Source organism: Platalea leucorodia, assembly GCF_965183815.1.
Source record: "Platalea leucorodia genome assembly, chromosome: 4".
NCBI classification, from domain to species: Eukaryota; Metazoa; Chordata; class Aves; order Pelecaniformes; family Threskiornithidae; genus Platalea; species Platalea leucorodia.
The window spans coordinates 49,924,726-50,068,904 of record NC_138826.1 but is presented as its reverse complement, the minus strand read 5'-3'; the positions used below and the strand labels follow the sequence as shown (position 1 = coordinate 50,068,904).

General features: G+C 41.7%; 2 protein-coding genes across 9 annotated transcripts; one reads left to right on the top strand and one right to left on the bottom strand.

The window, feature by feature from the left end:
* Nucleotides 1-35,657: 35,657 nt before the first annotated feature.
* Nucleotides 35,658-55,605, top strand: NUP50 (nucleoporin 50). 6 transcript variants are annotated; one of them, XR_014227897.1, is made up of 9 exons: nt 35,658-35,976; nt 39,079-39,157; nt 40,284-40,367; nt 42,600-42,795; nt 44,096-44,758; nt 45,790-45,868; nt 46,951-47,069; nt 49,296-51,343; nt 53,470-55,600. XR_014227897.1 is itself a non-coding variant. In XM_082309414.1 (9 exons), the coding sequence occupies exons 2-8, from the start codon at nt 39,089-39,091 to the stop codon at nt 49,496-49,498; spliced, it is 1,413 nt and encodes a 470-aa protein (XP_082165540.1). In that variant the 5' UTR covers nt 35,658-35,976; nt 39,079-39,088; the 3' UTR covers nt 49,499-49,508; nt 50,773-55,604. The 6 variants fall into 6 exon arrangements, 5 of the variants coding, with proteins under 5 accessions (XP_082165540.1, XP_082165539.1, XP_082165536.1 ...); XM_082309414.1 differs by having other exon boundaries at nt 49,296-49,508; nt 50,773-55,604; XM_082309413.1 differs by having other exon boundaries at nt 49,296-49,508; nt 50,718-55,604.
* Nucleotides 55,606-58,871: 3,266 nt separating this feature from the next.
* Nucleotides 58,872-139,624, bottom strand: KIAA0930. 3 transcript variants are annotated; one of them, XM_082309165.1, is made up of 10 exons: nt 139,192-139,624; nt 101,435-101,583; nt 79,528-79,632; nt 78,140-78,217; nt 75,281-75,382; nt 74,699-74,839; nt 72,598-72,792; nt 70,017-70,179; nt 67,012-67,167; nt 58,872-63,839 (listed from the first exon to the last, which is right to left on the bottom strand). In XM_082309165.1, exons 1-10 carry the CDS (start codon nt 139,334-139,336, stop codon nt 63,799-63,801), a joined length of 1,275 nt encoding a protein of 424 aa, XP_082165291.1. In that variant the 5' UTR covers nt 139,337-139,624; the 3' UTR covers nt 58,872-63,798. The 3 variants fall into 3 exon arrangements, 2 of the variants coding, with proteins under 2 accessions (XP_082165291.1, XP_082165290.1); XM_082309164.1 differs by having other exon boundaries at nt 79,528-79,635; nt 139,192-139,623; XR_014227885.1 differs by lacking the exon at nt 58,872-63,839 and having other exon boundaries at nt 67,081-67,167; nt 69,930-70,179; nt 79,528-79,635.
* Nucleotides 139,625-144,179: the final 4,555 nt, after the last annotated feature.

The following is a 144,179-nucleotide window of genomic DNA, read 5'->3' as shown; positions in this document are numbered from 1 at the left end:
ATATTCAGAGATGCAGAAAGTGCAGAGCAGAAAGATATATTGGGGGGGGGGGGGCAGGAATAAATTCACAAAACCCACAAAAATTGGGGTTGTGAGGAGAGTTTCAGCTCTGTTGTTGCAGCTAGAAAGGGCAACAGACAAAGGAGAGTCATGCCCCACGATACGGCCAAACCTCGGTTAACATAAATCAGAATTCAGATTAATATGTTTCAGACTAATTCAGGCTAATATATTTCATATATGGACTTATATCTGATTGTCTAGATTTAAAATATTACATGAAATGGGGAAAACGTGGGTCATAAAGATTAAGCAGGATTTTCCCATTCTTCCACACTGTTTTTTGTTTACAATACACCTGCCATCGCTCTAGATTAATTTACTTTTGGGTTACTATTTGCATCCTTAGCTTTTTGGAGAGTAAATTACAGATTCAACATGATGTTTAGGCACAAATAGGGCTTTAAAAAAAGTCTTCTCTAGGGTGTCTGCATGTTTGCATCCTGAGCTGCACAAGTAAAGCCAGTAAAGAAGTCAGCAGGAGTTTTTCCAATAACATTAGCTACATTACTCCCTCCAGCCAAACCTCCAAACCAAAACACCCAGGACACTGCAGCTTGGTCTCCCCACTTCCCCATCTCTTTTGGGATTCATGGGATTTTTACCTCTGTCCTTCCAGGTCCACCACAGACAGGCTGGAAAGCTTTGAGGAAGCCACCTCACTGGGGAATGCTTCCATTTCCCAATTTATAAAATGCAAATAATGATATTGCCTTCATGTGCCACAGACCAATAAGGAAAGGCACATTAAAAAAAAAAAACACAACAAGTTGTTATAATTAGGAGAAATTTCCCATGCACAGCTGTTGGCTAAAAGAAATGACAGAAATCTTACCTGCTGCATCTCACTGGTCCCAGTTAAAACCATCTAATATTCATGCCTTTAGAGCTGAGTTGGTTCCAGAAAAATCCATCAAGGCAGTAGCCTTGGGCTTCTACCCCAAGATCAAAAACACCACCGCCACATAACTCAAAATGATGACCTAGTATAAGTTCACTTTCCCAATTTAAATATGTTCAGAGAGAACTGACAAGAGAGCGTAGTCCCAGCAGCTTTTTACACTCGAGCCGGTACTCTCTGTCCTCCTACAGCTGGTGGAAAACTGGAATCAGGAGCTCCAACTAATCTGGGGAAAACAAAGTCAGGTGCCCACACCTGCTCTGGATCACAGTGGTGCTGCAGGTGATAAAGTTGGGCACAGTATTAATTGCCATAGCACTATGGCCAAATACCCTCCATGGCATCATCTGTGCAAGGCTACACCTGGTTTTCTATCTACCACGTAACAGGGGCCAGTGTTAAGGTCTGCTGCACACAACACTCAGGATATTCCTTCAATATGCTGGTGGGGACGTACAATTTGAGCGTGGCCATGGTGTGCAAAGTAGTGCTGAATGAAACCAGGATCAAACGGATCATCTTGTTTGATTTGCTGCAGGTTCCTCCAAGGCAGTAATTCCCTCCAGCCCCCACTGGACAGGAGTTTTAGGCTTGGGGCACTCAGCTGCATCGGGTAGTCAGAGACTGAAGCAGAAAAGAAAAGAAAAAATTACCACATAAGTTTCCCGCAGATGTTAAGGGCTGCCTGCTTCTGCTCCCTGCAAAACTGCTTTCCCTGTAGCCATCTAGTGGAAGGCAACCGAAATGTTCCCAATTCGGAAAAAAATAGAGAGGGTTATTTCAGGCATTCAAAAGACCTCGTATAAATACCTGATAAATCAAAAGGAACAGCCACCTCGCTGAAAGTCTTCCTAAAGCATAATTTTCAGTTACACAGGAGCAGTTTTATTAGGCAACCTCCCGTCTTTAAGAAAACATAATAGAGGATCCTCAAATGTAATGGGTTGATCTCTCCTGTCAGGTTGGTTCTACTTTGATATAACTGTTCTGTATTAGACGAGTTTGTTTCTGATTACATGAAGGTAAATGAGAATTGGGCCTATTAAGTGTATATATAGCTGCTTCCCTAAGCAGTCTATTTTTTCAAAACCAGGGCTTGCTTATTTGAGAGAGGTTTAAACAACTAACAGAAAAACTAACTCACTGCCTGAAGAGACCCGGTTTTGCTCTCACCATCAGCACCGCCACAGGTGACCCCAAAGGACCAACATTTCACTGCAGCTGTGAGCAGATGTGTACTGCTCCATTTGGTAAAATATCTTGGGGGGGAAAATTCCAACACACTTTATAAGTTGGAATGCAGGACGCACTACGCCAACTTAATAAGGAAACCATGAGGGACAAATAAGACGTTTCTTCAGCTACTGTAGCAACTGAGGAGGCAAAACAGAGTCAGGCTGCACTCTATACCAGACAAATCTCTCTGGTTTTCCATGTATTAATAAAAAGAGAATGCAGAACCGTACTACCTGTCCTTTCTCCCCGGTTCCTTCTTCACTCCAATACTTTCATTTTAACTGCCAGCTGGGTTCACAAGAAACAAGTTACTCTGAAAGACTGAGGGATGCTTTAGTGAAGGGCAGCAGTGGTAACTGAATTTTAATTCTGCTCCTGACTTCCACTCGCTTTCCAGACTACAGCAATTTAGACCCATATTCCTCCCTCAGTTTCTCCACCTATAAAACAAGAGAAATGGCAGGGTGAAAAAACACTAGAAGTTGGGATTCTTTTACTGCAAGGTTGGTCTCATCATGTAAGTTTTGATATTAACAACGGTGTCCAGCTGAAATACTTCCTCTGTAAGATAAATGCTCATGAGTAATCATCTCTTCCTGGGTTTACCTGATTTACAAGTGCTGTGAACTCTAATGGTTTCACACCTAGCTCTGGGTTATGCCGATGCATTGATTAAATGACAAGAAAATCTGGTTTAACATTCGCAAAGCATTTTAAGGGTAAAAGACACCAATAAGCTGCAAACTGAGTAGCATTGGATCTATGCAGAGCTGAACTGGAAAGGTGAAATTACCAGCATTGCCAGTATTTTCAAATCGTAATGTTGGAAAAAACACACACCTGATTCCTCATGTTGAAAAGTCTCTTTCCGACTGATGTCAACAGAGCAAGAGGGTAAGAAATGTGTATGAAGGGCTCAGACTGGGGAGCGGGAGGATCGCCCTGAGCTAGGCTGCTGTATTCTGAGTTCCCTCTTACTCCATGGAAAGCTGAGATAACTGGACAGACTTCGGTTGTCTGAAGGGCAAGCTACTGTCTAGGCTAAGTTGGGGCTGTAGAATTTGTCCTTGTGTGGCTGGCTTTTATTTATGATTTGAGCTCTTTTTCGCCTTCACAATAGTCCCATAATAGAAACAAACAATTACAGACTCTGAATTATTCTAGGCTTTTGGTCACATTTTTCCTAGAAACACAAAGGTCTCATTTTTTATTTTTCTGAATTCCCAGGGTTTACTTGCACAACTCCCATTAATATTGATGGGAGTTAGATATCTTAAAAATCCCAATGCACACAAAAAAGAATAGACTCCTAAGTGAATGTCTATTATAAAATGACAAAGAGCTGTAGTCTTTGCAAAAGCCAGCAAAGAGTATTCTTCTGTTTAATGCTCTAATAAGTGTCCTATTATCCATTTAGTTCAATTACACTGAATGAGTCTGGTTTTTCCAAAGCCTTTCACTTTGTCACAGTGAGTACTGGGAGGCTGACAAGAAAGATGAGGCACTGCTGGCTCTTGGGTAGCTACGCTGATCTCTCACTATACCTCAATGAGAACCAGGATCCACTCGTTAGCAGAAAGGAAACAGGCACGACAATGGCCCCCAGTAGAGCCCTCGAGGTACAAATCTGACAATGATCCCATTGTAAACCTCTTATCATCAAAGTGTTTTTATTCTCATCCATTACCCAATCTTTAGGGGCTCAGACTTAGAAAACAAGGAGGAAATGGCTCCCTTCTGAACTGCTCAGAAGAATATAAGACTGTGCTGAACAATTTAAGCCGAGAGCTACACGGGTTTTGATATGCTGCTTAATTCTCAGAAATTGGTTTTGTTGTTCTTCCACATCAGTGACTTTTTCTTTGAAGAGACACCCATTTTCTTTTTAGGAGAAGCCCTCCATGGCACCACAGAATGGGACACAAATACACAGTGCTTTCACGTGGAGAAAGTATACAGAGATATCTCAACTGCCAGCAACACTATCACGAGTTAGTTAATCTCATCCTATCAAAAGGGTCAGTATTTGAAAATAATAGATGCAAAATAATGACTTCAAAGAAATTTCATAGCATTTTAGCATATACTATATACTTAAAGGTGGAGTTTATACGTAGACTTCTGTTTTATCCCACCTTGTCTTTTACATTTCATCGTTTCAGCAATTCATCCAACATGCAGAAAGACTGATAGCAGAAATCTTTTTTATATATATATATATGTATATGTATATATTCCATTCAGTAAATAATCCAGTTTCTTAAGTTACTGAAACACATATGTATGCAATGGAGTGTCATTGCTCCACAGAAGCCCCATAATATATTGGGTAATAACACATTTTAAAAATTGGCTACGTTTTTTTTTTTATGAGGTACACCGTAACAGTAACTTGCGAGGCGTTACAGCATGTCTGGTAAACCATAAGCAATTGAAAAATTATATTGGTAAACACACACATAAAGATATATGCATACATATATGTGTGTGTGTATATATATATAACCTAATACAGTCATTTGAATCTATTGCAGGGATTGGATTAAAGGGTCAGACAGATTCCTTTTCTTTCCACCATTCTGGATTGGGGTCCTGTCAAATCATTGCTCATTTCCATCTACCGAAACCTTGTAAGAGGAATGGCAGTTGGCATCTTGATCCCTTCTGTCTCTGTCTTAGTTCTGAGTTCTTCTTCCTAGACGGGCGATGCTAGTCAGGTGAAAAAAAGCTCTGTCAGCCCCACGTGGAAACACTTTTCTCTCTGTCGGGCACACCTGACCCCTAGCACCCTGTCCCTCAACCGCTGCCGTTGCCTGTGTGCCACAGCTGCTGGGGGCTGTAACAACCATTGCGGCCTGAGGAGCAGTGAGAGTGAAGCTTTGCCCCTGGCTTTCCCTTATCCAGCTGATTAAAAAGAACGAACTAAGTTATACCAACACATGCCAACTTTATACTGGCTTAAATATTTCAATCAGAATAGTGCTTCCACTGTGCTATTGTCCCTACTACAGACACAGTTACACTGACACCATCATGTCTTCTACCAGTTTCTACTGTCATACCCCAAGGAATAAGCCTTGTTTGAGGAGCTAAAAACTATTTTAGTATAAATAAATCTTAAATAAATCAATAAATCAAAACCAAAACAACTTCTGTGTGGAGATGCTCCATGCACACAGGTTTCTTTTGCTCGTTAGAAGAAGTTCAGGTTGTCCATGTGCTTTCACGTCTCCTTGCTTCCGGCACACACCCCGGCCCGCAGCATGCACACGTGGTCCTTCTTGATTTCCCCCGTGAGAAGTGCTCAATGTTCTCATCTACCCTATGGCACCAGCATGTGAAGAAGAGAAACAGACTGGCCTTCAGCTTTTTTTTTCCAAAGATAGCAAGGCCTTTTCTATCCTGATCCAATTCAGCATGAACCGGTGGAGCTGTAGGTGCAATGTCTTCCACGTGGCTCATTCCTCTCCCTGCTTGGGCTTTGCAGAGAAAGTTGAAGGACCAAAAAATGACAGAATCCTGACTTCTATTCTCACAAAATTACAAGTTAAGTATCTTTGCCCACAGCCGGCCAGGATATTTGACTACACTAGCAGAAGCAGTTAAAACAGAGATACGTCTAAATCCACTTCTCATAGGTTTTGGTCCAGTACTACAGAATGACCAAACTGATGGATACGTGGGTCATTTTTGGTGCACTGAGGGAGAACACACAAGGGTGTTGACTGGAGCTGTGGAGGGTCAGGACTGAAGGTTTTCTCCTTTAAATTTTATTAAACAACAGCCCAAGATTTCTAACAAGGTGCTCAAAAGACATTATCCTAGTAGCAGAAAATTGTTGGTTTAAAGAGGTGACTTTGTCAGATTGTAATACATATTTCAAACATTTTACAAAGTATGCAATGGCAGTCAACATTTGACACTCCACTTGAACATCAGGAAGAACTTTCTAGAAAAATGGTTTTTTTTCTATTGATGTCAATTTTCATTTCCATTCAGTACAGAACTTGTTAATGAAAGAGTGAACGTGACCAAACCATTCTCTCTCTCTGTGATTACACAAAACATGTCCCTTTTCAGTAAACTCAAGATGTAATTATGTATGGTCTCACTGATCTCAGCTCTTTATTGCCTTTAAATCCTTTTTCAGTATATCTTCAGTGATTCAGACCAACTCTTGCCTTTATGCATACGACAATAATCTAAAAGCTAGAGACTCAAAAAAAAGTTAAAACTTTTTTGAAGTAAACAAGTTTATCAATGAGGGCTAAAATAACACACAGAAGTATGTCAAGATTGAAACAAAAACAAAAAAGCAAAACCCCCAAAACCATCAGCAGAATTTTAAATAGTTTGGATAGCTATAAAGACGTGTCAGGAGGACACTTTCGTGAGTTAAAAAAGTGTTTCTCAGAAGACTCAACTCACTGAATATTGAAATCAATGCAAAGACTACCACTGTCGTTGCTGGGTGTTGTATTGATCTGAAAATGAATTGCTGTCTCACTGCTGTGTATTTAAAAGTTCATCTTTCCCAATGTGTATTGGCCATGTCAAAATCCTGATTTTCAGAATAAATATATTTGTCCAGCTTCATATTCCTTTTACTTTTTTTCCAGTACCTAGTAAGAGTAGGTAACGATACCTTGTTATAATATATTCTTCATAATACTTTTAGCTGATTAAAAGAAAGAAATAGGCCTTAAATACAGTGTATCAATAAAATCAAAAGACCAAAGGCCCACTGGTCTTATCAGCCTGGACAAGGATTATCAAGCAATAACTGACATTGGTTAGAATTGAAATTATACTTACATATGTTTGGATTAAAACTTTGAATTTCCTTTTCTTTCTTTCGTCTTCCAGGAGTGATTGTACTAGTGGTATTTATTACCAGCAAGTTGTGAAAAATATCAGAGGTATTTTAGGAACATGTGCTGAAATTAGGATTCATTTTGTTTCCTTGAAATCTCATTTTCTTCCACTTTTCCATAAAGGTCTCAATAGTCCACTAAGAGAGCAAAAATAATGCAACACTGACCTGGACTTCTTAATATATATCATACAAGGCAATCAAGGATGCCACTGAAACAAGCAACTTTCAAGTGACCCTTGATTTGTCATGAATTTGAAAAAACGAGTCAAACAATTTTGGTTAACAAACAAGCAAAACCACCACAACATATTTTTGAACAATATTCTGACAGACTAAAGGTAAATGACCTGCCAGAAGTGTTTTTCAAAGCTCTTGTTAACATGGAGTTAGATGCAGGCAAAATTGCTTTGGTAAAACTGCAACTTGTTTCCCAGCATAACTTCAGTACCATTATTTGCTGAAAGAAATAGAGATCCAGAAATTAAATTCTGGATCTCAATTTGGACTAAAATTAAAAACAAACAAACAAGAATTGGGGAAAGTTTATAGAAATAGATGTAATGTGTTTAGAAATAGATTTAATGATTTAACACCCCTGATACTCCATGCCAATTTTTCAGGAGGCTTTAGAGGACAGATAGGAATAAAGGCTTACTCATACATAGTCTTTGAACAAATGCAACGCCAGACCCAATTTGCTGTTCCCTAAAAGACGTTTTAAATAACTGCAAAAGCCAAATTTAACTACGGTTACACCAGGGATGAACTCAGCCCATTGTTTTCTTTCCCGGAGGCTGTAACATTGAGTAATTATTAGAACGTTCCTTATTGTCGACATTTGAAGGGAATAAATGATTAGGTACAAGTGTTTAGCTGAGCACCATTTATTGATCAGTTGGCTTCCAAATCATCTTTGGCAGAAGACTATTTCCAGTTTTTCAGTATGCAGCTGAACACTAGTTCTACACCTTTGGAGCCTGCAGGTCTCACAGCATCACAAATATATTTTGAATAGGCTTTGCAAGCTTGTACTTGGTACGGTCAGAATTGTATCTAAGATTTCATATAATTTAGAGCTTTAACATTCCAACGAACAGTGGCTATTAGCCACATAATGCCCACAGTTCCAGTCTCATGAAAATGTGATGTGCCATCAGTGCACAGCCTCGGCGACTGTATAAACTTTATGCGCCACATGAGAATTTCTGGCTGAATGGAAGAACTTGGACAGCCTCTGAAAGGTGCCTCACCGCTGGGGATTCAGGCTGTCCAACAGACTCCAGCAAACAACTGTCTCTTGGTGGTTCCTCTTATTCTAGAACAGTGAATGCTAAAAGAAATGAGGCAATTTAAATGCTTTTTCACCTTTAGGGTACTAATAACATGTCTGCCCCCTCTCTCTTTCTCCCTCGGTGCCCTCTCCTTAATTTTATCATGAAACAAATTAATGACATTTTAAATATTGTGGGCAGGAGCTCCCCTCGGTAACACCTGCTGCATTTAGGACATCGCAGCCCACCTGCCTGCACTAGGATCTGGTGAAGCTCTTGCTGCCATTTGCACTTACTTCCAATTTTCAGTTTGCACGTGGATGGTTCACCCTAAATCCAGAAACACCTAACTGCATGCGTTGTTGCTGTATTCCTGGAAATTTTACCATCTGTCCTCTTGTTATGTAATCCCTTTGACATTCCCTTTAAAAATGCAGTAAAATAGGGCTAGCATAAAAGATGCAGCTGTAACATGGGGAAAGACACTATCTCACTCCATGTCCATCTTCCCTGTGGAGGAAAAACGAGGGTCAAATTCTACTGCTACTCTTGTAGCACACTCATGTACGCCTGAAGATTGTCACCTGGTCCTCTGGCAGGGAGAGAAGTAAAAATTATCATATATAATTTTTGCCTCCTAGAAAGGAAAAGTTTGGAAGAAGTCTCTCCAGTGTGAAAGGTTGATATGCCATAGCCACGGATATGCCACCACATGCAAGCAACCCTGATGATCTGCCCTAAAAAAACCCCACATAGCACCCACTTTGCTGTGTTACGGGGGCCTTCAGCAAGTAAAGTATCTGCCGGGAGCCAGAAAAACCTTGATGTCTGGGACAGCACAGTACAATTATAACTTCATCCTGAGCTTATAACGTTCCTTTCCACCATCCCACTGCAAGGATGAAAAGGGTCTCCTTCATGCATTGCTGTGTGGCTTCTTGAAAGAAGCGTTTTGTATTTTAGAGATTAGCCCACACTTGATGCTACGGTACAGGAGTTGCCATGGGAGGTACTTGTTATAGCAAATCCTTCCACCCAAGTGCTAACAGCACAAAATTGATTTGCTCTAAATATCTTACCAACTCTCCGAAAGAAGTTGAAGCTCTCTTTAATGAAGTAACATGATTATCAGTACACAGTATTACAGAAAAATGGTAAGTAATAGAAAAAATCGAATTATAGTAATGGGATACTTAAATCATTCTTTACATCTGTTCCCAGAGCAGTTGTGGGAAAAGCTGCAGAAAATGGCTGCTCTTCTTCGGCCAGTGGATTTGCTTTTGTTTGGTTAATTAATTATGTTAAAAGTTTACTTGGGAAATTCCTGTCGTGTTTGAGGGAAGAACCTATTTCATAAGGGCAGTTACAGCATGGTTATACTGAAGATATGAAGTGAGAGACTCTGGGCTTTCTAAAATAAACGTGCTTCTTTTTCAGACAGGGGAAAATAACTTTCCTCTGTTAAGAGACAACATAATGTAACCCATAAATCTATACACTTTACTATACAGGCAAAGGACTCAGCTGTGAGCCAGGCTGCAGATACTTTCTATCAAAGGAGTACTCAGAAAATTGGCAATCGTGCACAGAAAATCTTGTCTTTAAACCTTCTAGGACAGGACAAATAGAAAGAAAACAGCATTTAATAAATTTCATGTCATCATTATATTATTGCTTAATCTTTGTATAGGTACATAGATGGCCATCTGGTTACATATTTCCAGGTAGAAAAATGACCACCACAATTTCAGATGATAAAATGGCCAGGATCCCATATAATACCTTGTGTATTGGCAACATGCTCCCCGAGCTAGCCAAAAGCTAGCAGGAATAGCCACAGCATAGTTAGCATCTGATGAAGACACAAGCCCTAGCCTGTTCACTTACAGTTTTGGCCTCTAAGATGATGACTGAAAAGTTGTGATCACGTTGTTTGTTCTCAACTTCAGATCCAAGGCCTGGGTCCACTTTCCTTAATATGCTAGATCTGTTACTCCACAAGAAAAAAAAAACAAAAAAACAACTTTTTTTTTTTCTTCCGGTCATGCAGCTCCGTGGTGGTACAGTACAACACATAAAAAACTAGCAACTATGGAAATTTTTCTTGCGTTTGGACTAGTGAAATTTGCATTGGTAGGAAACATATTCCCTACACAAAACTCCCTGTGGCTTTCAAACCTGCTTGTGGACTGATGAGGCACACTGCCAATGACTTTGAAAATTTCACATTTGCTGCAAAAATATAACATTTTTCAGCAGTTTATTATGGGATATTTCCTTAAGGGAAAAAATGTCATAAATAGCATTCTGGAAGAAACACCTTGCCTTGAGACAGGGTGTTTATCAAAACATAATGGAACCTCTGAGTAGTCCTTTCTCACTGGCACTCAGCTACACCTACCAGAGTAAGAACCAGATTAGTCAATAACCTTGAAGTTTGCATAGGCTGCAAAGGACATAAAGTCAATTTTTAAATATCAGTTATTGTGATACTGTATTATATAAGGTAATCAGAATGTTTAAGACATTTGTATGCTCATTTAATTAATGACAGACTGGCTAGAAAGCTGACTTAAACTATTCATTGGTTTCAACTAAGCAGCCTCCTGCTAAACAGAGTGGAGGATCACTGAAAGATCTTTGCGCTTACCTTAGAAGATGCTGCTTTTAAGACGTGACTAAATACATTTCTTTTCTGGAAATGGCAGATCTGATGACTAAGGAATTAGTATTCACTCCTGTTCTACCTCCTGTTTATTCCTCTCAACATTGCTTCATCAGTTTTAGAGGTTATTGTCACTTCAGTAGTTTTGAGGCTGCTCTCTAGGCCAGGTCTGGAGAAAGATCTACCTGAAAATAATTCCTAGGGAGAAAATCGTAACTACTGAAATAAGATCAAGCCCTGACAGTGGAGTAATATACGTAATAATCTCCAGCCTGTGACAGACTATGAGCAATGTTAACACAGCTGGTTTTGCCAATCTGGGAGCAGAGTGATCCAAAAGAACGGCAACAGTTAAAAAATGAAGACAGACTAAAATAATCTCCCTAAAGAAATGCCACAGCGAATAAAGTGCATTGATTCCACTGTAAGATCTGAAGAAGCAAAACTGTGACTCGGTACCACAGGGCAAAGGCCTTAGGGTAAGAAAGACAGGCATGTAGCTCTTTTATTGCATAAAAATGCCTTTCTCTTGTGTTCTGTTCTCTTCCGGCTATAAAGATTAAATATGTTCATTTAAAGAAGCTGTTGGGCACTTGAGCACAAACTCTGGAGGTTTTCTGATCTGCGGGATGCTGAACTCAGAGAGGGAGAGAATCAGCGGGCTCCATGCTTTAACACCCGAAGTCCTGGCCTCCTCATTATAGAGATGTGTGGAGACAGCAACGTTAAACAAAATGAAAGGTTTTGCCTTCAAAATATTCAGTATGTATTTCAGCTATGGTTCAATACAGACAGCCCCCCTAGCATTAATGATCCCTTTCGTTGGTATTAAAATCTCCTTTAATCTTCACAAATACACAGAAAATTGAAACCATTTGCAATCCCAAGTGCACTGTGCGCCATATTTTTAGCAAGCTTATTAAAGTCGCCATGCACTTCACACAGGGATGAGTGACCAAACTCAGGTGACCACTGTCGGAGACGTCTTCCTTCTTGGCTCACAAAAAGCAGCTGGCCGTAGAAAACACAGCTTTCTGTGGACAGGCAAAACTGGTGGGTCAGTCAGCCATATGCAGCAGCTACTAACGTACAGATTACCCCTCTCTCTTGAGGAAAAAGCAGCATCAAGAGTCCTTTAGAAATAAGTATATTTCAGGACTGATGTAGAAATGTTAATAATGGACAATACAGCTAAGAAGAGGCTTTTTATTAAAGCCTATTATTTGGTTTAGTGAAAAGAATAGCTTAACTGCTGTTCAGTCTGTTTCCCCCCTGAAGAGCATATTATTTCAAGTATTTCTAGGTGTGAAATGAGGGCTTTATTATCTAGGATTTTGAAAAATAAAAGATGAGAACAAATCATAATGTTTCCTGACATTTTTTCTATACTTGAATCACAAGGACTTAAAAAATATCTTGTACAATAGCTCTGAGTACCATTTTCTTAGAATATTTGATTCTGATAAAAGCAAATTGCAGTTTCAAGTAATTCAGACATTAAATGTAGCCCCCTTAAATGTTGATCCTCTTAAGAGTCCTCGTTTTAACATTTATTTCAAAGTTATTTTCCAAAAACGCTTTTTTTCCCCCCAAAGAACTCTGAAGTTTATCGTTTGTCTTATTGGTGACACTCATTAATTATACACACTGTAATGAATCTTAAACTAGCTCAGCTACCAAAAAAGCATCTCTCCTCTCTTGGGGAGAGGCAATGGAATCACATCATATCTACTGTACAGGAAAAGTGGTCTCATTGCTATGGATGACAGATGGAGAAAAAGGTGACAGATTTTGCAGCCAACCTTATCTTAATTATCTTTAATTCAGATGAAGTCTATTCATAGTGTAGCTCACATTTATTAAGATAAGAACACAAATGTAATGGCTGCAAACCAAGCAAAGCAAAGCCATAGTATCAGGCTTTCTTCCTGGCTGGTGTTAAATGAGCTCACTGCAGTGGAAAGCTCCAGTTAGTCAATAATGTTTTTCAGAAAGATGATAGAGCACATTTTATGAGAGTACATGATATAAGCTCCCTCATATTTTGCATCTGGTTTAAACATCTCTGATGGTAAGAAAAAGGTTACTCTTAGGAGTACAGTAATTGCCAGTAACAAGGTGCGCGTTGGTATTCTTTTACATAATGACAGCACGTCAGACTTTCTGTCATCTCTTCTCAATAATGGAAATTTGCAATGATATCTCCTTGCCAAGAGAGACAAACAAGCAGAGAAGTTAGGAAAGTAGTACTTGAATGACTTTTACTTGCGAAGATAACAATCAAAACACATATCATTCATACCAAATTTAGCATCAATGTTTTCCCATCCCATAAATACTTTAGAGATGTCAAATCTCTCCCCATTCTTTGGGAGGGCAAATCGGAGGACTTCTGAATAAGAGAAAGAGCCACAAACTGACTTTTAAAGTCAGCATAATGAAACGACAACAAAAAAACCAACCCCCAAAAGAGATATAAAATGTGCACCTCGGCCATCACCCAGCCATGCTAGTAGAAAACACACTGACCACAGTGATGTGTCTGACAAGCCAATAAATCAAATTATTAACTTTTTCATCACTGTTTGTTGGCTCCTTGGGCTATCATGTAATATGCAAAATTAAGAAACTACTTTATGTTAATGAATTTAGAAAAAAAGCACTGCTCAGTAAAGGGGAAAAAAGGCCCACAGTGCCAAGAAGTTGTACACAACAAACACAGAGCACAGCGGTGATGATGTGTGTGGTGGGTTGGCCCTGGCTGGATGCCAGGTGCCCACCAAAGCCACTCTATCACTCCCCTCCTCAGCTGGACAGGGGAGAGAAAATAGAATGAAAAGCTCATGGGTCGAGATAAGGGCAGGGAGAGATCATTCACCAATTACCGTCACAGGCAAAACAGACTCGACTTGGGGAAAAACTTGAAACACTGCAACGGGTTGCCCAGAGAGGTGGTAGATGCCCCATCCTTGGAAACATTCAAGGCCAGGCTGGATGGGGCTCTGAGCAACCTGATCCAGTTGTAGATGTCCCTGCCAATTGCAGGGGGATGGACTAGATGACCTTTAAAGGTCCCTTCCATCCCAAAGCATTCTGTGATTCATTCTATGAAATTAATTTAATTTATGGCAAATCAAATGAGAGCAGGGTAATGAGAAATAAAACACAAACCTTAAAACACCTTCCCTCCACCCCTCTCTTCTTCCTGAGCTCAATTTCACTCCCGATTTCTCTACCTTCTCATGTTGAGTGGCACAGGGGGACGGGGAATGGGGGTTGCGGTCAGTTCATCACACACACACGCGTTGTCTCTGCCGCTCCTTCCTCCCCAGGGGGAGGACTCCTCACACTCTTCCCCTGCTCCAGCCTGGGGTCCCTCCCACGGGAGACAGTCCTCCATGAACTTCTCCAGTGTGAGTCCTTCCCATGGGCTGCAGTTCTTCATGAACTGCTCCAGCGTGGGTCCCTTCCACGGGGTGCAGTCCTTCAGGAACAGACTGCTCCAGCTGGGTCCCCCGCGGGGTCACAAGCCCTGCTGGCAAACCTGCTCCAGCCTGGGCTCCTCCCTCCATGGGGCCACAGGTCCTGCCAGGAGCCTGCTCCAGTGCGGGCTTCCCACAGGGTCACAGCCTCCTTCGGGCATCCCCCTGCTCCGGCGTGAGGTCCTCCATGGGCTGCAGGTGGAGATCTGCTCCACCACTAACCTCCATGGGCTGCAGGGGGACAGCCTGCCTCACCATGGTCTTCCTCACGGGCTGCAGGGGAATCTCTGCTCCAGTGCCTGGAGCACCTCCTCCTCTTCCTTCTTCACTGACCTGGGTGTCTGCAGGGCTGTTCCTCTCACATATTCTCATTCCTCTCCTCTGGTTGCTGTTGCACAGCAGGTTTTTTCCCCTTCTTAAATATATCCCAGAGGCACTACCACTGTCGCTGATGGGCTCAGCCTTGGCCAGTGGCAGGTCCTTTTGGAGGCCGGCTCTATCGGACACAGGGGAAGCTTCTAGCAGCTTCTCACAGAAGCCACCCCTGTAGCCCCCCCACTACCAAAACCTTGCCACGCAAACACAATACAACATGAGAGGCACCAGGGATCCTTCTAGGCAGATGCCTTCCGGGTAAATGCCTGCTTAGAGCAGCTGTGACGTGCTGCCTGTGTGGAAAGCATGAGCTCACCGAAGAAGAGCAGGGGACAGGAAGGGGAGGACAGTCTGCCTTCAGCTGCTCCTCCCGTTTCTGGCACAGGAGAGGGAGGCAGGAGATGCCATATGTGCTAATTCATCTTCGTCCTCCCTCCCCAGTCTTCAACCAGATTAGGGCTTTCAGCACAAGTGAGATGGAAGTGGGGGCAGACAGAGCAGAACCAAATGTCTGTGCACATTCAGATCCTACATTAGGATGTGAAGAGATAACAAGGTCTCTGAATCACGGAGATAGTTAAGGGGAATGGACTGGGAGAGAAGATCCTGTATCTGCAACTTGCTTTGCAGAGTATGGCCATCTACAATCAAAGGTCATGGACCAATGAAGTATAATGACGGCCACCATGAAGTCCCTCTATAAGCAGGTTGCAGCCCTCAAAATATAGTGGAAGAAAGAAACCTCTCTTTCTACAGACTTTCACAGCCCTACTAGGATCACTTTTCCCACCCTCTCTTCTCCACAGCCCAAGCAACCTACTTCAGGCCTCCCCATTACTTCCACCAAGCCATGACCACAGAAATGACCTTTGCTGCTGCCAGCAATGGGATCTCACAAGCTACTTTGCCCCTTACCCTGAGGGTGGTAGAACTTCATTTTACCTATACTGCTCAGAAACACTGAACTTGTTGCTTACTTGTGTAGCAAAGTTTTTCCTCAAATGCTTGTCATTGAGAAGAAAGACATTTCAAATAGGCACTGTAAGAGAGACAGCCATGAAGAACACTGTTTTCAATGATGTGGTGGTCAGTTTAAAAAAACAGTGGTCACTGTTTACATATAGACTAGGAAAGGTAACGCTGAAAATCAAAACCAGCCAGCAGTTTGGTATACACAATAACCAGCAAATTATTATTTGAATAAAACAGGAGATTTCTCAGAACCGAGAGAAGACCCACAAATCATACCCACACAACCAATACATCTGTACTCAATAGGATGCCTCCCATAAGGAGGAACTACTCGCCCGAGTAGGGTATGCAAGATCACTGTTCACCTACCAAATCAATAAACATGTAGCTTACTGCAGAAAATACCATCAGCTACTAACAGTAAGGAAAAATGGGGCAGTGGAAGGTTGTGTTGCTTCAGGACTATACTGTTGGCAACAAAAAAAGGCATTATATAGGGCTGTTACAGCTACATCCAGTATATGAAAAAGGTAAATGCTCAGATGCATTTAAAACTAAAATACATTCAGAACTCCACCAGGGCTGAGTATTGTTATCATTCATGTTTTCTACTTACAATACAATGTATGCATATTTCTTGTAGACAAGGCCTGGGGGAAGAGAGAATTCAAATGAGATATGCCATAGTTTGGCTGTCTGAGTCAGCCTGATTAGACTTTCATATATTCAGGAAGATTTACAAATGGATTGTGTGCCTTTATTTTGAAAACATCCTTGTCTACATGACAATCAGCAAATCCAAAACTGCTGCCCTTTCAAGGACACTTGTCCTGAGCACAGGAAGGTGCAAAAAATATTGATAATGGAGTTCAAAATCTTTCTAGTTTCCCTAAAGGAGGAAACGAAAGACAGTCTGGAGGCTTTGAAGAACCACAGCTAAATATTAAACATCTATTCTGTTGGCTCTGAAAATGGATTCAGTTATAAATACATAACCACAACCAAACATTCACCTTTGCAATTTTTTCTCTATCATCTCCCTTGCAACATTATCTGTATTCTCCTTATAATATAATTCAATGTCTTTCTGTAGCCTTCACATTTCGCGTAACTTTACATCCCCCTCACATCAGCAGCCACTGACAAGCTCTAGGATCTTTAGGTCCGTCCTCAAGAGCAACAGTGGGGCTGGTGTGGATCATGGTGCAAGGCAGGCAGGAAAGACCCTCGACAAACCATGTTCACTGCCACCCTGGGTGCCTGGCACCAGCGTGTGCCGTAAGCCTGTGAGCTGCTGCCTAGTTTTCTTTTCCTCTCTAGGCAATAGTTCCAGCTCTGTCCTCTTACTGATAGCTGAGCTGCAGCCACGAAGGTTTGCTCTGTGTTCCTCCTTCTCACTGAACCATTTATTCTTTGCCCCATTATAATCTGTCTAAATCCTGCCAGAAAATGTGTTGCCTCACTCTCACCTCTCTTAATAACTTCACTTTTATTTGCCCCTTCTTCTTAACTCGGTCACCTGTCTCAGCACTTGAGATGTGTGCTTCACACTCGGCACCTGGGCCCCGAAAGGTGCCAAGTGGCAGGGCACCGTGCCGGCCGGTGGCTCCCTGGGGGCTGGGGGCAGCGGGGGCTCCCCATGGGGGAGCAGGGCAGGCTGGTGGGGGAGCCAGGGACAGCCCCAGCCCCGGACATGGGGGGGACATGGACATGGGGACAGGACAGGAGGCTGGCAGAGCCGCAGGCCAGCACCGCTGCAGGGTCGCTGGGCGAGGGACCGACAGCCCCGGGCTGGGCTGAAATGGGGCCTGGGGCCGCAGGCAGGGGTGGGAGGGGGTCCCAGGTGGGGCTGGGCAGGGACAGTAAGGTCTATCAGTGCCACCAGGGCCCCGACATTGCCCCTCAGGCAGTTCATTTGTACTGTCCAAGTCACTGGGACACAGAAAATCCCATACTGTGTTGGGATGGGCTAAGACTGGCTAATATTTCAGCTGCTTTTACATGCTAATATGCCTCACATCCTTGCTCTTAAGTAAGATACATCCATAGAATCCTGCATACTTCAGTAACATCCTCAATAGATATTTCTTTCAAAATTCTCATGTTATAGTATACATGCTTCATAGAAAAACTTTAAGGAGAAAAAAAACTTTTAAAAAAGAAGCTAATTGATGAGAAAACTGCTGCCCCACTGGTTACGAAGCTATTATTTTATCTCTCCTGGTTTGACCATTATCTATGTGATCTGAGATAGTTCTCATAAATGTCTTCAAGAATTTGTTCTACTGCTACCTTAGTGAAGATTTCAGTTATGTCCAGCTTATGTTCTAGCTAATATGGGACTTAGTGCAAGAAGCAAGATTCATATCAAGGTTGTGCTCCATTTGTTTTACCTTCATTAGTCTGGACTACTGTGACTCTGGAAAAATCCTAAGTGCAATTGACTTGTGTCCTATGTTGCTCCTTTGCTTATTTTCTGGAGTTGAGAGAAAAGTTCTGTAGGCCAAAAATTATAATAAACGAAGTAGCATAAGCTAAGTCTGCTTGCAGTCATGTCATGCTGAAATCTATGAAATCTCCTGACTTTTTGTAGCCTCTTCCATAAAAGTAATTTTTGTATACTGTGTGGATTATTCTAAGTGATGCGCTAGTCTAGTTTATTCCTCCTGTAATACAAGTAAAACTGGAATAAAAGTATTTCAGTCAGGCTGAGGGAATTCTAGAATTCTCCATGTTGGGTTTTTCCTCACTTTATTGCTCTCCGCAAATTCAGAAGAAAAAAAAAAATCTCCTGAAATAATGCACACAAACGTTGCATGTATTGTGGATAAGTTTCCAGCTTCCTAATTAATCTTCCCCCAGTTTTACTCTCCATGTCTGATGTACATGCCACTCTATGCTGCGGATCACCTCAGTTTATCCTGTAGGGTCGTGAGAGCCCTAAGCCTGCGGTCCTCGGCAGATTCACGGGCAGCAGTACGCAACACGGCTGTGCAATCACTGCCAAGGGGCAGCGAGGCGGCAGCGGCGGTTGCGGTCCTCGCTCTCGAGTGTGATGATGTGGTCGCTGAGGACAGCGACAGAGGCAGACGGGTTCATGCTGGAGAAGCCTGTATGGATGATGCACAGGCATCTCTGAGATGCCTTCGGTGCTGCAGAGCACTGGGATCAGTGCGCAGAACAGGCATGACCTATCCAATCCAACCCGTGCTGCTCGCCCCAAGAGCCACGTGATGATTTTCACCGCACCTACCAAAGCAATTTACGCACAGCCTCTGTTACTCGTCCAGATGTAATTTTTGGATTCATGAAGTCTATAGCAACTAATGCAGGGTTGCCACTAAACAAAAATAGCTTCGATTTAGAGCTTTATTCCGGTCTTTGTGCTGCTATTCCCTTGAGCTGGCAGAATTGTTTCTGTAGCCAGGTGGTGAACCTGATCAGGAAACTCATCTAAGTGGAAACCATCCTGGTAAAGAAATGTTAACAGTTAGTACTAATCCAAACCAGTTCTCTAACCTCAGTTGCAGAAAACATCTGCCAACACAGAGGAAAACCAGCTTGGACTGGGAATGGGTAGAAGGACTACTTTTTCTGGCAGCGGTACCAGCTTAAGTGTTTGTAAAACCATAGCCTACCTTATTCAACAAGACTTGTAAAGTTAGCTCCACACAGACAAGTTGTTAAATGTCTTCATGCAATAAGCTCCCAGAAGAGAATTACATCAGAGAAAGATCAGGATGAGTGATCTTTCCTCATTATTTTATGGTCAACATTTTGTACTTTGTTGTGGTTTTTTTTTTTTTAATAGAAGGACATTTCAGTCTGCTGCCTAATGATCTAAATGAAGCACCACTGGGCTAGATCATTACTTGGTTGAAGGGAAAACTGGAGTTACAGAGAGTAACACCGATAATAGGTAACCTCTGCCTCAGCTACGAACTTCCCTTCTGAAGTCCTGTTTTCACCTCCTTGCCTCCTCAGCACGGACAGAAAATTACCATAGTTGTTGGGAAGAGAGAGGACAGTGCTTTTGCAAACTACGAAACCCCACCATTGAGTCATTAACCGATTAGCACAAAGAAATACTAAAACCTTTTTTTTCTTTCCCATCAATTTAGAAACACCTTGTTAATGCTCCTTTCAACTTTCCCCCCACCCCACCTCAGCTAAATCTCCTTAAAAATCTCACCTGTCAGCTGTAGTTGAAGACAACACATAACACTTAAACAAAACTATTAAGGATTTTTTTTTCAGACAATCAAAGACCCAGTTCAACTCACAATGATATCAAGAAGATTCTTTTCGCCATCTTTTCATCAGTGACTTCATTTAAAGGAGTATTGTGCGCTACTGGCAAGATCCTCAAGTGTAAATGAGGCGCATTTAAAACAATGAATACCGGATGGATGTGGGAACATAGTCTCTCATCAGTTTAAGATAAGATTTGTCCCTAAATGTGTGTAAAGTTGCTCTCTGTTAAGTGCAACAATTTAAAGACAAAATTATTTCTTTATGTTATGATTAAAAAGACAGATTTTCCCTTGTTCTCTTACCAAAAAATACCCGCAGGATTTTTCAAAAAACTGGACTTCCAGTCCCACAGGTGATAGTTTTTCCATTATTTAACATGTAAGGAAACTATTACAGAGATCATGTGGGTATCCCAAGCACACACAGAGATTTAACAAAAACCCCAATATGTAATATGGTAAATCCAAAAATGGTTTGGTTAGTTTTCTAAAATATTGCTGAGATAGGTAACATTAGGGATAGGTAGAGAACTTAAAATGCATTTGAACTGGAAATTTATTAAGTCCTACTGTGAAGTCGCGCTGGATGTTCAGGATTAGATCGATATCTACCATATTCATAAAAGTCACCACATTAATGTATCTTATTTTAGGTTACATCATGGGATTGCTATCTTTGCTGACCTGAGTCATCAAAATAAGCCAATTTCTCTTCTTCAAGGGAAAAAAAAAAGAAAAAATCAGAGGCCTCATAAAACACCCTCTTTGTTTATAGAAATTGTTTTTAATATTGTTTTAATATTCAGTCTTAAGAAGAGCTAAACATTCTATCTGGTTTTATTACCCACGGGATTGGACAGATTAAAATCTTTTGCTAAGCATTTTATTAAAATACAGTTTTTGTTAAATCTTGTTTACTTTAAAATTTGTTTACTTTAAAAAAAAAAAAAAAAGGACCTATCAAGATCTGATAAAAGAAATTTTATTTCTGAGAGACTTGCTAAAAAAGGACAAAGCCAAAAAGGCATTATGCATTAAAAACAAATTCAGGGAGCTTATATATAGTGTGATGCATTTACATTTGCTGAAATTTCTGCATTTATGCAGGCATATCACAAACCAAGTTAATAGCACAAATGTACATTTTTCAAATACATGGAGAGCTTTGCAGTCAGGTGAAATGCAGATAAAAAAACTATACTGAAGTGCAAAGCACTGGTCCAGATCCCTCCCCTTATATCTGTGTGAACAACAGAGTTATCTATCACCTCATTTAGAAAAGCCAAGTACTTAAAAGCAAGAAAATGAGTATTTAAGGACCCTATAAATCTTAGGCTGCCTACATCATAGATGCACTATTATTTCTAGGTATAAAAAAATGTCTATTTCATCATAACAAAACAGCCCTAGCTACAGAATTCAGAATAAACATTATTCTCTATGTAAACACAGCATAAAATGCCCTGCAAAAAAGAAGCATGAAAGCATACAATATGAAACATTGTTTGGCCTCAAAAATAAGATGAATGTAAATAATTTTACTGTAAAACAGAATTGAAGACTGTTCCTCTTGGACGGCAGGTACGGTATTATTGTCAAGAAACAGCACACATAAATATTTTATTACATATTTCTTGACAGTTAGAGTGTTTTTTATCAGCTGAAAGGACATGTCCATACTAGTCTGTCTACGTGGTGTACTGCATATCTATAAAACAGCAGATACTATCCACAAAAGCATGTGCCTCCCAGTGTCCTCCATACCACCTTCAAGTTCACTGCCTCGCAGAAAACAGCTGTCATGCATCATAGGATAGTTACTGTGTACTATGGATACCCTACGTTTCTGTTAAGCAACATTTTGTAGTTTCCCTTACATATGACAGCACTTTTAGATTGATTTACAACAGGAACCCACTTCATTCAGCACAGAAGGTGGATGATAACACTTTGCTTTTTCCTCATTCAATGAGAGACTCAAGCCTTTCTTACTGCATGCTCTTCAAATCCTGCTCTAAAAATTAAAATAATTAATTTTCTCCTTGCCTTTATTTATTTTTTTTTTACCCCCTTAAGATTTCTTAGCAAAAGTGTGCCTGGTTGTCTCTTGAGTAGCGAGTTTACTCTTACAAGTACCTAGAAGGTACAAAGAGTGTTGCTGGTGGCAGCTGAAGACCTGCCATCAGAAGGATGCACCAATTTTAAATGCTAAGGTGAGGCATTGCTTCCAAAAGAGAGGACACCACCAGCACAGAGTACCACCTGTGGCATGTGTTTCCTACTGGCTGGTGTTCAACTGGGCAGCCTGCCTTCTGCATCTTTCTACTAGTTTTGGATTTTTAGGGACCAGTTGCAGTTTCTGTCAATCTGAAGTCTCACTAAAATACTTATCAGTGAATTTTAGGTATGAAGAATGCTGTGGCTTTAAATCCATTTGAAAATTGGAAAATCTTACTCAAAGTACAGATTTTTAACAAGTGACCACTAATAGTGTGTTTCTCATTTTTGCATCTCCAGATCATGAATCACGATTCGCGGGTGTCTCAAGCACTCATGGCTGTAAATTAAATCAATTGTTGCTGTGCCTAAGTATATGAAGTACTGAAAAATACTAAATGCTGGAAAAAAACAAACACCACCACCCAACCCCCCCCATATTAAGAGATGTCTCTCTTAGCAAACCACTTCTCTTTCTCTCCCTTCCAGCTCCATGTTTCTCATCAGCAAAACTGGTCGTTAGACAGCACACCCTTGCACAGGGTAGAGCGAAACACAGATGACATGACACCGATGCACACTAGGTGATAGGTACAGATAGTGCAATGAAAATATGAAAATATATTGCTTTCAGATGCAACGTGCCTCATAAGCATGAGTGTTGCACGTCTGCAGCACAAATTATCCAGAAACGTGGATAATCCACCCATGGACAAATCAAGAGCAGACTGCACACCAATGCAAAGACCACATATGATACCCATGGTTAGTTCAGGTACTACAGAAGAAACATTATCTCTAGCCTCCTCAATCTCCCAAATCTTTCACTGATTCTTTCAGTGACTTTTTTCCCCTATTTTTTTCCCTATTTTTACTTATAAGCCCTGTAATAAGTGAGTCTTAAGAGTATTTGATTTGATTCTGGCTCTGGGGGCTGACGCTATTGATAGGATAAGCAGATTCCTGTGGGGAAAATGTGTTCTTGGACAACAGACAAAATATTGACTATCATGAAGAATTTTAGAATTAAGGCACAGAGATATCAATAAACACCGTACTAAATATATATCACTGCTTCTGCAGAGCAAAGTTAAATTAGGACAAAAAAAAAAATTGTAAAAAGCTTAATAGCTTAATTTTTTAAAGCTTGTTAACTTCTTTTAAGCTATTTATTCTTGCTGTCTCAGCTTTGGAAGAGGTTTTCCTTAATAGTGACTGAAAATCCCAAATTCATTTCTTAGATACACCTTAAGCTCAGTAATTCACTTTCTCTCTCTATTACTTTGTTCAACAGCTCCTTTTATAATCTATTAAAAGTAAAAATACATTTCCTTAGGGAAAAATACCATTATGTCTACACTTGATTTCTGCGAAAAAAAGAAAAAAAAATAAAAATCAAAGTTAAGAGATACATCAGAAACAATTAATTATTTATATAACTGACTTGGTGTTTCAACTTGCCTTACTCTTGTCTTTACTCAGGTCCCCTGGACTAAATGGTATTTTGAATTACTACAATGATAAGATAAAATAACCTTTAAGTTTTATTATATTTTGAAAGCTGCACGGCTTTTTGCAATTGTGGTCAATACCACACTAACACTCTGAAGTTGAAGGCAGACTGTAACCAGTTTGTCAGAAGTCCCCACAGGCAGGCAAGGCTACAAATTTTCTAGAAGACCCAAAACATGTAACTACCACTGCAGATGGTAGGTACCACTTTCTGGCTTTTATTTCCCCTTACTGTGGACTGTTCCATTACCTTGGGAGAGAGAGATCCAAGTCAAGCAAGACAGAACCCAAAAATTTGTGGATGCTGAAAGTGTTTGCAGGCGTGGTCTCTCAAGGCAGAGATTCTATACCAAGCAGCAGAAGGACCATTAATTGCTTTCTGCTAACATTAGGTGAAGAATGATGGTTTCCATTGTGTCAAATGCCAGAATCTTGAAACCTGTTATGAAAGGCTGCAACAGAGAGCCTAGAGGCGCTGCTCAGTTTTGAGATGAAGACACATAAATCTAGGTGTCTGCGTGCAGGGGATTATACATGCATCTTGTCTATAAGGTTGCATTACAATCGAATGGAGATACAGTCAATATTACCTAGTGGTATCCAGAAAGCTATCGAGCTGACTAGTCATAAGCTGTCTACTTTAAAGTAATCAATCAAAGTCAGTCTCTGGCCTCCACTGACTAACTTATACGGTCAATGAGAACTTAGAGTTGACAAGAGCTTATGCACCTAGAGCACAGGGAGAAGCCCAGACCGTTAGTTCTTGAAAGCACTAATCATATTTACAGCAATAAAAGAGAAATTCTAACCACAAGGAAAACGGTTTCCTCTGGCTCAGGCGACCTCAGTGAGCGGCACCAGTCATTTCCACAGATCTGTTCATCACTACATGAATTAGGTTTATAACCAAGTGGAACCCCTACGGCGTGGGATGGAGGAAAATGACCCTCATCTTGCTGAGCAAAGCAGGAGACAGAATACCTTTGTACTACCAGAGGGGCCTCCATTCATCCTCTGTAGACTAGGCATGAAGAACAGGGACATGTAACGTATTATGCCTGGACCTCTCTGATCGGTCAATATTCGTATATGCCCCACAGTCTGAACTGCTTCTGAGGAAGCCTACTGGGGTGAAATATGCTTGTTGAGGAAGTTCAAGATCATACATCTTCCTCCGACCTTTCATTAACACCAGCCTATGCAGGGAACACAGAAGTAATATAGCTGGCCCTCTGTGAGCTTGGATTTACCAGGAATCTTGCTAGGGAAAGAAGAGTCAGTAGCAAGGAACAATGGTGCAGAAGATGAAAGAGTGGAAGAAGAAAAGAGGCTGTCAGACTGTTTGATGACTATGTTAAAGGTTTAGAGTTCTGGGAAATACAGGAGGAGGGTACAAGCTCTGCCAAATGTGCTTACTAGGGTTGTGAGACTGATAACTGAGTCCCTTCAGGTGCCCAAGTGCTAAAATATCCCTAAGCCCTCCACAAAGGGCCTCAATGATTTAGAATACCTAAAATACAAATACACAATTTAACAGTGGTATCATTAAGCAGTTGAAGATCAGGAAGATTTATAAAATGTATGGAATGCTCAAGAAGCCATGGACCAGCAACAGTTTTGACATAGAGTTTCAGGAGGTCAGCCTTACAGACTGTTGTAGCCAAATGAAGTTAGGAAAGGAATGGTTGAGGAAAAGCAGGGCTAGGAACAGGACTAACTATGTTACATAAAATAAAAATGTCATCGTGAAGATATTCACGGGGAAATGGACTGAGAAAAGGCATCATTGCCATTCTCCCTCCCCAGAGTGTTGTGAGTCTACCCAAATAAGCACCCAGCATCCTGGAAGCAAGGCAATATTTAATGAAAAATACCAACCATTCAACAACTTCTACTGAACTAATTGCAAAGTATTTGAGGCTTCTGGAAGTTTGGCCCATGACAGCTAAGATATTTATATATATTGAGAAGCCTACTCTTGATTTAGCATGTCTTTACCTAAATGAATATACGAAGTCTGTTTAACGGTAAGCTTGCTGTCGCTTTACAAAAACCTTTAGAAGTGTTGTGGTTAGGAACTAGGACACAACAAAAATCATACAAACAGGTGAAGATTCATAATAAAATGTGCATCTGCCTTGTTGCCCACCAAGTAAAATCACCAGCTATCCAGAGTTCTTCATGCATAGTGGCTTGAGTTTTTTGGCTCAGAACTCCAACAAATGCTGCCTAGCAAACGGGGTTTTCTGTTGATTTTCCCCCAGCTTCCATCAGTCAATAGCAGATGGAATTTCATTTTTCTAACAATGACTATAGGCTTAGAATAACAACTCTTACATTTCCAACAGAGATGATGGAAAGCAACAACAACAATAAAAAAATCCCACACAAACATTCTGGCCATCTGGACACTGAAATACAGAACTAATGCTTCTCTACAGCTAGGCTCTTATAACATGCCCACAGTCTCACCGTGGGTAGAATTAGGCACTGTATTTCTACAAACTATCATATGTAGATAAGAACGTAACTTGATATTCATAAATAAATAGTTTTCTATAAATATAGAAAATGTTAATAAACCTGATGGTTTCCTAAAAGTTTACGGAAATGCAGCCAAAACTATGACATCTGTTTGTAAAATGAGAAAAAGCTTACATGTGAAAAATAGCTCAAGTAATTAGTATTTTTTAAATTAAGACAGTTACTGCTCCAAAGATCTGCAAACTTGGTACAAACTAATCTTTTGTTTGAAGTCTGGTAGAGCAGAATTTACATTACAGCCAGAGAATGACAAAAATCGACAGTCTTGACCTATTTTGCAGCTAGGACTGAGCAGAAGAGTGCTGTAAGCACTTTTGGATTGCTGAGATATGTTGGTATGACAAAATATTCCACTCTTTCAGAACATGATTCACCTTAAAACCAGTGTGTTTGTAAACATTAATTAGGGCTAATGACCCCACTTTGAAGTAAGTAATTACTATTACAATGATGATAAGGTAGAGTTCTAATAACGTACAGAAGAATCTTGAAAATGGCATCAAAGAAGTCTCTTTTCACAGACATTTTTCTAACCGAGGTAGCAGAAACCAAACTGAACAGATAGATACACCCCTGACTTTGAATTTTGACTTTGAACTGGTTAACTACATCTTCTTTGGACAAATCCATGACATCATAGAATTAAGTGATTTTATATTAGTTAAGGAATATTTTATTGAAATTTGCCCCCCTCCCTGCCATATAGGGAAGAGTACAGAGAAATCCTACCTTTTCCTTTCCTTTCCTTTTCCCAGTTTTTAAGAAGAATTATTAAAGCACTCAAAAAAAACAAATGGAAATATTTAATTTCGTTTTGGACAAAGCATGTCAACTGGTCCTCAATTCTTTGCATTTTTTGCCTTTTTTGCCAAAAAAAAAAAACCCAAACAATAAAAATGTTTCCAGTTAATATGAAATTTTAATTTTTAGAATATTTTAGGGAAGGAACTATTAATAATTCACATAGCTCCTCTACTGTAGTGACCCTCTTTAAGATGTTGTAGAGCTCTACCTCCTTGGGGAAATGGGTGTTATGTCTTCCAGAGCTCTTTGATGCACAGTGATGAACATGCCTTATGCATCATCCCTTAGAAACCTATATAAATGTGCTAACTAGCCCAGACAGCCATCTTTGGTACTTGGTAGCACTGGATGAGCACAACACATAAGGAATAGTTTATAGCAGGGACAATCCTATTAGGAGACTGCAGGAATGACCGTTGTGCTCATTCCCTCCAAGAGCCTTATAAAAAAGCTGAGTTCTCATACATTCTCAAGCATCTTCCTCACTGGGGAGTAAGGCCACGTTTAAGACACCTTGGTTTTAGCATAACTGTGAAAAAAATTAATTTGAAAACACAGGAAAGAGGTTTCAGGCCTAAATTTACATAGATTAATAGGGAATCAAGATTAAAAACTGGAGTCAACACATCTTACAGACCACTAGAAGAAATGTTCCCATTTCTTAGCCATATTAATGGAAAAGGTTTGGATATTCTTGTGTAAGTACAGTTTATTTTTAAATGTAAACATTAATCCTTTTCTAAGAATTATATTTAATTCTCATTCTTTTAATCAACTTTCAAATTTCTAAGTCAGTCAATATTTTGAAATACAGCTTTTGTAAAAGATCTCTCACGTATCTCCTGACCTTGCAATTGTGATTTTTGTTATTTAGGAGTAGTATAAACTCCATTTCATTTCCACTCATATTCTTTCTCACCGAGGACCAAGAGACAACATGGTATTCTGAGGGGCTAATTAAGAGATTGGTGGTGACATTTTAGCAAATCCAACTCCCTGCTGGGAGATATTCCTTTAATTCCCTCTTTCATAATTTTTGGACTAGAAAGAAACAGCCATGAAAACAAAGCCTTTTTATAGATAGTTATTTTGAGGAACTCAGTTTTTTAACAGTTGATCAGATAAACACTGCAAAACAGAGACAATGACAAGAAGAAAACCTGTAACAATGCTCTGACCCTGGATCAACACTGAGTTTGTTACCTGCCAACAGAAATGCAGGTGCTAATGCCTGTATTATCACACAGTGCTAAATATTTTCTAATCATCAAGTCTTTTGCATGGTGTAGATCAGGAGTTCTTATACAAAATAACAGACACATTTCCAATTAAAATACTTGCTAGGAATTCCTCAGAAACCTTCCAGGCAACAATGTCCAACCATACAAGCATAAAAAACAGAATGAGGAAATGCCTAGAATCCAACTAAGTGACCCCAGAACACTCCTTATTGAAAGAACATTTTATAAATGGACCTTTTGTTAAGCACTATGAGTGCTTTAGTTACAATGAATAAGAGTTGACAGGTAAAGCAACTTAAAAAGCTATGCTTCTGGAATAATAAAATGTGTAAACGGTGGAGAAAATGTTTATCTACTTTAATAAAAATATATTGAAAAAAAAAGATATTTTTTCTTCTCCCATTTATTACATTTCAGCAAGATATCTGTATTAAACTTCTTGGCTCTTTTTCAGCAAACTACACCTGAAATGCCTCACCCTTGGTAAAAACAGACGACCTGTCAAAGCCTCATACCTTCAATGACCTGGAATGGCGGGTGATGCAATCATGTGGGCAGTGACCTTTTCAACTTAAATCGAACGCGTCTCGCGAGGGCAACGCTGGATTCAGCTTCCAGTTCCTCTCTACGTGGTCTCTGCCCCCTACTGAGACAACATTACAATCTTCATTTTCAGCATTCAGGCTGGAGACAGAGTTGGACGCAAACCCCTGTCTCCGGGTGACTTTCTTCTTGTCTCATACAGTTATTTCTGATGATTATTATTTTTGCTGCTGGAACAAGACACTATTTAGCATTTTCTAGAACGGGACTTGAATCACAAACCTTTCTACTGAAACCTGGCTCACACTTTCATACAGCTCTAGAGTAACTGCAAACCAGAGGCTTGGTTTAACCTGGCTGAACAAAGAGCTCAACTGTGAGCCTTGGAGTGAATCCCTATTTCTCTAGCGCATGTTTGGAGTTGGTGATTTAACTGGAGCCAGTCTGAATGTTTCCCAAACAAACTCTCCGGGGAAGTTTTCCTGCATCACTAAGGCTGCATCTGCCTACTCATGCTTTTTGATTACTTAGTTCAAACACTTCATGGGCCAGAATTTCTCCTGTGCCAAAATCTGCTAAGGGCAGGTTATGGTTCCCCGAACCTGCGGTGCACATGCAAGTCATGAGGTTGCTCTCGCTTGTGCCAGCTGGCAGCAGGACCCGGTGGGCCAGCTGGCAGCCAAGGCTGGCTGGCGTGCAGGCACCCCCCAACGCCCCTTCTCTCGCTTTCTGCTCACCAGGAGGCTGCTGCCAGCTCCGACCTGCCAGAGAGCGATCAGATGCAATCTCTATCTGGCAGTGCTGCGTTGCCCCAGAGGGGCTATGCTGGAGGTAGAGTCTGATCTTAGACTGCTGCAATAACGAAAGGGAAGGATTCTGTAGCTGTTCTAATGGGATATTCTGATTACAAGAGAACTGCATGGACTGACGGATTGCAGACATCGGTGTTGCTGGATGCTGATGTGAAAATTCAGCTCCGTCGGCCAGCAGAATGTATTTTCGTGTACTGTACTTTCGTTTCTCACGCTGGAGAATAATCAGTCATTACAAAAGCACAGGAGTCATTTCTGGCTTACATCCAACCAGGATGATACTGATATCTTTCACCGTACCGGGGGAGTCTTGGGCCAGTTTTACGAACTGATACACAGGTCTGCTTTCCCATGAAAATCAAGTGGCTTAATCTGCTACATAAAGGATTGCAAGGTCTCTGACACGCTTATCTCTTTTCTCAAAAGTATATTATTTCTTGAATCCGGTCTACTTATACTAAGTTTTAACAATGTTATAGTAGAGAGTTGTAAGACTAAACAAGCTGTGATCAAACCCAATAAGCTTATTTAGTTTTATTCTTTACCTCCCAGAAGCAGCATATAAAAAATGTGGTGCTGGGGCCTAAAATCATACTGCCAGTATCTGTGGTTTAAAAAAAAAAAAAAAAAAGAAGAAAAAAAAGAGGATTAAGTACTTAAGCTTTTCATTTTTACTTTTACTTAAAAGCTTAAGTAAACTCTGTACACATGTATAGATAGTTTACAGTGAGCTCTGGCTACAGCAATAATTTTAGCAGACACTCATCTGGGCATAGTGGACTATGCGTATTACAAATACAGTGCTTGCTGCAGTTCAGGGTCTCTCAAAGCAAGACCACGCCTTTGAACAGGCCTACTGGGTTTAAGACTGCTCACACATGTTAGCACTGCAGATTCAACACCTAAATTTATTGCTATTGCATCCTATGAAAAATGCATTACACATCAGGTGGTAATACTTCAAGACTTGGTACAAGAAAGCACTCTGGGAAGAAAATGGTATATAACTTTCATGAACTGTAACAACAGTGAAGTTACATAAAGCAGAGATGACTCAATTTACACTAAAAGTTATGTAGAAATAGATAGCTTTGTATTTTTATGTAATTGCCTACCATACTGTACGACACGGTGAGTATATAAACCAGGCAAAATGTATTCATAAACAAATGTTTAAAAGCTGACTAGAGACATCAAGTGTCTTGTTTTGGGCGAGGCCACTACCTCTGCCAGTTGTTAAGTGCACAGGGTATCAGACTTTGGGACCCAGCAAGAGACTTGCACAAAACCATTCCTGAAAATGTAGTGAAAATGACTGATTTACAGGAACAGAAAAACACGTATTTAAACAACTCTGCCAAAATATCAGCTCTTCTTTTCCCAGTTTACTTCAGCTCCAATTTATGCTCTACTCTTTAAAGCACACAAGTTCAGTAAGGCTAACTTCAACCTGAAGCGTAACTCGTTATAAGAAAACAGCATCCTATATAGCGCTGTATTAACTGTGTTAAAAAGCGACCCTAAAGAATATGCATGGCGGACAATATCCCGCTTGTGAATACTCTTATGTGTACTTATTATGCAGACACGAATACTTCCTCTCTCTGGATTCCAATGTGCTGGGTGCTGTACAAAGCTAAGAAAAATAGTGTCTATCCTAAAAACTTTATAATCTAAACCGATAATTTATATATCTATTTAAGAAGCAGCGTGAACATCACCGTGAAACTGCTCATGTAAATAAGCTGTACAGGTCCCTGACTCAGAGAACAGAGAGTACAGTATTTTGACAGTGTGTTGGAAGAAAATTAACAGAAAACCAGAAGTAAATAGGAAGACAATACAGCAATAAAGCTATTGTTTGCATAAATCACATGGGGGTTGTCCTTCGAAAGTTGTTATTTTGTATGAAAATGCTGTATGTTCCCATCCATTTCTTCACCCGTATGTCCTTTCCAAAACAGAAGTTGATACATTTTGGTGTAAGTTTGTTCATTTTAAGATTTGCACAGGCATTTTGCTTTTGACAGTTATGTTGTCACACCCATTATTTTGCTTTGCAACCAGACTGGCCTGGAGGCGTACCTGTGTATCCTCACAGTACCTTCAAATTGCTCAAAGTACACTTTAACTAAATACAATCGAAGGATAATATGGACAAGACCTCCAGAAATTATACAAAATGTAACTGAAAGATATTTGTCCTTAACCTGTAATTAAAAGTTCCAATGATGAATATCTAGCGATTTTTCCTTGGTAGCCTGTAACAACACTTAATTGTTCTTACAGAACTTCTTATGTCAACTTCTACTTTCCCTGGCTATAAATAAAGTCTATTACTACTTATGTATCCCTTCAATTGACATAAAGGAGGTTTTGTTATTTTTTTTAACAACCTGCTACATATTGGAGGACAAATTGTCCTTTACTCCCCAAATCTTCAGTTTTCTTCATCAAACAGACAATTATTTTGACTTTGCTTCATCGGTCATCTGTTCTTCACTGTTGTAATCTTTTATGATCGCATGTGGATATTTTGCACCCATCTGAAAGCTTAGTGCCCAAATGTGGACAAAATATTTCACCTGAGGGCTTGTAATTATTTGACTCTACTCATTAGTAAACTTCCAAGCCTTAATTCCTCTTAGATCATTGTAAAACAGTGCTTTTGGTCTGCTATAAACCCCCAGGCCTCCCCAGCCTGCTTCTGTTGTACCAGTTATTCCACACTTTGCATTTGTGGAGGGTCTGTTCCTTTTATTTCTGAGGTGATACACTTTTCATTTTCTTTCTGGAATTTATGAAGTTATGTGCTCATTCTCACAACTTTTTTCAGTTGCATCAGCTAAGTCACTGCCGCCCACCAAGAGGGATTTCCACTGGCCAACTGCACTTCATCTGAACAACTTATTTCTAAGTTTTCAACACTGACTGTAGTATTTCACGAAGTTGAATCTCCATTTTTATATTATAGAATGACATAAAAGTAAGATCATCCTATTCTACCGTGACCATCATAAAGACCTCAAGAAAGTGACTTCTAAAACTTTCTTTTTAACTAAATCCCTTTAAACTGTGTTTTGCAGCATTCTCTTTTTAGTGACTTTTATGTTTGTCTTTGAAACCCAACCAAGAATGGGGCTCCTCTGTGTGGCAGGCACTGCTCAAACACAGAATACTAACCCTACAGAGTTTTGCAAGCAGTGTGCTTCGTGCTTCCGTGCTTCCGAAGAGCACAGGCTAGAGTTACGGGGTATAAAACAAAGGAACAGCGAAAAAGCATAATGGTTGTATGTGCAGGGAGAGAATGAGACAATCAGGAAAAAAAAAGTCAATAGTGACTATACGGGGGGGCATGGCACAGGTAAAGGGAAACTGAGCTGAAGACAATACGAAAGAAGAAATGGGGGAAAAAACGTGACCTGGCAAAGACAGGCCAGATGAAGTCCAGTTAAAACTGCAGAATCCTCTGAATGCCTGAGGCTCTTTGCTTTCGTATTTCTGCAGCCATGCCTGCCTGCTGGAGTCTGCAGACATACAACTTTGCTTCACTGACCACTTTATCGCCTCTTTCTCCGCGGTTTCATTCTCATCTCAGCATTTTTGAGCATAGATAACCCAAAATATCTGGTAAATAGTACAGACCTCACCCACAGACACCCTTGTTTTGTATTAACGCTGAGCCTCGACACAGCTACTAGAAAGGACAATTAAAAAGTGTATATTGTTTGGGAGGGACGAGAATTGGCCATCTGAGCCAGAACTCATCGGGAGAACATCGATGTTTCTGCATTTTTAAGCAAACCCTGCTTGATTATGGTTATCTACTCATTGTTGTACTGCTATCTGCCTGGCCTTACAGAACTAACTTCTATGCAGAGGGAAAGGATCCTGGGAGGGGTACAAACAGAGCAGCCATTAACAGCTCCCTGCAACCGCAGAGGTCAGAGAATAGCCGAATACAACAATACTTACAGCCAGAATGGAAAGAGTTCTCACCACATTTCAAAGGGACCGAGTGGAAAGCAAGTGGGAAATACTAGCACCAAGGCAATCTTTAAAACTTGCAGAGGAAAAGCAACTCACTAAATAGGAACTCAAGAGAGCTTACCTGCAGAAGGAAGCAACTGTGACATTTTGGGGCTAAACATGCCAAACAACGCGAAATGCAGGGAGAAACCTCCATGGCTTAGAGAGGAAAGTCCAGGAACACGGATCTGAAACTATGAATCTTCTGGTGCGATTGGACAATAGGGTCATGAATTTTGTTAGTAACAGAGCCTTGCACATTGTTTGTGCTAACAGAAGCAAAGAGCAATTATTTTAGAAATTGAAGACTGCGTCTCTGTTACTGTAACTATGAAGGGGCAAACTGAAATGCACCCAAACTCTGGGAAAGGATAACCTTAAACTATTAGGAGCCTGCAGGAGAGCAAGTACAGGTGGAATATTTAGCACAGGTAATAGGGATAGTTCAGGGATTTTATTTTTTTAAGCAAGAGTAGAACTTTTCAAAAGGGCTACCAGATAGACAATGCAACAAAAGGCTAAAAGAGAATCTTTTTTGCATTCCTAAATTAAAGGGAATATTAAAACCACATGGAGTCACTGATGGGATCTAAACATCAATGGGATCTGAACCAGCTGAGTGCCAGTTAAATATTTAACGGCAGTCTTATTTTTGACAGTGATACTTAGGAAACATTTAATTTTGAATTCAAGACATTAACACTGGTTTATGCCATCATTATGCAGTGAGACGTTTTAAAATAGTGTATCTGAAATCCTAGGAGGGCAGGTAAAATGAGTTTTCCAAATTATTACGTGAAAACCGTTCAAAATATTTGTACATTTGATAAGGAAGAAAAACGTGGTAAAATTACATTGTTTGAAGGTTAAAACTAGGTAACACAACTGGGGAGCAGGTCTATGCCTCAGAAGTCTTAGGGTGCCAGAGAAGATAAATAATAGTGCCTCTTATCTACTGCCGAAGGGTTTTGTGTGTTTTTCCCTGCCATTTAATGAACTTCTGTGCTTTAGAAGACCAAGTTATCTATAAAGAGTTTTGTTTTTTTTTTTAATTTAGGTCAAGGTGTTTGAGCCTGCAAGCGTAGCACCCTGTCTTAGCTGTAAGCTAGCACCTAAAGACAGGGCACGAGAACTGCAGCTTTTAGGTTTACTCTGATTGCCTTTTTACTGTTACTAAGATAGTACAGGATTGCTGTACACGATGCAAAAACGCTTGGCAGTCAGTTTCCAACCTGAAACTACAGCAGAGGACGTTACCTTCTCTCCAGTCCCTTCACACTAGCAGTAATCCCACGTACTATTACACTGCGGGGAGAAAAGGCCAGGAGCGAGGCAGCAAGCGAGCTGAGGTTTTATAGGTCAGTCAGGCACAGAGCCTGGCAAACAACCGCTTCTCCCGCCTTCAGCCAGGCCGGAGCCGGCCCTGCCCCGTGAGTCAGCGGCAGCTGCGGCCGGCCGGCCGAGCGAGCGAAGGCGGCGGGTACGGCTAGCGCAGGATGCGGCCTGCCACCCAGCCGCGCCCGGCTTGGACACCCCTCCACCACAGTACGCGGCCTAATTTTGGGCCACCAAGCACCGCGGCCGCCCCCACGGTACCGGCCGCCCCCGCCGGCCGCCGGGAAAGGGGGGTGGGGGGTAGGGGGAAGGAGGCGCCGGCCACGTGACGAAAATTCGAACGGCCGGCGCGAGACCCATCCCTTCCGCAGGGAGCATGCGCCGCCCCGCCGGCCGTTGGCCAGACGAGCCCGCCCATTGGGCTGCGGCAGCCACGTGACCAGCGGCCGGCTGCCGGGCCGCCGGCTCCGCCCCTCCCTTCGCCCCCCCCCCCCCCCCCCGCAGCGCCGGCCGCGGGCGGAGGGGGCGCATGCGCGGTGGCGCCGGCCGGGGGACGGCGGCGGCCGGTTCCTCTCGCTTTTTTAAAACAATTTCTTCCCCGTCTTTCAGGAGGGACAAAATGGCGGCGGCCTGACCGGCGGGTGAAGCGACGCCGGTTGGCCGCGGAGGCAAAGGGCCCGGCCGGGGGATGGTGAGCGGGCTGCGGGCCCGGGCAGCCTGGGACCAGACTCCGCCTCCTGCCCGCCGCAGCCGCAGCCTCGGCCCCGCAGCCCGGCAGCACTGCGGGGGAGAGCCGCCCGCCCGCCCGGCCCCGCCGCCCCGCGCCCGCGAGGGGACGCCCCGTGGGGGTAAGTGCCCGCTCTCTCCTCCCGTCTTTGGTTCCCCCCGCCGCCGTCCCCGCGATCGCTCGCCCTGGTGCCTTTTCCGTGCGCGGGGGGGACGGAACACGCCGCGGGGGAGGGCCGAGGCCGGCAGTCGGCCCGGGTGGGGTGCTTAGGGCGGGCGGGCGGGCGGGCGGAGGTGCCGGCGTCCCCGGAGGGAGATCGTCCCCGTTCCCGGCGAGTCGGTGCCTGCTCCGGGCCGTGGGTGTGTGCGTCCCACCGCGGGCGGGTGGCTCCCCGCGGGGCTCCCCGCCCAGGCGCGGGCCGGCCGCTGGCATCGCCTTCCCTCAGGAAAAGCGCGTGGAGACCAAACGGGAGCGAGGAGCAGGGGTGGTCTGGCGGGAAACGGCACCCGCGGGCCTCAGGCGGGAGGGCTGCAGGCCAGAGGGATGCCGAGTAGGGAGGGAGCTCACCCTTGGAGCTGCCGGCTCCGCAGGGCCTGGTCCGCGGTGCTGGGGGGCGATGGCGTTTTGGCGAGCGGCGCCGGGGCGGGGGGCAGAAACACTGGTTTTAAAAGCGCGGCGGTGCCCTGTAGCGTGTGGGGTGGGAGGGAGGGAGGAAGTTCAGCTGTTAGAGGGGGCTGCGGCGAGGCCTTCGGAAAGGAAGCGAGCGGGACTTTGTGTCTTAAACCGAAAGAGCCTGCGCCGAAACCGAAGATCTTCGCAGAAAAGGAGAAAGGCGGGTGAGCTGCCGGGCGGCAGCCTGGCTTGCGCCGCCTCTGCGCACCCCGGAACACCGCCGGCGCTCTCGGGCTCCGTCAGGCGGCTCGGGACTGGACGGGGTCCGCCGCCCCGCCGCGCGGCTGAAGGCTTGCACGTACCATCAGAGACCCGCGACTTCTTTGGCCGCCAGGTTTTGGGCTGGGCGCTCCAGTAGCGCAAGTTTTGTAGCCTTGCGGTAGGTAGGTGATATTGTGGAGTGCGAATGTTAAAAGTCAGTCTTGTTCTCAAAATGCTGCGTTAAATAGGGCAGCTGTAGTTACTAGGTGGATTTTAGTAGTTCTAGTTCAACAAAACATCTGCATTGTGTTTTTTTTAAATAAAAAGTTTCTGAAAATACTCCCATCTCAACCTGCTCAGACCATTTGCTACAAAAACTTCTTGAAGGTTGTGAATATCAGATAGAGGTGGTTTTGTGTTTCTTCTTATTTCACAGGTTAGAAAACGTGTCTAGAATTCCCTTGCACATGTCTTCATGTATCTTAGGTTCTGTTGTCTGTTCCTGTTTGCAGTGTCGTAGAGAAATCGTGTAAACTCAGGCAGGTACAAAGAACCTGAAGACAAGGCCACCAGGTTGACCCCTCTTCTGTTAGTGGACAGCAGGCTTTCTAGTTAACGTCGTGCTTGTCATGCTTCAGTGGTTGGGTTAAGAGTGGTAATTTGATCTTCTGTGGAATCCGATGGTGTAATTCTAGGTCTTACTAGCCTTTGAGTTCTGGCTGCTGCCAAACAGATGCAATCTTGTCTTCCTTTGATTGCCAGCGTTTGCATACCCTTGTGGTGGGAAACTGGATTGGGGAGCCCATATGACTTTATAAAAAGTAATTTTTTTTTTTTTTTTCCAAGGGGTTAGATTTAAATAGTTCCCCAGTCTGCAGAGAATCGAGCAGGGCATGGTAGGACCTCTACTTTCAGGATGGTGTGGATTAGGGAGTTTTAAAGTGTTTACACAAAACGATCTTTTGTCACTGTACTGCCAAAAGATCCTAGTAACTTGACCTTATTTGTGAAGTGTGTCAGACCAAAATTCATGGCCTTGACGTGTGATCTCTGTAAGACTGCTGTGCAGCTGGATTTACTGTTCTGTTTAAAAATATTTCATCGGCTAAACAAGATGTTCTGTAACCATGTATTGTTATCATTTTCAGCTCTGAAATTCAACTATTTGTGGAAATTTTTTTTTTTTTAATCTGGCTAGGTCTTAATTACAAACCTAAGAGGGTTTTTTGATGAGTTTTAATTTTTGTGTTCGCTTGAGACTTAAATTGCTACAAAACTACATCTTTTCTTTGAAACGTTTTCATATTTAGTGTCATATGATATAGTTAGTAAAAAACCTTTTTTTCATATAAAATTTGAGTAATGTGACTTGCCAAGTCTTTCAGATACAAAATAACATAGCTGGATTCATTCTTTGTTTTTGTACACAGCTGATAAGTTGTACTTCAGTAAAATGGAAATCAGAAGTTAGAACTATTACAGACATTACTTCTCCAAAGTTGATTTTCCTTTACATTGCAGAGATAACTAGCAAAATGATGAGTGGCTACTTACAGTAATTGCTCTAAAATCCATGATACGCTTTATGTTTCCTTTGGAGGAAAAACAATCTGATTTACTGGTAATAGAATTTTTCAGATTTCTAATTAGTAATATTCTACCTTTCCTGTTTTTTGTAGGAGAGCATTGTCTTCATTCTTACCCAAGCTTTCTGTCCAGTTGCTTCAGTGGGTCCTCCTTGGTATTTATTTTAGATGCTGTAAAGCAACTTACTTTTCTCTTGCTGCTTACATGGGTATCCTGAGGCAAGATGGAGTGGAATATGGAATGTTTTAAACAGATCTTTTTTTCCATATTTTTGGGGGTTTTTTTTGCAGCCCTTCAGAATAAGTTTTAAACAGATCTTTTTTTCCATATTTTTGGGGTTCTTTTTGCAGCCCTTCAGAATAAGTTTTAAACAGATCTTTTTCTCCATGTTTTTGGTTTTTTGCAGCCCTTCAGAGTAAGTGGTAACCAGGTATACGGGTCATGGGACTGAAAGGAATTTCTGTAGCCAGCATTGCTGCTAAAGAAAACTTATCCCATAATTGAACTGCATGTTTCTATTGTTGCTTAAATTTAAGATCAAATATGGCTTATCACCACAACTTTAATCTCAAGTGCTGTTGATTGTTGTTGCCACAACAGTTGTTAGAAACACTTGGTTTTCAACTGTCGTTCCAATTTTGACCTACTTCTATATGAACTCTAATTCCCATTATTTGTTCTAAATAATACAAACGGAAGATCACTGTTGCTTAGAATTTAATTTCTGTGCAATTGATTCCATGCCTTTTTTTTTCCTGCACAGGTGTGGAAAAATGGCGAAGAGAATTGCAGAGAAGGAACTGACTGACAGAAACTGGGATCAGGAGGATGAAGCTGAGGAGGTAAGATACACATTAGATCCTCCACCCCTGCAGGTAGTAGGGTAGTTATTTACATGTGCTATCTTCTGGGCGAAATCTACAGTAAAATTGGTTAAAAGTGTAGCAATTAAAGATAATTTTATATAAGTGATTTTTTAATTTTTTTGTTTTTTAATAAAGCTTCCAATATATGCAGACCATATGGCAAAGCAGCTTTTAATAGTTAAAATGACATCAGCAGCTCAGGGGAAAAGAACTTTACATTTCTAAAGGGAACCCCAGACTTGTTAAAATGCATAATGCTTTTGAACTCTTCAAATGTGTGATGGGTATTTATTGAGGTCACAAGAAATGTGGTTTTGATTTCTTGAGATAAATTTTCTTCATGTCTCATGTCTTTTTTTTTTTTTTTTTTTTAAAGGTCAGTAATAGTTTCAGAGATATGTTAATTTGGAGTGCTTAGTTGAATGTCCCCCCACATCCAGAAGAATTAAGCAGTCAAATGATGTTTCATCTTATTGTAAAAAGATTTTCATGTTTAGTGCCTCATACTTACTTACAGCTCATGTATTACCTCTAAACAAACTGTGCTAGCTTCCGTGCTACTAAAAGTATTAAGTGTTTAGGCCTATAAGATGTTAGAAAGAAAACTGAAAGTACTCTTCCAGAAATTTGAATATAAGAAAACTTAATTTCCTCATTTATTACAGAGTAGTCATTAGCTGCCTTTGCTAATACTTGAACTATAGCAGACTGCAGGAGATTGACTTACAGCATACATCTCAATATACCTTCTCCAAACTGAAGATTGTTTGTAACAGTGCAATATAAAACAAATTAATTATTTGTCATAACAAAATTGAGATTGCATGAAGGGAAATATAATGCAGAACAAGACAGACAGACTTTTGAAAGTATCAACTAATTGTCCAAGTAGCTGGCAAGCTAATCACAGCACTATATTTTCTGGGTGTGCGTTTTTTTTGGTGGGTTTTTTTGGTTGGTGTGGTTCTTTTATTTTCCCTTACTTTTTTAGGGAGAAGTGTTACAGTTGTGTTCAAATGCTGATCTTGGCCATCTCTTCAGAATATGATGACTTTATGCATTGTGAGAATTTCATTAATGATTCTGTAACTTTTTCTTAAAGGTGGGAACATTCTCTGTAGCTAGCGAAGAAGTCTTGAAGAACAGAGCTATTAAAAAAGCAAAGCGCCGAAATGTTGGATCAGAGGTAATGTAATCGCTGAGCATTAGTGTTGTAGTTTGCCTCTTGCAAAATATGACATCTGTGCTCAGGTTTTTACTTCCTTGGGCTTGTAATATACTGTATAAAGCTGTCATTTAGAAGGTATATGCAACTAGTCAGCTCATACGTGCAAACTAATTTTTGCTTACTGTTCCATAGCAAGAATAAGGCTAGAATGAAAAATGGGTAATACTAGTATTGATTAGGTAAAGAGAGATGTGTATTTTTGAAGTGTTTCAGGCAGAGTGTTTCAGGCACAGCAACTTCTACAGATGGGTAAAATAGCATTTGAACTCCTCCAGTTTAATTCTTTGCAGAGATGGAAGCCTAGAAATGGAAAGTTACTAGTTACCCATACTGGAGGGCTGGGGGATGTCTCAGGCAGATGCTAAATAAGTAAAAGCCAAAATACTAAGCTGATCTGAGAATGAAAAAGATGTCTTTTGTTAAGAATGCTGCTACTTCTTTTTTCCCCCTGTGAAGAGCTTTAGTGCCACCTACTCTTTGCAGTAACAAACTGAAAATTGAAAGGAAGTTGGCCTTTGTTGCAGGTTTAGTCCCTGTGAAAGCATTAACTCAGTCCAACCAAACTGTAGTCCTTTCAAAAATCCCCATCAGACGCTTTGCCATATATATCTTGCTGTGAAACACTCTTTCAACAGGGCATGCACCGTGTTAGAAACAGGACAGAAACTTTACCTGTCACTCAAATTGCTTTTGGATTGAATGGGACTAGGCACAATTAGGGGCTAGCTAGTTTTCTCCTGTGCTTCTGATTTTCCTTCTGCTGTCCAAGCAATGTAAATGAGGAAGCTGTCCTATCCCACTTTGGCCTATGGTAGTTTTAACCACAAATGTGGTAGAGAATGCAGTTAATTAAAGGATTGTACTGGCAAGAGGTAAAAATAAACCACAATTTGAACAGGAGGAGGGATTCAGGGGCAAATGGAATGGGAAAAACACAACTGGCTGAGAAAGGGGACCAGATGATTGTAGAAGAAACAGTCAGGAGGCTGGGAGTCAGCTGTTAAGAGATCAAAGCTGGAAGAAGAGCTAGGATAAGCTGGGCAAAGTCTAAAAAGCAGAAGAGATGGCAGGACAGCTGAGGCTGCATAAGAAACCTGTGAAATATTTACAAAAAGGTAGGCTTGAAATGTATTGATGTTCCTAAATGGAGCAAGCAGAATGCTGCAAAGAAAAAGACTGCAGTTTAACTTGAATGCCCAGAGAGAGAGGTAGGTAGGACTGATCAAAGAGAGACTGAATAAAAACAGCTACCTGGAAATGAGAAACAGAGGGCTGAACTGGAAACGGTAAAGCACAAAGGGAAACAAAAAGAGCCCATACCCACAAGGCCAGATACTGGAATAGAACCTAAAATTGGTAAGTTTTGCTATTTCTTCAGTGGCAAAAACAGATAAAACTTGGAAGCAATTCTCCTTTTCCTCTGATGGCTTTCCGGAGACATTGAAAGTCCACTTCCAGTAATAAGTGCTCATTACCTCAAAAGACATTATATGTGGTACTTAAAAGTGGCAGTGCCTATTTACATGTTAATCACTGTATCTTTTAAAAACATGTAAGAAACTATACCATAAAATAATATGGTGCTGAACATTATCTAGTGTTCAGAACTAGGTAATTAAAAGGCTGCAGAAAGCATACATGTTATGTTATCAAGTACAGTCTATCTTTGCTTCTCCCATCAGTCACATTGGAATATTTTGGGTTTATTTTTTTATTTTTATTGTTTTTATTTTGGGCACTTAAATATTACATAGGTGACTACAAAGTATGCTGTTTTGATGAGTGGCTTGAAGTGCTGGACTCTAACTGTGGTTGTAAATGCTAAAAGTTGCTGAAAATAAGCCTGCAATTATATATTGCTATGTAATTATTTAAAGAAAACAAGATGCTATGAATGTCTAAATAGGTAGTCAAACACATCCGCTGCTCTGAACAACTGCCATGTATCCACTTCCTAGATCTAGTTTATTTTCATACCGAACATCTGAGTCCTTTAGAAATAGTAGCAGTATGTGTCATAAGGAAGCTATTGACTTTGTTTACATAGCTGACTTAGAATAATACATGAAATGATACACTGTACCGGGGTAAAATAAATGGAATATTAAGTGGGGATAGAATTTTTGTAGAGCAGATGTGTGTAACTGGTTGTCTCCCCCCCCCCCCCCCTTTTTTTTTTTCTCTCCTCAGTCTGAAAGTGGAGGAGCTTTTAAAGGGTTTAAAGGCTTCATACTGCCTTCTGGAAAAGGAGGAGGTGGCTTCAGCGGATTTGGTAATGGTGCAGGAATAAAGCCTTTAGAAGGGCTTTCTAATGGAAGCAGTAGTGTCTCTAGCACTCCTTCTTTCAGCAGTTTAAAGACCACCTCTGAAACACAATCACCATTTGGTAAGTTTTAAATAAGCATACATACTTATCAACAAATTCAGCCATAAAATTTGTAGGGTTACTTTAATAGTGAAAAAACAAATTCAAACAACCCTGTAGTTCTGTTTTAAAGTTTTGAGGCTTCATTCCTCCTGGTAAGATTTCTGAAAAACGTTTTAGACTGCAGAGGGGACACGTTATCAAATGCGTGCAGTTTGAAGATGTGGAATCTAAATTCGTATTTGATCTAATACTGCACGTAAAAGCTTTATAGGCACAAATGGGAATGGAAGACGTTGGCATAAGACACTCTCCGAATAGTATAAAACGGCTGATAACATGTTCCAGTTAAATAATCGTCCCAGTTATCTGAATTTAATTAAAAAAATGCTAATGGAAAATGTCCATTTAGTGGGACTGCAGTTTCTTTTGTGTGATTTTTTTTAAGGTCTTGTTTCTGTATTTTTTGCAGTTCTTGGTAAATACATGCTGCATAGCTAAAGTCCTAACCTTTTTTCCCCTGTACATCTTATATTGCAAACAGTCTTCCTAGAATTTTATCTCTTATATTTATACCTACATTTTAAGACACTTGAGGTATTTTGGCAAATCTAACTCTAGTCTCCTGCTTTGGTAGCCCCTGAAGAATATTAGTTCTATCCCTTTGTGTTGGAGATGCAGAAATGTTAACCATGCCACCGTGTTTTAGAGTCAGCATGCCACAGAACAGAAATGGTGGAGTTTGGAGTTTAGAGTAATTTAGATTTCAGTGAGCTTAACGAAATTAGGAGAAACTTAAATATTTAATGAGGATTTTCTTAATTTGCTTCTTATGGTTTTTATATGGAAACCACTCAGAAATGTGCAAAATCGTGGGCTAGCATGTTCAAGACTTTTTAAAAGCACAAGTAGCAAGAGATAACTGAATATTTTGTTTTAATAACTGTTACAGCATGGTAAAGCTTGAATTAACATTTTGGGGGTTTTGGTGAACTACAAAACTTCTATTTTTTTTAAATGTTACTCTGTAAGATTTCTTTGGATTTTTTTTAATGCAACTGTGTGCTCCATCTACTTTGGCTATCCCTGAACTAACTTACTTGTCTAAACTTAGTGAGCTTAGATCTGTTTCATAGCATTGTCTGTTGACTTCACCGCAGTATGTGGTACACGGTGTTGTGATAAAAGACAAGGTACCTAACTGAGCAAGAATGAGTGATTTGATAAAGAAATATTGAAAACATTTAGTTTAGGTTTTTATGAGAACTGTGCTCTCTAGGGGGGGGAAAAAAAGTTCTAAACCATGTTTTTCTTCTAATAGGATCCACAGTGTCAAATGGTCCTACTACTACTGCATTTACCGAGAAAAAGGCTGCAAGCCCAAAAGCTAACGGTGGCAGTCAACCGTCCTCATCTGGCTATGCTCAGAGTAAAGTTTGTAGCTCTAGTGTTTACCACAAACAGTTAGCAGCTTTAAACTGTTCTGTGCGTGACTGGATAGTTAAGCATGTAAACACAAACCCGCTGTGTGACCTGACGCCCATCTTTAGAGACTATGAGAAGTATTTAGCAAATATTGAACAGCAACACGGAAGCAGTAGCGATAGTGGCTCTGAAAACGAAAGCAACAAGACACCTGGCTCTCAGTCTGTTTCTGCATTTGGGAATTCAAAGCTACAGCAAGGAGCAACTTTTTTGTTTAACAACAACAAAACTGAGGATACCTCGGACAAAAAACCTGAAGCTGCATGTGAAAAAAAGGACCCATCGTTAGGAGCTACATCAACCGTCTCATTTAATTTTGGCAAGAGTGTCGACAGTTCTGTTTTGGGTTCCCTTGGTTCAGGAACACTTAGTAGTTTCTCATTTTCTCCTGGGAATTCAGGTTTGTTTGGAAAAGACGCAAACCAGGCTAAGGCTGTCACTGCAGTATCCACCAATGTATTGGAAGCTCAGACAGAAAGCGGCAGTAGCGATGATAAAGGTAAATTGTATTTAAAACTGATCTTAATGGTAAGCTCTGAATGTATGTGACTTAAGAATACTGCAAAGATGCAATAATACTAAGTTGAACTAGATCATAATTGTTCTTGAGTTTGAAAGGGCAAAACTGTACCACTAATGCGGAAATATCAGTCTTGCATACTGTTTAAGTATAACTAAAAGTATATGGCTATCAAAACCTATGTATTTGCCAGATTTGTACTTTCTGTCAGATTTATACTTTCTGTAATAGAATGTAATTCTTTAGCTGAATACAAAACTTGAAATGACGAAATTTAAAGCAACTGGTATGTTCATCTTTGAGCCTGCAGGACATTTCAATCCTGCTGCTTTTCCCAGTAGATTTATCAAGAGATCCCTCAGTAAAATGCATCAGATATGAAACAATTTCATACGTCTTTCTTACAAGACTGTAAGGCCAATAAAGTTGCATAGTACCTGAAAGTTTTACTCTGCTATTTAGCTAAGCTGGGTACAGTAAGCTGATAGAAATCCTAGCAGTTGAGGGACTGAAAAGGCGTAATCCTGCCACTCTCTCTTGGCTGTCATTCCTGCAACTGATTACCCTTCCCCCAAAGCAAATTTGGCTGTTGGAAGCATTTATTATGCTTTACTTGGACTCATTTGTGGAGACTATTCTTTGAAACGTTATAACTGTTTTCCCCCTGACAGACAGTTTTGACTTAAACTTAACTTGTTTGACTTCTTAAGCTTTGCATTTTTTACTTTTGATTGATTGGTGGGGGTTGGGTATTTTCATCCCATTTAAATTGAAGAAGAGCATAAAGTTGCTTGAGGGGTGTGGCTGAATGAAAAGAAACATAGACTACTTTTCTGTAGCTGCAGCTGCTTCAGAGCCCACACCGATTGCTAAAATACATTTAAATCATTGACGGGCTACGCATGTATATGTCAAATATAGCATGCATAAACTAGCTCTAATACAATGCCAAAAATACCTTCCAGATGATATGCTCACAACATTAACGTATTAAAACTTTTTATTTAAAGGAGGAGAAGAGGAGGAAGAAGAGCCACCAAAAGTAATTGTTAACGAAATAAAAGAGGATGATGCTTTCTACTCGAAGAAGTAAGTGACTTTAACTTGGAATAGTGAATAGAATCATAACTTTGAGAATAAAATTCATACCTACATACTGCTGTTCTTCACCACTGCAGTGCATAATCAATGACGTATACGTTCTTGACTTCCTAGTTAATAAAGCTTGTTAGGAAGCCTTGTAGAATATGAAGTTACACTTGTAAAAAAGTTAATTACAGACAAAAATGTGCAAGATTTTACTAAAATTCTTGTGTATCTTGGACACAGCACTGATAGCTAGTTTGTGTTCTACTTGTGATCAGTTATTTTACAAATGAAGATGTTTCTGCCTTCATCAGGTTTTGTAAGTTTAAATTGTAGGGCTTGTCCCACAGAAATAACATACTGTACTTCTGAAAAATCAGTCAGGTGCTCAGCTATTTGCATAGCCTAAAATAAAACTCTTCAGTTGGAAAACGCTGATTAGTGTATGAAGGAGTGAACAAGTTGTACTTCTGAGTTCAAAGTGAGACTACCTCTACTAGAAGCAGTTTTTCAAAGCATGTTCAGTAGTCCAAGTAATTGCACATCTGCTTCATATCTAGCACAGAATTTGTCCCGCTACAAAAAGTCATCTGCTTTATCTTAGAGAAGGTATGTGTTAATTTATGAAGAATGGCATTAGGTTTCTTAGAGCTTCACTTAAAAAAATGTTTCTAAATTTTACATAAAAGTCCTAGTACAACTTCAGAATGATTCAGCAAGTTCTTATGGTTTTGTAATTAGTGTTTTTGAACAGTAGCTTACAGTTATTACTCCTTATACATCCTGAGTACAGGTTGCTGTGCATTTTATTTTTCCCTGAAAGTAATACGTTTGTCATTTCAATACTGACAGAAATAATTAACAGATAGTACTTCCAGTTCAGAAAGTTAGCACATGAAACAAGGTCAAGAAGAATAAAGATTTATGCTACTCACAGGATGTTAACTCCTGATTATTGTTAAACTATTGATTTACTGTGAGTCAGATATATACACATATATATATGTGTGTGTGTATTTGGGAGATATCTTTGTATTTAATCTCTACATACCTGCACAAACATTTTTTTTTTCTTTTTTGCACAGGTGCAAACTATTCTACAAAAAGGATAATGAATTTAAAGAAAAAGGTGTAGGAACATTACATTTAAAACCAGCAGGAAATGAAAAAACTCAACTCCTAGTCCGAGCAGATACCAATTTAGGTAAGTAACTTTCTTCTAGTAGCAAGTGTGTTGTGAAATTCCCTGCTAAGCATTAGGGGTTTTTTTGTTATGCAGCATAACAGACACAATTAGTGAAAACCTTTCTACTTTTTTTGACTAATTTCAAGTATTGAACAGGCAATTGGATGCCTCTAATGAGCATTACAAAATAGCGCACATGAAGCAGTGCAAGGAAATAAAGGGTGATGGTGTATGTTTGGGTATTCCTCCCCCTGTCCCCCCTTAATAGCTTTTCTCCACCCCTGACTTGCTGAGTGGCTTTGAAGTGTGGCTTAAGATCCACAATGAAGTGTACGTCTATCGGGTGTGATGAATGAAGAGCGACAAATTTTGTGCTAAGATGCAGGCCAGCTGTCGTTTGCCTGCAGTTCATCCTGAATGTGTAAATAGTTGGCCACGTAGGCAGACATCCGTTGTACTTGGGGGTAAAGCGAGCATGATACAGAACAGGCATGCAGGATTTTGCTATATGCATTGCTCTTAAAAATGCGTGCTGAAGTCCAACTGTTGAACTGCATTTTAGCTAACTGCAGTTGGACCAGAAATGGTAGGTTGACTCTACGGAATTAGAGTAAATTGTAGTGTGATAGCTCCTCGGAATATGCTCTGAGATGAACGTTAACACATACAGCCAATTAAAGAGAAAAAAACCCAACTGTTTCTTTGCTTTTAGAAGTTAGGGAGACTTGATGTGTTAAAGTTTTTAAGGTGCAGTGTTCTGGCTGAAGAGTGTTTACACGCTCAAACTCTGCAAATCCATGTTTTGATATCCATTGTTGACAAACTTTGCTACAACAGACTTTAAACAAACTTGCATGTGGGGTTCACATGCACTTGACAACTTCCATAAAATAGAATAAATATTATGCTTACAGAAGACCTGAGGACTAAAGCCGTGCTGCGCTGTAGGCCATTGGCAAATCTCACCTCACTTACAGTTTATAGCAAGTCCATATGAAGCCTCTGCAGGCCTGTTGGGGGCAGTTTTCAAATACCTGGTGAGACTGGGACTCCTGTGTTAGTCGCTTCCAAATCATTAACTTCTTTCCGTGGGGACAAGGCTTGCCAGATAAAGGGCAGTTCTTAGCAATAAAACTGAAGGCAGATGTATGGCGGAGCTGTCAGTGCTTTCAGCATTTCCTTGGGGATTTGAATCTGTTGAATAGAGCAGATGAAAACTTGGTCTCTCCAAATTACCTGCTCTTTAACCCAAGTCTTGATTTTCACTCAGCTGATGCTAAGTTTTGATGATGTTGATTTACGTTCCCTCTACCTTCTCCTGAGGTGATGTATCAGGAAATCTTTCCTTTTTCTTCAGCTCATACACTAAGACATTTCAGCTTGGTCTTTCCAAGCACTGGTTTCTAGAAGCTGCTGCAGTCATAGTGATGCACACTTTCCTTTTTGCTATCTTCACACAGTGCTATAATCCTTTCCTAAAATCTCACTGTGTTGAAAAACTGCCCTGGAAAGGAAGGCGAAGACTGACTTTCCCCTAAATACTACTACCGTGTTCTGAACTATTTACCAGGTTTACAAAATGCGTGCATCTTCTGTGGAAGCAGATTGGAGTTTGTTTGCAACTGTTTAATAGACCACTAATACTGAAGCTGTCAAACTCACTACATAATTTAACAAGTTGACCTAGAGCTGTTAATAGTAGTAACCCGGTGGTAGCCCACATCAGATGTGCTGTATGATTTGAGGATACAAAGCACTTATTCTACCATAGTTTGCCCAATTTTAGATTAACATGTCTGTATGTACGGTAAAGCTAACTTTTTGCTTCTGCTTATGAACTGTGCTTGGTGGTCAGAACGAGTAACTTGCATAAGCATAAACTAAGCCCTGTGACCCGAGTCCTCGTTTGCTGCTTCTCCCTCGTCCCCTTCCCTTTTTCCTGTGTGTCCCTACTATAATTTGATATTCTTCAGACTCCTCCCTTTAAAAAAGGAGGACGCACTACAGAGATTTCCTCATTCCTAATGAGGAAAGAAATCTGTGAGAACAGTGGCCATGAGCAGATGCTTAGGGAAGAATAAGACAAGCATATGTGACACTTGTGAATTGCCTTCCTTCCAAACACAAACTTAAATCCCTATTTATTATTACTTAAATCCCTATTATTAGTAAGTATACTAACATCTGTATTGCAGTAAAAGTTGAAAAATGGCTAATTGTAATTTTTTCCCTCCTCATATGCAGGAAACATACTGTTGAATGTTCTAATTCCACCCAAGATGCCATGTACAAGAACCGGAAAAAACAATGTTCTTATAGTTTGTGTTCCTAATCCACCGATTGATGAGAAGAATCCAGCTGTTCCTGTCACTATGTTAATAAGGGTGAAAACAAGTGAGGATGCAGATGAGTTGCACAAAATCTTACTGGAGAAAAAGGAGGCTTAAATAAGTTGCAGTGAGTGATTTGAGGAATTATTGCCAAACTGCTGCTGCTCTTTTTTTTTCTTCCATAACCTCACTTGAACACTTAACTCTTTACTCTGATATTAAGAACTGTTATAGGAATTATGGAAAAATTCTGTGAGGAAAAGCTAAACTAGCTAATAAAAGCTTTAATAGAACACAAGCGCTGGACTGTGCTCCCTCATTTTTCAATATCTAAATGCAGGACCTCTTCTGGATAAAGCACATTGATTTAGATTAAAGCATATGTTTTTAACACAGGTCGATTCGACCGAATGGACTGAAATCAGAGTACAAAAATACGGTACCAGAGCTTCCTCACAGACTGCGGTGCAATGCAACAGCCTCCTGTTTTGAGAAGGGAGGATGTTTAACTGTTGAAACTGTTTCTAGGCTCCAGATTTTTAATTTTAATTGGTCTGTCATATTCTGGTGAGACTAACTTTTCAAACTGTCGGTGACAACAATGTACCCCAACAACAATGATACTATATATTGTACTGTGTTTTAACTCTTACAGACTCGTGTGCTTTTGGGACTCGGAGACTGCACCTCCAGCTACTTAAAAGAAAAATTGCTTGCGTAGTCTTGTTGACAGTAGTGTTTCTTAGAGAAGAACTATCAATTCTGTTCTTACTGTAGCAACAAGCTAATGATGTGCAATAGTACAAGCAGACAACTGGAAGACTGTTTATCTTGGATCAGAACCACAGCTGGCATTCGCCGACTTCTGACAAGTCAGAGGCAAAGGGTTGCGCTTCCATGATGGTCCCTCCGAGGGATTCCTCCCTAGGCCCAAAACTGAAACCCAGCAGAGGCAGAGTTGTCAATGTTGTACTTGTCCTGCTACTAGTACTTTTATGAAGATATCTCTTTTCACAAGGAAACTTCAGGATTTTTATAGATCTTTATATTGCCTCTAGCCATTACCAAGAATACATGCCTAAGTGTGTGTCAGGAATTCTTCCCGTGTACTGAAGCTGCTGTGCATTACATTAAGTAAAGCAGTAGTTTGCAGCTTTAGGACAAGCTTTCTGTTGCAAAAGTAGGGAGCATTGGGTTAATTTATAACTTAGTTTTCAGCTGTGTGAATTAATTAACCGTGTGGCAATAACTTGTGGATTAGAACATTGTTCTGTTCTCGGTTTCCATCTCAACTTTATCAGACCTTGTTTGGTTATTTAATCCTTTTCTTTTTCAGATCTTGTTTGCTGGAAACTCCTTCCCTAATAATTGTTTTTCTGCTTCGCTTCCAGCTCTGGAAACTGTCCAAGAGCTAGATGTTAATGTTAAACTTGAACTGCTCTGATCTGTCACGCTGACCAGCTCTGGGGAGATGGAAGAAACATGCCACCTGTCTCTGGCTAATGCGGCGCAGAGGAAAAAAATCCCATTCTTTAAGAAAGCGGCATGATGCCGTTCCCTCAGGGGACCTGGAAATCCACAACAGTGGCATCCTGTGGGTGGGGAAGAAGTAGTAGCACCGTTTGATGAGATGCAGCACATCTCACTGGCTCCCCACTGCTCTCTGGGGGGGACCAACGGCTGCCTGTAGGCCTCATTCACCGCACAATTCAGGTTATGGCCTTTTTTCCCCCGCCTCTTAACTAAAAGGAGGAAAAACTTCATGGGATCTATAGCCCTCTTGACCAAAGCTCAAAAACAAAGGCCTTTGCTCACATTTCAGCTACACTGAGGTCACAGGAATTGCATTTTTAACACTCGAGCGTAAAGGAACCTTTAGATAAGATTTCAAATATTATTTGAAATATAAACTGGTGCCTTTTTTTTTTTTTTTCCATCTGGCTCGGTACTTAACCATTAAAAGTAAGTGACATTACTTTCCTCAAAATACTGTGCTTTTTTTTTTTTTTTTTTTGTTTAAATGAAAAGTCTTGCTGATACCTACATTGGAGGCCAAAAGCTGAAGGCTTGCATGTTGATTGTGTACGAGTGAAAAGCAGAACATTACCTGAAAGTTGATTACAGGCTCAGGTTTATCGTCCAAGGGCTCAGTTAATTTTGCATTTGTCGTTTGAGTGTAGCGTCTTAAACACGTCTCCACGCAGAAAGGTTTACAGGCTGGAGCGGCGGATGTGGTAAGCGGATTTGTTACGCATCCCGCTTTAAGAGCAACTCCGTACAGACTGTACCAGTGGTCCGGGGTTTGTGTTTGCTTACTCCCGAAAGCTCACGGATATAGAACTGTTTCTTCATCCATTGAAACGTGGACCAATTAACTCCAACAAGTGAGAGAGAAACCCGACTTCCTACGTATCCTTAGGATTTGCCTGCGAGGGGAGGCAGGCCTGGGGTTTTGCACACACGCACGGGTTTGGCCCAGTTCTAAAGCTGGCGGACTGAATAACGGCTGTGCGCCTCCGCCGTCTTTTCAAGGGCAGGCGTTCTGACGGCGAGCACAGAGTGTAAGGGGAAAAAAAGTAGAATCATAATAAATTGTGTTGGAAAAATTAAACTTCACAATATCCATGGTAGCAAATAATATCTTCTGTTAGCTGTGGGAAAGACTAATTGAGATGAGAGATCTTAATTCTTTAGCATTGTACGTATTTATCAGTAAAGCTAGGGGAAGGTATATAATAGGAATCTCGTGTTGATTAGAATGTCAAATATATGCATAAACGTACGATTTTAAACATTTTACGTGGGGAAAGTTGCCACTAAAAGAACAGGGAAGAATTTTACTGCAAATTAGAGATTTTTAATCCGCATAATTCATAGTGACCCTGCAAATATCTGGACTACGAAGCAGGAGAAGTCAGTCATACACCTCTCACTTGGCGGTCAGTTACAAAGCACAACCCTTCTCCAGTACTGTTACAAAAACAAATTGCTGATGATGCTTCAGTTTCTAGTTAAGAAATATTAGAATACATAAATACTGTAAAAGGCCAGAGATTATTACGTAGAAATAAAGACCTAAAATGAGTTAAAAGCAAAAGTGGAGAGCATGTGCCTTCATAACAAAGTGGCACGTGCTACACAGGGAAGGAATTTTGATCAGAATTCCAACCTAATGAGGCATTCCTGTACCTTGGTAGGTACTTAATATATTTAACAGCTGGATATCAGAGACCTGATGTTAGAGGTGCAAGTTTCCTCCCTAATTTGAGTTAATGCCTTCACTGTTTCAGCTGTACGTAGGTGTTGGAGCGTCTTACGGATCACGCATTCTTCCTTCTGCTGCAATTTTGAAGTTTCAGCTGCTTAGAAATCTTTCCTTTCTCTCTCACCTCCCCAAAACAGAAAATTAAGATCTCTGCTTCTTTTAATTATCAGACTCATCTGTAAGGGAGATGATTACAGTTGGTTTGAGTTTTATTTTAAAACATTAAATTGCTATATGCAGGGTGGTTTTTTTTTGTAATGTACTTAAAATTATCTATTTGGGAGCACAACAGCGTGTCCCTATAATCCCTTTTGGTTGATGGATGTGAAAGTTTAAATTAAATTTACAGTTCAAATGAACATGTTGTAGAAAGTAAAGCAATTAGGAGGTACGCTTCATTCTTACCAACTTCAGTTGAGCTCCCTTTGCAGCACTGTAACGTTTAAAATGTCCTTAAAGACTTTCTTTCTGATGCCTTAACTTATTTGCATTTGCTAAAATTTTGTAGCTGGTGCCTGTGTGCAGAAATTAACTGACATTAAACAATTTCAAGCGGCATGAGCTAGTATAAATCCAATGAAAATGCTGAATGTGACGATTTGTTAATTGTTAATAGATTTCAAACGGCTCTGAATTTTTCAGTGGATACTTAAGTTTTGCATAACTTGTCATGTATGGTGTTTTCATTAGTTCTAATACATTGAGAAAGTGTACAAAAATCCATGGAAAATGTGAATAAATGAATGGGAGAGAAGCGTCTCGTGTGTATCACCTTCCCTTTGAGTGTTTAACACTGTATTAATCAAATGAATTTTACAATCAGTTGCTTGCAGGTGAGCTCCTGCCTAGCAGATCCCGCGCACGGCCGTCCTGCTGCGAAAAGGAGCAGTGTCCGACTCTGCCCCTTCCTCCAGCTGGCTTTGAAACCCGTCACGTTGCGTAGAGCCACTTCAGGAAAAATGCTCTCTTCTTGCAAGGTCAGTGAGCCGAATCAGCTCAGAGGGAGGAGCGAGGGCTGCCTTTTACTGGAAAGGGAAAAGCTACTTCTTATGTGCTAAGAGAATGACTGGAGATCGACCTCTCAAAATCCCTCCACCGGAATACTGAAAGATTTAAGAGCAAAAGTAATCTGTGTTTGCCTGAGGACATACGTAGAAGTTATTTTAGATCTAACCTAAAACCACTCTCCTAAAGCCAGGCCACAAAGTGATTCTTCTCTTCAATGGTTTGTGACAGTTTGGCAAATTAAAAAAAAATAAAAATAAAAAAAGGCAAATAAAATCAAGGCAGACTTGTCATGACAAGTGTAGATCATCTTTCCAATGCACCATGAACCGCTGAGACCATGAGAGCGCCTGGCATCCCACTGTACTTTCTGCTGTTGGCCACTACCTTCATTCTGTTTATGGTTCTGGAGCTATCCGCTGTATGCCCACAAACGGGAGCTGCTTCTTGCACGAGGATGCAGTTAATGGTTAGCAAAAATTATCTCGACATCGCCCCATCATCACTCGCCCCAATTACAACAACCGAGAAAACCAAGAGCCTGTGTTCCATTTTCAAGGATGCAGTTGTTGCTATCAACAGAGCGCCACATTTCTTTCTACCAGTACTTTTTTTTTTTTTTTTTTTTTTTTTCTTAAAACCCCACAACTTCATGCACTTCAGATGTTGGCATTATTCCACACTTTGGACATCTCTTACTTCCTTCTACTTAAAAAGACAGGCAGCACTGCTTGCACAGTCTCCCCAGCTTTTGGCAGCCATAAAGAAAAGAAAGCAAAGTAACAGTTCTCAGGAGCAGAATGAGCTTATCACTCATTTCAGGCTGGGGCAAGCTAGAACATCTAATGCTTAACGCTTTGTGAATCCCCAAAGACTTTAGCACTTGCACAACAGGAAGGGGCAAAAGTAACAGCGCAAGAGACAGCAAGCGCTGAACATCCAGACTAAGAAAATGCAACGCTCCAAGAACAGTCGGCATTAATCAGAATCAGTCCCTTTCCCAATCCAGCAGGAAAATGCCCCTCACAGCAGACTGGTTACAGCAACCGAGTCATACAGAAGTCAGAACTGGTTGATCTGAAAAGCACATCGAGTATAAGCTAAAGGCTATGTACGTGTCATCGGCTAGGAAAATAGTGAAGATGACAAGTAAACTTGAACCGTGATCCAAACGATGCATCAACAGACAGGTTACCCGCTGTAATCAGTCTCCTACTAAAGGCAAAACTGAAAGCCAGATGAAGAGCAACAGCCAGCCAAGTAATTTTGAGTAGCGTAGCCTTACACGTGACACTTGAAGCTGTGAATGAGTTCAGACTCAAAGTTTGGTAAACAGCTTGCTTTGGTAAAATACTTGCTTCATAGAAAGGTCATAAGACAGACAGACAACTGAAGTTTAGGCGGAGAAGTGCGACAAACTTCTTTGGATATTCAGTAGACGACGACTTGATTACAAACCTCTGCACGACTGCACAAGTTACAGTATGTGACGGTGTGAGCACCCGTAGCTGACTGACCTGCACGAAATACAGGAGGAGCGGCACACAAGAATCAAAGGCTACACAAGATGAGCAAAGAGGTGGAAGAAGAACGTACATTGTTTGAAGTAGTCATCGATACACTTATCCAAGGTTCTGTTAGGGTAGTATACTGCTTGTTTTTTTAAGGCATCATGCTAATTTAGAAAGTCTTACTTGCATCTGAATATATTATAATAAAAATAAACATTCATCATCATCAGTTTAGTGGGTATTACTATTAGGAACATCATAACCTTCACTGAGAGGTAGCGCAGAAATGGATCATCTCCGGGAGTCGGCAGAGGCTTTGAAGATACACATGGCATTTGCCTGCTCAGGCAGTACCACTGAGTAAAAAGTCTCTGACTTTGGTTTACTACCTTATATCATAGATAACATAATACGGTGCGAAATTTTTTGTCTAAATTATGGTCAATGCTAGTTTTAGAGCCCTACCTGAACTGGTGGGCACTCACGGCATCCTTCTTACCTGCAAATGGTAATTCTGTTGACTGCAGTTCCAGGGACAACTTGCAGGTGGTTTCTCCATTGTAAAAAGCAAATTCCTAACACTGAAGAGAAAACGGTAGATCATATACCAAATTTAATTACGTTGGTGGTTTATGAAATAAGTGTTTCCTTACCTTTACAACGAAGTCAGAAATTACTTCTGTAAACAATCGCCTGTGCTGATCTCCTTATGTGCTGGGCAGCTTAACCATGGAGCTCCTTACCAGGAAACACGCAGTTCAGAATTCTTGCTGAGAAGGAAACTTGAATAACAACTCTTCTTGCTCCTGGATGCTACATCTGTCACTCTCATCTTCAAAGCAAAACCTGGTCTGACACTTGCAGTGATCAGCAGGGCTGGACGAGTGGGTTCTGCCAATCTTCTTGTCCTTCAGGAGCAAAGGAATGCCTCTAGACTTGCTGCAGGCTTAACGCATTCTCTAAGTGACATGGGGTTTTGATGAACACAGTGGTTGCATCTGAATTAAAGATTGAGTATGAGACTTTGAAGAGTCTGTAGAGTAGTAAACTGCTTTTGCTAGATTTCGCCAGCAATATTGCTCCAGCAGGAAAAGCAGAACCATACCCATAAACACCCTTTTATGTTGGGGGGAGATGTGAGGCAGAAGAGCACGGGTTGAATAATCACATATTGTGAAATACTCAGTTATGAATAACCAGAATCAACTGAATGTTGGCATAAGCAGATAACAGGGAAAACATTAAAGCAGCTGGAACTAACACTTTGAGACAAAGCTTTTTTTAAATGTAGGTGGTCTCCACTGATCTGTGCAGGGTGACTTGGTCTTTTTGAAAATTATCAGCCAGCTCCATCCATTTCAACAGGGTTTTGAAAGTGTTTATTCCCATCTTCGGTTAACCAATTTCTTTGAAGTGAATTCAGAACCATGTGAGTTAACTACTTGCATACTTATTATTCACAAATTTATGTTATTGCCTGAAGTTCAGCACCTTCAGCAGTGCGTTCACACCTGCACAGGCAGCGGCCGCCCCAGTCTGCTTTGTTTAATAGGACGCTTCCCACCCTTCATCCGTCCTGTGCTCCGACACGGATGTTCTGCCCAAAGATCATTCTTTCTGTGTAGGCGCCATAGGGTGCACATTGCACGCAGCTACAATGACAGCTCTGCGGTTGGCCGATTTTATCTTCTGCAGTGGTAGCGCAGTAGAGGGAAGAAGTCCACGCTCCTTACACAGAACTAAATCCAATTAGTGCACACAAACACTTCTGTCTTGTCTGAACAAGAAAACGGATCATCTACCTTGGTTTTCACACTGCCTTCTCAATCAACATTAACCCTACTACGAAAAGCCAACTAGCTTGACTTGGGGAAGAGTCTTCTGGCTTAACCAATCATAAGTTACTCATTTCCCATGATGAGATCACTAGATCCCATCCTTACCCGGTGAGGAACCAAGCTGGGGACAGAACTTGAATTAACTCATATTTTCCTTGATGTATTTTAATGTTTTCTTTACTGAGTAGCATCTCTTCCTCCCAGATTCTCATCTACACTGTTAATGGAAAAATCGGACCCACAGCCTTACTGCATTTTACTCCTTTGCTTTCTGCAAACTTTAATTAAAAGTTTCAGGAACAACATTTCTGACAGGACCACACAAGTAGTGTACTTTGTGCTAGCAAAGACACATATTTTTTCCTTCAGTCTCCAAAGTGTGATTTTACTTTGTAAAATCAGACCTTGATGATAAACTTGCATGCAAAGCAATATTACAGTATTTCTTGGGAACATCTCTCCAGATGAGAACAGGGAAGACACAAAACACTCCAGGACATGAGTTAACTTGGCTCCCCAAAGCAGGGACTCTACTGAACAAGATGTACTGCCACACTGTTAAAAAAGTATTTTTCTTTTAGCGCATCCATTAAATTAATTCGTTGAAGTTGTAAAAGCTTCTCAAAGATGTATGTGGCAATCTCCTGTCCCGCCAGCATTTGGATTAAAAAACAAAACCAAAGCAAGCGCACCTTTTCCTGTCACTAACTCACGTTGAAAGACTAACTAAACAGGTGAGGTTTATGACCATGATTTGTAAGCTTCTGCTGCTCTTTGCCTTTTGTACTGTCTTAAATAATGCTTTCTCCACTATGGCTGCTTTCAAAAGCTTTCAATTTAAAGCATTCAAGGAAAATCACACTGTTTGTTTCTAAGCCGTATTTTAGTATTTCCCAACCAGTTAAGATTCCTGTCCAGTTGCACGTGCACGCACAGAACAACGCTGCCAACAATCTGCTCAAATATCCATATAAAGAACTAAAACACCCTGTTCTCCTTTCTAAGCTCTGTTTTTTGATTTTGCGTAACATACCACACATCTCCACGCTATCACGCATGGCTTAGCAGAGATGATGTTGCACCACACACGGGTTTGTAAAACAGTCCTGGTCTGGGATTCTTTGAAATGCAATCATCAGCAAGTCACCTCCTATCTACAGTTGGTAACATTTGTTTGATGAGTGTTTCATTTTAATTAATTTAGACAGAAAAATCCCCCGAAGAAGCCTACGATGAAATCTTAGTCACAAAAATCAGGTGGAGAGGGAGGACGCAGTGCCTTGCAGGTCTTTAAACCAAAACCAATTCAGTGTTGGTATGCACAATTTAAGGCAGTATGAGCAGTTAAGAGCTACAAGGCAATCTCATTTTTACAACATTGCACAAGCCCGTATTGAAGTTTTTCCTGCATTTATCAGGAAGAAATAACAGCCATCAGTCTCTCAATATTATACACTGCACAAACCTAAATGTTAATGACTACAGAATTAAGTTTAAAACAAAACACCAACCAGTTTAGAAGGGCTGCTTTGAGTTGGTTTTTCTTTTTTAATGCTAGCGTCTAAAGGAAAAAACAAAAAGCCTTTTTAAACAAATTCAGGAGTACACGGACTTTGACCTGTTCTCCCCTTATACAATGTCAAGTTGTCAGAGGCTGATCATTGAAAGATTCAGAGTCAGCAGTTGGGCTTCCCTCGAAGTGGAGTCAGAATGAAGAGGCTACGTTGCCTCATGAGTGGTATTTGGCAATGCTTACTGGGAGTGCCACAGAGTGTTATTCCGCTGTTCATGCTTGCCACCAGTAAGGAATACATTCAAACTCAAACGCCACTAGGCACAGTAGAGAGAAAACACTATTAACAAAATTCGTGGTCATTTAAGAGGTCTGTTTATTGGCTGCAGGGTCCAACACTTTCTGCACTGCTGCCATACGCAAAGTCAACTCCATTTTTGGTGCACAAAGGTTCTCCTTGCTCTTTGTTCAAAGGGCTCAGTACAGCACCAGCATGATTTTCAACCCATCATCTTTTAATCAACACTGATGATCAATGAGGCAAAAAAAAAACCCAAACCATGCAACACGTGTTAGTCTGATAAAATTAGGCTGAGAATATTTATATATTTACACAGAGAACGTTCAACATTTTAACCTGCTTGCAGCCTTGTATTATCTTGACCAAGCATCCAAACAGCTACATTCTGGTGTAAAATACTCTTTCGTTTAAGGTTTGGTGTAAAAGCTATTTATTTCACAATGCCTGTAACTGGATTCTACCGCACCTATTTTTGACACAGAATTTCTACACACCAGCGCCACACACTTTCAGTCATACCTCACAAAACAAGATAAGGCATTCGCAGATATCTGACTGCTGTGATCACAAGAAATCCATTTTCCAGAGCTTTCAGCCACGACCTTAGGGAGACCATGAGAGTCTTTCAAACATGAAGGGTGAGTCCGTAGGAGACGGCCAGTTCTTCTGATAACTATAAACTTGTCATTTCTTGACGCTGCTACACACAACACAGAATTTAAGACTACTTTATTCATTTCCTAAATAAAAATTTGTTCTTAAACCCCACTGGATAACAACAGGGCTTAGGCACTTCTGAAGATTTTATCTTATATCTATCTTTAATAAGGGGAAGCTTTAGACTACAAAATACAGGACAAGCAATCATCTGGAAAGGGAAAAATTAATGATTGGCAAGAAGCAGGTCAATAGTCTAAAAGTGTAGACTATTTATGTGGACTTCGCATCCATACAGAACCTCAGTGACCAGATGGGATTCTGTACATGAGGGTCTGCTGGAAGAAACCTGTCTGCAGAGCCAAGGACTTCACTGTTTAAATTAAAACTTGGTGTAAGAATATACTTTGGGAAAACCGTTTTACTATGCAAAGTCACCTGTGCAAACAACTCTCTCTTCAGGAAAGCACACTGTGCCCAGAAATGGAAAACTGAGTAACAGTGATCCAGAGCCCAACATGCTTAAGCCTTGTAAACAACGAAGACCAGGAGAATAAAAAGAGAAGGAACATAAACCCACAACAAACTGGATTAGCCAAGACAGCTGAAAGATTTGTGGCATTTCTAAAAATGGCTTCTTCTTTTACAAGGAGACTTGGAACCCACCCTGTGCTGGCTGGCAATAAGAGAACACGATTTCACATACACGGTGGTCTCTAAGGCAGAGCAATGATCTGCTAATACAAAATAACTGATTTAAGAGCTTCCTTAAAAAGCAAAGGCTTTTTTCTTGTTAAATTGATAGCAGTGAAAAACCTGTTAAGGGTGAAAAGATTTACATCCTTGCATTTGACAGCTATTAATATACATCATCTATGGACAGTTCAAGTAGTAAGCCTCAATCTCCAGCGGGAGTGAATGGGCAGAACGATGGAAGAAGTTAACTGAGTAATGAGGTATGGTGGGATTCTGTAAATAAAGCAAGCTGTTCTGCAAAGCCTCACAAATTTCTTAACCGTGCTGCTTTCTCAAGCATCAACATAAGTAAAGAAAACCACTGTGCTCCAACAGTTAAAACACTGACAGCCATACAGCCATTATGGCATGCAGAACACTCCACTTCATCCTCAGCAATTATTTGAACGGCCAACAGAGGCTCAAAATGGTTTACTGCTTCGGAGCTACAGAATTAAAAACCGCTCCAAAATTAAAAGGGTGAGATGTTCCTATTAACATTCCCTTTTCTTTTTTGGTATAGTGCAATAGCATGCTAAGGGCTCAGCTATGTCATCTTGACCCAAGTAAAACTTTTATCATCTTCCCTGTCAATCTGTCTATATGAGAAAAATAAATTATCATTTTCAGGGCTTGTTTAAAAGCAGAACAAAAACACGGAATTTGTTTCCCCCCACTTGATAACAGAAAGTGGGAACCAGGGGCTATACATAAGAAGTCTAAGTCAGTCGTTTAGAGAAGGCGTAACTGAGAATGTGGCACATCCACTTGTTTCTGAAAAGCACTATTGACATTCAGTAGACTTTTTGACCTCTGTTTTCTATGGATGTCCGTCTGGGCATACCTGTAGCCCTTTTCTACTAAAAAAGGTGAGTCTTCAGCGTACCTATAGCATACCCACTAGCAAGATACAAGAAATAAACTGACTATTTTTAGGACATTTACATTGCAGCCCTTCAAAAACTAGACATCAAAATCCACCCACGTACATGTAACGAAGCAGATGATACCTCCTGCATAACAGATGTGGGATCTGAACTGTACTTTCTGTAACGTTGCCTTTATACTAATGTACTAGTTTAGAATCATTCTTCATTTGCTCTGAAATCTTACGCAGCAAGATTTGCTCAGTCTTTCAGGTCACATGAAATTAAGCTACCTAAACATAATTTATAGACGATACCAAGAAAGCATTACAAATTGCTGTTGACTGAGAAGTATTCAGGCACCTACGACCCAGGTTCACGTGTGTTATTCCTCTGGCTGCTTGACTGAAGGGTATCAATTGTCACTAGTAGTACAAATATTAATCCTCTCTCCCTTCCCTCTCCAATGAATATTTAAAGGAAAACTGAGCACTGATTTGCCCACCCCAGCAGCATGAAAGTGCAGAAAAAGGAGCATCTTGAGAGGCTTCAGCATAGGACCAGTCTTCTAGCTGGAGAGTGGTTTAATTCTCAGCATGGGTATAGGGAGAATATTTGTACTGACTGACATTAGGCACACTACCTAGGCATCTCAGGCAAGTACCCAGGCTGCCTAGCAAGTTTCTTGAGAGGGCACTGATTTAGCTGCTGATTTAGGACTCTACCTCTTCCCCTGGCTCGGGAAGAAAGCCTAGGCACCCAAGTTACATGCCTCAGGTTAGACTGTGCGAACACCCTCACATACGCACACGCACACCTGCACGCTCCCACGGAGCAAAGTTCAAAGGCTGCAACGTGAAAAGTGGCTGCACTGGTAATGACAAAGCGAACGTTTGTCTAATGCTGTTGCAACACATTTGAAGCGAACTAAAAACTGGTCAGCCGTCCCTGTCATGCACTCATGCTGCCGGTGTTAGAAATGCCATCACTCTGCGCTATGGTGACGGCTTCCAGGCCCAGCCTCAAACAAAAAAAAGACCTCCTTACCATGCTGGATTCACCATGTTGGGCTGAATGATAAAGTTAGTCTACCTTTATGCTGAAGTGGAGCTATTCCCATGGAACCTGGCCTGAGGAAAAAAAAGCAGAAAGTCCTATTTGAGAGGTTAAGTCATCAGATGCTCTTGAGAGAGTAACAACAAAGCACTTTGGGAAAGGCTGGGTATGAGGGAGACGAAGGTCCAGGCCCAGAGCACACGCCATTTGGTAACTGTGGCAACAGCATTAAGTTTAGGTGCTCAGAGTCTGAAAAGTGACAAAACCAGCATCTTTGCTCTCCCTCTGTGTATATACTGGAGTCTCACATGCTCTAACTGACGTGCTACCCCACCCATGGCTGTGCCAGTTATGCAGTCATAAATAAACTGAAGTATTGACTGGCTGCCATATCAAAACAGTGAACCAGACTGCAGTAGTCTCCATATTCAATCATTTAGCTTTCAAATGTCAAGGACAGCAGAGTTCTGCTATTTAGCAAAAGCTGCATTTTACCTGTAAACATAAGGCTTTTTTCCTGAGAGCTCCTGACACACAATTTTCAGACCTCCCACTATGCAACTTTTAGTCACTTTTCAGAGCAGAATTACATTTCAATCTTTTGTCTTTCAAGAAAACCCTCTGTACTTCGGCATGTAACAGTACAGCGAACACCACCGGGAGATGAAGAATCCGGGCAAGCTGCCCGACCATTAATCAGCTCTCATGCCCTCCTTAGCTACAAATGCTACCGCAAGGACAACTCTATGTACTCTGAAGTCCAGCGCATGCAGGAGGATGTTGGTTATTGGTAAGGTTTTCAGGTTTTGGAGTCTGATTACGGCCTCCTATTTTTCCACTTCAGACTCAAACTTGTATCGACTGAGCTAACAGAGAGAGAGAGATAAGCAGCATTAGCACTGGTCATGAACCTCGGCTTTACTATAGCAGCACATTTTAGCCTTCTTTTCACTGGCTCATTTTCTTAGCCAGTTCTTGAGGATGAAAATGTTGCTGTTCTTTGGTAGATACAGAAATCTGTCAGCAGAGTTCACCTGTCCTAACACTGACACACGAACAAATGGGAACATTTTCAGCCTCTTAAGCTCTGACCTGACCCACTGCATATACCAAAATGGCAATGTATCTTTGTAGCATCTTTTTCCTTTTCCTCCCTCAGTAGGAAATTCCTTCTCTCATCCTTTCAATCCCCACACGCACGCACACGCACTCACACACACATTAAGCCAAACTGACAAGGAGAGTGTATGGGCGAGAGTCTATGGAACGATGTTCATTAGTACATCATTATGAAATTCCCAGGTTGTTTCGCTCAAAGAATATAAAGTTTAACACATTTTGTACATATTGTTGGTTTCTTAGTTATAAAGTAAACACAGTAACAAACTGTCCATAAAGCGTTGACTCGTTTTAAACACAGCCCCTTCTCGTTTTATCTTGCTGAAAGTCCTCTTCCAGTCAGAAACACTCAAGCGATGTACTGCAAGTGTGCATACGGTGTACGACAGCAGAGGAAGGAAGAAAGAGGCACTTTTGATCGGCTGGTATTCTTGGACTTCCCTTTTTCCTGCGGAGGTTTATGTTCCTGACACTAGATGGTAGTGTTAGCACAGAAAACCGCTGTGGTTAGGCACTTGGCAACAAGGCTCCAAGGCAGTGCCCGCTCTCTGCTATGTCATCAGAATTGGTTTCTGCCGCACTTCCAGGATATCTGGGCAAGGGAGAGAAACAAAGAGATACAGCAAACTTAGGACGCTCCTGAAAGTAGCCACAGTGCCCGAAAGCACGAAGAACCAGAGATGCGGTTGTGGACTGCAGCACGATCCCCCTGCTTCGCCCCTAAGGGAATTTAAAGCACAACGAGCATGCGACTTTGCTTATTAACTAAGTCCTATTTCATTCCTTCCCAGCTGCATCCTAGTTGAGAGGTGGTAAACTGCAGATATATCCCATCACGTATAGATGACAGCTGATCTACTAAGTGCCATTTATAGCTGGATGAAGAAACGTGTCAGACACAGAGTGGCGTAATCTTCCAGAGAAACAAGAGGAAGTACCATTACAGGCGATGCCAAGGGTTTTCCCTTTCTTGAGGGCAGAAAAGAACCTTAGAGAGACTTTTGGCACTGAAGATACAGACACACAAATAAGTCAACTGTTTCACCCATTCTATAGTCCGAAGCCTACATTTCTGCACTCAAAAAGCTGCCACAAAACCCACTCCTTTTGTTGGCTCCTCAGTTCCATAGTGTCCAAATGTGACAGAGTATGAACCCGTAAAGTGTCTGTCATAATCATGGGCATCTTTCCAAATGTGGACAGTAAACCCCGCACGCTGGCACGGCAGTACATAGAAATATCTGGAAACTGGGCTACTGTGTCCTTTTCAAGGCTGCACAGAGAATAAAGAACATGGGAAAAGGGAGCACACGCTTAATTAAGAGGCTGATCACACACAGCTGCACAAAGACGATGACGTGAGTAAAAATCGACCTACAGCTCCAGAGGGCTCTAGCCACCCTTGGAAAGAATGAAACACAGTGCAGTGAGTCCAGTGAAGGGCCACGAAGATGATTAAGGACTTGAAGCATCTGACATACGAGGAGAGGCTGAGAGAACTGGGATTATCTAGCATGGAGAGAAGGCTCAGAGCGAAGGAAGTCTTATCAATATATATAAACTCCAGACATTTGAAAATGTACTTTGATGACTATCTTAGTACAGGCTTCCTACGCCACGCAAGGGAGATGAGCATCTTTCCCACTTCACCCTGCCCCACGTGCAATGCTCCCGCTTGCTGGAAAGCTGCCACTGGCGCAAATGCATTAATTATAAAAAGGCACTGGAAAGGCTCCACCTGATGGGCCAAGCTAAAGCAAACGCGGGTAGTGAAAAACTGCAGATTAAAATTCTGCCTTACAGCTCAGACATTTCATGTCCTATTTCTGTGCATCTCAATACGCACACTGATTCCTGCAACTGTATGTTAAACAAATTAAGTCTCAGAAAGGATGTTCAAGCTCAAAGCAAATATTTGAGCGTGGAAGAATTTATGCCACCCACTTGAGCGAGTATTAAATGGAACAATACATCTTCTGTGAACTCCAAAATGCCTGTGGTGAGACAGTGAGTGAACTTGATAACTCCAGCTAACCAGCTGAAAGATTATCAACACAATTATCATAAGGAATAATTACGTATTTTGCTGAAACCTTGCTCAGAATCCACCCTTAATTACAGAGGATCAGTTTTTACTGGATCTGTAATTTCTTCTAAATTGAAATCAATCCTTACATACAGTGAAAGGGCAAATGTAGAAACACCTCTTTGCTAAGTATAATTTCCACCTCTACCTTATCAGCTAACTTTCCTTCTCTGTAGAGTAAGAGCCAGCAAACTTTTGCAACAGGCTCTGAGATCTCAGTCTGCAAATGAGAAGCCTGCAGCTATTACTATTACATCAGCATCGTACAACTGATGACATTAATACCCATACTATCTTCTCATCTCTTTTAGCAGCAGATTAACCTGTTTAACAACAGATTTCCCAACTCCTTTCCTCTTAGCTGCCTTTCAGGAAAAGTCTGGAAATAACCACTGTGTGATTGATTGGTTTTGTTTTCAGGTGTGTTCTCTTTTTAGACCCAGACAAGAAAAAGCAGGCACTGATCAAAAGCCCACAATCCAGACAAACCTATTCAGAAGCCATCCCATCTGCTGAATGGGAAGAGAAAGAAAAAGATTAAGTTCTTAGAGAAAGTAGCAGTTATAAGGATCTTCCAAGGTTAGAAACAGGACTTTACATTGCTCTGGGATCATAACTTTATTGTGGTCTAGATTTTGGAGTTGAGCAACAGTTTTGTCTAAGATACTGCTGTGCAGCTGGATCAAACTTTCTTTCTGCCCCCAATGGTCAATGAGAAGACATTTCAGGGCTTCACTTCAGAAGAATGAAGAGAAAGGATAGTAACACTAGTAACGTCTACATGAAAGAAACTGCCACTGCATTTAGACAGAGGAGAGAGTCCTTAACCACTGCTGCTTTCTCAGTTTTCAGATGTTATCTCAAGAGTCCCATGGACACCCTCATACTGCAAGCTGTATCCCTGAAAGGCTAGCAGGCATGCTGATGGATAGAATTCAAACAGACCACTTGTTTTCTCCAGTCCACCTGTATTTGTAGGCAGACAAGAGTTATCTGGATGAAAATCAAAACTTCAGTACCGCCTACAGATTGTAAAACCTAACTTACTGTGCTGTCCTAGCCCAGCTGAACAAATGTAGAGTTGGCCATCATCAATGTAGTAATTGGCATAGCTAGACCAACAACATGGGGGACTCTGATTATTCATGGTAGAACCCACAAACATTATTATGTCTAGTTACAAGACACTGGACACTTGACAGATTTATGGGCATCAGTGTAGGCACTCTGATCAGTCCAAGCAACTTAAATGGAAATGAAATCTAAGAGTCAGAACTGGCAAAGGAGGTCACTCCAAATTCCAGAGCTGCCTTTCTGTAACCCTCTCAGTCACAGGTCTCTGCTATAACTATTGCTGTCAGTGGATGGGCTCACAATGAGTTGCCCTGCACTCATGAGATGGACGAAGTCTGAACTCCAGTAGTAAATCAACTAGTGTTCCTCTGGAAGTTTGTTAGAACAATCCACCAACTTGTTTGAATCATTACCAAGCAAAACCAGCCCAAAGCCAGAAAACAGGTTGACACCATTCCACTTGTTCACGCTGATTTGATGCTACAGTATTTCCCTTACAGAGAAATACTTGTTCTTCTACCTTAACAGCAAAATCCCACAACACGGAAGGCTGTCTTGGAATCAAAGGACTCTCTGTTTATGCATAACACATGTTAAAATTCACCTGTTAAAATTCGATGCAATGGCAAAGTGATGTAAGTTAAGTGTGCATAGAGTAGAAAGTTTTCATCTGTTCTGTTCAGCTTCAGCCACGAGCCCACCAGAGACCGTCCTGTTCCAGATAAGGACCGCGACCTCAGATTTGTCGCATTGTGCAGGTCTGTAAAGGTAGAAGACAGCAAGCTTAAAATGATTGCACTTTCTGCATTTTATTGGAAGACCCAACAAAAGCTTCTGAAAGTCAAAAAAAAAGAAAAACCTACTATTCATTGTCTAGAGAGAAGTCACATGTAGGTCACGATTATTACTATTCTTTTTTTTTTTTTTTTTTAAATTACTCAGATCTTGCCCAGCACAAAATTCACCATTTACATTGAAGGTAATGAATTATATCAGCAGTAGTAAATTGAAGGTAATGAATTATATCAGTAGTAGTAAACCGTTATCCACTAATAGACCAGCCAGGAGAGGGAGTAAAGCCTTTTCTACCACACTGCACAAGCAGAATCCTAACCCAGCCTTCCCTCATATACAAAATGATAGAATATCCCTATTAAGTAGTTACTCATGCAGAAATTCACAAGTGTAACAGAAGGAAAATTGTATCTTATGAAGAAAATTGTCATCTACAAGATGGGGGGAAGTCAGTGTTAATAAGCCAGTTTACTGCAAATTTCCATGCATCCCCCAAGCCAAACCTGGGACCCTTCAGCAGTGCCACCCTTCCCATAACTAGTTTAGTGGTCCACAAATAACTTTTAAAACAAAAGGATGCTGAATCCACTGTAGGATAGAGGTGGATTTTATAGCTGTACGTCTCTCCCACAGCCAGGAATGCACGTGCCACATATTTTGAGTGTTTCTAAACTTTCCCTCCACTCCCCTATAAAACTCAGCCCTGTCCCACAGTGCTAAAAGCAGATGTTGAAGTGAACACAACAATTCTGATCCAGAGCAGTCCAAGCTCTGGGACTCATTTGTTTAAAAGCGGGTCCTGATCCACACAAAGAGGCCCTAGCAAAGGAAAAATACATAGTGGCGGGTACTCTAGCAAGATGCATGACAATGTAGGAGGGGAAAAAAAAAAAAAAAAAAAAAATCTGTATCTTGTTTTCCCTCCTTCCCTGCATATGTGTATACCCAAGCAGTCTATTCCCTCTCCCCACGCATTACCACTATGCCAAGAGCACTGTGGGGATCAGGACAGAAAGACCTGACTCCAGTAGCTGAAATAAGTACAGTTCTTCTGCTGTATCATGCTTGCACACAGCAAAAGCAAATGAAGTGGGCCCTCATGGGCTGTTCCTGTCCACAACACGTCTGTCTGCACTGGGGGCAGGTCTGCGGCAGCACTGGCCAGACCAAGGACACTGCTGATCTTTAGACAAGCAAGTTATCCTCCACCCACGAGGCCAAGGTGCCCCAAAATATCTCTGCTTCTACAAAACCCCATCACTAGGTGAACTGAAGTTTTCCCACTGTGAAACAAGAATTTCACCACCACAGCTCCTGAGCAAACACTGGTAGGACACTCAGGTTTCTGAAATTTGTAAAGAAATCTCATTTTAGTTCCTTTTCCTTGTAGAAATCTCATCTGTGAATAAATTAAACTTTCTAGCATAAGCTGTTAAAATATTCCACTATTTATTTTTAGGACCAGGAACAATAAGGTCAAAACATTTATAACTAGGTGAAACCACACTTCTCAGTATTTTATGTGTGTGCTATAAAACGTCTGGAAAACCTGGAATTTGTTCACTTCCATGAATATATTAGAAAGAAAAGAAAATGAAAATAGGAAGAATGTTCATCATTATGATTATGTATGCTAGGATCAGACCCTGCAAAACAATACTGAGCAGACACTACCACCACCTATGAAGGCTGCTGGATAAATGCTTTGAAATCCTTTCTATCCTGTGCACCCTCCAGGAGAAAGATATCAAAAGCAGGACTCCATCTGCAAAAGCTGTCCTTCTCCCCGCACTACGTAGTAATTCATGCAAGCCCCACCCTTTGCCTTGTAAAACATGCTAAAACACATCTCATTTGAAATAACAGATGTTTTGACTAGGCAAATTAAGGAAAAAGATGAGGAAAGGTTTCTATTGATGGAACTCCAAATTAGTTACAACAGTTTAAGTTGCACAGAATTTGAATTAAATATTTTCACTTAAGCTTGTCTTATAACGTGCAATTCCTCATGAGCTAAGCTGATCCAGTACCGCTGATGGCTAATACCTTCACTACTACAAACGGAACTTGTAATCTGGAAATTGCCTTTGTGTTTACCTATTAGCCTGCCAACAGATAGTTAAGATTTTCTGGCTTTTCTACTGAATTGTTTTTAAACATATGAAAAGCAGTTTGGACTTCGACATCTGTGAGTTTCCCGCCTAACAAAACTGTGATATAATTGGATTTATACACTATATTCTGAATCAGACTCAAGACTCAATTTTTTATCTTGTTTTTTGTTTCATACTGAGTAACTAGAATTCAAAGGAATGGTTCCACAAGGCGTTAAACCATTATATAAACAAATTAATTAGGTTTTCTTTTTAGAGGGTTCAGAACTGATCCAAAGCCAGTCGAAGTAAATGCTGTTTCACCAACTTTAACCAGCTCTGGATCTAATCAGGGAATTCAGAGAACTTGGCCATGAGAGCATGCTCTACCCCACTACATTGTGATACCTGGAAGAGTGCCACCTGAGAGCGTGGTATCTGTGAGAGGGGGAGGTTCTTTCCAGCTCAAGTTTCTCTCAAATGGGTCTACATAAAAGGGGGAGATAAGTTTTAAACATATGTAGGAATTGTTGGTCTCCAGCCTCCAAAAAGATGCTAAGCCTGTGAATAACCCCATTTTCAGAGTGGCATTGGCGTTAGACTTTCTGTGGAGCTAGGTTTTCACACTGCAAACCTTTTGGAAAATCCAGCATTGGGATCCCTTTCCATAGCTCTGTGCTCTCTCCAGACAAGTCTGTTTAGCTGGTATTACTTCTCTCACCTCCACCATCATCATCTCGGAAGAACTCCTCGCTGTCATTTGCTGAGTGGGATTTTTTCATCTCAGCAATTCGATTTCGGGGCACTTTTCTCTTGAGGGATGGGGAGAAAAAGGATGGGCGATTGTTGCGTTCTGGGGTTGGTGGTGTGCTGAAAGAAGTGACCTGAAAGGGAAATAGAAGAAATGCTAGAGAAAGTTTTGTTTCAAAAGTTCTATGCTTCTAGTAAGAAATAATCAGTCTCAAAGATGTGCCACAAGGCAGTCATGTGTAAAAATCAGAATCATGACTGGTGTCTAGCTGTAAGTTTTATCAGAGTGGCCAGAGAATGTCAACTGAACAGTTAGCTTCAAGATGCTTATCAAGATGAAAATATTTTGATACATCATCACTCTCAACTGTTACGTGAATAATGAAAAACCTCTCTCCTCAGCTGATCACTGTGAACAAGGATTGACAGTCATGAAGGAGCAAAATACAGATTAACAATTTAGGCACCAAGAATGTCAATCTTATTTTTTTGCATGTTGAAATTCAGAAGACTTAATAGGCTAAAAATGTGTTGTTCTGGACATACTAAAATTGTGCATCTTCATTTCTTTGGCAAACACAAGGTACTAGTTTCCCTGCTTAGAAGGATGCCACATGGGATTACTGTGAAAGGTCACGGTGTCTCTGTGAAGCGGGGTTACAAGGCAATTACTTAACCCAAGATGCTGATGCAAAAGTGAATTCAATGTACAATTATATTTAAATCATATTTCTATATGGGATGGGGAAAAACAAGTTGAGAGGCCCTTCATGGTTTGGTTAGTCTAAGTGATGACAAATACAAGGATATAATTGTCTATGGTGAAACACAGGTTAGGGAAGAAACTATGGAGATACCTACCCATCATTTAGAGCAATAGTTGCTCTTGCATAAACCACAGTTATAGTCAACCATATCTATTTCAGAAAGAATTGAAATGCAGTGCTTATGTACTGGTTTTGCTATTAATATTTTAATACTTTCATTTCAAATTCAAAAAAAAAATAGGGACAACTACTTTGCTAATGGAGGTGAGCAACTTCTATCTCATCCTTCCTTCTTCAAATAATTAATTTAATAATCCCATAAATCTTCCTGAGATGAGATCTGGTATTGCTTACATCTGTCCACACAAATAAGGAGGAAGGTGACATGTGAGTGAGGATGACAGACAAGCCAGGTTGGCGTTGCACTGCAGAAACACTCTATGTCACCCCTCTATCATTAATGTAAAAAAAACAAAAAAACAAAAAAACAAAAAACAAAAAAACAAAAAAAACCAAAAAAACAAACAAAAAAAACAAACAAAAAAACAAACAAAACAAAAACAAAAACCAAAACACACACCAACAAAACAAACAAACCCCAAAACCCCCCACAAAAACCAAAACAAAACAACAAAAAAAACCACAAAAAAACAACCCCAAACTACGGAAGCATTCTACCACCCAAACGATCCTCTCTTTAGTGCACTTGTGCACTTTAATTTGTGCTTGTCTCTATTTTTAATTCTGAAGCCATTTCATATCACACCTGGAGGGAAAACCAGAAACAGACAAATCACCACTAAAACCATTAGCAAAAAGCAATGATAATATATTCTCACATGTATTTTGACATTTTCCAGTTGACACTGGAAGTCTTGGAGCCAAAAGATCAGGAAGTCCCTCTAGGCCTGGTTTCTCCAGGCTGTATCTCTATTGCAGAGAGCATGCACATCCAGTTAACAAGCTCTGTGCTGGCAGCTCATTTTGCCTTTTAGGAAGCCAGAAACAAAAAACACACAGCTTGTATGGAGACCTTTAGAAGCAGTCCTGCAGACCGTTAAACTATGCAGACTAGCTACGTTACACAGGAAACCAGACTAGAATCCATCAGGAACTTCTCAGCCCAGGTCAGGATACATCTGTGCAGGTATTTTGAAGACATGTTGCCTAATCCCCATTAACTAGGTAAAATGCCTTAATGGAAGACAAGGCTCAGGACTGAATAAGGGCCAAATCAGCATCTATGGACTGATTCTATTGGTATTTTACTGCACTTGCATTAAAATTAAGCCTATACATATATATATGGTACTGCATCTAGATCCATACTCTTTGCTTTAATATTATACAGGTTTCACATTGGCATCATTCATCAGTGCCAAAATGTCCTAACGGTGCCATTTCCTGTGAGGTTTAGCAAGCAACCTACATAACATATAAATTCCATGTTTCTAGGTAAATCCCATTTTGTACAGAAACGGAATCTATTAATTTTTCTATGAAAACAGGCAGATCCATCCTTTTCCCTGGCATCAACACTGATGTTGTTTCAACAATACACTCCTCCAGAAGTATGAATCATCCAGTCATCTCTGTATTCAGTATTTGCTCAAGAGAAACCGTGCTAAAAATCCATCTGCATATACTCAATATGTTCAAAATATACACAACCAAACCTAAGTTCAGAAACTTAAAGAGTTAATCCCAGCTTCAGTCCATCTATTGGCTTTGGAACAAAACATGTTCATGCTTAACCTTACGTCAGTATTTCTGTCTGCTACTTACTCTCTCATGCACTGGAGATTCTGGATTTGAATCTTCTTCTGTCCCATATGGTGAAGTGTCACCAGTAGAAACTCTACTCACTGCCATCTCTGCATGTCCTTTCCCTTGTGGCCCTTTCATTCGGACAAACTCCATGTTGTTATATTTATAAAAGCCAAAAGACATTCTTTGAGCCATCTTCGCTGCAACACTCACCTACAATGCATCAAGACAGGACACAAAAACATGTAATATCATCTCCGTGTTTCAAAAAAAATAACGTTCTCTGAAAGCAGTTATCTAAGAATAAGTCAAAAACATAGTGGATAATGATCATTATCTTGATTCTTAAGAAGCATTTTAACCCACAATCTGAAGTGATCTCCAAAAGGGAAGCAGTTTTACAGATACAAAAACAGAAGCTCAGAGGAGAATCAACTCCTTCAGCTATCCAAAAGGCAGAATTACCCAATGGCACGCTGAGATAAAAAAAAAAAAAAGGGTTTTTTCCAGGCCCACACAACGTGGCACACCAGAGCACAAGCAGGCACGTGCAAAACTCAACACAGCCTGTGCAGGGACACTTATTTGAGTCCAAAAAGCAACAGACGCCCACATGAGATGCTTCAAACCAGCAAAGCGCACTGCACGATTCTGGCACTACTTTGTGGCAAGTCAATTCAGACATTTTTGTGTCCACACTGTCAAGGCCAAAGCATAAAGAACCAGTCCCCATGCACAACTAACCTGCGTTGCATTGCTCACTGCAAAACCCTGACAGCTTTTGAACCCTCTCAACAGACAGAAGGGCTCAATTTCCAGTTAACACAACTGAACTGAAAACTGAACTGAGAACTGAAAAAAGGAACAGACCAATACGAAAACAGTCAAGGTTTTTCCCAGCGAAATACATAGGACTTATCCATAAGCTTAAGTGGTTTATCACAACTTTCAGCAGTTTATAGCCTGAAAGGGCCAAGATGCTCATCATGTAACACAACTCGTATTGTACTAAGAATTAATACAGACACAACTGAAATCAAGTAACCTTCAAACGCATAGAGAGATTGCTTATGTTCTGTGAAAAGAATGGTCAAATTTCAAGTTTTGCCTTTGGCCATAATTGAGTGTTTGAAGAGCTAACAATTTTATTTCATCTAACAGAACAATGAAAAGTAACTGTGTGGTCAAACAGGACATTCCTAGGCTATGAGGTGACTTTACCACATCAAATCTTGTCTTTCCTCTGCAGGGCTTTTTTCTTATGTTGTCTTTAGTGACTCGGCATTCCCATGTATTTTAATAACCCACCTGCTGATTGCGTGAGGCCATAAGATGATGGTGGGACAGAGAGCAATTTTAGTTTCATGTTCTCTCAAAAAACTGCTAGAAGAGTATAACTACTCACATTTACAACAGGGAGAAGGGTAATTATTCAGGACCTCTCCTGACAAGGGCAGGAACAAAGGAAAATGAAGTTTACAGTCACAGTAGGTATTGCGGGATTTTTGTTTGTTTGTTTTATAAATCTCTCAGGACTGCCTTCATAACACTTTGAGAAGCTTATTGGCTTTTGCACTCTCTTGACTTCAGCATTAAGTACTGAATTTGAAGTTGAAAGTGCTGGCATTTCATGTTTCTGTAGGAAAGCAAAGAAAGCCTCTTTCTGTGACAGTGAAACTACAGTGGTCTTTTGAAAATAGCCCTGAGTACAAAACACACTAAAGAAAAACACATTTTACATATAGCAAGGTAGTTATCAGAGTTTAAGATCTCCCTGCAAAACATGCCTTCTCTGAAGTAACTATAAATGTCTATGACCTTTCAAGAAAATGAAGGGGCTCCCAGAACTCTGTTATTCAGATCCATTCCTGTGTCATACTCTTGACTACTTATCAACTTCACACCTTTTGGCAAACACCAGAGTAATATATTCTGATCTGAATACTCTCAGCTGTCTGAGCCAAAAGCATTAGCTTTCAGGTAACTTTCAAAGCCAAAAAAGACAGACTACAATGCAGATGATCTAACAGGACAAAAAGCTAACAGCCTCAGCAGCAAAGAAAAACTGTCGTCAGAGTATCATTGTTGCAAAGGACATTGTCTTTCAGAAGCACCTTACCCTGTTGTCATAGACCTTCTTGAGTGCTTCATAGCGGATGGACCCCTGAAAAATTACCCCTTGGAAGGTGTTGCTTTTGTCACTGGCCACCAGCTCCACACAGACCATTTCTCCTTCTCCCACAGTCATGTCACTGAAAACCTGCCAAAGATGCAAGATGAAACACTTCAAGGCAAACTGCAGCTGTTAAAGTTCAAATATATTCAGATTCCCATGATTCTCCTTGGGCCCAAGGCAGTTTCAATGCAAATGGCAGAAAGCAAGGGAGCTGTATGCTCCACCCCAACCTTTCACAAAAACAGACTTCAGGCAGTGCACGCTGCAAATCATGTGTTGAGACAAGCAGCTCTCACAGCAGCCTGTCTTGCTTTAGCCCATCATAAAGATAGATGCCAAAATCCAGCTTTAAGCTCAGATTTCAAACATTAAAGAAAGAGGAAGGTCAAATAAAACAAAATAAGAACTACTGGAAGATAACCCTCAATTAGCCAAGAACATTTTTTCAAAAGGTACAAGAAAACAGCTAATCAGGACATAAGACTAGAATAGGACAAAAATCTGCTGCTGCAACAAGGAACTCACCTCTTCAAAACTGTCAATCATGAAGAATATGTTGGGGTAGCTGATCTTTGACTCCTCTCCTTTACTGTCCATTGGGTGTTTGCTAGGAGATGCGAACACTTGCTGAGAAACATATGAAAAAAAAAACAAAACAAAACCATCTTCTCAGTTAAATGTGCTCAGGAATGGATGCACTGAATAGAACGCAAGCAATACCAAAACACCACAGTCCAACACTGCTCAGTCAGCCAACACTTTCACTTACGCTAGAGATGCTGGACACCCTGCAGGCAAAGCTGAGCTGGTTTCTGACTGCAGCCTGTTTTGCAATAATGACACCACTTGTGAAATCCTTGAGTTTTCACATGCAAGTTATCAAATGCTAGTTGCTCCACAGTAAATGTCCCTGTGTATACCTGACCTCTCACCATCCTATGGTACAGCTAAGGTATCCTCCCTTTTCATTAACAGAGAAAAACACCTTGAGCTGCCTTTAAGTTACTGCAACGCACTGCAAAATAAAAGCACGCACAGCAAGAAAGTTACCATGGAGTAGCTGACCTAACACTATTTGCTTGTACAGTTCGTTTCACTGTTATTGTTTGCTTTGTACCATGATAAGATCAACATCACTCAGTAATGGGAAGCATGGCCCTCAGGAGGACAAGCACTTGATTTCTCATCCTCATCTTCTGTTTCTTTATCCACTGTGCTTCCTCTTGCACGTTCCTCCCTCTGAAGCAGCTCCTGAACTCCTTTGGTCACTTCACTCCTCAAAACAACTTACATTTAAATAGCTAAAGGCTTTAGATTTTATCATTCCAACAAGATTAACAAGCAGGTAAAGAGGGAGAAGAATTCATACCAAGTAGCTTGCTTTGCTTCCACCTCTGTTTACAAAGCTTTGAATTAAAGAAACCTGTCAAATCTTAGCCCACTGTGAATGTGTTGAAAGCTCTGAATTTGCCCAGATTGTCAGGCTCGTGATACTCTTGCTACAAACCATTCAACACAAAACATGACTAAGGGTAGGATATTAGATATTCATGAGAGGGTTGCTTTTCCTTATTTGTACTTATGAAGCCTACAAGCACATTTAAATACAGATTATTAAAAAGAAGGATTGCTTTGTGACAAGAAACAGCATTGGAAAGTAACAAGACTTCTCAAAGATGACACTTGCACCAATGCCTGAAACAACAGCATCTTCCAGGCATCCTTGTTATCATGCCATCCAATATAAAGCAAAAGAGCCCCCCAAACTCATCTCCAGTCAGACACACCTGAGGAAAATACAGTTTGTAGAGATCTTATTGTCAAGCCAGCAGAGAATCAATGCAGTCTGCAAAATAATTTAGGGGAAAGTCAGCCTTTTTTACACTGGTTTTGTGCATTAGATACTCTACTGGTATGAACATGGTAGCTTTGTCATAAGTAACTGGAGTAGCACAGCAAGTCCTATGCCTGAATACGGCTTCTACCTGTTCAACATCTGGCTGCACACCGACAGGATAATATACACTTTCTAAAGCAAGAACCATCAGAGCAGTAACAGATCAAAAAAAGTTGGCTTCTGTTCATTGAAAACTGAGACCCTCAATGGTGCATGTTGCAATGAAACACCCTACTGCAAATATGCTTTCCACAGTATATAGAATTGCCTTTTCTCTCTCCATAGACAACTTCGTGATGTTGAAATGTCACTAGTATGTACTGGTATGTTTTAATGTGTGCTGAGTTTCTCCCAGAAAAGGGGAGACAAAGAAAAATTTATAAGCAGTCCCACAGTATGAGCCTCTAGGAACGAGGAACAGAAAACCTCCTCCTTATTCTGAACACCGCTTACGCGCAGTGAGGGCAGGTCCCTCGTTTTCAAGTCTGCAAGTAATATTTACAGATTTTTCTCAAAACAATTTTGCAGAAGTTAACTGGGGGTGAAATTTGGACTAGTAAACAGTGGAAAAGGCAATGAGAAATAAAAGGCTTACATCAGTGTAATGTGGTGTCTCAACAGCACCAAAAGAAGGCAATCATGTGCCTAACTAATGCAAATTACAAATACAATAATCAGCATTGCTAGTTTTGTTCATAGGCAAAGCAACAGTTGGTTTAAAATGGCAGAACAAAATTAAAGGATTAAAGACCATTGGTTTATTTTAGGTAAAGCCATGCAAGCAGCCGAGTGAGCTAAAGGAATGGAAATGCCTGGGAGAAAGAGTCTTTTAAAGTCAACAGGAACCTTTAAAGAAGAATTTCTGCCAACTAGGAGAAGTTGTTGCAAGATCTGCTGGAAACTGAGTGAAGAAGTCTGGGCTTTCTTGTTCCTATCCCCTCCATGCTTATTATTCAGTCTCCTCCATTATGCTAAACCCTGGATTAACTGTATGCTGCACACAAGCAAGTGATAAAAGCCTTTGGTGTGGAGATAGAAGGAATGAGCAGTTTAAGAGAGAAAACAAGAATCCCATAAAACAATAAAAAGATAAACTGGTAATCAGTAAATTGTCTACTATTTAATAGCCCTATGTTACAGATTTACCCTGAAGGCTTCTCATAACTCAGGTCTCATACAATTTCGGGTTTACCCTCAGATTGGTTAACAGTTGGGCACACTCCCCCCCAATCCAGTAGGCAAAGATATAAATCTTGAAAGCACGCAGAGGTCTTTACAATTTTTTGAGAGGGGCTGTAAAGGACATTTAGATCGCACATTTAGATGACTGGCAGGAAATGTCAGTAGACAAAGACTTGAGATGCTACACAAGGATGCATCTGTCCGAGCACAGCCTGAGAACCACTGCCCTGGTTTTGATACCGTTTTAGGATTAGGTAATACTGTATGCCAGTCTCTTATCCACAGTAGTAACAGGGTAATCTCACCTGAGATTTCTTTTTGTGAATGTGAATATCTCCTCCATCGGAGCGTGTGCACACAGCACATGTCACCACATAATCCAGCTAAAACAAGGCACCAGATAGAGAAATGAAGGTTTAGAGTTAGAAAAACAAAACATTCATGTGCATGAGGCAGAACACATTCTGTCTTAATTTTTTTAGCTATCTGGCTAAAAAGTAACATGATTTGGTATTGCCATTTTCTTTATTCTCTTTACTATACCGAAACTCCTACAACTTTCAAGCCTGCGTTTAACTCAGCAATACTGAAATCTTTTGCACAGATGCTTGCTGAGGTGCACAACCTATGGGTAAAGAAACTCCTGTCGATATTGTTTAACATTAGCTTACTGGTCAGCTGGGGGAATAAGCATGACACACACACACATAAGCACATAAGGTAGAAATGGAAAAGATATCCTCCCTTCAAAAAGGGAAAAATAGAAACACTAATGAACACAAGCAACACATTAGAGAGGTCAGAAACCATTAACATAGCCTGCCAAACAATCTGAAAAAACTTGTAAGAAGCAAGCGTGATAGCTCTGGACAGCAATGCCCAGCTGTAACAGCATCTCTGAATTCTGACTGTAGCAAACAGATTCTGGTTTTATTCAGCATCTAATAAAGGCAGAATCTGCTCTCTGCAGAGAAGTTCTGCAATGAGACTTTTGGGAGGAAGGGGAGAGAATGAAAACAATTTATTTTCCAGGATGTGTGCAATGAGCCAGCAGTCTCTCATTCCGAGATCATAATCGACAAAACTTTTAAGGGCTCTCGAATGACTATAGTAACATTCAGCTTCCCTAAGCACCAATGTAACATATGCAATAACTAAACAACCTATGAGTTAATTAAAGAAATAATTTGTGCTAGCTTCATGTTTCTACCAACAAAAAAAAAAAAAGTTCTATTAAAGTTCTGATGTCAAGAGCAGCAAACTCCCAGTGTAATACATAGCACCTTTACTGCATTTCCACTTAGCAGTTCTCTCTCTTCGCTGCGCCAGTATTGTGAACTGTAATGGAAATGTTGCTTGTCTAACAGTCTCGTTCACTCTCAAAAACTATTAAACCTGACAAAGCCTTCCATTTTGCAAAACTTTGTTACAGCGCATAAAATTCAGCCCAGCTTCACTGGGCTTCGTTTGAAGTTTTTTGAGGAAAGCTATTAGGACTCTGCTGAAAAATAATAAACATCTCAGTTTATGTTCATTTAGACTCTGAAAGGCAAAACTAAAACCCTGTTTTCTTTCTGTCCTCCAGAAGTGTTCAAATCCCTCAAGCTAGGGAGGAAAGGGGACAAATCAAAGCCTGCCCTGAAACCTCTCTAGCATAAATAGCCCATGAAAATTAGATGAGCATCACTGTTACCTTCTGTAGGATGAGGTTCAAGTAGACGCTCTCTTCCCAGTCAATGTCGGGGTCTCCCAGACCAGGAAGCTTCTTAGAATCTCTCCGGTAAACTTCAACTTCAACCTGCTAAGAAAATATCACATCTCCTTGAAAAATATTACCTAAAGGTACCTATTTGCATACATAAAACTGACACCAGAAGCTGCATGTTGTGTAGCTTCCTCCTCCATTTTTCTGTCGGGATCAGATTTTGTTGACCCCTCGTGGAAGGCTCTGCATGGAAGTGAAGCTGGGGGGGACAGGGGATGCGAAGGAGAACAGGTGAGAACGGCAGGTCTGTGCAGGGGAGTCTCAGTTTTGGACAGCAGCTTCATTTATTTCTTATGATGGGTGTGTTTTAGCAAAAAATGAAATAAATAAAATTTGCCATCCACACATGTATAAACTTCTCTTAACACAATCCCTTGGAACCAAACATGTCACCAGACTAATGCTCAACATCACCTAGCTGGTAGCTGTTGCTTGTTCCCAGGTGTGGTGGGAGACTCTGGGAAGAAGTAGTTCACTAATTAATGCCTCACAGGGGACATCTGGGTAACCCCTCTTCTAAATGCTTCACACTGATAGTACTGACTGGACCTAACTACATGTGAGATTTTCAGTGTACTAAAAACAAGCAAATGAAAAAACCCAAATAATCCCAGAAAGCAGAAACAACTCTACCAATGCTAACATATTGAAGCAACTGAGATAAATATAAAACTTGATGTAGTACACAGAGTTAGACAGTAGTTTGACACTTTACAAAGAAGTCTGCAGCACGGCTTCATCTCTGAACTGGTGTGTAATACAAAATAGGGTGACAAGTCACCCACTTAACAGATGTCAAAGCTATGCGCTACCTTGACAGAACACCTGGAAAAGCATTTGTTTTCTCTTTGTCAAGTATCTTTTTTTGTTAACACAGTAACATACTTTAAAAGACGTTCAAGAAATACCTAGAATATTGCGACCAGTTGACATCACTGCAAACAAGGCAATTCATGAACCTTTTTTTGCTTTGGTTGGGGCAGAAAAAGAAGAGTAGAGTTGTTAGAAAAACAGTTTGTCATGAAAGTCAGACTATGTAAATGAAATCAAACAGAGTAAGATTAAGCCCTGTAGTAACTGTGTATTTATTTCAACTCTTCTGGGAAGCATAAAGCTACAAGACGAAAATATAGTGAAGAACAGTGAAACGGTACAATATTTCAGGGTTGAGACCATCATCAGATAACATGAAAGCTGAATGCACTGTTTTCCATCATTAATTTTTTTTATTTACAAATATCTTTTAAAAATGCCTATAGACTCATCATTCCCTTGTTTTGTTTTTATTTTTTCTAAAGCTCCTAACCATGAATTTTTCTATTGGCAATATAATTGCACAAACTAATGAGAGTTACTGCAGAAAACTAAGACGTGAGCAGCTGAGGGAAATAATCTAATTTAAATTAATTTCCAAATAGACAAAGGTGATATTTGCACTTTCGTGCCTAAAAGCACAGAAACGACACATTTGCAAGATTCCAGAAATACCCTGTGAAACAAAAGCCATCCTGTCTCCGAAGGAAAGATGCAGCGAGAGGACTGGGTGAAGGCAGGACTGAGTAATTGCAGGGTAAAACTCCAGCTCTAACTAACGCCAGGGTAAGCGAGACCAAGTGCTCAGCAGACACAACCTCAGTCTCTTCTGCCTCCATATCTGTGGAGCCTGTATTTTACTCCAGGCAGAGTTTAAGCGTCTCTTAACGATAAAGTTTAAACCTCCCTTTGCAGAAGTCAGCCACTGATTTTTTCTGCTGGTGAAATTAATTTATACACTGAACTACTTCTCCCTAGCAATTACAAAGCCATCGCACAATTCTTTCACAGAACGCCCCCCCAACCCTGTCACAGATAACGACAGAAAAAGGGCCTTTCTTTAACCACTTCTTCCCTAAGCGCTAATTTAGGGTAGGATTCCCGGGCAGTACAACCTGTGGGTTAGGGCACAGTGGATCACCGTGAATCACCACCACGGCTGTTCCTTGAGCCAAGTGCTTAAGCCACACTGTATTGCTAAGGAAATTAATGTAGGGAATTTAAGGAATTCAATTTTTTTGCCAGGCAATAAACTGCACAGGGTATAGAACTCTGTTCAACAGGTCAAACTGGGCAGGACAGGGGCAACCTCTTCCCAGAAAGGAGCTGTCAGCAGCCAGAAGCAACAGAGGTAGCACTCATCTGACCTCAGAAAGACAGAAAATGGACTTCCAAATGCTCTCCACGGCACTGGCATCTGCTGGCAGTGTTTTGCAGCTCCTGCTCGTGCCCAGGTAAGCCTCCTCGGTGAGCGTCAGAGGAACAAACCAGCCCTACCCAGCACTAGGGCAGTAGTTACACCAAGAAGCCAGCAGTTTCGGATCCAAAGGATCTGCTTTATAAAAACACAATGAGCCCTTGCCAGGGTGCTATAACAAGCAGCACCACCGCTCCCCGCCTGACCGGTAATATGCTTCACGGTGCAGGCACCCAAATTACAAGTCACTTTTGAACAAAAATCTCATCCCTTATCTCAAACACCTCTATCTGCAGCATCTCTTTTACTCATTTCTAAACAATTCTTCCAGAAATAGCAAAAAGGTGTCCATAAGGCATCTCGGCGTAAAGCACAGTGCTAAATCTGGGTTGGCCAAAACAAACAGCACTTTCCAGAGGCTCCATTTCCCATGCAAGTGCTGTAGCTCACAGATTAATCTCAGCTACCCTCTACTGCCACGGTGCTGGACATGTGAAGGTGGCCATGCAATATAATGTGAAATAAATCAACAGGATCGGTTCAACTCATGGCAAATGATCCTGCTGTCGCTGGCACACTGTGGAGTCTCAGGCGGGGCCAAGGACGTAGGAAAGACTGGGGCTGACTCCATTCAGACCTTCCAGCCACTTGTTCAGCATTAGCCAATAAAGGAGGCATTGAAATCAATCATTAAAAAAAAATATAAAATTTAAAAAACCTCATACAAAGAACTTGAAACACAAATTTTCACCTTTCCATACATCTTAATCACTATTGTTTACAGCAATCTCAATTTCTTAGCAGGCTGACCTAATTTGTCCATGTCCCAAGGAAGCTTGCTCAGCATCTGTATGCTTATCTTCCTGGTACTCTGTACAAACGGCATATATGCCAAGAATGTAAGATCAAAACCTGAAGCCTGAGAAAGTCCCATTACTCAGGCTCCTTATGTGCAAAAGAATTGCAGTTGTAAGATCACATAAATACTGTAGAAGTAGCTACCTCAGCTATCACCAAGGGATGTTCTTCATTTAAGTCCCAATCCAAAAATCAAGGGGAAAGTACTAACCTTTTATATTTAAGTGAATAATTTCAAGTGAATGTAGGCATTTGGGATTGACAGCATGGGAAACAGAAGACCGACGTGTTCGCTGTTCTGACCTCTAAGTGCTCAGACATCAATAAATAGGAGTGCTGTCAAAATGTCAATGATTTCCCAGTAATAGAAACCATTACGTGAATTTAGGTAAGCCACTGTTGCCAGTGCTTCCTAAATGAAGAGAAACACTTGCTTTACAGAAATATTGCCTTATATTTACATAGAAATCACATGGTAAATGTGAGCCCAATTTTTAAAATATATATATAAAAAATAATATATAAAATATATATATATATAAATAAAGAAATTAAAATATAATTTCTTAGTATGCCTAATGCTTTTCATCAGAACACTGTTTTGTGATATTCTAGGCTTAATTCACGTTGTCATGTTTGGCCATCTGGAGTTAAGAAATTATATGGACTGGAGAACATGCTGGATCTCAGATAGCTGAGTACTCTCAAGAAAACAAGTCTGACTCAGCCAGGGATCCAGGAGACTGAGTCCTTTTCCAGGTCTGCTGCTGATTCACTTGGCCATGCCTCACCTCTATGCTTGTTTATCTGGCTTTAGATTAGATGTGCCTGCCTGCAAGCGTGAAAATTTATTAATAGAAAGAACTACGTAAATACCAATTATTTATTCCCAGTGAAATCCAAAAGCCAAGCTGGATATTTCCTCACTCAAGTCAAGATGATGACCCTTCTACAGTTTCAGCAAGCTGAAATCCATTATGACACCTTTATAAGTTTTCACAGGGTTACCGAGCTAAGGCTGTAAAGGAGAATTACATCAGCTATGCTGACCTCCTACGTGTCACAGACATTTTACCCTGTTACTTCTTCATAAAACCCAGTTAATCACATTTGACTAGACAGTGTCTGGGAAAATACCTTATTTTGAGAACTCGTTCCAGCGATTAATCATCCTCTTGGCTGAAAGTGTGCAACTTCATTTAATTCAGCTCCTTTCCTTTTGCCAGCCCCTGGTTCTTGCCATGCCTATTTCCACTAAATTAAGAAGCTCTTTAATACTCAGTTTGGGGTTTTTTTTTTGTGTTGTTGTTGTTGTTTGTTTGTTTGTTGTTTGTTTGTTTTTTTATCATTTGTTAATCTTTCAGACAAACCAGACAAAATTCCTTTAGGAGGTCTCCATGCCCCTCAGTGGGGCACCTCTGCAGAGCTTATGCTCCTTTTCTACCCTCTCGGTATTTCACCAGTACTGGACTTTTCTGGTACTGGCACAGTGCTGGTGTACACACTCTTACTGCTCCCTCAGGATTGCACTTTTTCTGCACAGCAACACAACTGCATGCTAACTTGCACTCTATGCCTTGCCTGTCCTTTCCAGAGCCTGTGTGCACTCCAGGCACTGAAGTATTGAACTATAGTAATAAATGGATCCACATTTCCTAGGGATCAGGCTGTGCAGTCCAGTGGTCATGCCCTTGTAATTTATGCAGCACCAATGCGTGTCATCCGCACATCTGAATCCACTGCAATTTTATAGTCCCAGTCACTGATCCCTGGAGAGCCCCCTTACAAACACATCCACCTGAGGTCGTTTCCCCCTTCACCCGCTCCGTTTTACCACTCCTGCTAGCCGGGACCCCCACCATCATCCTGCTTTTCCTCAGCCCCTTTCTTTTCCCTGGCTACCTTCTTGCACAGCCCTCGCGTACGAGTATGGTCCGTCTCTGGGACTCCACGGGCTTCTGTGCCGCAATGCTTGTGCCTACTCTGGCGTGACACCAGAGGTCCTGGAGAGCCTCACAGCTGCTTCCAGCTGCAGCTACTCCCACCCGCAACACACGTTATTACCAAAACTGTTGTCAGGAGTTATCATCTGCACAAAAAACACATCCTAAGTGCAAAGGAGCAAAGCATCTATTAACACTGATTTATTTTATTCACAGAAATGCGCCTTTTAGAAATGTATATATTATGGACTGGTTATCTTTACAAAAGAACTCAAGCCGTACAAGATCTTGTACTGGCAGCCAATATAATGCATGTGTTAAGTTATACACTTACAGACAGCTGGAACATTTTTATCACAAAACCCAGAAAAACCTACCTAAGACCCCAGTCTAGGCTTAAAATCTTTGTGATAAACTGGATACTTTTCCCACCATGCCTATTTGCTCCCCCAAACTTCCAGAATACAAACAATCTTTTAAACTGATATTAATAATGTGAACACTGGTATATTTAGGCCCTTCCCCCCCAAAAAAAACTCACTCAGGAGAGCATTAATTCTATATAGTTCCGAAGGCATTAGAGCTGAAAGGTTTGATGAAACCTCTGTGAACTGAAAATCACCTTGTTTGCACAGCTTAGTGCATAAGCCTTTGAAAAACTCCTGAAAAGAAATCTACAATCAAAATTGATACAGGCTGTCAGCTGGGCAGCACGGAAAGCATGGGGTAATAAGAACAGGGTTTACAAGAAGCCCTATTTTGTTGGCATTCAGAAGCCATCCAAAAAAACAGATTCTGGTTTTCTGCTAAAAAGAAGTCTAATGGGATTACAGGTCTATCTAGTAGTAGCACCACTTTTCAGGTTTTTTTCAGACCACATTCACTAAAAAACAGTGAAGGGGAGGGGGTTGAACATGAAAAGGGAGAGGAAGAAGATACAGCGAACAAAATTCAAGACTTTTTCCACAATACAAATTCAGTGAGGAAATACTCCTACTGTTTCCAGAGCCAGCTGCAAGGCAGAGACGGAAATTTGATTTTTTGGATTTTACATTGACAAGTTTGGTTCAAAAGATGAGGAAAAATGAGCAAAAGGGAAGCTTCTTTCATGAACTGGTCCATCTTCTACAAAAGCAGAAGCACCCCAGCGTGTGCTCACCAGCACACAGTTTTAAAAGCCCCCATCACACAGTGCATCCAACTATTGTGAAGCCTAGTCGCTTTCAACATTAGAAGCATCTTTCTCACATTTACCCAAGTATTTCCTTTTACTAGTCTTCCCTGTAGCAAAAAGGTATAATTCCAAACCAGTATCTTAAATATTAACCAAATTAAATGGTCTTTCTAAATTCACTGACCAAAGGAACTAATGTCCTTCTCTCCCACGCTGCAGATCCACCCCCAAACACAGTCCTGGTTTGTTCTGCTCTTTTCTCGTGCATTATCCGCCCAGCACTTGTTTTACTTCCACTTCAACAAACTCTTTTCAGCACTGAGGTACTTTTAAGTAAAAGGTGTAACCCAGATGGACATTAACAGAGGAAACTCATATTACCAGCAGCATTGCATGTCTCCATTTTCTAGACAGCACTTTACTCTTGGACAGCTAGTATTTTGTACCTCCACAGGCACTTATTTAAGCACCTAATCACATAGCTGGGATTTCTGTGTGGCTTCCTGCTCCCTCACCCCAGCAACTAAACCTACAGCAGTAGGAAACCATTTAGCTTTGGTACCGGTGCCTATGTAGCTGCAACAGGACGAGCCTGGCACCAGTCAGCAACTTCAGCTGTTAGGCTTTCTTGTTCCATTTAAGCAGCTTCACATGCAGCAGCACCACTACCACAGCATGAAGCTGGAAGCGAGGAGTGGTTTCACAGTCTGCAGGCAGTCACAGACACACACGTACCCCATCCAGACCCTCTCCGAGCAGAAGCATTGGTTCTCCAGGATTCAGGGCATCAGAAGGGTCCCTCCGTGCAGGTGTGATACTCAGCTGCTTTCATATCAGACTTGTATATAATTGATATATACCATGCTTCACACAGGACAAGGCATTTAGTTATAAATTTGGACTGTGAAAGAAGAGTTTAGGAGTCTGGTTAACAGAGTCCCTTGGGAGGCAGTCCTGAAGGGCAAAGGAGTCCAGGAAGGCTGGGTGTTATTCAAGAAGGAAGTCTCAAAGGCGCAGGAGCAGGCCGTCCCCATGTGCTGTAAGTCGAGCAGGCGGGGGAGAAGACTGGCCTGGCTGAACAGAGAGCTTTGGCTGGAACTCAAGAAAAAAAGGAGAGCCTACCACCTTTGGAAGAAGGGGCAGGCAACTCAGGGGGACTACAAGGATGTTGTGAGGTTATGCAGGGAGAAGATCAGAAAGGCAAAGGCCCAGCTGGAACTTAAACTGGCCACTGCCGTTAAAGACAACAAAAAAAGTTTTTATAAATATATCAGTGACAAAAAGAGGACCAGGGAGAATCTCCCTCCTTTGTTGGATGCAGAAGGTAACCTTGCCACAAAGGATGAGGAGAAGGCTGAGGTACTTAATGCCTTCTTTGCCTCAGTCTTTAATAGTCAAGCTAGTCATCCTCGAGTTTTTCAGGCCCCTGAGCTGGGAGATGGAGATAGGATGCAGAATGAAGTCCCAGTTGTCGAAGAGGTGGCAGTCACTGACCTGCTCCTCCACCTGGATGCCCACAAGTCCATGGGCCCAGATGGGATCCACCCGAGCATACTGAGGGAGCTGGGAGAGGAGCTGGCCAAGCCACTCTCCATCATTTATCAGCAGTCCTGGTCAACCGGGGAGGTCCCAGATGACTGGAAGCTAGCAAATGTGACACCCCTCTACAAGAAGGGTCGGAAGGAGGATCCGGGGAACTACCGGCCTGTCAGCCTGACCTCGGTGCTGGGAAAGGTCATGGAGCAGATCATCCTGAGTGCCATTACGTGGCACGTGCGGGACAACCGGGGGATCAGGCCCAGTCAGCATGGGTTTATGAAAGTGAGATCCTGTTTCACTAACCTGGTCTCCTTCTATGACAAGGTGACCCGCTTAGTGGATGAGGGGAAGGCTGTGGATGTTGTCTACTTGGACTTTAGTAAGGCCTTTGACACTGTCTCCCACAGCATTCTCCTGGAGAAGCTGGCTGCTCACAGCTTGGATGGGTGCACTCTACGTTGGGTTAAAAACTGGCTGGACGGCCGAGCCCAGAGAGTGGTGGTGAATGGAGTCAAATCCAGCTGGCGGCCGGTCACGAGTGGTGTTCCCTAGGGCTCAGTGTTGGGGCTGGTCCTGTTCAACATCTTCATTGATGATCTGGGTGAGGGGATTGAGTGCACCCTCAGTAAGTTTGCAGATGACACCAAGTTGGGGGGAAGTGTTGATCTGCTGGAGGGTAGGAAGGCCCTACAGAGGGACCTGGACAGGCTGGATCGTTGGGCCGGGGCCAATTGTATGAGATTCAACAAGGCTCAGTGCCGAGTCCTGCACTTGGGTCACAACAACCCCATGCAACGCTACAGGCTGGGGGAGGAGTGGCTGCAGAGCTGCCTGGCAGAAAAGGACCTGGGGGTGTTGGCTGACAGCCACCTGAACATGAGCCAGCAGTGTGCCCAGGTGGCCAAGAGGGCCAATGGCATCCTGGCTTGTATCAGGAATAGTGTGGCCAGCAGGAGCAGGGAGGTGATAGTGCCCCTGTACTCGGCACTGGTGAGGCCGCACCTCGAGTGCTGTGTTCAGTTTTGGGCCCCTCACTACAAGAAGGACATCGAGGTGCTGGAGCGTGTCCAGAGGAGGGCAACGAAGCTGGTGAAGGGTCTAGAGCACAAGTCTTATGAGGAGCGGCTGAGGGAGCTGGGGTTGTTTAGTCTGGAGAAGAGGAGGCTGAGGGGTGACCTTATTGCTCTCTACAGCTACCTGAAAGGAGGTTGTAGTGAGGTGGGGGTCGGTCTCTTCTCCCTAGTAACAACTGATAGGACGAGAGGAAACAGCCTCAAACTGCGCCAGGGGAAGTTTAGATTGGATATTAGGAAAAACTTCTTCACTAAAAGGGTAGTCAGGCATTGGAACAGGCTGCCCAGGGAAGTGGTTGAGTCTCCATCCCTGGAGGTATTTAAAAGACGGGTAGACATGATGCTCGAGGACATGGTTTAGTGGTGGACTTGGCAGTGCTAGGTTAACAGTTGGACTCGATGATCTTAAGGGTCTTTTCCAACCTTAACGATTCTATGATTCTAAGATTACATCTTTACCATTATAAACAATAAATTTTTTCTCTTAGGGGAATGAAAGATGTCTTTAAATATTTTGAATTTTTTTTAAGTACAACAAAGAAGTGGTGCTAAATGCTAAACGCCAGTCATCAAGCAATGTCAGGACAAAAAAAAAAAAAATTATATTTAACTGTAACTGCAATGCTAATGTAAGTTCTAGTTATATTGCCAAGCTGGGCAGAACTTTAAAACCCCTTTTCTTTCTGGATCCTTTAACACACACATTACAAGTAACTTGAAACATAGCATAGCACCAATATAGCTACTATATATAGTAGTGCTACTATAGCAAGACAGTGTATGGACGTGAAGGAGAGAGAATTTGTGACTGCAGCGGCTTTTTATTAGAACCAATTGGTTAGACAGCAAGACCAAACTTTGGGGCACAAGCAGTCATCTTTGGCTCCTTCTGCCACAAAAACTGATCTATTTTTTCCCCCAACCTACACAAAGACATCAATTCTCACTCCCAAACCTCAACTCTCCAGTAACCTGGAAATACAGTACCTTCAATGGATTCTCAAAACCCAATATACTTGTGGACTTCTGCATCATCTCCATGACTGATGTCATCAAGGCTATCATTGATACAAATGCATTTTGGAGGCAGCAATCAAGCTGCAATAAGCTATTGGAACGCTTAGAAGAGTCCTAAAAAAGGCATTAAGAGAAAAACCCAAGTCCTCTGATAGAAGTGGACCTCCATTAGAATGCAAATGATAAATGGCATTCACTTTCTATATTTTACTTTCACTGTACCTCCGAAACACTTCAAATCCCAGTAGGCTTGCTCCTAACAATGTTAACTAAAAGGAAAAAAATACATGCACACTCCCTTATAACTTTCAGAATATTATTTAATTTAAAGATGTAGCAACCCGAAGTTTTGAATCAGCCTCACAAATGTTTCAAGCTAATTTAATACACTGGTGATGGGAAAAGGAAGGGTTATATTGATTTCTGCATCTAATTTTTTTTTTTTTTTTTTTTTTTAAATAAATCGATAAGCTCCACAACCCTGATTTAATGCAGAGCACTCTACCCTGCTCTGAACATTTTATGCTATTTTTACCAGCAGGTGTGTCAGGTCTGAGATCAGCAGATATTGGAAGGTAGATTCAGTCCAAGCCAAAGCTACCCAGTACCAGAAGAGAGGGTTTGTATGCAGTGATCCCTGTTCATCTTGCTCGTGGAGAGGGGATGGAGGTAATTCATACAAAAAAGGAAACGTGGAAAAGAAAAGTGCTGCCTGAAACCCAGCGGCAATACAGATCTGTGTGACATATGCTGAAATCTTTGCCATGTCTCTGGCTTTAGCACCTCCTCCCGCTCATTGAAGCGAGGCTGGCTGCACAGAGACTGACCTGACAGAAATCTGCCAAAAACATGTTCAAACTTTCCCTACAGCGTGGAGCTGCAGTTACAACAGCGTTCACTTCTCTGGGCAAAAACTCCCCACCTCCAGACCACTGAGACGCAGGTCACTCCTTGCTTCCTTGCCTGCGTACTAGAACAGATCAACAACATGATGCAATTCAGAAGGAAAAGACAGTATCCCAGGAGCTGCCAGGAATCTTTGGCACAGAAATAGGGCATTTTCTCAGAACCAGAAATCACCACGAATGGCATGGAGGTCACTACTCTAATCTCCAAAGACTTTGGCCTTATGTATATTTAACAAGCTAGGAGAAGTCGCAACAACACAGACCTGTATTCAAAGCAGTGTTTTTGTGTTTCATAAGAGGCTGCCAAGCATCATTGTAGAATATACACCCGATAAGACAACATGAACTGATCCGACCAAGTCACCCATGAAAACCCATCTGCTCACTCATCCACTCAGCATTAACAGACCTGTCTCTATTAAATCGGAAGAAAATCAAACAAGTCTGGTATTTTCTGGAGCATGCAGAGAAGCCCTATGGGAAGGGTGCATCCCCAGTCCTGTCACATAGAGAAGCTGCAGACGGGACAATAACACTGACAACAGATTACATTATTAGCCTTCCCCAGAATATTTATATCCAAGATAATATTTAAAAGGGGACAACTCTATTTAACAATGCAACAATGTACTCAAATGAACAAGAACGACTCTTTCAGATGTCATACGGAGCTTTCTTCTTAGGATTATGGCTACTGTAATTTTCACTGGCAGTAACTGTAGAGGACAATGAGAAGAAAGCCCTCCAAAACAAAATTCCAATTCCCTTTTCCCAGATACCTTTAATTATTTAGAAGTTGCACCTGATCCTCCTGGAACACACTCTGGAGCCCACATAAGGGCAGCATAATGCCCAGTAGCCATGGCAACTCGACACCCACCTTAGCTATAAAGCTGAAACAAAGCCCACTGCAATAAAGCAGCTATAAACTCTTTTGTGCAAGTGGCAAAGTTCAGCTACAGAAAAAACCATCCATTTTTAAAAAAATTGCTTCAATATTAATTACTTAGAATTCCCTCCCCACAACCACTTTGTATAATCAAAAGCCAAACCAACAGAACGAGCAGTAAATGATCTACAAAAGCTGACCATAATTTCTAGTGCGTCTGGAAAAATCAGAGCAGCAAGAAGATATCTCAGACTCCCAGTGTCTTGCAGCGGTTCCTTCAAAGGTCCACATGGGACAGGTTGCCTGCCCAACAGCAGTTGCTCATCTTTTCTGTGATGCAATTACCCAGAAGAGTCTATTCATAGCTTTGGACTCCCTCTTCCATTTGTTGGCATGAGAAATGCTGGGTGACTGCAACTTCTGCTACTCATTCATGACCTGCAGGGGAGGAACTTTGCAGCCCAGATCATCCCAAAAGGCAGTATTTATGCCCTACCTCTCCCAACACCATGCTGACGTATAACTTCAACATTCAACTTGGAAGATTTATTGCGAATGCTACATGTATTTGTAGGCAAGGACACAGGAGGGTTTTTGCAGGTGGAATAAGAGCCTTGGAAAATGGCGCTCTCATCACCCAAGTTGCAGGATGGCTGATGACACAGGAAAGGTGTTGCTGCAACAGACACCGTTCCTACTCCAGCCCATACTCATCAGGAACAGGGGGCTCACAGGTGGCTACCAGCAAACATGCTTTTTAAATTGAAACATAAACAAAGAATTCACTCTGTTTTGTCACACTTCTCTGTAAATGGGGGACCCATTCAAGCCAAAATCACCCAGACTAGGTCACAAGAATAGCTGCAATATCTCCTATCCTGAAGAAGCTGTGGTAGTTTAAATAAGCAGCCAAACTTGTTGCAAAATGTCTTCTCCCTTCCTGCCTTCTTTCTCACATCTCTTGCATGTACTTAGGACTTCACAACAGCAGCCATCACCTCATGTGAATGTGGGATTACCAGACAGATGTCATCTTAGAGCCAACTCACTATAGGCATAAAAAGCTGTAGGGTTACTGAGGTAACGGCACATATAATGGGGAAAAAATACAACATCTAGTTTAAGAAAATGGGACTTTCACACAACTGAGTTCCTTCCCACTCCCACCCATCTCTCAAATGCATTGGCCACCTTCAGACAAACTTGACAAGAGGTCTCACAGATTGTATCATTGTGACAATCGGCAATCGGACACCTTCACGTTACTACTACTGCTAAAGAAGGGCCAGGGAAGATCCACCTTTTTATCAGACGCCATTTGCCATCAACCACCCACAGCACCGGCTACCTTTTGCCTTGGTAGCAACCAAAAAGACAGAAAAGGACTACACAGGTTAGGAGGCACGGGACATTGCTGGAGGGACACTGGGGACAGAGCAGGGAGATGAGCTGTACTTTGGAAGGGCCCAGGGATACTGCAGGAATGGGGGCACAGCAGACGAGAAGAGAAGCAAGATTAGTCGAAGGGCATTTTTACAAGAGATCAGACATACCCATAGGCCTGGCTGTATTATTCTGTAACTCAGTTTATTTTACCCTCTCTATTTACTGGGAATTAAATTCTTGCCCACTGAAGTGAATGGCAAAATTCTCAGCAACTTCAGAGGAGCTGGGATTTCACCTCAAGATTTTCCAAGTATTTGTAACTTATACACACATACCTCAAGGTAAATTTGACATTGGTGTATCTACAATAGTCTAGATTGAAATGTTTAAAAACCAGGGAAACCACTGTAACTATGATCAGATTCCAAAGAGAAATAATTACATATAACATTCATTAATATGAAGATTCACCACACAGGACCTTTTCTTTTGGACCAAAGTAATTTGCTGGATTTATAGACCTATTTGCAGTCCTATCACTAAGCCACAAACCTTGTAAGGTTTATTAGTTTTCATGTAAGAAATATATAAAGCAACAGTAATGATTATAAATAAGGTAATAAGTGCTGGGGAAGCTAAAAAGAAAACATGATTGTATAAAACATTTCTATTTGGTACAAAAATACAAAGGGCAGTAAAATATTGCATTATAAAAATTTAATTTATATTTTGTTGTCACTTAAAGACTCCACTTGCAATTATGAAACTGGACAGATATGTTTGGGAAAGACAGCCATTAGAAGGAGAATCATTAGCATGATTTGCATGATATGTACTATTATTTTTTTTCATTCCTGAGGATTGATATTAGTTAAGGAGGTTAAAACAGGCAGTGATTTCACCATACTTGATAAGGTTCAGCATGGTTCCCAATCACTTAAGTTTAGCTTTTATTAGGCAAAAAGCTAGAAGTATGTTTTCTTTACATAATTAATTTGGGATTTTAAAAGAGAGTAAGATGACTAGGCTGACTACTCTCCCTTCTAACAATCACATAGGACTTAAATCCTTAAGGGAATAAGGTGATCATGAACTAGATGGCTTGGGAACTTTTTCTTGTGCTAACCAAGAACTTTTAGGGAGAGTGTCTCACACACCTGTGAAGGACAGCAAAGCAGGGCTTTATTCCTTGAACAAAGCTCTGAGCAAGATATGCTAAAATTCTAATCTTGCACCACTTCATCACACAACCCTCTTGTACCTTCCATGGACCAATGCGCAGTGACACTGAAAGGCTCAGGCTGGGGATAACACAGGTAACTGTACCCACAGACTGGCTGACTTCTCGCCTGTTCACTGAACAAGCACAGTTGCAGTCTAAGCTTGAAAACAGCAAAGCCAACTCACACGTAGCCTTTATTCCCTCCCATTTATCTTCCTCTTGATATTCAGTTCTGCAAAGCTATTCCCACTACTCACATGGGTTTCAATGCTGCTGTAATTCCTTACAACCTAATCTTTCTCCTGTCATTTATTGATCTGGTTGCAGATGACAGCTTAATGACATAAGACTGCCCTAAAGTCAACATTTTAGTTTACCTTAAAGTGAAAAGTGCTCTGACTTGTGAAGTTCAGCCCCTCAAATTCAAGGTTAATTACACTACGCATCATCCCAGCCCCTTACAGAGAAGATGAGGCATCACTGCAAACATCACCCAACTTCGATCCACTGGCATCCTCTCCTTCCACCCAACTGCGCTTTTGGGGGAAGAACAGACTTTGGTTATGACTAGGTCTGAACTGAATGGCAAACATTAGAAAGTCAGAGCCCATTTATCTCTAATGGGACAAGAGTAAAAGGCACACAGGGCAATCTATAGCATCAGCTGGCAGCTAGAAATAGCAGCTTCCTCCCCCTTCAAAGACAGAAAACACCATCCTGTAACCTTTGCACTTCATCAATCTGTAGCAAAAAAATACTGTTTGCCCCCCTCATTTGAAGGCACACACCAAACGCTAGTTTTTTAGATCCTGCCCTGCCTTGAGATTGTGTTTTCTCACTGAATTCTCATTTTCTTTCTTCATTATTACAGAAGTTTATATCTCAATATTAAAGAAGTCACCTTAAAATTAATTATAGCTCTTGCAAGAGTAATTCTTAAATCACAAGGAATTCCTACCAAACATATTCTGTTTTCTTCTTTTCATTGAGCACAAGACATTCCTTCTGGATTGGCAAGCCACAGACACAGAAAACAAAAATTTAACAAGCCTACGCACCTAACCGTTTCCAGTATGTGCATACTGTACATGAAGAAGCAGAATCTAAAGCAATAAGAAGAACGAGTAGATTATCAGACTGAGAAAAGCTAATGGGACCCACAGAGTTAAAAGTTGACTTCAACCAACCGTAACTGAAATTAGTTATGTGAAAAGAAATCAAAAAAATCTATTTCTGTCTTTGCAATTCTAGCAATAGCAGAAAAGGTATAGAAGATTAAAAATAAGAAAAGTGCAAGTTGTTTAAATTACTGGAACAGTCTGAATGCTTGATGATGCTCATCAAACAAATGAGGGGAAAGCAACAACATGCAAATGATAGGACACAAACGGTGTGGAAAGTGTTTTCCCCCAGCATAGCTATGGCACCAAGAAAGCCACTGTAACTGTGGCTAAGCAAGACAAGGCTGGGATTTAAAACATGCTGATCAGTATCAGCAAGGCAAGAAATCCCTGTATTTGAGATACTGACAAAGTAATCCTAGCTGTTACCTGACACTTATACTCTGAATCACATCAACTTTCATCCCCCAGTTCAAACGCTCCATAAGTCTGCTAAATCAGCTTTCACAAACTGAAAGGATAGATACGCGTGTGACTATTTAAGCACTATCAAACATAGCCCCAGACCACAGAGTAACTAATATTTCCAAGATGTAACAGATCGCTCACTGTTACCTTCTTCCTGTAATATTATTTCCCAGCCTTTCTGAAGTCCTCCCCAGAAAAGCATGAGTACCTGAAGCAGCACGTAGTGTGCCTCCTGCCAAATACAGTCGGCAAAACGAGGGAAGGTACGCTACATCAGTAACGAAGGCAGCAAAGACATGTGAGAAATAAGATTACAGAATGTTAATAAGTCATCATATTTCAAGTCATCTCTGTTGGACATGGAAATGCATAAACTGTGTTACTGACCAGAAAACATGGGGGCAAAAAAACCCAACCCTGGTGGATAGACTAGACATTTAAGTTCTAACTTGATTACGATATTGCAGAGCTTCAATTCAATTGCATATTAACACTGAAAACAGACATTTTCATACCTCTAATGAGCAAGCTGACACTGTGTAGCCCATAGATCAAACACACTAAGTGCTCTGCTGAACTAGTAGCCTGATGAGGCTTTCAGGGAGCTCCAAGCAGACACTTTTACCTTTTCCAGGGTGTGAAGCACAGCCCAGCAGTGCTTTTATGTCCCTCAACACCCTGGTGACTCAGATATGCTGTATGTGCAACACTGAATTATTCATTACAATTCTATCAGATGGAGGAACCAGGTCTGGGCTTTTCTTCCCAATGAAGTTTCTCTCCGCTGCAGAGAACAGAGCATCTTCTCAGCCACATGACTCAGGGCTGCCATGTTGCAGTGCAATTCATATTAAATTCACTTCTGATCCTGGCTTTCTTGTCACCCTATTTAACTGCTTAAGAAGAGTTCTTCAGAGACTGGAAGCAATAAAAAGCAGTTCATTAAAAATGTCCCCGCAGCCCACATGCCCTTCCTGACTCAGGAGTTTACCGCCTGTGACACCATGAGGATATTTCAGCTGCATGCTCGCTTTGCCTCAGACACAAATTTACTCTGGAAATGGAACAGAATATGAACGCATCTCCACCCCGAATGGTCATTAGCCTGCCAGGTATGTCACAAGCATATTCCAGGTCACAGATGGCCGGATCCAGTTCTGTGTGGGAAAGAGATGTTCTTGTCACACCTGTGGCAGTATTCTTCTCTTTGCTTTTGCCAAGCAGTCTGTCACAGCACACACAGGGGATGGTCTTGCAAAAGACGCACCATGAGCAGAGGCTATCAAGTAGCAGCTCCTTCACGTTCATGTATTTAGACAACCAATCATCAGCAAAACAGCACGGGAAAGCACAGAAATTTCTGAGGATAATTGTAAAAGAAAAGCCAAATCTTTGCATTTAAGATGTTGAGTTCCTTACAGAAAATCATATCAGTCTGATAATGCCAGTGTTCCTTTTTCACGTTTCAAAAAAGAGAGGAATGTGTTGATGCTGTCTTCTTCTGCAGAAGCCACTGTTCCTGCTCACTGCAACACCTCCACGAACTTAAGCACAACAGAAGAGTTGAGGCAGGACAGCTGTCTCTCTGCTCTGACCTGCACATTGCAATCATCGTTTGTTCCCACATATTATCCAAGTACAAAGAGAGAATTTATTTGGCAAAAAAAAAAGATGCATTTTTTGGCCATTTGTTTCTCTGTTGCACTCAGATGGTGATGTGAAACTGCCATGAAGTATACCAAACAGCTCTTCTGGAGACATCCTGTTTGCTTACAATGTTCATTAAAAAAAAAAAAAAAAAAAAAAAAAAAAAAAGCAAAAAAAGCACTGCTATGAAAGATACAACAGAGACAGCAACGTAAGATTTTTAAAACTTGCATTTCTGCTAGATGCTGAGTTTAGGTTGTCAAATCTCCCAGCCAGACAGATGGTGACAGTGAATTAGAGATTCGGCTATGAAAATCCTGTGATTTTCAGTGGGAGTCATGTGCCTGAAGTAATTTATCTGTGGAAGCTAACTGATGTCCCACCACAGCCAATATTTGTTGTGTCACAGGTCCAGATGCACATAAACGTGTAAACCATGGCTTCTATTCAGTTCTGTTTCTGAAGCTGCAGCCACAACATCAGTAGCTGAAGCTTTCAGAAGACTTAACAGCCTGAATGACTACCCCGTGCATTTGGAAGCAACTCTACTCCTCCACATTATAGGACGCTGAAGAAAACAAGACCTACTCCAAAATCCAGGCAAGCTCAGAACATATACCAACAATGTCCTAAAGTTATCTTTTTATATTGCTTTGCCCTATAAATACAGCACCCTTTTCAGGTGACAAAGCACGATGCAAGGCTGAAAGGGTTAATACAACCTAGTTCTGCTGGTCTATCACTGAGATTTTACCTTCGTTTCCCTACTCGGCAGTTGTCTCTGTTAACACCATACTAGCATCTTCCATAGTGCCATGAGAAAGTAAAGCTTCTCACTACAGAAAGATTGGAAGCTTGCAGCTGTAACAAAGCATAATCCTTTATAAACGCCTTTTGCACTGGAAAGAGCCAGAGAGATTAATACCATTTTAAAATCAGAATCCCAAGTCCAACCACTTTAACCTTTTAAAGCTGTAGGTTTTGGCAACATACAGGACCCTTTGTAAGTGAGGATCAGGGCTTACATTTTCCAGTAGGTCACATCAGCTGGTGTGCGAGGCAGCAGCGAAGGTGTTTTTTTGAATCTTGACTTAATGGTGCACAAAGAGTGACAAGTCAAAGGGATTCCACCTTAAAAAAGCCTACTAAATCCCTCAACCTGGAGAAGAGCTATGCTCCACAGTGCCCTGCCTGCACAGTTCCTGACAGATGGGGTTTGTGGTTTTGCTTAAAGACACTGAGAGAAGAAGTATCTTCAAAACTTGGCAAGAAAAACGGCAAGAGTGTTATTGTGACATGCCAAGGAAACACAGAGCTGAATGCACTTCTCTGGGATCCAAAAGTCTGTGTAATGGATATAGCCCAGAATTCGATACGGCAGTTCTGCCCTGGCATAGACCACATTAAGAGCTTAATTGCCGTTTCACCCATACATGCGCAGTTTAGAAATTGGTGGGGTGGAAGAGAGAAGCAAATGGAAAGTCGGTTAGACCACGGGGTCTATGAAGTAGATCATTTAAAAGGCCTTTTAAAATAAAATTTATGATGGTAGAGAAGTTTACCATCATCACCTACCAATACACGAAATTGTGAGATTTATTACTTCAAGCTGTTGTAACTAAGCTGCATCCAAAGCCCTTCTCATTCAGCCTTAAAATTCAACAGAACCTCTAATCTTCATCCTATCATTTTTTTTCTGCTTATCCTCTATTACACTTCAACTTAAAATCAAATGTTGTTGCTGACACTCTTCAGCTCCAGTAAGCACAGAAAAAAACTGGAAGTTTTTTTTTCCAAGCAGGAACGACTTTTAATCACACAGGACAGGCATCAAAACCTGAAAAACGTTTGATAAATCGACACTTGTTTCTCACTGACATGAATCATCACACCATGGCATGCAAATGACGCGAACATGCCGTGTGAGCTCATCATCTCAGAAAACAAACATCACCATTGTCAGCATTCAGACAAACAGCCCCTCCCTGCTCAATCCGTTTTTGTTGTTGTCATCAGTCCTACAGAAGATTACTGTGCTCAAAGCTGTGCAGATCTTATTTTCATTAATATAAACTAATGTTCTGAGATGTCATAGGACAACGATTCACCTCACATGATTTAGTCAAGACCTACAATTGCCAGGCAAATGCAGAGCACATATATAGTGTCTATGGAAGAGCAACAGTGAACTTGCTTCATGGTATACCCAAGCTGCAAGAGAGACCCACTTCTATGGTTACCTCATCATCAGCTTCACATGGCCCATGGAGAAATCATCACCAGACTTCAGCACAGCCTGGGCCCAAGGCCCAAGCCAACAGTGCAGCTCCAGTTCTAGCCCCTCATGGTCCCAAACAACTCTGAACCTCTCCCCTTCATCTGCTTTTTCAGTCTACCTCTGGGGATGTAAATGAGAGCACACAGTTTGGTGGGTGGCAGGGATGCTTGAAGTTTGGCTTCTATAAATATCAGTCTCTAGCTTCTTCCCCTTTTAATGATACAACTTTGGTATATTGACACCATCTTGCAAGAAAGAATGGCCAAAACTATAAAGTAAAATAAAAACCTGTCTAGCCGTAATTCAAAGAGTAGGGGTAGTTTGGTGTCTCACTGCACCAGACAGGCTCAAAAATTAGATACAAGAGAAGCTGGAACTGCAAAGTGGTCAGCTAAAATCAAACAGGAGAAGAGCTGCACAGATACCAAACAATCACCAAACTATGAAGTTCCACAAAGCATCCAGAGTACTTCAAAGTCACAGGAAAGATTCATTTCTCAGAGGCTGAGTACAATGCAGTCAAGGGGGAGTTATAAAATACCGCGTGTGCTATAAGGCACACTCCCCATCTCAGTTGTTATGGCAAGCGATTCACTAATGGTGATTTTGTAATAACAACCACTTATGAAATCCCCTCACAAATAAAAATTATTTATGATGCTTTTAGGAGGCTTAACTAAAGCTCTGAGAGCAAATGCAAGGGTTTATTTCACTGTCTCCTCTCCATGAGAGGTTCAAACACTTTAAACTGATTAATAAGCTAAACAGAGATTGATCAGGGGTTTGTGAATGCATCTAAGCAACCAGGCTTCCTCTGACGTTCACCTTCCTTGTTGGGAAGGACAAGGGGTTAAACAACCCATGCTTTTATTAGGCTGAACAAAGCCACAATATTGTTTGGTGTGAAACAGGAATGCATTTACAGTCATTTAAACAACAATTAGGATGAAAGTTTCCTCCAAAAGTCTTAAAGCTCCAGGTACACTGGCTGAAGACGACCAAACCACTAATGTAACAGAGAAAGAACAGTATTTTGCCATCTTCTCCTTAGTGGTTGTCACAATGGAACTTGGAGGGGTGGAGTGAAGAGAAGGTAATTCTGCCTGTTTCCTGTATCTCCAACAAAAGTGTGGGAAAAATCTTCTGGGATCCTTTTCTCAAGGGAGCTGACAGCTATGGTTCTTTATGCCACCCCATTTAAACCCCGGAGAACTCTGATATACCTGGTTAAAAACACTACCACATACACCATGCACATATATCTGTGATTCAACAACCGTGTACATTATTTACATATGTCAGGAAGTTAATCCCAATCTTTTCTTCCTCCATTTATCTTCCTGCTTTTGATCTTCTGCAGACATCTCCTTAATTCCCAATAAAACCATCATTTCTCTTGCTTCTGTTTCCCCCACCTGCCATGAAATGATGAGTAGTTTCTCAAATGTCTAATGGGAAAATACCTGTGCAGCAGCACTAGGCTACCAGATTGTGCGTTTTCAAGAAACAGTACTTCTACAGGAGGGCATATTGTCTTTAATGATTATGAGAATACAGTCGTTTCTTCACTGTTTGGCACTACTGTATCCCAGCTCCAGGAGGCTGCATGTATTCTGCTACTGAGTACCCAATAGGTGTTCATTCCTGATACTCTGGTATCTCAGGAAGGGTTCTTCTGGAAATACTGGAATGACCATTTCTTCTTCCCTTTTCCTCCCTTTCTACAGATTTAAACTTTCAATTTATGAAGTATCGTCATTGAAAAGCAAAACAAAAATCAGCATGGATGTCCTCCCTTTCCCCCTAAATGCAGGCTGACCAACATAAAAGCTTCGCAAAAAAGCATGCAAACTCTCTGATCTCCTCAAGTCTGTGATAGTGAAGCTCACTTACGCTGCTGCTGATGTTCACAGCATTAACCATGGTAATTCTCTATAGGCCAATGTTGCATTACTTCTTCTGGTGGGCAGAGCTGGAGATTCCTTATCCTTGGTTTGTAGTTCTTCAGATGTTTCAGGTACTCCAGAACACCAAATCCCACGTTACCTTAAATTTCCCAGGTTAAAATATATCATTACTCACCTTTTTCCCCTCTGTACTATCACCACTGACATAGGACAGTTTTCGACGGACATAGAAGAGCATATCGTCTTGCCGAGGGGCCCACTTCTCCATAAAATACGTTGAAAACATCCAAGTCCAGAACACAATACGGTCATCTTTGAAACACCCTAAGAGGCGTAAAAGAAAGGAAAAATAAGAGTTGTGGAATTAGCATGTCACATTTGATTGTGCTTAACATGGCACCCGAAGTCTCTGCTACACGTGGTGCAGTCGAGCCCAACTGTAGCAGAAATACTCTTGCACGGCCCAGAATAAGTTTTTCTACAGCGTACAGCATAGCCACCATTTGGCACGAACCCACATCCCGTCTTTGGCCATCGTCAACCAAAACCACCTTCTGGCAACCAATCTGCCACCGTGCACAACAAACACAGATCAGGGCCCATGAGTATACCCTAGCTATGCCTGTGCCATGGAGAAGGACAGGACCAGTGCACTGAGTGAGAATACATCAAAGAAGCACTCAAGGAATAATTTCAAAGGCACATAGTGCCAATATATGCTCCAGTTCATGATGTGAAGCCATCACCTGCCAACAGGTTTATTATATGCTCTCAGAGAGTATAGCCAATCCTTCAGAAATGAGCAGCTGATACCTTCCTTAAATTGATATACAAGAACAAGATATACAGTACCCATGCAGGGGCGACTGTAATTCACCCCCTCTCTGGCAAGGAACAAAACCCAGCTCTTCCTCAAGGAAATGAGTTTTGAAGTCCTGAACCCTAATTAAACAAGAAAAAGTAGGGGGAGGAGGGGTAAAATGGGAAGAGGAAGATGCAACAAAGTCTTGCTCAAGGAGACAGACAAATTACATCAGCAACAGCGTGGCAGTTGGCCTCTCACCAGGAAAAGGAGGCACAGTAGAGGTGACATCACGTTTTGCACTTAACTGTAATAAACCAGCAAAAGGTGCTGCACCTCTTCTATGCTCTAATGCTTGCACACTGTTAAAGATCAAAATTGATACAGACAAGGAGAGAAGTCACTACTGTGCCTGGTGACAAGGGAGCTGAATTTCTCCACTGCTGCTCAGTCCTACTGAAGGCTCCTTGATGGAGTAACTGCATCCCCTCCCTGAAGCCCTACTGAGAGATAACTGCGGCTGTTAGCCACAGTCTAGCTGTTTTAAAACCTGTGAAGAGAGAAACACTAAAAAAAAATTATACTGCTGAGAAACAGCAAAAACCTGAAATGGATGATGGATGGTAGTGTTATGTACAAGACAGCGAGACAGGTGGGGGTGTGCGTATGTACACATGTGCAGCTGACAACCCGTCCTCCAGAACATCTATCCTTTAGAGTGGCTTATTTCCCTAAAAGCTATACATTTGCTGCCAGATTGGTACATGTGTCGCTCCCCAACCCTCAGCTACCATTCAGGTTGGTGTGTTTCCCTCCCAGCAGTACACTGCACATATGAAATAGTTCTGCAGAGAGAAGAATCTTGCATGAGACAGAAATGACATTTATTTACAGTGATACTTGGATTAAGCTTTAGAAGATTTTCCAGTCAATTGCCAAGAAAGCTGACACATACCGTAACAATGAACACTATTTTTCTTAGACACTGGTGGCTAACTTCAGGGCTTCATAAAGCAATCAATCAATCTTTTAATCCACAAGTGTAACTCAGCACATTTTCCTACTTCATTGTGTGTGCAATATTTGCAAGACAAATCTTTCTTCCAATCTTTAATTACTGTGGTGGGCAGGAGATTAGACTTTCAAATTTTTTAGCAGACAAATGGGTGATTGAAATCAAAATCTTGGGTCTCTCCAACTAAATCCACAAGTAATATTGAAAACAAAATTAAATTCCACTGATGGACCGTGCACAGAATACGTTAATCAATATCAAGTAGGATGGTATTTGAAAATATGTATATAGTTGATTATATTAAAAAGAAAAAAAAAAGAAATGAAAAGGCTGAGAGAGAACAGAAAAAGGCCAAGATAGTTCCCAGTGCAGGTTAATTCCAGACCACGCTGCAACTGCTTTATTTGCATTGCTGCAGTGAAGTCATTTCAATTACTTAAGGTGGCATAGAACATAACGTGCAATCGTGAATCAAGTCTGCAATGCACTTAAGTACTATCCAGTTTTTCCAACAGAGAAATGGAATCAAGCACTGGAGAGATCTGATATGGGATGCTGGGCATCCGCACCATCCGAACCCCTCTCTTGGGCACAGGTGAACAGGACCGTATGGCAAACAGCTGTAACTGAGAACCTACCACAAATGTGTTCAGACTCCCGAAACCAAGCTGAGAAAGGACAGGATTATCATCGGCCAACTATATTCACAGATAAACACCAAGAAGAGAAAAAGAACTATTCAGGTTTAAGGATATATTGCTGACACGAGGACAAATGGCTCTAAACTACCCACCAACACGTAAGTAGGCTGGAAATTCGAAGCCAATTCCCAAGCATTGAAGCCATGAAGTTCAGGAGCAGCCCCCTCAGTTGGAACAGTGAAGACAAAAATGCCTACAGCTGTAAAGACAGAGCTCAACTTGGTTAAGAAGGTTCATGTGGTACCAGTGACAGCTGAGGACATCGTGACCCAGTCCCACCTCTATATTTAGCAAAGAGTAGAAAACAGGGCATGCATTCATCGTGATTCATTAATGGTCTCAAAGAAACTTATTAAATCCCATGGTTTTGAGTACCTGAATTCCCAGCCTTAATTAAATGGGGAGGGGCGAAGAAAGGGGGGGAAGATGATTGCCCCGAGTTCATCTGGAGTTCTAGGAAAATCAAAGGAAAAAGAAAAAAAGAATCTACATTCTGTAAGAATAATCTGAACTGAAAAAGTTCTAGTGTTCAGAAGTATACCACTTTGGTTTTGCTTCATAAATGAGTAAACAAAATAACCCTAGCCAAGCCATTTTTATATAAGAATGTTTTTCTATTGGGGGACAGGCGGGGGGCAGGGGGTGGGATATTTTTCCCTTATAAAGCAAAAATCATCAGGTTATCTAAACCCAGCATTATAAACAAGGGTTAAACCACGTTTAGATTCTGGCAGTACCTGCAAAATTCTGAGAAGCTGTCATATGAGCTGCTTACGCCATCAGATACATTTTACGCAATAAAGCCCAGGAGTTAATATGCTCTTCTGAACTATTTATGGGTGGTTATAACAGAGCATTAATACATGCAGGAGAACAGCAGAACGGGGTAAGGTTCCAGGACTTTGTGCGCGCTTTTACCCTTGCTGGGGAATGCAGGACAAATTGATTCAACGTATTCAACGTTAGCCTAAACGGAAAACCAGGGGACAGAAGTGCTGCGGCAGTGAAGCTACTTCAGCACTGCAGCATAATGCAGGGGAGAAAAAACCTGAAAACCCTTATAGCAATGTTGGATGGCCGTCAATTCAAAACCCCACCTGCGATTAGATGTAAAGTTGTCCTCCAAGCTTCAGGGATACTTGCAGACATTGCTGTAATTAAAACCAGCCTGAGGATGTTCTAACTGTTCTGACTGCAGTGGCTAAAGGACTTTTCTTGAAGCCAAAAGGAGCCAAATCACTGCAAAACAGCTGCTTTTATTAAATTTTAGTAGAAGCAGGAAGGATGGGGAACAGCACACAAGAAGAATTAGCCTTTAAAATCTACTATTAAATAGCATTAACTTGGAAAGGAGACATGAGAATCTGTAACTGTAACCCAGACTTCTTAAAACTTGAGAGGGGGGAAAAATCTATTCCAATTTCAAGCCAGAAACTGTCAGATCCAATATGTCCACTCAAGCTTGCCTTCAACTATTAGATCCCCAAAAGCACGGTGTACCTTTACAGTTATTTTGGTGGTTTACAGCATCTCACTGGAAGCCTTCCAGCTTTGCTGAGAAGAAACTTGGAAACTGCTCTTCAAATTGTTTTGGGTAATGGTTTTGAAAACGTCAGGCTAACAGCCCAGCAGACAAAGTTATTCTTTCAATAGACAGAACAAAGCACAAAGCCTTAATTTCTCAGACTTTGCCACAGCACCTTGTCGAGGGGCCCCAGCTGCACTCAAGATGGTAGGGCTCAGAGAGCAGTTCTGTCCCCGTTACATGCCACCCACCAAAGAAGCGGGCAGACTCGGCCCACAGCTGGATTGCTGATGACCTTAACCCTCTGCTATTACACTCAATACTGCTTCTATCCACCTGGCAAGGACTGAGATCAAAAACAGAAGCCAATTTTTCATAGCCCGGACAATCATGAGTTGGCAGCAGCTTTCCCTCCTGTTGGTCCATCGCCATTTGCACAACACTCAGAAGATGTGCGTGCACACATATACACTACTATTAAGGTGGAAGGCCCTTAATAAAACACCCGGCACTTAAAAGCCCTTGAAGCTTTGACTTCAGTATTTGGAGAGACCTTTTAAAATGCTACCAGTTTTACTTTTGCCAGAGGAGAATTGGAGCCTTCTGCAACACCAGAATTAGATGATATTTGCAAAGGAATCAAATTCCATCTATAGTTGAGAGCATGTAGCAAGACAGCTTCCTGAAAACACTCCTCCCCTAGCAAATTTTGCTTCTAAATGAATAAAATGGAATTAAGAGTTCAGACTATAAATCTTAATACACTAAAAGTTGATTATATAATTATGAGACCTTTGTCATGAATAAATCCTAATTACAACAATTTACTGTAATGATTCATTTACATGGATTTTATCCTCATTAGAAGCAAGATTTATGCCAGCTGCTATGTAATAAATGTCTTTCTTTTTACCTATTAGATTTTTATATTGAGCATTCATTTCAGGGAACTGACTCCAGATCCACATAAGAAGTTGTGATTTTTTTTTTTTTTTTTAATTAATGCTTTCCAAAAAATCAGTGGATAAAGAGAAGTGTCAGCATATTATTTTGCTTCACAGGAGTAGAAGAAAAGGTTTCCCATTTGGTGGATAGTAATTTTTTCAGCACGTACCACTCAGAGCTTAGAGGAACAATAATTTCAGCTAGACAGTGTGTCTTCCTATGCTTTTATTCCTCTAGCCTGCCATGAGCTACGCTTAACTGTGAAACATCGTAAAACATTTCATCCAATTCTGTCAGAGTGCTATCATCTGTAAAATAAGCATCCTTGGATGTTTGGGGATTAATTAAATGCTTGTGAAGATCTTTACAGCCCCAGTATAGAAAGCAAACTAGAGTTCTGAGCGATTCACACTATATTTAATTTTTTGTTTTGACTTTAGCCAAGTATTCTGCAAGGACAATATGAGAAGTGGTTCACATAGATTAAAGCTACCTTTGATATTAAAATGTTATGACTGAATAAAATCAGAATGTACATTCCCTGTCCAGTGATAGTTGCCAGCTAGCCAGATCATTAGGAATCTAAAGTTCAGTCTTCTTCCCACGCCTACATAAAAGGACACTATTTAATCCCTTCAGTTCGACCTTATACAAACACAGGACTTCACCAAACTTTCCGAAGTTCACTGGCAACCAACAGTGCAAGAGCAGGCAATGCAGAGGGAATGCATTGCCAAATGAGAGGCCCTCAGAGCACACCCTTGCAGCACGTTCCTCTCTCATAAATACTGGGGCTGGGAAAGGAGCACCTTCACTGATGCCAGCTGTAATGACACAGCACAGTGAGAAGTGCGCTTTTGCAAGAACACAAGTCCTAAATCTGTCAGAAAAGACAACAGATACTTCCAACATAAGTTTTCCTGGCAGAATTCTAAGTAGAAAAGGAAGGCATCATGGTAACAGCAGTGACAGGGAAGGGACAGATGCCACAGATTAAATCTCCACAGACACAACCCTCCTCTTTTCCTTGCCCTAAAATGGAGGTAACTGTTCCCCTACCCCATCATGTGTTACATGCGCACATCCATTAACATACTATGAAGAGGATAAGCAGAATATAATTAAAGATGAGAAAATAATTTTATAACAAATACAGCTTCTTTACTAACAGACAGTCATTTGCAAGGAGGACGGATGGAATCTCATGAAGCTGAATGAAGAACAGTCTAAACCAAATAGCAATGTTGCTGCTCTTCCCTTTCTTTCCGTGGGCATTTTAGGAATACATCCTCTATCACGCTTTCAAACTTGCACACATATATTAGACTTTTTTACAGCAATATAACTGATTTAAACCTTGGCTTCATAGCATATCTAGAAAGGAGCTGACAAAATTTGAGCTTCAAGCACTGAGTCATCAATGTTAAAAGGCTGAGAAAAACATTAGGCCAATTACTCTTACAGATGCTGTGCCATATTTACTGATTTGCCAATAGATGATATCACCTCTCTCATATTTATCACCTTCTCTAAGCACAACTAAATAGTAGGCATCATTACGAACCCCAGAATCGATATGCAGTTTCAGTACATGCCTCAAATTTAAAGCCTGTTCACACCAGATAATTGACTCAAAGGCCCAAAATAACATGATCCAGAAGCTGCTGCTTGGATCAAAGACAAATGCGGTCCTCCATGTGGAGAGTGGAAGATAAACAAATTTCTACGTTCAGGAACAGACTATAAAATCTGCCACGAAGGCCTGCAAACAACTCCATGAAATAATAGGTCCAAAACACCTGAGATTCAGAGAAACTGAGTTCATTTTCAACTGATAATTTCCATTTCCTAAAACACAGAAATGACTCGGAGCGGACTAAACAGAAGTTGTGCTTAAGCCTTATGCTGAACTAAACAACAGTGGATAAAATGTAATTAATTCTGTTCCAAAGATCACAGTTTACCCTATCCAGTAATAGTTTCCCTCCCATACCACAGAGCTTTAACTTTGAAACTCTCCATAAAAATCAAGCCACGGTTCTAGCGATGCAACTTCATGGTCCATACTTGTAAAGCCCCTATCAATCACATCACATACCTATCCTCTACTTGCAAAGGGATGGAATTATACCACTCTGGAAAAAGGCAAGGAAAATGCCACAATGTAAAAACTTTTGATTCTGAAAACCGAAGTATAACCTTCAAGTATATTTGACATTCGCTAGTGATGGTTATCCATTGCCCCATGCTCCTCCTGACCCCTCAGAATCTCCCCTAACCCTAACACAATGCATTTTTATTCAAATAATTACAGACTTTGCCTAGATTCTGAAGTTTTGTCTTTTATCCGCAGAGGCTATACAATCAGGGTCAAGGCTGGTGCATCAAGGGACATCTGTCACACAGATGGCTTTTAGGAGGTATAGATTCCCTGCACCATAACCATACCCCTACCTAGCCACTTGCTCTTTCATTGGATGAGATAGATTTGTGCCATAAACGTTAAGACAGAAGGCTTTGGTTTCAGTATAGCACAATTTCCAAACATCTAAACAGCAGGCACTCCACAGACAGTTTATCTTTGTTACAACGATTTACTACCTTCTTCAACATAGCATGCATGTCAACTAAAACCAGTTTCCTGTCTCCCTGGAAAATATAAAATAGCTCATTTTTATTGCAGCATCACTTTGGGTATCATAAACAAGCTCTTCCTTTCTGCCTAGGAGAGAAAATAATTCATGCAAATTAAACTTTCCCCCTATCTCTCAAGGTTGTTAGGAGTGCATATTCTTCCCAACTAAGAATCATCCATGAATAATTTTGATGCCACAAAATGTAGCTTATCAGAATATCCAATAGAATGGAGATAGATGAGAATCAGGCAATGATATTTACAGCCATCTATCATTTAGTTAAAATTTCCTTCTTTTGTGAAGGGTCTGAAGAAAACTGTACATGGTCTATTATACACAGAATACGTTTCTAATATTGATCTAATATTGACTGTGTTTGCTTGCATTCCAACAGCAAGAAAAGACAAGAATAACAATTTCCAGAGAAATTATCTGTCCCAGGTTTGACACAGATTTCAGCCTAAAATTCACAGCACCATGCCCCATAAGACATAAAAAAAAAGTTTTGTTCCTTTTCCTAACTTTTTTTTTTTTTTTAGGAAAACACCAATGCCATGTTTCTAGAAAGGGCCTAGAGAAATCTGCTTTTTAATAGCTACAAATTGTAGACCAAATCCTGAATTCACTGAACTTGACCATTAAGCTTGTAAGGGTGCAGACTTAGTAATGTTGGTCATCCATCGCCTTGGCTCTTAGCAGTATCAGTAAGACAAAGAGGAAAATTCTGCATGTTGAAGGATCAGTTCTCAGTGCTCTAATGCTACCCATTACCGTCAACTGTAAAAAAAAAGAACAATTAACATTATATGCATCAACAATCAGCAGATGTTCTACACTTTTTGGCAAGAAAAGCTTATTGAAACTAGGCTTCAAAGTGGTACTTTCTGAGATTTTCAGGTCAAATATTGCAATGATGAACTTAGCAGCATAGACAGGATATAAATACTGAAGTTACATGACAAAGAGTGATAATTTCACAGATAATGACCTACAGGTCCAATTAAATCCCTTGAAGATGACAGTGACCAACTTATCTTACGTTACAAAAAATTCTAAAGAAATTCAAACATTTCAAGATCAATATCGTGTAATAATGCACTGCTCTCAGTGAAATCAAAGATATTACTTTTTTCATACTAGTGTTAAAAAGTGTTTGCCAACAGGTAAGTATGGGATAACCCTTTGCATGCCCAAGTCTCACCCTAGCACTTAGCAGCTGGAGCTTACGGAGCATCTTGAAACATGAAGATTTTTGTCCTTTCTAGAAGCTTGGAATTACCCTAAATCACCTCAATAACTTGGGGGGAAAAAAAAAAAAATCTTACGAATATTGGAATTCCTCTCTGAACTCGGCAGGTTCCCAGACTCCATTAATTAATTTTGATACAAAAGAGATGCATAGGTTTTTGTTTTGGTTTGGTTTTTTTGGGGGGCGACGATGGATGGGACACATTTTGTTGTGGGGTTTTGTTTGTTTGTTTGTTTTTAAATAGGTCATAACATGTAGAGCTAATTTTGATGAGGGGACTAATAGTAAAAGTGGTACCACTCATTTCAAAACTTTAACTTTGCCGCTTCTGGAAAAAACACATTGTGTAACAGCCAGCTAGATAATTCCTAGAGGAAAATAAAATTCCTCTTGCAGCTTACAAGAAACCAGTGTATTGTCATAGGAATGGATTAGCAATACTAGCTCCTGGTTACTAATAACAGGTGGTAAATGTATAATTTCCAGGGCAATGACCGTGAACAAACACAACAAATTTTAGAGTACAGCCAAAATATTCTCCAGGTGGTTTTGCTACAGTTAGCCATTTGCATATTGACACAAGCAAGTACAATCCGAGTACATACTAGGCTTCTCGAAGACAACAAAATGCACTTATCATGGGAAATGGTAATATTTTAAAAACACATCTAACTTAGAAAGCCGGGTCCCATTTTCAAGAAACTGCAAGCACTTGAAGTGTAAGTTTCATGGAAAGTCAAAGGACTTGGGTTTCTAACTGCCATTGCATTATGTGACATTATTAGTGTTATTAATATTATACACATTTCCCTCTGCTCTATCCCTTGGCTGTATTTCAAAATTCCCATTGTAGGACTCCTTTTCCCCGAGAAAACACACAACAAATAGAATAAAATCAGGATATCAAAACTGCTAACTAGGAGACAGCAGATAAATTAATCTTTTAAAATCTGAATACATTCATGCATGGAATCTGGAAATTAGTACCTTTTCCCCTTCCAAAGCCCTGAATTTCTCCATTAAATATGATTTATTTTAAGCTTTTTTCCATAAAAAGAAATGAACAGATTTTTTGTCTTTTTAAATGCAAACAAAAGCATCTGGGATGAAAATGAAGGACTAAATCAAGAGAAGGGAAAGGTTACTGGAAATGCTAACAGATCTACTGAGCCAAGACAAAGCCTACCACAAATGATGCCAGATTTTGCAAGCTGCCATCACTACCAGAACTGGTGTAAATTCTAGCCCTATTCTAGTAGCTGCGTACTTAAAATATATGTCACTTAAGAACAGAAGATAACAGATAACACATAACTATTAACAATATAGCAAAAAATAACCTTGTGTATGTATTACATTTAATATGCTTCCTCTGGCTACAAAACAGGAATTTCAAATGGACTGTGATTTGTTGCAAGTGCATACGGAGACTGGGAGTGACGACTGAACAGTAAATATCTACATCACAAGATCAAACTAGAGTTGAGAAGTCTTGAATATTTTATAAAATGTAATGAAAAAGACATGCATGAAACAGCTCTTTCAGTAAGCAGGAGTATTTCTTTAAAAAAAGCACTCACAGATAGCAAGCAGAAAAAAAAAAGATATAAACATCCTGGTAGAATAGGATTATGTCTTACAAATCCTTACATCTATACGTTTCAGGAGAAAAAAAGGCTAGTTATAAAGCAAACAGCTAACTGAAGGTAGCAGTTATAATGCTGCTCTCCAATGCTAACAAAAGACCACACCAATCTACTGTCAGATGCCAACCTTCAAATCTTACTTTCTCATTAAAACCAACCATGCAGAAGGAAAGAAGCAAGAGGACTTCAAAGCGATAGGTGGCACAAAGGAGCGCTGCCATCATGGCCAGGACCGCATCGCTCACTGACGCTTTGCTTTTGCTTCGGCTTCTGCTGCAGGCTATTTTGGCTATCCTGGGAAGCTGCCCAGTTCCCTCTCAGAAAAATGGGGTAAGGGATGCTTTCTGTTGTGGTCAGCTTTGCTTCTTTAAGTTGAAAGAGCGCATATAGCTGGTTTTTTAATATTATTTTTCCTTTTCAAGTCTTTGTACATCTCAAGCAGTCTCTGAATTCTCCACTAGTATAATAACACATGCAATGAAAGCTACGCTGACTAAACAAAACAAGACAAAATTGAAATGTGCCCCATCCCTACTTTAGTCCCATTCTGTAAGCTTTAAGATACTATTTCAAGCCCTTATCCAGCTCTTTCTACTCAACACTTGCCTAGATGTCAGTAACTGCACAACATGCCAAGTTAAGGCGTGTGTACATGGGGATGCTTGCATGCTCTGCCACTGGCTGCTAGGACGCGCTAATGCTGTTTGCCATTCATAGCATAACAGTGATACCAGAATAACATGCCAGCTCTTCACAGTCTGAATATCTTAAAATTCCTTACACTCAGGCTGCAAAGGATACAAAAGGATATCCTTCCTGACTTTCTTTTTTTCCTTTTTCTTCTTAGCCTTCTAGCTGTGAGACTGGGCCAGAACCAAATTTCCTTTCCAAACTTAGTATGGGTAACTGCTCTGATATGTAAACCCTGCTGAGATTTTATTGAACACTGCTTGAATGTTACCTGGGCCCACTTCAAGAAAAGATGAAGCAGAGTATGAATAACACAAAAACTGTGGTGACATCAACAAGCAGGGAACCGACGGGGAGAGCCCTCAACACAAGCCTGTTTGCCAAGCAGCCAAAGGAGACTACACAGTGCACAGCAACGCCTATTTTGTTGGTAAGTGGCCCTAGAACCAGTGTAACTTACCCTCAGCAAAAGAAGCAAGATAGGGTACAACAGAAACAATGAAAAGGGGAACATGATTCATCTTATCTTCTAACCTCATTTTGCTGTTTTTCTTCCCGAAAAGCCCAGATTTATAGCACCATCACAAAGTGAAAACTGCATTCATTTACCCTCCACGTGTACCAACATCCAGCTTCCTCTGGTACTTGTATCACCTGAGACCATGGACCAAACCACAGATGCTCCTGCATGTTCTGGAGAAAATATGGTATCTACCACTAGGCTCTGAATGCCGTTTTGACACAAATACTTCTGGCTATGCGGAAGGAATGCATTTCTTTAGTCAATTGTACTTAGCCAAACACCGCTAAGATTCAGAACATCTGAAAGATCAAAGCAAGAAACAAAAGGGGGAATTTAGTATTAAAAACCATAAATACATTAACAATTATTCTACAGACTTTCAACACAGCTTAGAAATGCCAGGCATTTCCCTGAAAGGCATGTGCTGAGCAGACAAGAAAAATGAAATATTTCTGGTTTTACTAACAAGGACCCCAACCTTTCTTGCTTCTGGTGAAACAAGAACTTCATTCCATTAGAGAATACATCTAAGCAAACGCACCTCAGTGAGTGGCTGGTGTTTTGGGCACATAAGGCAATTGGAAGAAAGAAAAAGAGTATGACAGAGTAGGGATAAACAGCTTAAAATTTGCTACAGGGAGAAGAGGGGGAAAAAAAAGAGTTACCACTGAGACCCAGCACTTGTGCTTCATAAATTAAAAACCTCAATTCATATTTACTCTCTGTCTTGGTTTCAGCTGGGATAGAGTTAATTTTCTTCTTGGTAGCCGGTATGGGGCTGTGTTTTGGGTTTAGGATGAGAACAATGTCGAAGATACACTGATGCTTTGGTTCTTGCGAAGTAGTGCCAAGCTGTTGCTAAATAGTCGCTAAGCAGTGCTCACACTGGTCAAGGACTTTTCAGCTTCCCATGCTCCACCGGGTGCACAAGAAGCTGGGAGGGAGCACAGACGGGGGGCTGACCCAGACTCGCCAAAGGGTTATTCCATACCATACGACATCATGCTCAGTATATAAGCTGGGAGAAGGAGGAGGAAGGGGGGGACATTCAGCATGATGGCGTTTGTCTTCCCAAGTACCCGTTACGCGTCATGGAGCCCTGCTGTCCTGGGGATGGCCAAACACCTCCCTGCCCATGGGAAGTAACAAATTAATTCCTTCTTTTGCTTTGCTTGCATGCGCAGCTTTTGCTTTACCTATTTAACTGTTCTATTTTTATTTCACTTCAATTATTAAACTGTTCTTATCTCAACCCATGAGTTTTCTCCCTTTTACCCTTCTAATTCTCTTCCCCATCCCACCAAAGGGGGAGTGAGCGAGCAGCTGCATGGAGCTTAGCTGCTGGTGGGGGTTAAACCACGACACTCTCCCATCCAGCTTTCTTTTGTGTAGGAAATCTGACATCTTGATACCTTTGACATATGCATTTCTTTCTGCAAGAAAAAAAATGAGCTTTCTTCACAGTGTATCAGTTGTCAAGCTGTCAGGATGACAAATATTCACATCACTGCCACATCACTATTGTTGTCCTGTTTAAGCACTAAAAGCCTGTCAGAAATTTTCTGTCAAATTAAAATATGGAAAAGAAAATAGCAGAAATCATTGTGTGAAGAGGATTCCCAGCTGGAGAAAGAAAAATAAAAATAAATCACAAGTTAATTATGAAATTCTCTCTCCTCCAAATATTAACATGGCTAACCGTAACACCTGGAATAAAGACAAAGTTATTCCTAAACATGATGTGTCAGGTGAAGTTGCCAGGAGGAAGACACTTCTATATATCAGAATTTTGTACAGTTACATGAATCTCTTGACTAAAATGTCTAATGAAGAAAGGTGGAAGAAAAACCACAGCCTTCCTCTAGCACAGCACTTACTGGAAATAGCCTAAATGCACTATTTGGATGACAAATTTTCTCCTGGGATGAACTAAAGTTCAAATCCTGGACACTAGCACAGGTAGCCTGGGGATAGGAGGGAACACATGAAATTATCCCCTTTCCACCATGGATGTGCACAAGGCAACTTATACAATTTCTGTTGGAAAAAATTCAAAGGTGGTCATCTGTGGCTGACAGTTCCTTCTTCCACCATAAATTACTGCCCTTGGAGTAGGGACAGCAGAACAGGTGTTGAATTTGCACCTCAATAGCTGTAGTTCAGAGAATTAATATGAACTAACATTGCCTTTTCCCCCCCCCCCCCCCCTCCCAGTCTGCCAGGAGGTGAGCACCTGAGGAACAGACCCAGTGACCATTCTGCAACCTCTGCTATGGAGGCAATCATCTCTAGCAGACAGCAGGGTGGACACAGCTGGGGCTGGCAGCCTCTCAAATCCTCTCAGTGTGAGTCTGCTGATCATCTACTACATGTCTTTTCACATTAATTCCAGGTATTTGTTCTCTAGAAGCCCAAGCCAGTAATCTTACAGATAAGTAGCGCGTACAAGGGAGAACTGCCTTCTAGAGCTCATGGAAAAGACAGCAAATTAAAGGCACCAAGCTAGTTACTCAATATTATCCCATCAAGAAAAACTGAGATCTCTAGCTTAATGTTTATCCAGAAAGCAGCTGTAGATGAGTGAAGAAATCCATGAAAGGGTGTGTAACCTGCCTGCAGTCAAGCAAGTATTGATTTCAAGGAAATCTATACCTACATACTATGGTATAAAGCTGCGTACGTAGTTACAAATCCAGGAAGTCATCCCACAGCATCAGTGACCTTTTACCAAGTTTGTGGCTTACCAATCAAATTATCTGGAGAGAATCAGAATGAGAAGAAGTTGTCCCCTCTCTCCTAAAAAAAGTGAGAAAGCAATCAGCACCCCCTTCCTCCACTTGAGTCTGGGAAGATGAGCTTCTTTCCTCCCTTTCATCAGCTTTAGAGACTAAAGAACCTCATGGAGGTAAACAGAAAGGACATCAGCAGAAAGTACCACTACAGAGAAGCAGATACAGAAGAACTCAAAGGATTTCCTTAGGTTGCTCCACTCAACAGCATAAAGACTAAGTGTCTGAAAAAGTAGAAATCGCCTAAGCAGAGAAGTGTATCAATTGTCTTTTCTTCAGCCTTCAGGTGATTTTCAACGTCCCCCCATCTCCTCCTCTTTGAGATCAGATTCGTTTACTCATCCCCTAGACATCGCATCAGAAGCCCTGCCAGGTCCCTCCAGCCTCCCAAAACTCCACAAAGAATGGCCATGAACTGGCATGCTTGAGTACACACACTCCTCTCAGATCTATGCATCCACCCATCACGAAAGATCTTCCTGTGCTCTGCCCCACTAGACAGGAATGATACAGTGTCATATGATGCCACCTACATCTTGTCCTGCTCAGGCTGACAATCCTCTCTATCCCTGTGGTTCAAAGCATCATCGGCGCTGTCGTGGTTTAACCCCAGCCAGCAACTAAGTACCACACAGCTGCTTGCTCACTCCCCTCGGTAGGATGGGGGAGAGAATGGGAAGAGCAAAAGTGAGAAAACGTGTGGGTTGAGATAAAGACAAGTTTAATAGGTAAAGCAAAAGCCACACACACAAGCAAAGCAAAGAATTCATTCACTACTTCCATTGGTAGGCAGGTGTTCAGCCATCCCCAGGAAAGCAGGGCTCAATCACGTGTAATGGTTACTTGGGAAGACAAACACCATCACTCTAAACATCCCCCCCTTCCTTCTCCTCCCAGCTTATGTACTGAGCATGACATGATATGGTATGGAATAGCCCTCTGGCCAGTCTTGGTCAGCCCCCCCGGCTGTGCCCCCTCCCAGCTTCTTGTGCACTCAGCAGAGCATGGGAAGCTGAAAAGTCCTTGACCAGTGTGAGCACTACTCAGCAAAAACCAAAACATCAGTGTGTTATCAACATTATTTTCATACTAAATCCAAAACACAGCACTACGCCAGCTACTAGGAAGAAAATTAACTCTATCCCAGCTGAAACCAGAACAGGAACTTAGGTTCTCAACAATAACGGCAAAACCATTTCAAAACCTGAGATAAGTTGTACTGAAAGCTTCATAAACAATTGCATGAAATCAGTGTAGAAAACACAGATGACGTAGCAACGAGAAGAGTTCTATAAAACAGTTTAAAGCAAAAAGTTAGCATCATCATCTGCACTTGAACAAAACAGTTTAGAAAAATGTACCATCTCCCCTTTGCCACCCCATTCTCACTAAACACTTTATCTTCAGGTAAGAGAGGAGGTAGGAAAGCCAAGCACTAGAAAAAAAAAAAAAAAAAATAATAAATCTGCTTGAAACGTGGCCCGGTGCCGCCGGAGCCTCGCCCGCGGGGCGGCCCCTGAGCGCCAGCACCAGGGACAGCGCCCGGCGGCACCGCCCCGCCCCGCCGCAACCCCGGGGGGGGGGGAGGCAGCTGCCGCTCCGGCTCCTCCCGCCGCCGGGGGTGACCCCGGGGCGGGGAAACTGCCAGCCGCAGGGGAGCCCTGACCCCCCCTGCCTGACCCCCCCCCCCTCCTGCCTGACCCCCCCCCCCCCCCTCTTGCCTGACCCCCCAGCAGAGGCCGTGCCCGAGAGCAGGAACCCGAGCTGGCCCGGTATCCCTCTCTTCTGCCCACCACCAACTCATCGCTCCTTGGTTGTACCGGTTCATCATTAAATAGCCATGTCTCCGCTACTGCGGCAGGATGCATCAGCTCAGAACCACCACTTAAAATGATCGGTTGCTCAAAGTGTTGCCCAAAGGTAGACCTGCAAATTAGTTAAAAACAACAGAGTGCCGTTCTAAAATTCTTGGTTTGAATATGACGGTGACTGAGTTACCACAAATAACATCAGACTTTCCTGAAGACTGATTTTCACGAAACAACTCCCTTCAAAACCAAACTCGGGTTATTCCCACCTCTTTGTTCGCACAGCTCCTGCCTAACAGTGCATCTGAAAAAGGTCTGCTCTACTGCCACCTTCCCCCCACCATGCTGATTTTAAAGATTTATTTGGCCAGGCTTTTGACTGAGAAATTTCTTTTATTGGTTATTCAACACACAGATGAATACAACAGGTACCACAAGAACAGTTTCACAGTAGGCAAAGAAGGGTTTCTCTATTCATGTCACATAAATAAAATGCACTCTTGGCTTTTCTTCTTTTTAAAAGGTAAAATTAGATACATTCAAAAACTAGACACAAAGAAAACAAATCGAAGCTAGAATAAACAGGCTCCGCAAAAGGCGTTTCCTTCGCACAGGGGGCTGTCTTCGCCCAGGGGGGGCGTCTTCACTCTGCAGGGCTTGTTCCATCCACGCAGACAAGTGAGAAGTCTCCTCCACCAGCTCTGCCTGAGGGGTGGCCGGCCATCCTTGCCCATCTGCCCATGCTCCACCAAGACACACGGGGAACCGGTCAATGGAGCCGCTGGGGCTGAGGGCTCAGCAGCAGCAGCCTCTCTCCTCTCCCACTTGTGCTCCTCCCGCCAGTCCCTGGTGGGGAGCTGGAACCGGACTTGCTTGGGGCGGCTCTTCCTCTGCCCTTCCCTACGCAGCAAGGCTACCAAGGCCACTCGGAGACGCAGACGCTGAGCTGGCGATGCCACAGGACACGTGAAAAGCGTGGAAGTGCTCCTCCAGCTCCTGGGGTGCAGGAACCGGAGAGCCGCCTCTCTCGCCTCCTCCCGCCTCCACGGTCGCTCCAGGATCACGGCAACGGCCAGCCCAGGCCCCCGTGCCACACCAGCGCCACCGGTGATGCGCCAGGGAGCAAAGGCTCCTGCGAAATGCCACAAGCAGCCAATAGGCTTCCACATGCAAACGAGCACGGTGACACCGGGCACCAGCATGGCCTCAGGCCTTGGGCACAGGACCCCAAGGTCGCCAGCCGGCCCCTCCTCCACGGCCTCTCCTTGCAGACCCCTCTGCCTCCACGGCCCCTGGACGGGCTCCCACAAGCACACATCTCCCACCGTAACCTCCCCAACGCCTTCTGAACCCCTGGGCCAGTTCCAACCACATCCGGCCAGGGAAGGGAAGTCCCGCGGACAATGTCTACCCAGAAGCGCCACGGAAACCGAGGTGCAACAAAGAAACTCTCTATTCAAGGTCTCTTCAAGATGAGGGTGAAGCTTGCACTCACCTTTACAGACCACAGAATCCACCCGGAAAAACAAAGACAAAGTACCCACAGGCCCAAATTGCCCAAAAGCTGGTCCTTCCTCACCAGTCAAGAGACAAGGGCAGGACCTGGCAGGTAGCATCCAGTCTCCTCTGCATCACGCACAAGTGATCCCCACCTCGGCCTTAGTGCCACTGACGATGGGAGCCTAACGCACAGGTGCGCAGGACAACCCTGATGAGAGATTTGGTAAAGCAGCATTACCTTCCCCTCCCATAAGACACCACACTGAGTTTTATCACACTGATTTCCCTACGCTGCCATCCTCCATCAAATCCCTTCCTCTGTTTTAGAGGCATTTCTGGCTCTTGCTCTAAGGCTTTGGACAAGCCCTTGCAAGTGACTGGGGGATTACAACCACCAGCCTGGCTACCCAAGCATGACAAGTCCCTACCCAAGGGACTCCTCTGCAGGGGAACTGCCAAAGCATTGCTCCCTAACAGCTCAACAACCACACAACCTGCTTCTCCCCATCCCCGTCCTGAAACAGCTACAGGCGAGCAGGCAGGAACACCAAAACCCTTACCCCCAGTTGCCTTCCCATACTCAAGCATTACACCAGGGTTTTGTGTAAATCTATCTGCTTTGATTAACGAGAAGCTTCGCTGCAGAACTGAATTACCAAAATCAAATAATTAAAGACAAGGATAGCCGGTGTAATCTAACACATGTACACAGACTTCCTAATAAATGTAATTATAGTATTTCTGTAACGCATTTTGGGTCTTTCTTTCTGCCTCCTAATCAGCCACTGGCAAGCAGGAAGAGGAGTGCAGACACAATCAATGCCGAGGGATCGGAGCACGGTTCCTCTGTGAAGCTGCTTTCATCTGACTCAGTATCGCATTAGCAGAAAGGAGACATTTAGGTTGTTGATCCGTCAGTTATTTCTGATTTATTAACAGTATCCATAATGATCTACCAAATACAGAGAAAGCACTGACCACCTCCTCTTTGCAGACTTTTGCAAAAGAAATACTTTGTACAAAGAACAGAGAAAGTGGCAGCACATTTATTCCACCACTGCCTGCTGATTTTGTATAAAAGTGCTTAAATACAGTCCAGGCACCTAATTATACATGGCTATTACCAGATATAACTAGCTATTATCCTGACTTCTAGAGCAAATCTTTTTAGAGGTTGTCATAATTATTCCATTTAAATGTTTATCACTAGAAGAGTAATTCCTACATTCATCTCATACATCAGGTGCTGTCTTTTGAGTTACTTTGCCTTTTATGTTTAAATAATGTTTTTACTGAAGTTAAAGAAGTTGGTCTTGCTACCCTACAACCATCTCTAAAACCTGCAATCTGTTTACCTACCTTTTCCTGCATCTCCTACTGTTTTAACCTCTTCCCCTCCTCACAGAAACTGCCTCCTTACTATAATACCATGCAGTCTTCCTAGTTACTGTACATTAATCCTGTGCATAAGAACACAGCGATAGCACTTCTAGTCAAAGATACAGTTAATGCATGTCTAATGCATTTAAGGACTTAATTCAGCCCCAATGTTACTACTAGCCGCAAAGACTTTCGGAAAGGGAAGAGGAGGGCACAGAGCAAAGAAAACCCCCAGACACAAGTACCAATTTGTCAGGATGAGGCAATATTTTCATTCTGTCACAGAGACAGATCAGCTCACTAAAAAAAAAAAAAAAATCCTCCAAATATTTAATTCGTAGTTAAAGAAAGATGTGCTTTAAGCTATTCTTTGTCAAAAATGCTCTCAGTTTTGTAGATTATGACTCCAAAGTAGCATAAGCATAGATGAGCCTAAGAGCATCAGTGGAAACATTGGAAAGATACTGAAGATCTATTTAGACACCAGTTATCAACATAATTGTCATCAACTGTCTAGAACTACCACTTTGGGTGCACCAACAAGACACCACAGAACTGCAGTTTAACCTCTTCCTAAACCAGCTCCATGCCAGTACCTTGATCTGCCTTGGTTAATTAAACAGTGGCACAAAAGAGCTTATTTTTCTTATCTCTCTCATTAGCTGCTTGGGATTAACACTGGGGTATAATTCTGCAGCACATTTCTTACATTGGGTTTAATGATCAAAGTTATATATCCAGTAACTCTACAGAGTTACTATAAGAACAGCATAGAAACAGCACAAAAAAGCTAAATTCAGATAACTGAGAACTGTAAAGTATGAAGTCAAAGAAGAAATATTTCAAATTCTTTCTGTATTAAGCCACTACCTAGTGAAATGCTATTACAGGGCATTCCTGATGAGGAAATCCCTTGGAGAACACTCTCCTTTCAATTCCAAGGAATACAAAACCAGCACGTAAGAACTGTGAGTCAAGATCAAAGGCTGTTTATCCCAATACCATGCCTTAAACAGTAGCCAATGTAGATGGACAGGGAGGAGTAGAGACGAAGACAGGAGTACATTACCTTTCTCCTCAGGACCCTCACAGCCCCCGGTGATTCGCAGGTCAGTGACCTTCTGTGCCAGAGACCTGTGTATGTGGCCGCTCTCCCTGGATCCCTGTTCTACTCACCTGTTCATGCTCTCCTTGGACCCACATAAGCTTTTATAACCTACAGCTCTCTGTGACCATGAACCCCAAAGCTTTTACCATACATTGTGTGTTTTGGGGTTTGGGGGTTTTTTTGTTTTGTTTTGTTTTTTGTTGTTGGGGTTTTTTTGTTTGTTTGTTTTTTACCTGCCAATTTCCAATTTTATGCAATGGCTTTCTTCACAGGAAAACACAAGTGAGCAATTACTGCCTATACACTATACTCACACCACCCACTTTACAAGTGTGCATCACACACAAGACCTGAAGCATCCTTTTTCCAGGCTGAGAAGTCCTAGCCTACAAGTTAAACATCCTTTGTCCAGAAGTAATGCCCATAGCACCTCTGCTGACCTTCTCTGAAACTTTTCAGGTCTATGGTATTAAAGATGAGCATGTGCCATGGAATCATTCTGTGTCTACCCCTTCCCACATAACTTCTAATACCCGACTTCCTCTTTTGACTGCATTGAACAGAGGAACTAGTATGCAACTATTACAGCTCCAAAACCAGGTAATACCAACTTGTTCTGTGCACACGATGTTTGTACATCAGCTAAACCCAGTGGCAGAGTTTCTAACGCAACCAGGTTTTGGGCACATACATGCCTTTCCACAAAAGCATCTCCTCTTCTTCCCTGCTCTTCAAATCTTCTCATTGCAGAGCTCTAGCACAACTAGAAGAAAGAATCTATCCTCAATGCACAGCCAGGAACAACGATCAAGATTTCAAATGTGCTCTTGTACAAGAGGACACATTAACAGGCCTAGAAGAGGGTATAATAGAGCCCTCACAGGCAACACTTAAAGTACAACCATAGTATGAAATTGCACAGCTTTGTATTAAGAAAGTTCAGCCCAGAGCTCTTTGGTTTGAACGTCTCTTTATCAACGATGTGTAACACAGGAAAAGAGCCCTAACAAAAAGGAAAGCTCAATATTTAATGTTTTCATATTCCAAGATTAAATTCATAAAAGCCCATTGCCCATTGCAACGGAAACAATTCCACCCACCTGAGGAACACCCTTGGAACTGAAAAGCAATCAACCAACACAACATGTTTCTCAATTGCCTCCTTACTCTTAAGATCTTGTACAGTTGTTTCTGAATTCAAACCATTCTTTTCCGCTACTTTCTGTTTTATTGAATTTCACCCAAGAGAGAAGTGATTCACAGAAGTTATCCTGAGTGTGGCTTTAAGCACACATCTGTAATGTACAATGAAAGGAGAACAATACACAACACAAAGAGAAGTTCTTTCACAGTCTGAATTGCCTTTTCTAGGTCAAATTGAGCACCTCCTTATCCAGAAAACAGCTAAAAACCAGTAGAACAACTCCCATGAAGAGCTGTTACCTTGTGAGAGAAAGCAGACACTGTTCAAATACTAGTTTTGGTAAGCATCTTGTTGTAGTTTGGGGTTTGTTTTTGGTTTTTTTCCTTCCTATTTTCTCACCAAACTAAGATTTTCTGCCCAGTACTCACCTCACCATTCTAGATACCAATAACGCATCTTATCTACATCCTCAACTGCTTTCTAACACACTTCTGGTCACCTCAGAAAACTTCATTTTCTGGAATACTTTGATTTCTGCTTTCTAAACTTTACATACCACCTGCCACTTTGATCACCTTTATCATATTTGTTTTCACTTTGTCTTCTCCCAGTGAGAGGAATGCAGAATGACCTTTGTAGAGGTCTAGCACGAGTTCAAGCGCAACTCCTCAAAACATTTTTGTGGAGGTCACTCAGCTGATTCTGCAACTCATGCTGAAGTATGTTCTAAGCATATGAATACCTGTACTTAGCAACACAAACATTAAGGTGAATGCCTATTTTTACATGACAGCCACAAAATATCATATTACACTGCTGTAATACATTTGATGCTGGCTGCGAAAATTCAATGGACATATGAATCTTTGTGCAGTATTTTGAAAGACCACTAAAAGTGACAGAGAAAGGTGTAACTGAACATGCCTGAGTTTGAACACTAGCCACAAAGTTTGGCTGGGGTTTTAGAGCTTCCCCAAATTTGGACTCTCTTTTGATTCCTCCCACCCTGGGGAAAAAAAAAAAAAAAAAAATCTTGCTTACTTGTTACTTCATTTCATGCACGTAAAGAGAATACCAAAGGAAAACAACTGTTCGCTTGCACGAAAGTATCAAGAAGTCTCACTGCTTAGACCCTGGGCACTGTGGTTTTCTCCTTTATTTTGCTTGGGATGGTTTCTGTATTACTCAGAAGGGGAAGGTGCGGGAGACCTTGCTTTCTCACATCCACATTTGTTTCAATTCTCCATTTCCACTTGCACTTGTTCTTCTCCTGCTGCAGAAGATTGCTGCATATCATCATATCAACCTTCTCTAGAAAAAAACCTGTAAAACGTATTCTTAAAGTTCACACCTCCTCCTGTCAGTCTTCTCTCTTATATATATGTATATATGAGTACTGCGTCCAGCTCTGGTGCCCCCAACATATGAAGGACATGGACCTGTTGGAGCGAGCCCAGAGGAGGGCCACAAAGATGATCAGAGGGCTGGAGCACCTCTCCTATGAAGACAGGCTGAGAGAGTTGGGTTTTTTCAGCCTGGAGAAGAGAAGGCTCTGGGGAGACCTTATAGTGGCCTTGCAATACCTGAAGGGAGCCTACAAAAAAGCTGGAGAGGGACTTTTTACAAGGAAGCACACTGATAGGACAAGGGATGATGGCTTTAAACTGCAAGAGAGTAGATTTAGATTAGACATTAGGAAGAAGTTCTTCACTGTGGGGGTGGTGAGGCACTGGAGCAGGTTGCCCAGAGAAGCTGTGGCTGCCCCATCCCTGGAAGTGTTCAAGGCCAGGCTGGATGGGGCTTTGAGCAACCTGGTCTAGTGGAAGGTGTCCCTGCCCATGGCAGGGGGGTTGGAACCACATGATCTTTAAGGTCCCTTCCAACGCAAACCATTCTATGGTATCTACATACACTGTGGAAACCATCACTTTAGTTAACATTGAATCAAAGCCCACAGGATTTAAAAGCATAAGCTACTGTGCACCATCTACAGATACTCACTTTGAAAAAATGGAATTCAAACTCAACCATAAATAATTTGAGAAATATTTTCCGAGACAGAGCAATCCTAGATGTTAAATTTAGAGGGAAGTAATTAAATATCATATGTCAGTATGAAACACGAAATTGAGACAGCATCTTACAGGCATCTGCCAGTTTACTTTAAATATCTAGTCATACCAAGGATCAACACAATTGACAGGCTACAGTTATTTGCTACTGAACTTCAGTGCATAGAAATAATAAACTCATTTTCATACAACAGTCATCAGCTACTTTGTTGTACTTCAGCCTCTCATAACATATGGTAGTTCAGTTCCCCAGAAGCTGCATCCAAACCTCACTCAAACCCATGTGCAATTCCACAAGGGACTGAAGCATCACTTCCACAGATTTAATTTATTCATTACGGTAACACCAGAGGAATCACCTAGTTATGCCTTTCACGTAAGAAACTAAGCTTGTGTGTTTTCTGACATAATGGCGGGAATTCAGTGCAGGTGTAGCCATCCTCCCTTAACAGAGGCAACCTTGATTCCACTGGATGCAATCACTTTAAACCCAGTGGAAGAGGGACAAATGGTTACACATTCTCTATTGCTGCTTCCAGGATCTACCAGCAACACTTCCAAACTTTCCAACACCTGAATCCAATCCGGGAACATTACTTGGTAACTTATGAAGCACGCTGGCACTGCTGGAGTGCAGAAACTTGTCTGTAACAGGAAAAATGTGCATTTTCAATGCTATATATACATGCTATTTTTGTTCTCTGCCAAAGCAATCACTGATCAAAAGACTGCTAGTCCTGTAAACTTATGACATCCAATGTCTCCATTTTCACACTTAATAAATACCACTGTCAAAGCACTATCTGAGAGACTATTGTGGTAGATCAGGTAAAACCAGCAAATTGCATTTTAGAAGAGCTCCAGCCTTACAAAACTACCTAGAGTGTGGATGCTAGTGATGTCTGCATGTATGTACCTCCCCTAGCATCTTACCTTTGCTGTGGGCTGCTAGTTAGCATCATGCTGTCAAGGCAGAAGGAAGGAGTAATTATTACAACAGCAGTTTGCAGGGAAGCAGAGCTATTTCCTGCACATGCCTACTATCACACATTGGTATTTTCCAAATTCAGTTTCTTTGTTCTAAGTAGAAACATTGGCAGCAGCTTTCTGAGTGAGCACTTGGCAACTTCGCACTGGAAGCCATAATTCTCACTTACCTTCTAGACCGCAAACCCACTTGCTTTTAGAAGCTGACAACCAACAGTTTCACCCATCTTGTGGCCAAGGTTTTTTTTTAAAAAAAAAAAAAAACAAAAAAAACAACAAAAAAACCAAACCACAAAAAAACCCCCACCAACACAACAGAAAAAAACCAAACCTGTTTGACACTGCATCTGTCAATTGGGTGTCCAACTTGACACGCATACGTAAGAATACTAATCTACAGAAGAAGGTACTTCTTAAAAAAACAAGCCCTTTAAAAAAAATCTCACTTTGGGTTGCTTTCCAAAGTCTTCAGGCTAAAGCAAAGTGGTACTTAATGTTATATCCAACAAACTGAATGTCTTTGCCAGTGCCTAGATGTTTTAATTAATTAGGCAGCACTCCCTTTAGCATTCCCATTATTATTAACACAGGCTTCTAAGATAACAAATATAGTTGTTTAGCTAAAAATAATAATGAAGAGTGTCTGCCCACTTACATACATCCCAGTGAGACCTCCTTTAACTGCAAAATCAGGCCCCTCTCTTTAAACAAACCACATTCATATGAGGAAGAAAAAATCTTTCCTCTAACGGCTTATCACTTCACTGTGAAACCATCAAAGGGGCAAGAAACCAGTCCAAGGCCGGCCTGTAGGCACTGCATGTAACTTGCAGAACTGCAGATCTGGAGACCATCAATCCCCTTGACAGCACACCAGCCTTTTGTGCTGCAGGCATCTTATACATGTGAGGAAAGGTATCATTCCTTGACAGCCCCAAGTAGAGCACAAGATTTTAATTTAGTCCACAATAGAAAAACTGAAAACAAGAAAAATTGGCTCTCTGGGGAAATGGTCATTATTGGTTAAAAGAGAGAAAGGAGAAAAAAAGGAGGAATTTTAGTAACATCCGTGACATACTAACTTCAGTCAGAAAGAAGCCAAAACAACTGCCCTAGAGCCAGTAGCACCCTACTCCTTAAGACAGAGAGCAACTACTGCAAAGCTACTATCCAGTTTAATAAATGGAGGTTTAGCCTACCATTAACATGTTAGCTGCTGAAAACACGCCATCCCTTTCCATTTGTAACCAGCATCACTACTCCAGTTTCTCCTCCAAAGAAGAGACTTGCACAGCTACGAATCCCTACAGATCTGGAAGGCTTGCACAGGAGTGTACTCCAGTGAAGTGGCCCAGGGAATATGATATTGGACTAAATATTTAAGAGACATCCTAGCTTTTTGCCTCCAACCCACAACATGACTATGGTTTGACACTTCAGTTCTGTTTCTTCTGCCCGCCCTCCCTCCCTCCCTGCTCTCTCTCCCACCCACCACATCACCCTCAACCAGCCACGCTCTCCAGACTAAAAAAACCATTACAAAATATGGTTTATAAAACCGGAAACAATCACAACCTTTATCTGTTGAGAAATCACTACCTCTGTCTCATGACAGTTGCAAGGTCTCAAGTAGGAACACATGAGTTGAGAAAGAAAGGTCTTATTTAGAAAATTCCTCAGCAAAAGCACAAGAAGGCAATGTCTTTCTGCTTTTCCCCACCACTGGGCTTACGAACACCCTCCCCTGTGATTTTGATTACATAGTTTACTACCTTTTGATGTTGCCACTAGAGTTTTGTAGTAAAGAATATAAATCTTAATATTCTTCCATTCAATCATCAAAGCACTGAGGCATAGATCTTACATTTGAAGAGACACATAAAGGCTTCAGATACAGTCACAGAAACTCTGATTTCCCCTCTGTCCTTTTGTTTCCTGTGAATTTTAGAAAATGCCCTCAACCTCAGCTTTAAGAGACAAACAAGTACAAGGTAAGCATTACATTTTTAATTGCCGCATTTTTCACAGCATTTTGCTGAAGAAGAAACATTTGTGATTCCTTTTAAAGTTTCTTGCCAGGAAAGCAGAAAGAGGAAGGACATGCCTATGCTTCATTTCCCCCTTTTCCCTCATTCAGAACGATGCAGGATGAAAAATTTGAACCTGGAGTTTTCTTCATCTCTGGCAGGTACATAGGTACATAGAATAATTCAGGTTGGAAAGGACCTCAGAATTCAAATTTTGACCCAAAAAAACCACAGACAACTCTGTGCCTATGTTTTTTGTTAATAAAGCAAAATTTATGTTATTTACAGGCATTGTTTTTGTTCAGACAGGGAACAAAGCCATTAAATCACTTAACACTGCAATATATGAACTGTCAGTCTTCTGTTTTCCTTGCTGTTCTCATTTGCTCAATCTTCCTGCCAAACCAACGAGCTCAGGACTGCAGAGGACACTCCACGCTGGACAGACCCACGCTTTCCGTGGTACGTTCCACTGTGACTATACTATTCCACTCCTCTGGGATGTTGCTTATGGAGGGAGCTCTCAGCGCCCACTCACCCATGGTCCCTAAGATATTAGTAGAGTTGTCAGCCACAGGAGTTTTCCCTCCAAGGTAACGGCTTATTATTTTCCAAGACCAGATGGGGAACACAGGTGCAAAGAGTGCCAGCAACTTGCCCAAAATCACAAAAAAAAAAATCCACAGGAGAGCAGACACTAAATCCAGATCTCTGAAGTGCAGCATTGATGGTTGGTATATCCCTCCTCAGTGCATTAATACGGAGTTATAGACTTCAACTGTGTTCCAGTTTAGAGAGTGACTCATTCCTCCCCCTCCTTCTGTAGTGCCAGAAACATCCAGTAAAAAGAGCTATGAACGACAAAACCTCAGGCTGACGAAGGACTCAAAGTCTCAAGCAAGCATCAGATGGATGACAGTCTTCTATACCCTGGCAACACCTGAAAATTTTCATGACAGTCAAATATCACCAGCTGAAGATGGTACTCCCAGCCGTGCCACAGTAAGGATGTAAGGCAGACTGCCTCTCGTGCAGAGGATTGCACAGCTTCCAGGAGCGGGACACCAGCCTTCTCAGAGGGCAACACCTGCATTCTTAGTACCATCTACAAAAGCCAAATCATCAAGCCTTAGAGCAAAACCGTAGGATTCCAAGCAAGTCCAAACTTTTTAATCTCTTTATATTGGAGATACCTAGAAATGTTATTTTAGAAATAAATGCAAACCAGCAAAATTTTAAGAGTAGCAAACAGCATACTTTGGATCTTACATTTTGCCTGTTTTTTTACTTTTTCATGTTAGGCTTACCATCGCTTTTTCCCCATTGGCTTCTAGGAGCAACTAGGCACACTCAAACATGGACCAAGTACTGAAGGCATCATTCTTCCATAAAAAAAATAGTTTTCTCTTATCATAGGATCAATGCACTGAATTAAATATATATACACACGTGCGTATATGTGTGTGTGTATATAAACAAATGAGTTAGCCTGACATCGTTGAACAGAAGAAAGTGAAAAATTTCATGATAATTATCTGATCCTGGAACATTTCTAAAGCACCTGCATCCCCGAAGCACCTCATGTACACCTTTACATCTTTGTTTCTTTTTTAACTGAAAGGAAAAAGTGTTGCTTATGAAACACAATCCAATATGAATCTGATGAGTCAACTAAAGAACACAGCATAATGTAATCCATGCTTGTAATATCAAAGATCAGAGAGGATGAAATTAGTTCCCCTTTATTCACATAAAACATGGCCTACTAACAACTCACATGATGCTTTGACTAGAGTTTAGTCACCCTTGTTATGAAAAACATGGGTCATCCATTCAGATCTTCATTATTTAGGCAGCATTAAACTTCTTATTAACACCAAGAAAAAAAAAAGTATTTAAGCATTCCTATGAAGTATAGAAAAAGCTAGATCATGACTATTTAGGAAGCCACTAGGCTTACACAGAACTTTATCTCCAAATGATGAGCTTGCTGCTTTCTTTCCGAAAAGATAAGCTCAGGCAATAACCAAGTAGAAGTGACCCTTACGAGGCAATAAACTCGTCTCCTCAGGACTGATTACGTAAATCACACTAAACATCCTGTGTATTATTATGGAGCACTGAGTTTTATGGAAATTTAAAATCCAGCTCTCAAGGTCCTTTAAGGCAGGTAAGTAAATGTACTCCTTATTGAAAATATAACATGGCTAGACATTCACGAACTCCTGTATTTATTCTCTGAAAAAGCAGAGGAATAAATTTCTGGTGAAATCTTTCACGGCTCTTAGCAGAATAATATAAATCCATTTCAAAACATTTCGCTCACCTTGATGATGTTTCAGCATCTCAAGGCAATTAAATCAAACTCTTCAGAGTGGAAAATCAGCTCAAGCTTCACTGGCATTTTAATCCATCTCTCAAGTTCCTGCTGACCACATAGAGCCCTGTGAGACAGGACCAAGAACTCCCAACTCACTTCTTTTTATCCAAGCTTCATAGTTAGACATGCAAACAGAGATTGGAGCTAAGACTATCTATATTACTTCCACATATAGATAATCAGAAGTAATACATCTCCACATCCATTTGATGAAGGAAAACACCACCCAAGTGTTCAAAGGCTAAGTGCTGCCAATCTTCCTACAGAAGACCCTACATGCTGCAGCCCCAATGGATTGATAAAGTGGTAGCAACACCTAATGCAAATTTCCTGAAGCTGAGAATCCAGACATGGAGGCAGCCTCTGGCAATTTCTAAATATGGGGCCTCTCTCCTCTGCGTGATAGCTTACAAAAAGCTAGGTTGCTACTGAGCCATAAAGATTTTCATCACCCCAACACTAACATCAATACCAAGGGCAGCCTCAGCCCAACTCACTGAGCACATCCTGGTTAAAGAGGAGAGATAAAGTCCAACGATGCAATTTCCCACAAGGGAAACCAGATACAGTACAACAGATTGGGTGGCCTCAAATGCACTTCTGAACATCCAGCACATCATTGTACCTGGAAACACCCTGGAATGCTTCAAAATTGGTCCTAACGTGAAGGACTACTGATTGCCTGCGATTTGCTATGCTTTCTGACAGATCCAGTTGTAAGAAAGAAAATTATGCAAAGAATATTTTGAAACACCAGATACAGCCTACGTACGAGCGCCAGTAGCCGTTTCCTCATTCCACAGTGGCAGGAAGGACACGGCCCCAAAAGGAATCGCTCGTCATGCCACAACACCTTATTTGCCTGCAAAACAATACATCCACCTCAAAGGGATTTAACTTCGAGACCCCTAATGAAATATGTTTAAGGAACCCCCAGAGAAGGAAGATCAAGAATATTATTGTTTTCAGGGTTCAGCTTCTGCGTAGTACTAGCACACAGTTGGTACTAGAGAGCAGGCAAACCAAAACAACAAGAACTTCAGTTAAAGCCTTGTTTCTAAAATGGGATTGCAGAAAACCCAATAAATCCTTACATGTAGTATTCATGCCTTAAACAGTAAGAACTCAGGGAAAAACATTACTCAGGGCTCTTGCTGCATCTGATTAACTTCAGCTAACAGAACTGCTGTTGAAGTGTGGCCAGGTTACCACAACTCCGCTACAGGAACAGTATGATGCTGTATCTGGTGTTTCTGTATCCTGACTGTATTTTATCTCCTGCATTGAGAAAAGTAATCAATACATTCTTTGGGATCACACACACAAACAAAGAGCAACCTTGATTCTCTGACATTCACTCCGTTTAGCCCAAGAGGCTGCAAACAGACCAAAAGCAGCTTGTTTCACATTCTTTTGAATACCAACTGGAAGAAAGTAGCTTCTCTATTCAGTGGGCTCCTGAGACCATGAATTGATTTTGTACAGACTTTCTCCTTACACCCTATCATTCACTTCATGGTAATACTTTCAATGTCAGTGAGCTGCTACCCTGATCCCACTTAGCCCATTTACAAGGATAAGTAGATGCAACAATCATTGCTAACTAATTGCAGGGTTTTGTTTTTCCCAAAATGTAGCTGGAGCAGAAGACACAGTGTATTTCAACTGTTGAAAAGTTTGCATCCTCTGAGCTTTTTCTATTGATCGGCATCCTGAACACAGATGATGAGAGGGGAGACTAACATGCTTCATCCATCAGGAAATTCAATTTTTCATTTCTTTGGAAAGAATCCAACCAGGTATGCTGTTAAATCCTTAGAACATCCATCCTGAACTGTAAAGGTAAGCTGTATTTTAATCCCTAAGACAGACTTCCCCTCCATCTTAAAAGTTCAAAACAGAACCCAAACTTCAAAATGGATTTGCGACTAGTACCCTATTCAAGATTTAGAGAGTATACTGCTAGAACAACAAAACCAAACAGGTATCAACTAGAACTACAGTATTACATACATAAGAGATGGGTGTTTTAAAATACCCTGACTATTCCCGTTGTCAGGCTTATAGATTGATAATTCAGCCCTGAGGGCCTCTCATTTCAAAACATGGGGTATCCAGCAACTTCTGCTAGCATCCAAAAATGACAGCAGCATGCCTCATTTTAAGAACTAAACTGCTTATTTAGTTGGGGTAACAATGTTCTGAAGGGTATTTTGGGTTTTTTTTGTTGGGGTGGGGTTTTGGGGGGGTTTTTTTGTTGTTTTTTAAAAAGTCTTGCCTCCTTACTTCAGCATCTCCAGTCTGACTTTTATAATTTGAATGTGTACTCTTGAGCAGCACATGAAAATTCCATAAAGCTTCATCCCCATTAAAAAGAAAGAATAAACTAATAACCCAACTGCTCAGAAAATATGTAAAAGCTCTAATAAAAGAAAGACCACATTACATTATTGATCTGGGATGATGTCTGTCAAGCTCCTGACAGAAGCTAACCTTTATAGCCGAACTACAAATCCCCTGAAAACACTGGTGTGTAATGGAAAGCCTGACAGGCCATTAGTGACAACAGCACGAACAAGGTTCTAATAAACAGCGAAAATGGAATTTTAAATGAACCACCATAAAAAAAAAAAAAAACAAAAGGTATTAACCCTGGAGGGCTGCAGCCCTGGAGTTTACCCCAGACTGCCATGCTCCGTGACTTCATCCTGTAGGGATATTCCCAAATATCCTATGCTTGACTGCAGAAGTGGCAGGATGGGATCCTAGGGCATTAGATCTCAATACCCCTTCTGACACCCGTTATTTTCTCTTCAGCCTTAATATTAAAGATCATTATTTGCCTCCATCTGTAATCCTACACAATCCTATCCCAACATCACAAGGTCCCCCAGTCCCAGTGCAAGATTCTCATTTGTCCCCCTCTCAGTCCCCACAGCAAAATCACACCCTCTCTTCTGCTCTGTGATACCAACAGAAAGAAATCTCATCAACAAAAAGCATGCCACCTAGCACAGCCCTGCCAAAAAGGAAATTTCCTAGCAGTCGCCTTCAACTACTTTGTTCTCACTGATGCATTACAGCAAGAGACATTACCTTAAAAATTGGTGCTGCACCCTGGTTTTAAAATTACCCGCTCCAGCCCTGACACAAGCATCCAAAATTACCCTCCATCGGACCTGCCCGAGTCTAATGCCCTTGTAGTACAAACAGCACTCCTCGCATGAGTACAATTTGCTGAGGCCCATCCCAGACCAGCACCACAAGCTCCTCTCTCCCACCCTCTGTTCTGTAGCACGGCCAGCCCCACTCCTTGCCCCTGGGCCTTGCTGGGATAGAAAGCAAGACAGATCCCTCGCAGGACCTAGCAAGCACAACCCTCACCCTGTCGGTCCTGCACACAGGGCTGCTGGACAAGCAGAAACACATTCCCAGCCCATGACCAAACCCACTGGTCTCAGAATTGGCTCCAGCTGTGGTTCCTCCTACACCTGTGGTTTCTCCTACACCACCCTATCCAAGCACTCAACTACACATCAAATGTCTACATGCACGCTTGGCTTCAGAAATTTCTCCCAGACAGTTTTCTATGCCAGGAGAGAGAGAAGAAGAAAAAAAAAAAAAAAAAAGCTTTAACATCATCTTCCCCTTCTACCTCTAAAAAAAAAATAAATAAATCACATTATACCCATTTTCACACTGGAATTTCTTTGCTATTTGCTCATCTTTCTCCAACACAAATCTGAGGTTTGATACCCAGGATGAGCTGGTTAAATCATTTTGACTTGAAAGTACCTACTTTAACTCTGATTTAAACAATCTGTTCTGATCTTGCTTTGCATTTGTACCTTCTAGAACTTTTCCTGGAAAGAAATACAGAATCTTCCTGGCTGGAACACTGCGATTTGATTTTTTTTTTTTTTTTTTTTACTGATTAGGAAGCTACTCTATAAACATTTTTTTTTATTTTAAGTTACTTACATTAGTAACTTTTTTTTTCTCTTCAGTATTTGACTGTTCATTTTTTTATGGAACATTTCATATTCATTAGCTGCAACACGTTTTATAAATAGGACAAAAGAACTTGTACAAATATTAAGGTACAAGTAATAAAAACTATTGTATTTTAAACTCAAATTAAATCCTTCTAATTGTGTTGAATGAAAAGAAAGTAAATTTATCAACATATTTGTATAGTAAAACTAACTCATTACAGGGGACATTACCCATAGTTAGTGAATTTGGTTGTATATGTCCCTCAAGTTTTTGTTAGAACAGATGGGATTTTCACACCTTCTTGTTATTCATAGATCAAAAGAAAACAAAGCTTCCCAGCTTTTGTAGTTTCTCACCTTTGGCTGGACAACTCACTGCACTAACTCCAGGAAGAACCATGAATGAAGAATATGTTTTGTTTCTGCACGAAAGCTACTCCTGTCAAACCAGTTCTGTGCTGCAACAAATTCTCAGCAGACACTTCCACCTACTCAGTGGCTACACTTTCTTCAGTTTCAGAAGCAAATATATCCTTCTTGAGTATTACAATTTAATTAAGTTATTACATTATGATAGAGTTAAGGTCTGAATCTAGTACTTTCAAATCCAAATTATTCATTCTTTTTAATTCTTTATTTTAACCTCTTTTGCTTTCCAAAAACTTCTTCCACTGTTCTTCATACTTCTACCCACGTTTTCCCAGTTGGGTCTTTATGTTTCCATCACATTTTCACAACACTCACGTGCATGAGCACTTACTGTATGCCACCTCACCTTTCCTTCTCTCAGGAAGGCTAGAGACCTATTTATTTCCAGGATTTATTCATCAAGATAATTGGGCATATGAATCATCCCACTGCCTTTACTCACATGACAAGCCCTGACGTGCACTGCTGTGCAAACAAGTCCAAGAAATCCTCCGACTTTGAGGATGAACGTTCCTCCTTCTGCTGTTCCTATGCCAAGTACACCCTCCTCTGCCCGCCTCTCATCAACAGTCCGTCAAATACGAGAGCACCTCCTCTACCACCAGGAAGCCAAACAGAAGAAACACTTCATTACTGATAAGACTATCGGGCCCTCTGCAGGGTCCGGCCTCTCCGCTGGCACCTGCAACCACCACCATTACAGACCTTTAGTGCCTAAAGAACCTAAGCTGCTTGTTTACTCCAGATTTCCTCCAGCCCACGGGGCAGCCACCTGCTTCTCAGGATCCTTACGACTTCTCCACCTTTCGCCTGGCTACACATCTCCACTACCGATCAGTCACGGTTCAAGACATTATTCAGATCTACCTATTTATTTTTTCCTACTCATTACAAGTTCCAGTATGCACCAAGTCACACCTCCACACAAGCAGACGGTGCTACACTAAAGGCAGGGCCATTTGTCACTGGAGGACAGAAGGACACAGAGAAATTAAGCATCTGACAACGTTACACCGTAATTTCAGGCACAACCAAAAAATAAAACCCTCCCAGTTCAGGGCTTTGGCCAAAAAGGTAATTTCACAGCCTTACATTCAGCCTGGCTAAGGAGACATACAGCAAGTCTGTCATTCCTCTAGAAGGGGAATTATTTTGCCAGAGAAACGTTCTACCAAACGGCATTTCAGAGCAAGCATTGCACGCAACACTAGTGTAATACTCTGCACAACTGGATGACACTAACATCCAACCAAGACTTCTCGGAGAGGCATCATCCTTCCCCCTAAGCAGCTTGGTGAGGAGTCATGCATGAGTCATTATTTTGAAGCACGATGTCAGATTTGCTATATTTTCTACATTGCACAAACAGGACAAAACAGAAAATCCCATGCAAGGGGATTTACATTTTTGGACAATACTTGTCCAAATGCTCATGTGATATTCCTGAAATAAAGCAATTCGTCTCACCAAAATCCTGCGTCAGCAAAAATAGCAGTTTCCTCCTTAGGCTGGGGAGTAGGGGCTCACTTAATGGAAATACACAAAAGGAGAGAGGTCACCCAAATTATGACCCAGGGAGTCCCATTTTATTGTTGAGGGGTTAACAGCACTCTGGGAAAACCCAGAATTTAACATGGTCAGAGTCTTTGCCAGCCGATTTCAAGAGAACTCAGAAAAACTCACAACAGGTTTAACCTACTGACACAGCTGAAAAGGATCTGGCCATTACAAAAAGAAACACCACTGATACAAAACGAGCAGCGGGTGTGCTCCTCCTGCAGCCCAGCAGGTGATGTGCCACAGGTTGGATCGATGGGACTGTTCTGAATAACAGCACCTAGGCACAAAGAGCAGACAAAACCTCTGTGTCAGCCACCTGAACCCATACGGGACCCTGACTACTTTCATGAGTACTGAACTCCGGGAAAAGCCTTTACATCTGCTGTGCTGCTAGCGCCCAGCACAGCTGGATTACGGCTGTTCCGACTACATTGCACGTCCTGAAACAACATTTGCTAGTGTAGTCCAGATGTGCATAAATTTAAGGTATAGGATTACATCTGATAACCTTCTGTTCATCTACAACTTCGACCGAGCACCACTCCAAAAGCTCAGTGTTTTTCCTAAGAGAAGTATTTAAACTATTTACTCAGTAATAAATCACAGAATAGGGAAAAAGAGCACTCATTCACTGGGAGTGACAATGTTATATATCAGGTAACGTGCAGCACACAACAAAATGAAGATCTTGGAAAATCCTTCAATATATAAAAGTGGAGATTTATAGCACAGAGAGATTTTCTGTCTCCTAGGCCTTAAGGAAGCTTCCCAATATGTTCCTCCCAAACTTTAAGTAATAATATGTATAGATTTCAAAAAACTGGTGAGATGCTGTGACAATTGAAATGTCCCTATGGCAACCTGAGTTTGCAACCTCTAATCCTGAGAGGGGTCCCACTGTGTGACTCTGCAGTGCTTGGGGATTAGCAAGGGGAGTGCCAGCAGGAACTGATATTCAGCAACTGTGCTCAGAAATAGCCACCGTAAAACAGATCCTCCTTGCATTAGAACTGCCATGCTGTCCCACAACCACCACAGCTGAAGGTCCATTACACCCACAGCTGCCCTGAGCAGAGAGATCTATGGCACTTCTCCACCTGCAGGACACTGCACTCATGGGGAAGGCATAACAGCTTGGCAAACTGCAGTGTTGTCAGCTAAAAGTTCAGCTCCGTTCCTTGGATATAAAAACTGAACATCCGAGGCTCTCCTGTGGTGACATATAACCTATTTCCACACAGGTACAGACGTATACAGGCAAATCTCCACGGGCAGGATCAGCCCCTCAGTGCAACAAGCTAAGCATTCTCCTGAGGTTTTCCTTTCGAGCCTTCATCTGGTAGAAGAGGGGTGCAATATTATCCTATTACTTGTGTGATCATCCCAAAGTTACACAGCAGGACTTCTCGTGATGAGCTACTGTGGATATGCGTCCAAACACAAGTGGAGAGGAAGCATTTCTATGCTCTTACCAGTCAACACAGTTTTTCCCTTTTCCAATTTCAGTAAAAGAATGCGATGGTGATATTTCTCTTCCTGTGAGTCCTTATTTTCATTCAAACATGATATGGCCAAACATGAGCTGACAACAGCTTTTCAATGAATGCAATCTCACAGGCATTTAGATTTTGTGTTTTTTTCTGGTTTGTTTACAGTTTCTTTGCCACAACACTTTATTTGGCCCTGTAACATTTTTACACTACAGTAAAGCCCAGAGATCCAATTCCATTACAAAAAAGCATAAAGAAAAACTCATCATTTCTCTTTGTTTGCACAAGCTTTCATAACATACTAGGCAAAAATAAAGAAGAGAGAGCCCATTCCTCCCTGTGGAGACCACAGTAAGCACTGGCAGACAAAGTGAGGCACAAAGGTCAGACGGAGAACTGGAGAAGCTTCCCCTGCCAATTCATATCACAAAGCCAGTAAAACTCAAACAAAAACTCATTCTGAGTTCATAAGGAAGACTCAGAAATGGAGACTTTTAGGACCTTATAGATAAGCTGAGGAAGGATAAGCCATTAATAAAGGCCACATGGAAGCAACAAGAGAAGTATTGCACACCAGTGCTCATAATTTAAAGCCCTGACTCTCCAAAGACTTCTGGGCATTCATCCCCTTAGAGCACAGTTCCAGTCCAGGATACACAAAAGTTCTGAATTAGGTAGAAACCATTCCTCACATCAAAAACTTCTGTCTATGACCTTTATTGTTGCACAGAAAAATTAATGATTTCTATTCATAAGCCTAGCCAGAAGAGTTTCCTGATGGGAAGGATTTTGGTTAAGGGAGCTGCCGTACCGCTCTGTCGCCTAAAGTCAACTGAATTTCAACTTCAAACTTATTTTGCAATGCATAGGCTTTGCCAAAAGCTAAATAAAGATGTGTCATGTAAAATTTGCATCGATCGAGATGTAAATAAACACGATAGCCAGAAAGCTGAAGAAAACCTCCATGATTTAAAAAACTAACTGACCGCCAAGAGCCACAACCTTATGTGCTTACTAGACCATGGCGAGCAGCGTGAAGTCATTTACTCAGGGAAGGGAGGTGTCTGACTCAGAAGAGGAAAAAAAAAATCTACAGAGATCATTTGAGAGCCATACGACCGCATACATTGGCGAGAGTTACAAAAAATGTGTTCCGTTTGTATTCCAAAACACATGATACGTAGCTTATACTTTAAAAAAATACCGGCTTACGTGCGCGGTGCCTTCTGACCATTTCTCTCCAAGGGCATTTCAGACAATGGAGCAGAAGCCGCTCTCTCCGGTTCTCGGGGACCTCGGGAGGAAGAAGGGCCCACCCCCGTGGCAGCGGCACAGCCCGGCAGCGCACAACAGGTTTCCAGGCCACCGCCACCGGCTGCACACGGCGAACCGGGAGCCCGACCCAGCCCGCAGCCGCGGAGGGCTCCCGCTCCCGCTCCCGCCGAGGGCCGCCCGGCCCCGGGGCGCCGCGCCCGCCCCGCCGCTCCCCCTCCCGCCCGGCCCGGCGGGGAGGCCCCGGCCGCCGACTCACCGAGGCCGCTGATCTCCTGGCGGAGGCCGGCGCGGCTCCGCTCCTCCGCTATCGCCCGCAGCATCTGCTGCAGGGAGCGGTCCAGGTCGCCGTTGGCCTCCTCGTCCCTCGGCCCGGCGCGGCCGCCGCTCCTGGCAGAGGCCATGCTGCCGCTGCCGCCGCTGCCGCCGGCGATGATCTCATGTCAGGCCGCCCCGCGGAGGCGGCCGCGGCACCCGGCGCTGCCGCCCCCGCCGCCCGCACGGCTCTCTCCCGGCAGCGGCGGGCGGAGACGGGGCGGGGGGGGGGGGGGGTGTGGAGGGGGGGTGGAAGCCGCCCGGTGGCAACGACGAGAAACCCCCCCCCCCCTCTCCCGCCTCGCTTCCTCCGGCTCGGCGAGGGGCGCGACCCTCCCCGGCTCCCCCTCAGAAAGTTTCCCGGGCGTCGCCGGCAGCCCCCCGCGACGCCGCGATCGTTACCCGGCCGCGCTCCGCCGCTTCCTGCTACAGCGGCCCCGGGGGCGGTGCCGCCGGGGGCGTGGCCACGCCCCCGACACGCCCTTTGGGCGTGTCGGGGGCGTGGCCACGCCCCGGCGGCCACGCCCCCCTCCCCGCGGCGGCCGCCCCGTTGTCCCTTAGAAGGGTTTTCCTGGCGGTAACTGGGCATAAACCCAAAATACAAACCTAAAATATTTACGCGGGCCTATTGCGACGCAAACCTGCTGGAGAGCTGACTCCTTGCTGCACAAACACACCTTCAGCTGTGGGGGTTAGGAAGGAAAGACTTCCTCGGGAAGCTATAAACTGAGGGAGAAAAACCAGAGCGGTGCCATGGGCGGGTTGGTCTTCGGAGGACATCAGCAACAGCTCTCTCACCCAGGATAAACCCCCTGCTCATTCCCCCGTGCTCCCACCCACAAGTATTGCTTTTCACGGGCTACGTTGGTGAAAAATACCTTCTCCTGTAGGAAGAACCAAGCATGTCCAAGCAGTAAATGCAAAACAGTATTTCAGGTGGTCTGTAACCCCACAAGGCCAAGCAGAAAGATAAGAAAATCCACCTGCAGGCAGGCGCTTTCCTCTGCGAAGAAAGCAGAGCCACACGCTTGACCATCATCCAGGGCAGCCCACACTGTCCTGCGTCCCTCTCATCTGAAGATCTTTTGTTTCCAGTCAGGCTTTCTGGACACCTTCTTCCCCCTCCTTCCTTCTCACCCTGTCCCACAGATTTGGCCCCAGACTCTTGCCGCTGCAGGCAGAGCTCTCCTGCCTGCCCCACTGACATCAAATCTCCCCAGCTGCTGCTTCCTTCTTGCTCGCCTGTAACCAGACGTGTACAGCGCTGTGGGGACAAAACCCAGCCTAAGGCATCCCCTGAAGTGTCTACCAAGAGCCGGGCCACCTCTCCCTTAGCATTCGCACGTTTTGCTCCTAGGTCTAATGTAAACGAGGACTGGGTGGTCTCTGGGAACAAGCCAGCTTGTGCTGCAGAGATTGGACCCTGAGCCCCACTGCTGCTGCTGCTGGTTGTTCCCAGCAGATACCAGTAACAGCCAAATCTTTCCCAGCTCATAAATTAAGGATTTGCTAAGCCACAGATGGAGAGAAATACAACTGCCTGCCCAGTTCTTCTGCAAACAATTTGCTCAACATTTTTTTGTTTATAATATTACTTTATGCTCTCCTCATTTCCTAAAAATATTGTAAGGCTTATGCAGCCTTTTCTTCTCTCTGAAGTCCTATTTGAAACTTAGCGGGCCTTGAAGGTGGTGGTGGGAAGGAGAGAAGAGGACAGAGGACTTAAGACTTGAGTTGACATCATTTGAAAGCTGGGATTTTTGCTACGGTTTAATAAGAAAGAAAAGTGTTCAAACGCTATACGATTGTTCTCCAAAATAGCATACATTTACACCGTGTTTCCAATTTCAGTTTCATGTCAACTTCTGACACCAATAAACTAACAATCAGACACCTGCTGAATGCTATTTACAACCATATACTGACTTTCCATTACAGGGGTACAGACAAAAGTATTTTCTATGGAAGGCCCCTATGCTGAATTGGACACATGAGAGAAATTTGAAGTTGATGTAGCATTTTGCTAGTAAAATATCTGGTTTTTTACAAAGCAATGGAAGGCATGGACATACAAGCACAGGACTTAAGCACCTCTTCCATTGTTAAATCTGATAGTTCTGTTTCTCGGAGAGAACGAAGACTTGCAGTCACACGCTGGCCCTGTAAATGCATGCTTTAGACTTATTTATCCCATGGGCTTACAACGGGGAAGAGCAGCCAAAGACTGTCCTGTACTGTTAGCCTCCAAGTTGTTCCTGACATTGCCAAGATATGACACTTGAGACAGGAGGAAGGGAGCTCTCTGCTGCCAGAGGAGCTCGCGATCTCATTTACCTCACGTCACACTGTACTAGCTAAGGCATTTTAGTATTGGGTATTTTTCCCCAGTAGATTGCTGCTTGATCCCAACCCCACTATCGGGGTACATGGAAATACTTGACACTTGTCATGTCACCAGCCAGTAGACAACCCAGCAGCAGTTCCTCCACAGCCTCCAGCAGTTCAGTCCCTCTGCTGAGCCCTGAACGCTCACCCTAAAGTTCCAGCAACTCTGCTTAAAAAAAGCGATTAAGCAAACCTTCTGCTGCCCCATCCAGGCCTTTTGTATAACGAAATGGTATTCCTGCCCCTACTCAGTTCCTAGCCCTACCTTCAACTTTCTCTGACTTCTACCAAAACAGGCCCACAGACAAAATCCTGTTGTTTTTCTTCTCATAGGCCTTCCTAGCCAAGTGCACATCCTAGTAGATCACAGCTCCTAATCAGAAGATAGGGGGATAAAGTCTGTTTTCTTAAAGGGGCTATTGATTAAGTACCCTTAGGATCAGTTAGAAATCGGAAATGCTAATTGATTTTGGTTTTTAAAGATCCCATGGTACATTTTAAAACAACAAACCCCTCTGTCTAGACAAACTCTTGATGGAGAGGGGGGATTGTATTCTGTCTTTAGGTATTGCTCCTAAAGGTCTTCTTCACCGACACTTAGCACCATGTTATCACTATAATGGGTATCAAGAGCCCTATCCTACCATGCATGCTCTCACTGAACTCAATTACACACAAAATAATAAACTCTCTCTTGCAAAAGGAGTAATGGGTGTTAGGGCCCTGGGGGCACTAATAGGCCTTAATGGCCCTGACCAGCCTCACCTGGGGCCTCCACACACACTCACAGGCTGGGGACTCTATTTAATCTCAGCCCTGAGGCTTCTGCTTGAGCTATGGTGAAGGAGGGATGGTCTTTGGTTCTGCTACAGTTGTGTCTATGTTTGGCTATGAGTGCTGTTGATCTGGCCCCTGACCAGAAGGCTGACTTCTCAGCTTGGCCATGGACCTGCCTCATGACCGTGGAGGTACCTTTTGACCTGGGCTCTGGTTTACCCTATTCCCTTGCTTAGGTTCTGTAGTGCTGAGCTGTGGCCCCCAAGGGCCTTGCCAACCTGGGAATCTTCCCCCCAGTTCCCTGGCCCGCAGGGAGCTTCCAGCTTGCACAGTGCCCTGGCAATAGATCCCTCTGCTTTCTTAGATAATAATGCGCTTTGTGTCCTGATGTAAAATATGTATATTGATCAATAAGGTGGACAGGCTGTAGGTCAGAGAATAGGCTGGGTGCATCTCTCTAACTTAGGATGTGTGTTCTATACAGCAGAAACCTAAAACAATACAAAAACTCAAGTTCATTGTAAATAACCAGCTGACTTAATGTTGTGAAGTATGTCTTTTGAATGAGTCCATAATAGTCAAGCTTTGCTATGCTTACACAAAAGTCAAGCAAGTTATTTATATAAGGTTATATTTTCCTTACTATATTTATTTTAGTAGCAGCTAATAGTGATAGTCTGCAGTGCATGCTCCTAAGACCACATGGTGTGTGAATATCTAACAATTAAAATAAGTTTGTGAGTTAGCAGGTATGGGCTTATTTAATGCATTTGAATGTCTTTCTAATGGATGAGTCCTACACTATATGTGTCTTACAGCAGTGGCCCTACCAAAACTTGTGTAGCTACTTATAGCCTCAGAAAGAGATCAGCATTACTTATGTGCTTCAAGCTCTGTATGTGCATAAACTGTTGCAGGAATAGACTTTGTAATTCTGAAGCTTTGAAAGTCCTATTCAACCCATTACAAGTATGCAAAGTACCCTCATTTTTTTTAATGTCTGTCTTTACTGATAATAATGAATTCAGATTTATAACAGCTACATGTGGCAAAAGAATGTTATAGCCACTTTAAAGATACAGGGCATGAAATGCAGTTTTGTGCTAAAGAGATTAAGCAATTTGCTTAACAATTCTAATCATACTTTAGTCATGAATTGGGGTATCTCTATCTTCATCAGTCTGCTGCTTTCTGCTGAAGGCATGCTCATGGGTCAGTGGGCCATCCAGTGAGTTTATATGCAAAAATTAATTCTGCAATTTTTACTTGTCTCCCTAACTGCATCAAGGCATTTTGACTTAGGACACAGCAATTTTTGGCCTCCCATTATAAATTGTATTAAACTAGTCAGCTGGAAAGATAATTCAAAGTTACTTCTGGAACTTTCCAGTGTTCAGCACAAGACTAATTCTCCTCCCAAGATTAAACCTACAATTAAAGCTGCTGAAAATTCTATCTATAGAATATTATGCGATTTTTTCAGCTAAAATTATCCTTTGTAGTTACTCCTCTGAAGGCACAGTAGAGCACTTGAGGTCACGTATTTCTGAAGTTAGAGGTGTTCTACCTGTTTAGCTTTCTTTTGTCCTTCCTTCTTTGCACTGCTCTTGTCATCCCTGTCACTACTTTCATCAGTCAATTGCCATGGGATATGCTGAACGGAAGCCAGAGATGCTCAGGCTTGCATTGTAGGAGTAGAAACATTTGTCTGAACTTGTATGAATAGCTTGCAGTCCAGCCTGATCCCTCTCTTCTGCACCCGAGCCTTTT

Bases quoted from the DNA above. Each gene is read 5' to 3' on its own strand.
- KIAA0930 (XM_082309164.1), bottom strand. From the start codon at position 139,336: ATGGCCTCTGCCAGGAGCGGCGGCCGCGCCGGGCCGAGGGACGAGGAG. The intron at 75,383-78,139 runs GTGAGATTACCC...TATGTTTCTCAG, and splicing joins TTCACAAAAAGAAATCTCAG to CAAGTGTTCGCATCTCCTAG. The intron at 67,168-70,016 runs GTGAGAGAAGTA...CTACCTTTACAG, and splicing joins CCGAGATGATGATGGTGGAG to ACCTGCACAATGCGACAAAT.
- NUP50 (XM_082309410.1), top strand. From the start codon at position 39,089: ATGGCGAAGAGAATTGCAGAGAAGGAACTGACTGACAGAAACTGGGAT. The intron at 44,759-45,789 runs GTAAATTGTATT...TTTTATTTAAAG, and splicing joins CGGCAGTAGCGATGATAAAG to GAGGAGAAGAGGAGGAAGAA. The intron at 45,869-46,950 runs GTAAGTGACTTT...TTTTTTGCACAG, and splicing joins GATGCTTTCTACTCGAAGAA to GTGCAAACTATTCTACAAAA.